Genomic DNA, 144,179 nt, shown 5'->3' with positions numbered 1-144,179 from the left:
ATTAACCAGTGGAACAGCTTGCCACCAGAAATCGTGGGCGCTCCATCACTGGAGATTTTTAAGAAGAGGCTAGGCAGTCACCTGTCTGAGATGGTATAGGTTCTGCTGCTTGAGCAGGGGGCTGGACTAGAAGACCTCCAAGGTCCCTTCCAGCTCTATTCTGTACTATTCATGCAGAAGCCCGCATTCTCCAATCAATCAACTATAACTGTGTTCTGGCCCATTATGTATTTTACTATTCCAGCTATTAAATTAAATATCTTAAGAAGGAAGAATTAAATGAGATTATTCCTTATCCTGGACTCACTCTGCACTGGTGACTTATAGTTCCTTCATAGCTTCACCCAGCCTTTGCTGAGGTATTATCAAGTCTGAATGCATTACTATTATTTTGGCACAACACTATTTGGAGAACTCTAAAGATACTATAGAAAAGGGACGCGGTGGCTCAGTGGGTTAGGACGCTGAGCTTGTCGATCAGAAGGTCGGCAGTTTGGCGGGTCGAATCCCGAGTGCCGCGTAACAGAGTGAGCGCCTGTTACTCGTCCCAGCTTCTGCCAACCTAGCAGTTCCAAAGCACGTTAAAATGCAAGTAGAAAAATAGGGACCACTACGGTGGGAAGGTAACAGCGTTCTGTGCGACTTTGGCGTCTAGTCATGCCGGCCACATGACCACGGAGACGTCCTCGGACAAGCGCTGGCTCTTTGGCTTTGAAACGGAGATGAGCACCGGCCCCTAGAGTCGGAAACGACTAACATGCATGTGCGGGGGAACCTTTACCTTAAAGATACTACAAATTTCTAGGATGGAAATAGATTGGCTTCAGCCAAATAAAACCGCATTCAGATTTCAAATTTCTCTGGAGCTGCCTTTAGGTCCTATTTTCTGCTTTTTTTTTCCAAAACACACTTAACACGATTGCTGAATTTTCTGGGTTTCAGTACATTGAAGAGCAGGCTCTCCGGATTGTGCAGTTTTGTGCCCCATGCTGCATGTTATTTTAAAAGTTTAAAACTTGTGAGTCTTAAATTCATTCTGGTTTGAATGTTGAAGTTATTGACTCTACTGTACACTGCCCAGGCCCTCTCTCTGAGAAAGATGGGTAATGAAGAAATGCGGAATAAATATAAATAATTAAACCGCCAGAAAAATAAAGGTGGCTAAAGCTAAACTATAGCGTGTTGTGCATGTGGAGTAACTGGGCTTTTCCTAACTTGGTTTAAGTGTGATGATGATGATGATGATGATATGTTATCCATTCTATCGTATCCGACTCTTGGAGATTCTGTGGGCCAGGGCTCTCCGTATTTTCCTATCTTGCACTAATTTGAATTGTTCAATGCTCTGGCTCGGGGGGGGTCTTCAAACTTGGCCCTTTTATGAGTTGCGGACTTCAACTCCCAGAATTCCTCAGCTAGCTGAGGAATTCTGGGAGTTAAAGTCCACAAGTCATAAAAGAGCCAAGTTTGAAAACCCTTGCTCTGGCTGGTGTCAGCTTTGATGATGTCCAGCCACTGTGTTCTTCCATAGCCTGGTTTCCTTTTACCGCTAACTCTTCCCAACATACTTGCTTTCTCCAGTGAATTCCCCAACTAGACATGGCCAAAGTAAGTGAAATGCAGTTTCCTGAGTTTGCCTTCTACTGACATATCTAGTGTTACGCGCTCCAGTATTTGCTTCTTAGCCACCTTTGCAGTCCAAGGAATACGCAGCAGCCTTCTCCAGCACCGTGGCTCAAACAAGTCGATTTTTTTTCCTGTCTTGCTTTTTTAAGGTGCAACTTTCACAACCAGAGTAGCCACGGGGAACACAATAGAGCAGACTAGCCTACATTTGGTTCCCAGGCTGATGTCCTTGCTTTTCAGTGGAATTATTTGAGGGTATTATTTTTTTTAATAATTGACTCCCAATCTGGGTCAAAATCTCTTTTCCTGCTGGGAACTGGTATGAAGCTGAAAAGATGTTGCAACTTTCCCGTCAGTGAGAAACATGAAAAATGTTTGGTGGTAAAGAAAAAAAAATACAGGTAGTTCTCAGCTTACAGCCACCATTGAGCTCAAAATTTCCATTGTTAATCAAGGCAGTTGTTAAGTAATTTTTTGCCCTATTTTGTGACCTCTTTCGCCATGGTTGCCACAGAAATTCTGCTACAAATCGCTACAGCTTAAGGTGCTTATTTTTTTTCATTAAGTTTTATTTATTTATATTCTGCCTTTACTATTTTTACAAATAACTCAAGGGGGAGAACATATCCGACAAACGTTCCTCCTCCTATTTCCCCAATAACAACAACCCTGTTGTAATGTAGTGGGTCCGACGCAAGGAAGAGACGCCAGCCGGAGTACGTGTTCAGCTCTTTATTGGGGGGGGGTGCGTACTGAAGAACAAGGGCTACCTGGCCTCCTTATATACCTGGCCAGGTAAGCGGCTAGCCAATGGGATTGGCCCTAGGTTTCCCACCGAAACTGGGTTTCCCGCCAAAACCGTCCAGGCCAACGCCCCCTAGTGGCCACTGCTATGCAGATGCCTGCACCTGGATACATAACACCTGTGATGGAGGTTGAGAGACTGAGAGAGAGGGAACTGGGCCAAAGTCACCCAGCTGGCTTTCATGCCTAAACCGGGATTAGAACTCTTCGCTTCCTGGTGATTGTGTCAAAGTCACTAAGCTGGCTTTCATGCCTAAGCCGGGATTAGAACTCATGGTTTCCAAGTTTCTAACCACTAGGCCATACTGGCTCTTATGTTAAACCTGTAAACCCTGGTCGAAGTCCCCATTCAGCTGCCGGATGACTTTGGCCCATCTAGTTCCTCCAGGTGATGTTGGTGACAAAAACCAAAGGGGAGATTGCTATGTACATTATCTGACATTGCTGAGGGAAAAAAATAGGCAGGAAATTAAATGGGATGCTTAAGTGAATGAAAAAGCACTTGTAAGAACACTGTGTGTCTCATAAATTTATTGTTTATTTTTTTTTATTCAAGGGACCACCCGGTCTTAAGGGTGATAAAGGGGACAGCGGAAGTCCAGGCATACAGGTAATTCTGTCTCACCTTGTTCCATTTCAGACAAATGGCTGTCCAGTCTCTTCTTAAAAACTTCCAGTGTTGAAGCACCCACAGCTTCTGGAGGCAGGTTGTTCCACTGGTTAATTGTTCCCACTGTCAGGAAATTCCTCCTTTGTTCTAGGTTGCTTCTCTCCTTGGTTAGTTTCCATCCGTTGTTTCTTGTCCTGCCTTCAGGTGCTTTGGAGAATAGCTTGACTCCCTCTCCTTTTGGGCAGCCCCTGTGATATTGGAAGACTGCTATCATGTCCCCCCTCATCCTTCTCTTCATTAAACTAGACATACCCAATTCCAGCAACTGTTCATTATATGTTTTAGCCTCTAGGCCTCTAATCATCTTTGTTGTGACTTATGACTATTGTTTACACTCACGACTGTTGCAGATCATGTGATCAAAATTCAGACTCTTGGCAACTGGCTCATATTTGTGACGGTGGCAGTGTCCGGGGGTCATGTGATCATTTTTTGTGACCTTCCGACAAAGTCAGTGGAGAAGCCAGATTCGCTTAACATCCATGTTTCTAACTTAGCAGACATGTGATTCAGTTAACAACCATGGTGACTCACTTTAAAACCTTCATAAAAACAATCATAAAATCGAGTCCGGTGACATGGTGCCTCGATTTATGACCACAATGACATACAACTGAAATTCCTGGCTCCCTTGTGTAGTAAGTTGAGGACACCACTTTCAGACTTTGGAAGATGGTGTGTAATTGAGATAAGGTAACAATAGGTAAGGATCATGTAAACAGAAAAACTCAAATTATAGTTATAAGTACAAATACTTACTACCACAGTTGAGTCCGAATTTTCCATTGCTAAGTAATAAAATTGTTAAGTGAGTTTTGCCCCATTTTATGATCTTTCTGCCACAGTTGTTCAGTGAATTACTGCAGTTGTTAAGTGAATCACATGGCCATTAAATGAATATGGCCTTCCTTAACTTTCTTGTAGGAGACTGGCTGGGAAGATTATAAATGGTGATCACACAGCAACAGGACAATGCAACGGTCATAAAAAAACATGCCAGTTGCCAAGTGCCCAAATTTTGAGCATGCGACTATGGGGGTGCTGCAACAATTGTAATTGTGAAAACTGGTCATAAGTCACTTTTTTCAGTGCCTTTGTAACTTTGAACAGTTAATGAACGAATGCTTGTAAGTCGAGGACAACTTATACAATCATCTACAACAGGGGTAGGGCAACTTCAGCCCATCCATTAAAATAATTCAAATAACTGTGGGAAGTCAGCCCCCCAGAGAAGGAAATATTAAAAGGGCAGAAAAATATATTTCCTCAAAGGATCTTAAAGAGGCAGAAAAGCATGCCCAGTTTTTCTTAATAGCCCCAAATTTCCCTCCCCCAAGTAGAAGCCAGCTCTGTAGAAATGCAGATGTAAATAATCCATTCAGGAAGGTTGGAGGCCTCCAGCTAGAAGCTTAGGAAGACAAAGACACCTAAAATCTACATACTCCACCCAAAGTCTAAGACAGGACATAATAGGATTAACTCACAGATGCCAAAGGGGCACACTCAGACTCAGGTCAAAGTACATGACACAGGATAGACAAAGCCTCAAACAGGAACAGGAAACAACTCCAAGCAAAAGGCTCCAGAGGGTATAAAAACCCACTCCCTACATGTGCTCACTCTTTTTTCTTCCAGAGCCATCTTCCTGTCTGGCTCTCCTCTTCAATAAACTGCAACCTTCTTTCTAAAGCAGTCGCCATGTTGTTTATTCCCAGCTTGGACTGTACCGTGATGAAGACTTTTCCTTCAACATAACAAGCCAACTAGAGAATGCTTCATTTGCATTTGTTGGTTGTCCCTTGATCTGGAAGGCAAATTCTGAGCTAGTTCCCAACAATACAATTTGGCAGTGGAACCAGTGACTCAGAGAGGGCTTAGGCTGTCCTTCACTGGATGCTTTAGAGTAGAGGCTGATATTCAAGCCGTTTGCCTGCGATGCTTTAATTAGGACATCTACTCTGAATAGGTGCTGGGCTTCGTGACCTAAGTGTCCCTTCCAGCATTTAATTCTGTGATTCTATCTCTTAGCCAAACACAGATTCAAAGAGACTTGGCTGCAGGCTAAAAAACCCCCACAAACATTCTTATTCAGCCTGACACTTTCAAGAAGTCTCCTTCTATTCTGCAGCCAAACTTGTTTAGATACATAGATGGGTATGAGCTAGCTAGAATCTCTAAAATATATCATGTGCCTTTGTGTGTCCCTGTCTCTGTGTGTGTCTGTTTGTGTGTGTGGGATGGTGTGGTGTGGTGTGGTGGGTTTATTCCTCCTGAATTGGGGAAGAGAGGAAAATAAAAATAAAAAAATATTTATCAAAGCAAATATCAGTTATTTACTTTGATCAATAAAAGCTTATTTCTAAGAAGTGGGTTAAATACAGATAGTTCTTGACTTATAACCACTTTTTTAGTGACCAGCATTACAACAGCGCTGAAAAAAGTGAGTTATGAGCAGTCTTCACACTTATGACCATTGCAGCATCCCTGCAGTCACATTGTCAAGATTCGAACCCTTGGCAACTGGCATGTATTTATAACAAGCAAAGTCAGTGGGGAAGCCAGATTCACTTAACTGTGTGACTAACTTAACAATTGCAGCAATTCACTTAACAACTGCCTTTCTCAGCAATGGAAAGTTTGGGTTCAAGTGTGGTCATAAGTCAAGGGCTATGTGTAATAATAATAAGTTGGAAGGGACCTTGGAGGTCATCTAGTCCAACCCCCTGTTCAGGCAGGAAACCCTATACAATTTCAGGCAAATGGCTGTCCAGTCTCTTCTTAAAAACTTCCAGTGTTGGAGCATTCACAGCTTCTGGAGGCAGCTTGTTCCACTGGTTAATTGTTCTAACTGTCAGGAAATATTCTTCCTGCCAAGAATAGCTTGACTCCCTCTTCTTTGGGGCAGCCCCTCAAATATTGGAAGACTCCTATCATGTCACCCCTCGTCCTTCTCTTCATTAAACTAGACAGACCCAATTCCAGCAACCGTTCCCTATATGTTTTAGCCTCCAGTCCCCCAATCATCTTTGTTGCCCTTCTCTGTACCCTTTCTAGAGTCTCAACATCTTTTTTACATCGTGATGACCAAAACTGGATGCAGTATTCCAGGTGTGGCCTTACCAAGGCCTTGTACAGTGGTATTAGTACTTCATGTGATCTTCACGTGTAGCCAAGAACTCATCACTGCTTTGGCTTGGAACGTACCTTCTAACTCAGACCTCTGCTTGTCTATAGGGTATGATGGGTCTCCAGGGAGCAGCAGGTAAAGATGGTCCTCAAGGATCAAAGGTAAGATTTTTTTCCTTCAAATTGTGCTCAGCCTTCCTATCTTCATGGTTATGTCCATGTCATTTTGGTGACATCATTCTAAACATGGTTTATTGATACCTTTTTCTGGAATAGTTTTTCAGCTTCCTTCTCTACCATCTGGTGATCTCCCATCAATGTCAACAGAATAGCAGAATAACAGATTTGGAAGGCACCTTGGAGGTCTTCTAGTCCAACCCCCTGCTCAAGGGGGAAACCTTATGCCATTTCAGACAAATGGTTGTCCAGTCTCTTCTTGAAAACTTCCAATGTTGCAGCATTCACAACTTCTGGAGGCAGGCTGTTCCGTTGATCAATTGTTCCTGCTGTCAGGAAATTTCTCCTTAGTTCTAAGTTGCTTCTCTCCTTGATTAGTTTCCATCCATTGCTTCTTGTCCTGCCTTCGGGCGCTTTGGAGAAGAGCTTGACTCCCTCTTTTTTGGGGCCGCCCCTTAGATATTGGAACACTGCTATCATGTCACCCCCTAGCCCTTCTTTTCATTAAACAGGCTCTTACAGCCCTGATCATACTACACATGTGAGGTCAACCAGGTGATTTTACCTGCTGAGATTTGGTTAAAGTTTCTCTAATCATGAAATCTAATGCTGAGTGAGACAAGAGGGACGACCGCTTTGATCCTGCAATGGAATCAGATGTCATATCCAGAAAGCATCTAACATTAAATTAGCTCTCAGTCCTAGAGGAGATCAACCCTGACTGCTCTTTAGAAGGCCAGATCCTGAAGTGGAAACTCAAATCCTTTGGCCAACCTAATGAGAAGGAAGGACTCACTGGAGAAGAGCCTAATGCTGGGAAAGGTTGAGGGCAGGAGAAGAAGGGGATGGCAGAGAATGAGGTGGCTGGATGGAGTCACTGAAGCAGGAGGCGTGAGCCTAAATGGACTCCAGAAGATGGTAGAGGACAGGAAGGCCTGGAGGAACGTTGCCCATGGGGTCTCAATGTGTCAGAGACGACTTCGCAACTAAACACAACAACAACTGCTCCTGCTGTTATTTCAAGCTGCCACAAGCTGGTACCCTGTTTGTGATGTTATGAGGGGACTACAGCTCCCAGTATTCCCTGACACCTGTAATGCCATGTAGGAAAGACCTTGGTAGATGGGCTAGGACAGGGGTAGGCAACCTTGGCTCTTTTATGACTTGTGGACTTCAACTCCCAGAATTCGTGAGCCAGCACAGCTGGCTCAGGAATTCTGGGAGTTGAAGTCCACGAGTCATAAAAGAGCCAAGGTTGCCTACCCCTGGGCTAGGAGATACTGCTACGGTAAGATGGCATAGCCCCCAGCTGCATAATGGGAGGAGAAAGAGGTTCCGAAGGGAACACACCCACACCCACACCCAGTTTCCCAGGCTGTAAGTCAGACAGCAAGAAAACAGTACTTTCAGATGTGTAAGATTCTATTAATGTAGCATTACATTACAATACAGTAGAACTAGCTTATGTGATTGTATTTCATGTCTGGTCCGCCTGATAAGGCCTGGTGATGATGTTATCCATTCAATTGTGTCCAAGTCTGGGTGATTCTATGGGCCAGGTCTCTCCACATCTTCTGATCTTGCCCTAATTCTGTGAGTTGTTCTGTGCTCTGATTGGCGTCAGCTTTGATAGTGTCCAGCCACCCTATTCTCTGACGGCCTGGCTTCCTTTTACCGCTAACTCTTCCAAACGTAATTGCTTTCTCCAGCGAATTCCCTCTTGTGACATGGCCAAAGTACGTGAGACGCAGTTTCGTGATTTTTGCCTTTTAGTGACATGTCTGGTGTTATGTGCTCCAGTACTAGTTTAATACTAGACCAGCAATCAAGCAGTAAACAATACCCCAATCAAGGAACTACCAACTCGGACAAACAAATCAAACAATAAACAGCCTAAGCAAGGGGACACCAAGAACACTCACACCAACTGTCAACGCTGCCAACATTGGATGTTTTTTTGCTCTGACAACATAAAAGGCAGCCTTTTCCTGTTTTGCTTTGAATCAATGAAGCTGGGGGGGGGGAGGAGGAGAAGGTTGACCCAGTTGTTTGTTCTGTACCAGCCTGCTACCGGCCCTGCAGAAAAGGCAGGGACAACCCCTTTTACAAGAAGGCAAGAGGCTGGAATTACGCCTGCCAAATTTATTGCTACAAAAACAAACAGAACGAGACACGAACCAAGAAACAGGAGCTTTTCAAGCGGTTGCCTTCAGCAAACCAGCCCTCCCACGCATTCCCCCTTAAATACAGTTCAGGGCGTGGCTTCTCTCTGCCTCCTTCCGAGGTGCCCCATTGCCTTCCTCTGTTTACTCCTGATTGACTGCCTCCTGCGTCGGGCGTCCTTGAACAGGGCCAGCTGTGGGTCATCTTCATCCACGCTGTCAGGCTCACACAGCTGGGTCTCCGTCGTGACCAGATGAGAGGGGCCTGGCTGAGGGCTCTCATCAAGCTGTCCAATCCCCTCAGCAAGCTCTTCAACACCCCCCCTCCTCCTCCTCTGAGTCATCCGACCCAACTGCCGAACCCACAGGCTGACCCTGAATCACAACATTGTTTTGATAAAATAAGGGATGGCACACTACAGAAAGGAAGTGAAACTTTGCATGTTAAACTAATTGGAGAATGTGATTTATGACGTGCAATCAAGGGAGGGAATTGTCTATGATACGATGTGTGCAAGGGAGGAGAATTCAGATTCTGGCATCCATCCATGAGTGCCGATTCTTCCTTCTCATTATTATAGACTTTTTAGAATAAACAATGCTGGAATGTTCTTTGATCTGTCTCATTAGTCGTAACCATGACACCAACACTGACCAAGAGCAAAACCCATCCCTGCTAGCACTGATCGTGTTACCTAGTTTAGCAATGAAATGTCTGCAAAGAATGAACCAAGCCCAGAGAGTCCAAAGGAGCTCATAATTGCTGCCGGCATCAACTTCCCTCCGCCCTGTGCGTTCCCACAGAGAGGGCCTCCTCAGGGTGCCTCCGGTCAGAGAATGTCGGCTGGTGGCCCCCAGGGGGAGGGCCTTCTCTGTGGGCGCTCCGGCTTTATGGAACCAACTGCCGGTTGAGCTCCGGACGGCACCGGACCTTCGCTCCTTCCGGCGCGGTTTGAAGACCCATTTATTTGAACAAGCTGGCCTGGCCTGATGGGGCATGTTAGGGTTTTTAATGGGTTTTTATATTGTTACTGTTTTATCTGGGCGATTATTTAATTCTCTTTTAATTTTTGTATTTTCTATTTATATGTGCCCTGTTCACCACCCTGAGTCCTTCGGGAGAAGGGCGGTATATAAATTTAATAAATGAAATGAAATGAAATTCGACCCTGGGCTACAAGTATTCTCTTGTATTAATAAATATGTTTCACAGGGAGTTCGAGGACTTGAAGGAGCAGCTGGACCACCGGGGCCTCCAGGACCACGGGTGAGCAATTTCATTCAAGTGGAAATTCATGTCCGTTCCAGAATGAACAACTCCATTCCTAAAAGCTGCTACCAACAGAGTTCCCTTGGGTTAGGAAGAACAGGCAAACGAGCGTCGCATTCTGTGTGCTTTCGTTGCCATTTAGCAACTGGGTTATTCACTTCTGGCAGCTTCTTGGCAAGGAGGGAGGCATAACCAGCTGGTTCCAAACTCTGAGGCCTCTTTCAAAAGCCTGGGTTGGTATCTAAAAGTTTCTGGAACATCTCTTGCGTCATTGAGGCATTTTCTTCCTGCTTTACATCAGTGAAATAGGCAGTCAGATATCTTCTTCTTTTGCCCTTCAGACAGAGGGAAAGAAATATTAAAAAAAAGATGAGAAGTAGAAGAGAAAGGGAAGGAGAAAAAAGGAAAAGGAATCATTACCATGATAAGTTATCATGCACGACAGCCATTTTGGCATAACGGTGAACGCGTCAGGCTAGAAAGTGGGAAATTGTGAGTTCTAGTCCCATATTAGGCACGAAAGCTGGCTAGGTGTTCTTGGGCCAAACATCAGATTACACAGTGGTACCTCGGTACTCATTTTTAACTGGTTTCAGGAGGCACGAGGAGTACCAAAAATAAGGAGTACCAAACACATTTTTCCAATAAGGAATAATGTAGTGAGTCGCAAGGTAACTGACACTTCCAAATTTTAGCTTGTGCATTAAGTACCAAGCAAATGATGAGTACCAGGACAAAATATTTGCATCAAAATGCTTTGAGTTTTCAGGGGGATTTAAAGCAGTTGAGTACCAAGGTACCACTGTAAGTTCTAGTCCCACCTTAGGCATGAAAGCTGGTTGAGTGACTTTGGGCCAATCACTAGGGACAGGGGTAGGCAATCTTGGCTGTTTTATGACTCGTGGACTTCAACTCCCAGAATTCCTGAGCCAGCCACGCTGAGGGGAAAGGGAGAGGTTTCCAAGCTGAGCCATGCTGGCTCAGGAATTCTGGGAGTTGAAGTCCACGAGTCATAAAAGAGCCAAGGTTGCCTATCCCTGAGGTAATGCTTAACTAATACACTGAAATGCCCTCGTGGACTTCAACTCCCAGAATTCCTGAGCCAGCCACGCTGAGGGGAAAGGGAGAGGTTTCCAAGCTGAGCTGTGCTGGCTCAAAAATTCTGGGAGTTGAAGTCCACGAGTCATAAAAGAGCCAGGGTTGCCTACCCCTGCCCTAGGAGATGCTGTGATCTAGTCCTGTCTTAGAAAGGAAGCAGCCGAGTGATCTTGCACCAGTCACTTCTATTAGTTCTAGGAAGGAGGCAATAGGAAGCCACTTCCAAAAAAGTCTTCCCATGAAAATGGCAGTGACTTTCCAGGCAGCTGCTAGGAGTCAGAACTGACACTAAGACACCTTTTTTTAAAGTGATCATATGGAAGAGAAAACTGGCTTAAGTATCCCTACACAATGAAGCTTTTAGAATTAATTTAATTTAATTTTTTTTAAATTTTAATCCCATTTATATCCCGCCCTTCTCCGAAGACTCAGGGCGGCTTACAGTTTAAGCCCAAACCAATGTGCTTAGCAATAGCCTTCATTCTATGTATATGCCTGCTTATTAGGGCTTTCGCCCCTGCCCCCCCAAACGGCATTATTACAAAGTCAGCTTATTGCCCCCAACAATCTGGGTCCTCATTTTACCTACCTCGGAAGGATGGAAGGCTGAGTCAACCTTGAGCCTGGTGGGACTCGAACCTGCACTAATTGCAGGCAGCTGGTGTTACTTAAGGAGGCATTAGCCCACTGCTCCACCAAGGCCACATGGTAGATTTCCCACAGCATTGTTTGAAGAAACACTGTTTTTACAAGTCTATTGTTCTATCCCCTAAATTATGATATTAATAGGAGAGGAGGGAAACATAAGTCATGTGCAATGTACTCTTTTAATATTCTTCTCTAGCTAGGCAGTTCAAGGAAATAAATCTCTGTGTGTGTAATTTTCCCCATCCTGCTTTTTTTGCAAGCAAATTCTGCTGGATTGTTTTAAACCTCAAGAAGTTGATCGCTTCCATCCTGTTGCATTTCTAGTCGTTTACGCCTCTCCTTTCTTCCTGCAGGGATTCCAAGGCCTAGCAGGGGCCCGGGGTAGCCCTGGAGACAGAGGGCCCCCGGGAGAAGTTGGACCCACGGTAAGGCTCCACCCCACCTCACTATCACTCATTGCAGTTAAGGATATCCAACATTTAATTTCATAGTCAATAGATAGATATAACAGAACCATGTAGTAGAATAATAGAATTATGAAGTTGGAAGGGAGCTTGGAGGTCCTAGTAGTCCAGCCACCTGCTCAAGCAGGAAACCCTATACGATTTCAGACAAATGGTTGTCCAGTCTCTTCTTAAAAACCTCCAGTGTTGGAGTATTCACAGCTTCTGGAGGCAGGTTGTTCCACTGGTTAATTGTTCTCACTGTCAGGAAATTTCCCCTTAGTTCTAGGTTGCTTCTCTCCTTCATTGGTTTCCATCCATTGTTTCTTGTCCTACCTCCAAGTGCTTTGGAGAATAGGTTGAGCCCCTCTTCTTTGTGGTTGTTGTTGTTAGCTGCGAAGTCGTGTCCGACCCATTGAGACCCCATGGACAATGTTCCTCCAGGCCTTCTTGTCCTCTACCATCTTCTGGAGTCCCTTTAAGCTCACGCCTCCCGCTTCAGTGACTCCATCCAGCCACCTCGTTCTCTGTCGTCCCATTCTTCTCCTGTCCTTAATCTTTCCCAGCATTAGGCTCTTCTCCAGTGAGTCGTTCCTTCTCATTAGGTGGCCAAAGTATTTGAGTTTTAGCTTTAGGATCTGGCCTTCTAAAGAGCAGTCAGGGTTGATCTCCTCTAGGACTGACCAGTTTGATCGCCAGAAATCGTTGACGCTCCATCACTGGAGATTTTTTTCTACGTGGGGAAAAACCCGAATGACCAAAGATACAAACACCTGCGAAAACCTCAGAAAACATGGGACAAATCTTTATTTCCTGTTTCAGCCTAACCGAAGGCCATCGACAGGCAGTAGTCACAACAGTGACAGCTCATATTTGTGTAATTTTTTTAGATTGCTAACAAAGAATTAAAGGGAGACTGATATGCATTTCAAACTTATTTGTTTTCATCAGTCAGCCATACCCTTCTGAGATTCGAACCTGGGCACATTAGGCAGTTGTTTTTACCTCTAGGCCACAAGCTCCATCTCACTTTGTTAGCTGAGAAGCAAGGGAGATATGGCCCTGTCGATGGCCTTCGGTTAGGCTGAAACAGGAAATAAAGATTTGTCCCATGTTTGGGGCCTAGCAAGGTAATCTAAATAGTTAACAAGCATTTAACACATATCTCCCTTGCTTCTCAGCTAACAAAGTGAGATAGAGCTTGTGGCCTAGAGGTAAAAAGAACTGCCTAATGTGCAATCAGCCCAGGTTCGAATCTCAGAAGGGTATGGCTGACTGATGAAAACAAATAAGTGTGAAATGCATATCAGTCTCCCTTTAATTCTTTGTTAGCAATCTAAAAAAAATTACACACACACACACACACACACATGGCCATCCATATGGCAGTAGTCACAACAGTGACAGCTCATATTTGTGTAAATTTTTTGGATTGCTAACAAAGAATTAAAGGGAGACTGATATGGCCTTTTCAAACTTATTTGTTCTCATCAGTCAGCCATACCCTTCTGAGATTCGAACCTGGGCCGATTGCACATTAGGCAATTGTTCTAACCTTTAGGCCACTGGCTCTTTCTCTCTTTGTTAGCTGAGAAGCAAGGGAGATATGTGTTAAGTGTTTGTTAAGTATTTAGAATACCTTGCTAGGCCCCAAACACGGGATACTTAACAAACACTTAACACATATCTCCCTTGCTTCTCAGCTAACAAAGCGAGAAAGAGCAACACAACACATTGTGAAGTGGGTGTGTAGGGTCTCTAACAATGCTTCAAGTTCTAAGTGCTTATAAGCAGTGTCCTGAATAATCTTCTCAGCTGTCCTTACCACTCTCTGTATGGAACATCTGTCTGAGGTTCTGCTACCACCAAACCATATAGTGATGCAGTTTGTTAAAACACTCTCAATCGTGTCTCTGTAAAAAGTGGCCAGAACAGAAAGAGAAAGATGTGCTTTCATCTGAAGCAAGAAATGCAAATGTTGGTTTGCATGCTTCATTAAAAATAACGTATGAAGAAACCAAGTCAGATTGTTAGTTATCTGCACCACCAGGTACTTAATATTATTGACCACTTCTACAGCTGCAGCCTTGGTACAAAGTGGAGTACGACTATGCCGGCTTTTTCTAAAATCGACAATGTTCTCCAATGTTTTATTAACATTCAAAACCAGGTTATTTTTATGAAACGTCTGCAAGAAAGCAACCAAGCTCAGAGAGTACCAAGGACCTCTCATTTCAACCCTGAGCTACAAATATTCTCCTTTACTGGTATCATAAAGTTTTGTTTGACTCAACGTTGCTTGAAGATTGTATGCACAAATGCAGAGCTGCAGAGGGATTTCTGAAAGAAAGTGGATGGGTAGAGGAGGGGCTAGATCCAGCTGGTTATTGATACCCTAATTTTACTCCCATACAGAATTCCGTGTTGCATTCCCAGGGGGTTCTCCTTGAAGACGCCCTTAGCAATTCACGTTTTTCATGATTTTTCTCTCCAAAGCAGCTATGAGCATGCATAGTACTATATAAGGAAATGATTTACATTTTGGATGCAGCATTTTTATATTTGGGAATGTTGCCTGTTATCTATAGGAAAGCATTTTTCCTCTAGAGAAGAAACAAACCTGAAAAGCTATAGATCTTTTATCAAGATATAGATACATATAATTGGTTTTTTTTAATAGCTTGAAGATAATAATGTTTTTGTTTTTTCCTCCAGGGGCTTCCTGGTCCAAAAGGAGAAAGGGGGGAGAAAGTGAGTCTCTGTTGCTTCTCTGATGTTCCTTGATAATCATTTAAGGACTTTAAGGATTATCTAGACCCGTACCAATCGGGCTTCAGGCCCGGGTACAGCACGGAGACGGCATTGGTCGCGCTGGTGAATGATCTCTGGAGGGCTCGGGATAGAGGATACTCCTCTGTTCTAGTCCTATTAGACCTCTCAGCGGCTTTCGATACCATCGACCATGGTATCTTGCTGCGGCGTCTCAGGGGATTGGGAGTGGGAGGCACGGTTCTTCAGTGGTTCTCCTCCTATCTCCTGGGACGTTCGCAGTCGGTGTTGGCAGGGGGGCAGAGGTCGACCGCGAGGCCTCTCGCTTGTGGAGTCCCTCAGGGGTCGGTCCTCTCGCCCCTTCTGTTCAACATCTACATGAAACCGCTGGGTGAGATCATTCGTGGTTTTGGAGTTGGGTATCATCAGTATGCTGATGATACCCAACTTTTCATTTCGACCCCAAACCACCCCAGTGATGCCCTCGACGTGATGTCCCGGTGCCTGGAGGCGGTCCGGGTCTGGATGGGGAGGAACAGGCTTCGTCTCAACCCTGACAAGACGGAGTGGCTGTACGTACCGGCATCCCGTGATATTCAGGATATCCCACCCCTCATTATGGGGGGTGAGTCATTACCTCCTGTAGATAGGGCTCGCAACTTGGGAGTCCTCCTGGATGCACAACTTTCCTTAGAAGACCATATTGTAGCTGTGACTAGGGGGGCGTTCGCCCAGGTTCGCCTGGTGCGCCAGTTGCGGCCCTATCTAGACCGGGATGCCTTGCGCACGGTCACTCATGCGCTCGTGACCTCTCGTCTTGATTACTGCAACGCTCTCTACATGGGGCTACCCTTGAAGACCACTCGGAGGCTCCAACTGGTACAGAATGCAGCCGCGAGAGTTGTATCGGGGGTTTCCCGATACTCCCGTGTTACACCTTTGCTCCGCGAGCTGCATTGGTTGCCAGTTGTCTTCCGGGTGAGGTTCAAGGTGTTGGTTATGACCTACAAAGCCCTCCATGGCATGGGTCCAGAATACCTTGGGGAGCACCTGCAGCCGGCGTCAACTTCCCTCCGCCCAGTACGATCCCACAGAGAGGGCCTCCTCAGGGTGCCGCCGGTCAAAGAATGCCGACTGGTGGCCCCCAGGGGGAGAGCATTCTCTGTGGGTGCACTGGATTTATGGAACCATCTTCCGGTAGAGCTCCGGATGGCGCCCGATCTCCGCTCCTTCCGGCGCGATCTTAAAACCCATCTTTTTAAACAAGCGGGCCTGGCCTGATGGGACGGGGTGGGATTTTATTACTACTTCAATTTTAAATCTGTATTATTTATGGGCATTGTTTAATTATGTTTTAATAATTTTAATTTTTGTATCCTATTTTTGAGCTCGTGCACAAGAAAAATAAAATCCTTCCTTCTCTTTAAAATCTTTGGAGGAATTTCTTTTAGAACCAAAACTTCTTGACCAGCAATCACAACTTTGGTATCATAGGCAGCTTGTATAACTTCATCTCTAATTTCCCTTTTTACAAAATAAACCACCACATCTCTAGGCAACTTTCTTTGTATCCTATTTTTATGTATTGCCCTGTTCACCGCCCTGAGTCTCTTGAGAGAAGGGCGGTATATAAATTAAATTAATAAATAAATAAAAATAAATAATATTTTTAATTAAATTTTAAGTGAGGGTCTATGCAATTGATTTATATCCACTTTTTAAACACAAGAATAGTGGAATCAATATATATATAATTATCTGGTTCAATATATGCACATTTCTTTCATTTGCTGTGGTGGTTAAGATGCTGGTCTAGAAACCAGGAGATGATGAGATCTACTGTAGTTTTAAGGGACGCGGTGGCTCAGTGGGTTAGGATGCTGAGCTTGTTGATCAGAAGATCGGCAGTTTGGCGGGTCGAATCCTGAGTGCCGTGTAGCAGAGTGAGCACCTGTTACTCGTCCCAGCTTCTGCCAACCTAGCAGTTCGAAAGCACGTAGAAATGCAAGTAGAAAAATAGGGACCATTACGGTGGGAAGGTAACAGCGTTCCGTGCACCTTTGGCGTCTAGTCATGCCGGCCACATGACCACGGAGATATCCTCGGATGAGCGCTGGCTCTTCGGCTTTGAAACGGAGATGAGCACCGGCCCCTAGAGTTGGAAACGACTAGCACGCACGTGTGGGGGAACCTTTACCTTTACCTTTTACTGTAGTTTTAGGTAGGAAAGTCAGCTGTGTCTTTGGCAGTGGTGGGATTCAAATACCTGAACAACCTGTTCTATTATGGGATGCAGGCCTGGGCCTCTGTTGCCTAGAATGGACTTCCGGAAGTGGCATCATGCACTCCCGGTGGGCCGTTCTAGGCCTGGGAGGCGTCTTCCAGGCCTCCAATGCCTCCAATCGACTTCCGGAAGTGGTATCCATGCACGTCTGGTGATCCATTCTAGGCCTGGGAGGCCTCCTCCAGGCCTCCAATGCCTAGAATGGACTTCTGGAAGTGGTATCCATGCACTTCTGGTGGGCCGTTCTAGGCCTGGGAGGCTTCCTCCAGGCCTCCGAGGTCTAGAATGGACTTCCGGAAGTGGTATCCATGCACTTCTGGTGGGCCATTCTAGGCCTGGGAGGTATCCGAGGACTAGACTGGACTTTCAGAAGCCAGCCGGTTCTCCGAATTCAGGTAAATTTAGCTACCGGTACTTTGGGCCAATCACCAGGTGATTGAAAATTTTAGTCCCACCTTAGGCAGGAAAGTCATCTGAGTGACTTTGGACCAATCACCTGGAGACTGGGAGTTCTAGTCCCACCATAGGCTGAAAAGTCGGCTGGGTGACTTTCTCTCAGCTCAACCCACCTTGTAGAGTTGTTGTGGGAGAAATGGGAGGAAGAAAGAGTATTAGGTATGTTTGCTGCCTTAAGTTGCTTCTAAAATAATAAAAGGAATAAAAATTTTAAAAATGTAGAAAAAGATAGTAAATTTTATCCAAATAATACTGTGAAAAAAGATGAGAAATACCCATTAGCAGGGGTGTCCGTAGGAGATGTCAAGAAGGGCAAATCTTTGATCACATAATTGGGCCCACTGCTTTGACTCCCAACCGCCATCCCTGCAGATGTCCTATTAATTTATTTGGCATTCTTGTCAAATTTATTTGATTGTCTGTACAATCAAAGAGGTTGCTACAAAGGTATGATACCTGAAAGGGAAACTGTTGAGAAAATAGTCTTCCTAAAATGATCCTCATCTTTTATTTTAATTGGAGGAAGATGTCCAATTGTTAATTTATTTAGCTTTTGGCACATAGCCACATCTAGCAATTCTTGGCAATTCCCAACACTTATAAAACCAGAATAGACCATCCATGGTAGCACTATTATTATTATTATTATTATTATTACATTTATATCCCGCCCTTCTCCGAAGACTCAGGGTGGCTTACAAGCTTAGCAGTTGTCTTCATTCTATGTATATGCCTGTTTATTAGGGCTTTCACACACACACCCCAAGCGGCATTATTACAAAGTCAGCTTATTGCCCCCAACAATCTGGGTCCTCATTTTACCTACCTCGGAAGGATGGAAGGCTGAGTCAACCTTGAGCCTGGTGGGATGAGAACCTGCACTAATTGCAGGCAGCTGGTGTTACTTAAGGAGGCATCAGCCCACTGCTCCACCAGCATCTATAAGGGAGGGGTCAAAACAGAGAAGATGTTGGGCATCTATTTTCTATTTGCATGTACAAAAGGGACGAAGCTTTGATCCCACTGGCACACCCTCCATCTTGTAGACCTCCCTATAGTGAGCAACAGAAATGGACTAAAGACAGGTAGTTCTTGACTTACGACTGCAATTGAGCCCCAAATTTCTCTTATTAAGCAAGGTAGTTGCTAAGTAAGTTTTGCCTCATTTTATGAACTTTTGCCACAGTTGTTAAGCGAATCATTCAGTTGTTAAGTAAACCATGCAGTCAGTAAGCGAATCTGGATTCTCCCTTGACCAGGGGTAGGCAACATTGTCTCTTTTATGACTCGTGGACTTCAACTCCCAGAATTCCTGGCTGGGAGTTCAGGTCCACGAGTCATAAAAGAGACAAGGTTGCTTATCCCTGCCCTTGACTTTGCTTGTCAGAAGCCAGCTGGGAAGTTTACAAATGGTGATCACATGACATGCAACTGTCATAAATACATGCCAGTTGCCAAGCGTCTGAATTTTGATCAGCTGCAACGGTCGTAAGTGTGAAAGCTGGTCATAAGTCACTTTTTTCAGTGCCGTTGCAACTCCGAATGGCACTAAACGAATGGTTGTAAGTTGAGGACTACCTGAATTTTCTATTTCTTTCTCTTTGAGACTTCTTTGCAAACCCTGATATCCAGCATTAATATTTTAAACCTCATCTTTTCCTTCTCTTGACTTTTCCCCAAATTGCTCCGGGAATGTTATGTTTGTCATTTGTTTCTCAGAATAACAGGCAATCTAAATGCAATTGCTGCCACATGATCCTGAACAGACATTTAATCAAAGCGGTCTGATGTTTAAAATGACTAGAAGAGAATCTTACCATCAGATAGGGATTAATTCCTGAATATTTTGCGAAGTCACCTTCCAGCGGCTGTTCTTTGGGGACTGAATAAAAAAGACCGTCCTTCAAAATGCATCTCTTAATGTCCTACAACATTTCCTTTTGTGTATTTGCATTCTCAAGGGAATAATCAAGCTGTTGAAAAATCATAAACGTAGCTATAATCCATAAAAACTCATATTGGCATGAAAATGGATAATCATAATATTTTATGGTCAGTTTTTATGGCTTATGGCCCAGCTTACTTTCAAATTGTTTTCAGTCATTTGATTATTCTTTTATCTTCTGTAAGGAACACGCATAGCCAAACTGGCGTGTGCTATAAAATAAAGAGATTCCACTTCAAGATGAGCTTGTACTGAACTATCTAATTTTGCATGATACCTCTTGGGTCAATATACTGTTTTTACACAAAATTAAATACAACTGGGGCGAGAAAATAAGAAGTAAATATCACAAACATATCAACATTGGTGTAGTGGTTAAGGTGCTGGCCTAGAAACCAGAAGACTGTGAGTTTTAGGCTGTGTTAAGTACGAAAGCCAACTGGGTGACTTTGGGCCAATCACCAGGAGACTGTGAGTTCTAGCCTGCTTTAGGCATGAAAGCTAGCTGGGTGACTTAAGACAATCACCAGGAGAGGGTGAGTTCTAGTCCCACCTTAGGCATGAAAGTAGCTTGGTGACTTCAGCCCTATCACCAGGAGACCATGAATTTTAGTTCCACTGTAGGCATCACCAGGAGACAGTGAGTTCCAGTCCTGTCTTAGCTACAGTCTCCTGGTGATTGGTCCAAAGTTACCCAGCTGGCTTTCATGTCTAAGGTGGGACTAGAACTCCCAATCTCCTGGTGATTGGCCCAAAGTCACCCAGATAGCTTTCCTGCCTAAGGCAAGACTAGAACTCACCATCTCTTGCTTTCTAGCTTGGTGCCTCAACCAGTTGACCAAAGTGGCTGTCTTCTCTTTCCACCCAGGGTGAAGCACAGTCCTTGTCTACTATTTATCATCTGGTAAACCAAGCTTGTGAGCGTCTGATCCAGTGTAAGTATATCCCAGCGTAAAATCTTACCTCTGACTTTCACTCTGCAGCTGCTTTGTGTGTAGGATCTGCTGTAGATGAGGTGTGAGATGAACGGCAAGGTGTGTGTCCTGTCGGTGGACTGGATAATGAGTTCAGAAGCCTTGCAGGGCTTCTGCACCATGCAAGCTGATCAATTTACATATCGGCTTCTTCTTCTTCTTCTTCTTCTTCTTCTTCTTCTTCTTCTTCTTCTTCTTCTTCTTCTTCTTCTTCTTCTTCTTCTTCTTCTTCTTCTTCTCCTTCTCCTTCTCCTCCTTCTCCTTCTCCTCCTCCTCCTCCTCCTCCTCCTCCTCCTCCTCCTCCTCCTCCTCCTCCTCCTCCTCCTCCTCCTCCTCCTCCTCCTCCTCCTCCTTCTTCTTCTTCTTCTTCTTATTATTATTATTATTATTATTATTATTATTATTATTATTATTATTATTATTATTATTATTATTATTATTATCCGTCTCTAGATCAATTACAAGTAGCCCTCAAATTACAACCACAATTGATCCCCAAATTTGAACAATTTGTTAAGTGGGTTTTGCCCCATTTTATGACCGTTCTTGCCACCGTTGTTAAGTGAATCACTGCAGTTAACTTAGTAACACAGTTGTTGAATGAATCCAGCTCCCCCGTTGACTTTGCTTGTCAGAAGGTTGCAAAAGGGGAATCACCTGACCCCAGGACACTGCAACCGTCACCAATATGAAACAGTTGCCGAGCGTCTGAATTTTGATCACAGTGACCGCGGGGATGCTGCAAGGGTCACGTGAAAAACGGTCCTAAGTCCACTGTAACTTTGAACAGTTACTAAATGAACCGTTGTTAAGTCGAGGATCCCTCTAATTTCATTTGTTTACCGGTAGGGCTTCTTCTGTCTCTCTCTTCAGCAATATGAGGCTGTTCTGTACCAGCCTGCTACCGGCCCTGCAGCAAAAGCAGGGACGACCCCTTTACAAACGGCAAGAGGCTGGAATAAAGCCTGCCAAATTTATTCACATAAAACAGAGCAAGACAAGACACCAACCATAAAACATGAGCTAAGAAGCAGGAACAATCCAAGCGGTTGCCTTCAGCAAACCAGCCCTCCCACACATTCCCCTTAAATACAGTTCAGGGCGTGGCCTCTCTCTGCCTCCTTCCGAGGTGCCCCATTGCCTTCCTCTGTTTACTCCTGATTGACTGCCTCCTGCGTCGGGCGTCCTTGAACAGGGCCAGCTGTGGGTCATCTTCATCCACGCTGTCAGGCTCACACAGCTGGGTCTGCATCGTGACCAGATGAGAGGAGCCTTGATGGGGGCTCTCATCAAGCTGTCCAATCCCCTCAGCAAGCTCTTCAACACCCCCCTCCTCCTCCTCTGAGTCGTCCAACCCAACTGCCGAACCCACAGGCTGACCCTGAATCACAACAGAGGCAAGATTCAGACTTCTGATCAAAAATGTAAAATAAACCAAGTAAACTTAAAGGAACGAATGAAAGTCAAGGTAGTAGAGGGATGAAGACAACAACTGGAGAGACCCAGATTCTAGTGCCCTGTCAATCATGGAAGCTCCCTTGGATCAGTAGGTCCCTCTCCTTCCACCTAATCCGTCACATGGGTGGTTGCTGTGAAGGAAAAAAAAGGGAAGTAACTGATATATGAATCTACGTGTAACCCAGGGAAACTAATTACTTTTGAACATTGATGTGATGTAGCAAGTAAGGCCTTTAAACTCAACTGGGGAGATGCAGATTCCAGCCTGTCTTAAACCACGGAAGCTCTCTATGTTTCTTTGTAATAACCAACCTATTGCTATATGGAGAGATAGGAAGCTGGGATGCTAAGTATAGCATCCTGAGCCACTGGGGGAAAATTGATTTTTTTTTCAAATTACGCACCACCAGTTTAAATTATGCACTATCAGTTCTTAGTAACTGCATGATAGATTCTCTCCAGCCCCTGACCTGTTCTTTGAGGTTTTCCAGTAATGCACCATCACCGCCGAAACTTAATCTATACATCTCCTTCTCCTTCTCTTTCTCCTTTTCCTTCCTTCTGCTTCTACTTCTTCTCCTTTTCCTTCTCTTTTTCCTTCTCCTCTTCCTTCTTCTTCTTCTTCTTCTCCTCCTCCCCTTTTCCTTCCTTCCTTCCTCCCTCCTTCCCTCCTTCCCTCCCTCCCTCCCTTCCTTCCTTCCTTCCTTCCTTCCTTCTTTCCTTCCTTCCTTCCTGTAAAGTTGCGTGCTTCACATAGAGACGGACACAGAGCTGGGGTAAAGATGAGTTTATTCTGAACAGAACGAACTGGGGAAACAGGGAAGCCTGGCGTCTATTTATACCTGCCCAGGTGGATGGCATCCAATCAGTTCAAACCTGGGCTTCCTGCCAGTGCAGGTGACAATGGGTGTAGATCCTGGCTTCCCACCAGGCTGACCATGCCTGGGGCTGTCAACAGCTTAACTCATTAGGCTTATCCTGAGTGAGCAGTTATCGCCCGGAGCTGTCCAACCCCTCTGCTGATCTGCACCATCAGCCTCCTGCTGTGCTGTCCTTTGTGTATGCTGGGAGGCATACACTGCAGTTCCTTCCTTCCTTCCTTCCTTCCTCCTAGAGCAGTGTCATCACATCTGCTCCCAGAATAAAGTTGATCTCCACACATCTTAAGGTTGCTAAGTGATAAACACTGTTCTAGAGACATCTCTTTTTTTACAAGACCTCTTTAGGGTTTCATCTGAGAAGGATGATTTCACAACATACAGGAGTTTAGATGATCGGCAGGAAAATAGTTTAGCGTCAAACAAATCCAGAGCTGTTTGAGAGAGAAAGTAAGGTGGAGCTCCTGGGCTGCATCAATTAGCTGTGGTATAGCATAGGAGTGATCAGTTTAGTGTGTCAAGAGAACACTGTCTGAAAGCAATCAGCTCTGGCTATCTGTGGCACTGATTGTCAGAATCCATTTATATCATATTCATAAATGGAATGTTTCAAACATTATTCCATGGATTCTGCCATCTCCCGAAGAGAAGAGAATAGATGTGTATTGAACCGGTATTAGGCATTTCAAAGGAAAGGAGAAGCCTTTTGAACTAGGGAAACAAAAGGGGGGGGCTAGCATCTGGCTTTTGTCACGGAAGAGAGCAATAAACATGAAGGGTCCTAAGTTCCTTTTTCCCACGAGAGGGATGATACGAGATAAAGGATGGGGGACTGACCAAATGGGGTCAAGGGGGGTTAAACCAGGAACTCTTTATAAGGGTTTACTTTGTGGAATAATATTAAGTCCTGTCTTGTTTCCTACAACCAAGCATGTCATAGTAAAGATTCTTTCTGGAATAGATTTGACTCCAAGAATTTTGTCTTCCTGAGACGTGGTTTGGGGTGGGTCCTGACACTGATGCCCAATTTGATGGCAGATTTTCCCTGCTTGTTTTATTACTGAGAAAAAGGGAAGGGAATGAGCTACAGGCTGCCGAAAACATCATTGCATTTCAACCTATGAATAAGAGAATTACATGCAATCAAAAGGCGTCTCTCTTTTGTGCTTCTCCATGCTCAGTTGAGGTTAAGAGTGTTGCTTGTTTGCTGCAGCCTGGTTCTGAATGCAAATTTGCCTGACCGATGATCCCGCAAGAACACAATTGCTTTTTTTTTAACGTGCCGTCAGTGTCGATGCTTAGCAACTATATAAATAGTCCTTCTCGAGGATGAACTGGGCCCACTCTGGTCTTCCAATGGTGTGCCCATCACCGCTAATCGAAAAGGAACGCAGCGAAGATTGGATTTCATTCTACAAGTCAGTTGAGATTGCACGGTGCTGCATAGTAAAAAGAACTTAACTTTGAAACAGACTCAGAGTTCCCTGCAAAGAACTTGTGGCTCAGTTAGGGAAGAGGGGTTGATGGCAACGGTAGGAAAATACTCCTGCCAAGATTTGGGGGGAAAAAATAGGTGCTAACTGTGGAAGTTAGAAAGCAGAGCTGCGTAGTCTATGCAATAAAATATATACAGGCAATCCTCGATTTATGACCACAATTGAGCCCAAAATTCCCATTGCTAAGCGAGACAGCGGTTAAGGGAGTTTTGCCCCGTTTTACAACCTTTCTTGCCATAGTTGTTAAATGAATCACTCCAGTTGTAAAGTGTAAAGTTTTCCCATTGACTTTCCTTCTCAGAAAGTGGCAAAAGGGGATCACATGACCACCACCCCCCCGGGGCTCTGCAACCGTCATAAATATGAGCCAGTTGTCAAGTGTCTGAATTTTTATCATGTGACCATGGGGAATGCTGCAGTGGTTGTAAGTGTGAAAAACGGTCATAAGTCACTTTTTCCAGTGCCGTTGTAAGTTTGAACAGTCACTAAACAAAGGTTGTAAATCAAGGGCTACCTGTACTGATTCTAATGGCACCTTCAAGACCAACCAACTTGGGATGTTTCCAAACATTATGTTTACGCTGAGGAGGAACTGAAATTGGTTATGCTTTTCTGAATAATCCTCAGATGGAAATTGCTATCTCTCCCCAAGGCCTGAGAGAATTAGACTACATGATAGTCCTCCACCCCACTCCCCCCGTCCCCCAAGGGAAGGCAACTGAATGAATTACAAGCTATAATTATTCCCTCCTCCGATGAAAAATCCTTATGTAATCATATATAGAGATTCACTGTCTAGTAAATAGACAAAAAACTGTCAAACAATACAAGTATGTTTTCAGACTGTCTCGATATCATTTAGATATTGTTACTTTCTATGCAGAAGAAAGAAAGAAAGAAAGAAAGAAAGAAAGAAAGAAAGAAAGAAAGAAAGAAAGAAAGAAAGAAAGAAAGAAAGAAAGAAGTCATGGGAAGAAGAAATGAGGGAGGGAGGGAGGGAGGGAAAGAAGAAAGAAAGAAAGAAAGAAAGAAAGAAAGAAAGAAAGAAAGAAAGAAAGAAAGAAAGAAAGAAAGAGAAAGAAGACATGGGAAGAAGAAATGAGGGAGGGAGGGAAGGAAGAAAGAAAAAAGAGAAAGAAAGAAAGAAAGAAAGAAAGAAAGAAAGGATGTGGAAAAAAAGAAATGAGAGGGAGGGAGGGAGGGAAGGAAGGAAGGAAGGAAGGAAGGAAGGAAGGAAGGAAGGAAGGAAGGAAGGAAGGAGACATGAGAAGAAGGAAGGAAGAAGGAAGGAAGGAAGGAAGGAAGAAAGAAAGAAAGAAAGAAAGAAAGAATGAAAGAAAGAAAGAAAGAAAGAAAGAAAGAAAGAAGACATGGGAAGAAGAAATGAGGGAGGGAGGGAAGGAAGAAAGAAAAAAGAGAAAGAAAGAAAGGATGTGGAAAAAAGAAATGAGAGAGGGAGGGAGGGAGGGAAGGAAGGAAGGAAGGAAGAAAGAAAGAAAGAAAGAAAGAAAGAAAGAAAGAAAGAAAGAAAGAAAGAAAGAAAGAAAGAAAGAAAGATCTATCCACTGGTGACAATTTGACAGATCAATCTAGGGAGAGAGGTGATCTTCAAAGGCAGCCCCATGTAGGGCAAATTGCAGTAGACCAACCAAGAGGTCACATAGCCGATTACTTGTTTCTATATTCTATATCTGGCCTGTCCATGCCCTCAGCTTGATTTCATACAGTCAAATGTTGGAATTACCCATTAAAAGTTACTCACTCATCACAAATGATCCTTGTTCCTTCCAGATTTTCAGATTCTGTAGAACTGCCAAGTGTGCATTAGTTAGACAGCCTTCTATTTAATTGGTTCTTTTTTAAAATAAAAGATGATCCTTTTTCCTTCCTGCAGCTTCTTATATCGCCAACCCCCCCCAACAGATGCATCTTCCTTGATTTAGAATCTGAATTTCAATTTCCCTAGTTCTGACTACAGAGAGTCCTCAATTTATGACGGCTACTGAGCCCAAAATTTCCACTGCTAAGCAAGACAATTATTAAGTGAGTTTTACCCCATTTTACATCCTTCCTTGCCACAATTGTTAAGTGAGTCATTGCAGTTGTTAAATTAGTGACATGGTTGTTAAGCGAATCTGGTTTCTCTGTTGACTTCGAGCATCAAAAGGTCGCAAAAGGTGTTCACATGACCCCGGGCCACTGCAACCTTCGTAAATTCATGCCAGTTGTCAAGCATCCGAATTTTCATTGCACGACTACGTGGATGCTGCAACGATCATAAGTGTGAAAAATGGTCACTAAGCAAATGGTTGTAAGTCAAGGGCTACCTGTTGTCATGGTTCCGATTAATGAGACAGATCAAAGAACATTGCATGATTGTTTATTCTAAAAAGTCTATAATAATGAGAACGAAGCATCGGCACTCATGGATGGATGCCAGAATCTGAATTCTCCTCCCCTTGACACATCATATCATACAGAATTCCCTCCCTTAATTACACGTCATGAATCACATTCACCAATTAGTTTAACACAGGAAATTTCACTTCCCTTCTGAAGCGCGCTATCCCTTATCTTCTCAAAACATCCGGGTTGAATTCCTCCCGCGCTTTAGTGATTGAAAGCCAAACAGTTAAAGCAAAAGGCTGCCTCTTATATTGTCAGTGCAAAAACATCTCAATGTTTGCAGCACTGGCACCTGTATTCAAGGTGGTAAAATGGGGCAAATTTCACTTAGCAACTGTCTTGCTTGGCAACAGAAATTTTGGGCTCAATTGTGGTCATAAGTGGAGGACTACCTGATATTGACCAGAATCATGCTCAACTGGAAATTGATTGTATAGATCTGGGGGGGGGGAAGCCTATTGTTGGTTTTTGAAAAGATTTGGCTAAAGGACTTCAGCAAATGCAGGAAGCAGAAGAGTTTGGGTAGGGAGGCAAGAAGAAAAATCTCATGACTTTCCATTCTTCTTCTTCAGCTCATGTGTTGAAGTTTGACACTTTCGTTCACGAACAATCGCGGAAACCTGTCCCCATCTGGGAGGACGAACCGAAGGCTGGAGAGCCGGGACCAGCTGGTCTTACCGGTTTCCCTGGCATGAAAGGGGAAAGAGGAGAAATGGGAGTGCCTGGACTTCCAGGAAGAGATGGATATCCAGGAGAAAGAGGTACAAGAACAGAAGTGTTGTGGTGGGGGAAAACAAGAGGAGGAACAGAACAGAACAAAAGGGACGTTGGAGATCTTCTAGTCCAGGGATAGGCAACCTTGGCTCTTTTCTGACTCGTGGACTTCAACTCCCAGAATTCCTGAGCCAGCATAGGGGAACTTTGGCCCCTTCATGACTCGTGGACTTCAACTCCCAGAATTCCTGAGCCAGCATGGCTCAGCTTGGAAACCTCTCCCTTTCCCCACAGCATGGCTGGCTCAGGAATTCTGGGAGTTGAAGTCCACGAGTCATAAAAGAGCCAAGGTGGCCTACCCCTGTTCTAGTCCAACCTTCTGCTCAAGCAGAAGCCCTGTACCATTTCAGACAAATGGCTGTCCCATTTCTTCTTAAAAACCTCCAGTGTTGGAGCACCCACACTTTCTGGAGGCAAGCTGTTCCACTGATTAATTGTTCTCACTGTCAGGAAGTTTCACCTTAGTTCCAGGTTGCTTCTCTCCTTGGTGAGTTTCCATCCGTTGCTTCTTGTCCTGCCTTCAGGGTGCTTTGGAGAACAGCTTGACTCCCTCTTCTTTGTGGCAGCCCCTGAGATACTGGAAGATTGCTATCACGTCACCCCTAGTCATCTCTTCATTAAACTTTAATGGTAGAAGAGAAAGCCTTTACACTGTGATTTTTCATCTTCCGTATTTGTTCTTGTCTGCAGATACTGTTGGGAGCAGGCAAGTGCATCCCCATTGGTTTTATTTTTGAATTAGTTCATTCCTGCATCTTCAGAAGCACGCCGGGGGGAGGGGTGGCTAAGCAGCACCACCTATTTTGGTCTCTCTCTCTCCCCCCCCCATCTTCTTCTTGTTGTTCCGATGCTAAGTCATGTCCACTCTTCACAATCCCATGGACCACAGATGCCAGCCCCCTCCCCGTCCTCCACTGTCTCCTGGAATCTCCCAAATCCATGCTGATTGCATCGATGTCACCATCTAACCATCTCCTCTGCTGTCCCCTTCTCCTTTTGCCTTCCATCTTTTCCCAACATCATGGTCTTTTCCAATGAGTCCTCTCTTCTCATTTGGTGGTCGAAGTATTTGAGCTGGTCCCATATTGACTCAAAGCTAAAAAAAAATTACCCATTTCGAGAAGACACAACTCTCCATTTTATTGCAAATAGGAGCCTCTTTGCATTAATTCAAAGATTAAGCCTCCATTTGAGGATCAATCCATGCCCCCCCTCCCTTCTCTTATTTTGGATACCACTGGGTTATTCTTAGATCCCGAGAAGATGACTTCAGCAAGAAAAAAAAAATCTCCAACAGCAAGAACAGACATTTAAGTTCCCTTGGTGATGTTTTCACTTCAGCTTGTAGGTCAGAGTCAAAGTTGCTGATTTAATTGGCTGGCTAGGAAAGTAGATCACCCACCAGCCTAAATCTTGTCATGCAGCCTTTTCTTTTTTTCATGATCTGCCCTTACATCTTAGAAGCAACCCTACTTGCTCTCAGATGCCACTGATTATATAGATCCGGATGTCCAATCTTGTTGACTTTAAGACTTGTGGACTTCAGCTCCCAGAATTCCCCAGCCATTGTTAGTTGTTATATGAGAAGAAATATAGGTAATAAAAATGGCCTCCGGGGTGTGGGTGCACTGTAGTATTTTTATTTTTTATATTGTTTTTCATTTATATTTATATGTATCATGGTTGTATTGTTTGTATTTGAATAAAATTTTAAAAAAACCTCAACCACAGCCATGTGTGTGTCATGATACCCATAAAAAATGTGTGGTTTCTAGCACATGGTTGTGGTTGCCATTTTAATTTTCTCGATTCCTTGCCTGTAGTCACCTCTATTTGGCTTCACCCAAGTGTATCAAGAACTGCTAATTAATTTTTTTACCTTAAGTCACCCCCATCTTTACACATATTTGCTTGTTTGTTTAAATTTTTACATGGTCACCCAGTAAGCAGCCTCCAGACGGTGCACAACAATCCAAGCAAAAACACAAGTTTTCCCACCGCAAAACATCAAGGAAACATACAGCACACAGTGTTGGGGCACACCAAGGAAACACCACTGTATCTGCTAGAATGAGTTCATCTAACATCCTGAACCTAGAGCCTTTGTTTCTACATCCCTGGTATGGTCTTCTGCCACTGCTCATCCGAAGTGTACAGACAAGAATGTGGGGAGATGAGGTCAAAACTAGAAGATGAACAGGGTTATGTTCATTAAAGATCATTAAAGAGAGATCGAACCTAGGGCTAAGAAGAAAGTTGCTGATAGCGAGAAGAATTAATCAGTGGGACGGCTTGCCTCCAGACGTTGTGGGTGTTCCAACTTCTGGGTTCTTAAGAAGACATTGGACAGCCATTTGTCTGAAAGGGTATAGGGTCTTCTGTTTGGGCAGGGGGTTGGACTAGACTAGAGCAGAGGTGTCAAACTCAATTTCTTTTTTTTATTGAAAAGTTTTACAGTACATTTTATTTTTAACAAAACAAAACAAAACCCCTCCCAACCCCCTCCCCTCTTCCCAACCCACCCCAACACCTCCCTCCCTCCCCCTCCCCCCTCCCCGACTTCCCAGAGCTAAATACAAGGTATAAAAGTACAAACAATCATAGTCTACCATATGCAAACAACAATAAACTATTAAATCTATCGCACTTTAACTCTTATAAAATAACTACAAGCAATATAAATATCACATCAATACTTATTCAAATGCTAAGTAAAACTTTTTAGTCCCATATTTATTCTGGATATAATCAATCCATTTTTTCCACTCCACAATATATCTCTGTTGCGAATGGTCTTTCAAGTACGCTGAGATCTTTGCCATTTCCGCCAGGTTGGTCAAACTCAATTTCATTGAGGGCCGCATCAGCATCAGGGGGCCGGGTGGGTATGGACAGGGTGGGTGTGGCCTACTGGGTGGGCGTGGCTAGAGTGCATATGGCCTACTGGGTGGGCGTGGCCAGCTCTACATCGTTCGCATCAAGGGTGCCTATGGGGGCCTGGGCAGGAGTGGGACAGATCTGAGGGTCTCTGGCAGAAGGAGGGTCTCTGGGCCAGGGCCAAGGCAGTGGGCGCCGTTCCCTCACTGTTTACAGGGTGGCTTTGCAGGCCACATGAAACCACTTCGCGGGCCGGATCCGGCCCCCGGGCCTTGTGTTTGACATGTCTGGACTAGAGGATCTCCAGGTTCCCCTCCAACCTTGTTATTCTATCATCTAAATGGCTCTTCTCCTCTATCAGGTGTCCCTGGTCCCAAGGGAGAAAAGGGCTCTTTTGGACAAAGGATGGAAGCTTCCGAAGGACCAAGAGGTCAAGCAGGTATGTTACCCATCACTGGCGTGGAGATAAAGAAAAAAAATCAGGAGTAAGGATCTCTACTCTGTCAAAAACACATATTTTTAAAGAATGATGTTGCATCTGTCTGCCATGCAGACATCATATCACATCAAAGTTGGACCAAAAGAATGTTCTTGGTTATTCCAGATTGCAGGACGCAAAACAATGCTCCTAGTACACAGGGTCCCATTGCAAAATTATGCAAACTGTCCTAATTCCACCTTCAGTGCAACTGCAGAACCAATCATCTTGAGGGATGATGGGTTTCTCCTCCCTGAATGTGTGTATGTTCAAGCTAGAGGTCATCAGGGAGAGTCTAGGATAAGGGTAGGCAACCTTGGCCCTTTTATGACTTGTGGACTTCAACTCCCAGAATTCCTGAGCCAGCATGGGGGAACTATGGCCCCTTCATGACTCATAGACTTCATCTCCCAGAATTCCTGAGCCAGCATAGGGGAACTCTGGCCCCTTCATGACTCGTGGACTTCAACTCCCAGAATTCCTGAGCCAGCATGGCTCAGCTTGGAAACCTCTCCCTTTCCCCTCAGCCTGGCTGGCTTAGGAATTCTGGGAGTTGAAGTCCACGAGTCATAAAAAGAGCCAAGGTTGCCTACCCCTAGTCTAGGACAACTCGCCATAGCCAGCTTACTGCAGCCAACTTGCCATGGCCAACTCATCCCAGCCAACTTGCTGTGGCTAACGCACAGCGGCACAAAAGTTACACAACACCGAAGAAATTGTGGAATAGAATCATTAAAGAAAAGATGCAAAAGGAGGGACAAAATGAAATGTGAATGACAAAAATTAAAATAATTTTCAAATTATTTTAAATAATTAAATAAAATTGTTGAATTGTCCTTTGGTGAGTCGGCTGTGGTGAGTTGTCCATGGTGAGCTGGCCATGGTGAATTGGCCGGGACAAGTTGTCCCATTCCACATCAGAGAGGGAGGCTCAGCCAATCTCAATGTATACATGGTTGTACTTTGACAATAAAGGTTCATTCATTCATCATCAGAAGGGGTGCTTTAATGCCTAATGTCTAGACCAGGGGTATTTAAACTTGGCCCTTTTATGACTTGCAGACTTCAACTCCCAGAATTCCTATGCTGGCTGGGGAATTCTGGGAGTTGAAGTCCACAGGTATCTTACCAAGAAGTCTGCATAGATACATCATTTTTTATTGTCTGCTCAGTTTTCCAGTCCCCTCTCAGATTTCTTGGTGATGTTACATCCAAGTACTAAGCGTGTCCAATCTGCTCATTGTATTTTTGGAGAATGGACAAGGCCAGCTGTTCTAGATGTTGCCACCTTAACGGAGTCTTATAAGATTAGGACTCAGCCATTTCTTCACAGCAGTTTCTCCCATTTCTGTGGGTTTAAGCCACGGCTTATCATTAGCCAGGACTGATGGAATATTAATTCTTATTTTCCCCCCCTCACCTAGGCCCTGCAGGAGAAATGGTGGTTGGCCAACAAGGCTCCAAAGGACCTCCAGGTAGTATTGGTCCTTCTGGATTTCCTGGGGCTCGTGGTCTGCCTGGAGATCCTGGCCCTGCAGGTAGATGTCTTCCTACAGGATGCCACAGAGAGAGTACAAGAGGTAAATCTTGAGTGTATGTGAGTCAAAGTAAGGGAAGGGTTCCAGAAGACCATGAATTGTGGGTCAAGTCTTTCTTTCTTCCTACTCTCTTTTTTTCCCTAGAACTTTTGGGCTTTCAGTCAATCTGAGCCGGGGATCTCTCTAAAGCCCTAGGTATCAGGCACAAAAAATCAGGACCTCCCTGAGGTTGCAGCCTAGAACAGAGCTTTTCAACCAGTGGTACGGGTACCACCTGTGGTACATTGGCACCTGGCAGGTGGTACGCAACCATCCTAGGAAAGTGGTAGTGTGGGAGGGGAATGAGCTGAACCGGTGGCAGGCGGGGCTGTCAGGGCTCAGAGGAAGCAGCAGGATCAGCACCAGGCTCCAGCTGGAGCTCGGCACTGATCTTGGCATGTCTGCTGAGCCCGGAAGAAGCACCACTCAGCTGGAATGTTGCAGCATCTCCAGGGTCTTGCGATTTACATTCAGATGCTTGGCAACTGATTCATATTTATGACAGTCACAGTGTCCCAGGGTCATGTGAAGTGGCCAAAACCTGCTGCAACCACCCAGCAGATGGGGGGAATAAAAAACCAAACACCCCCCCACCCCCCACCCCCTCTGCCAATCCTCAACAGAAATGCCCCCAACAATGAAAACCTCGGACAGGAGGAAGAGCACCGCCGGGCAGGCAGGCAGGTGTCTTGCTTGGCTGTGGCTTGGGGGGCACTTTTTCAGTGCCATTGTAACTTCGAACAGTCACTAAGTGAACTGCTGTAAGTTGAGGACTACCTGTACTTCATCACTTTTTTCCTTTCCTTTTTTTTTGTCATAAAGTTTTTGACACCTTGCTAGGCGATTGGTGGTACTCGGATGTTGCCATATCCTAAAAGTGGTACAATGGGTGAAAAGGTTGAAAAGCCCTGGCCTAGAAGATTTATTCCAGCCTATACATAAGAACCCGATCAATTAAAGTTCAACACTAAATTAGCACCAGAGAAGGGTCAGCAGAATTCAAGAGGGGGATTGGACTTTGAGCGCTTGTGGCAAGATAGGAATTCTAAACTAATGGTGTACTTAACTCCACCGCTCCCGGCTCTGTCTGCTCTTCTCTCCCCCCACCCTCCAATATCCCAAGACCATTCACACATACCATTAGATCAGTAGAAAGAAATGGGAGAAACTGCTGTGAAGAAATGGCTGAGTCCTAATCTTATAAGACTCCGGTTGAACTCCAGCCTATCAGCCCTGTAAGAAAAGGGTTCAAGATTAGCCAAGGCTGTGACAGGCAAAAATTGTGTAGTGCAGAAATTGTCATTTCGCAGAACTAAAGGCAATCAAGTCAATGTAACCCTAGCAATTGTTCTGCGCAAGCTAGAGTAGGCCAGGCTGTAGCTTCTCAACTGCACCAATGCTGCTTAGACACTCAAGAGCCTAAAGGTAGATAGTTAAAAGGGGAATAAATTGGAGGCAAGGAATATTACAATATAGGTGGTCCTTGACTTATGACCCCAACTGAGCCCAGCTGTTCTGCTGCTAAGCGAGGTATTTGTTAAGTGAGTTTTGCCCCATTTTACGACCTTTCCTGCCACAGTTGTTAAGTGAGCCACCGCGATTGTGAAGTTAGTGACTTGGTTGTGAAGTGAATCGGGCTGTCCCACTGACTTTACTGGTCAAAGAGTTTTAAAAAGATGATCACGTGAAGCCGGGACCCTGCAACCGTCATAAGCGCCTATCAGTTGCCAAGCATCTGAATTTCGATCACGTGACCGTGGGGATGCTGCAATGGAAGTGTGAAAAATGGCCGCCTTTGCATTTTTCAGTGCTGTTGTAACTGTGAATGGTGACTAAACGAACTGTTGTAAGTCGAGGACTCACCTATACCTGCCTCGGTTTCTCCGGAGTAGTTCTCTGACCATTTTGGGGATTGCAAAACTAAACCCTGAACTTGTTTCAAAAGCACATTTGCACGCCGATTCTTTTTCTGTCGCTCCCAATGGAGTAATCAGAGGGTGTTAAGAAACAAGCACATAAGGACCACTTCTATGCGCACACACGTTGACCCCACAATTCCCTTCCAGAAGTGTTTTTAGGGCAGCTACAAACTCCATCACATGTAGAACTTGGAGAAGGGGTGATTTATCTTTCTCTTTTCCCCATTTTTTCCTCCTGTGATTTAACTATCACTTCATTTTGTTTCCAGATGCAGGGCTGATCCCCTGATCGGAGGGACGATGCTGTGGATCAATTCTGTTTTTTTTCCCCCCAATGCTTTTTTTTTAATTACAAGGACCCACAATTGCATTTTCTCTTTTTTTGTAAATTGCTCTATTTTGTCCGCTAGGGTATGCATCATTAGGCCTTGTGATTTATTGGCAATTAGTAATTCACTGATCATACATTCCAGTGGTGGGATTCAGCCGGTTTGCACCACTTTGGCAGAACCGGTAGGTAATTTTTTTGTTGCCCAGGCCCAGAATGGACTTCTGGAAGCGGCATCCACAGAGAGAACCGGTTGTTCACATATTTGAATCCCACCACTGATAGATTCTACCGGATAGTTAAAAAACATACTATTAGGATATCAGTTTTGTGGGATCCTTGATGCTGAGCATGGCTTTTTTTTCTGCTGACATTTCATCACCCAACTAGGTAACATTATCAGTGCTAGAAAGCAGTGGGGTTATATACAACTGGCTTGCCCTGTCAATGCTGGTGGAAGTGTTCTTGGTGGTTCCTTGATTAGGCTGTTGATCGTTTACTGCTTGATTGTTGGTCTAGTATCGATCTTGGTGTTAATCTCTGCTTAAAGGTAAAGGTTAAGCTTCCCCCGCACAGGCGTGCTAGTCGTTTCCAACTCTAGGGGCCGGTGCTCATCTCCGTTTCAAAGCCGAAGAGCCAATGCTTGTCCGAGGACGTCTCTGTGGTCATGTGGCCGGCATGACTAGACGCCAAAGGCGCAGGGAACGCTGTTACCTTCCCACTATAGTGGTTCCTATTTTTCTACTTGCATTTTTACGTGCTTTTGAACTGCTAGGTTGGCAGAAGCTGGGACGAGTAACAGGCACTCACTCTGCTACGCGGCACTCATGATTCGACCCGCCAAACTGCCGACCTTCTGATCGATAAGCTCAGTGTCCTAACCCACTGAGCCACCGCATCCCTTAATCTCTGCTTATCTGGGTATTATTGCTGGTGAGCTGCTGGTTTTTTTCCCCCTTTAGGAAACAAAAGAGCAAAAGACCTTCTCTGCCGGCAATCAACACCCAGATAAACGGAGATTAACACCAAGATTAAATTTCAGACAAACTGTCAAAGAGGACCACACAATTTAATCCCTAGCTCCAAATATTCTCTTCTACCATATTAACAAATGTTGTAGCATTGCAGGGGGCCATGTGGTGGGCCATAAGGAAGGTGAAAGTGCTGTAAGGCTAGATCAGATCAAGGGTCCGTCTGTTTAAGCAGCTTTTCGTCATGGTGGTCAACCAGAATTGAGCAGCTTACCAAAAAAGGCGTCCAGAATTGCAATTATTCTCTTCCACATTCGTTCCTCAGCACTGTGGATCAAGATAGACTGCTTGTGGTTCTGGAGGTAGCAAACAGCCATGGTCACCACCAATATCTCAGTCTTCTATGAATGTACAATCTGTCCCCTCTTTCACATCATTTGGGTTGCGTTCACCCCATTATTGTTGTGGAAAGGACACCTTTGAATCTCCCTATCTTTAGTTTACAATCCAGATTTATTCTCCGAAGCACCTGAACGCAGAAATAGAAGCGATGGATGGACACTAATCAAGGAGAGAAGCGACCTAGAATGGAGGGGAAATTTCCTCAGAGTGAGAACAATTAATCAGTGGAAGGACGCCTTCAGAAGTGGTGGGTGCTCCAACGTTGGAGGTTTTTCAGAAGAGGTTGGCCAACCATTTGTCTGAAAGAGGATCTCCTGCTTGATCAAGAGGTTGGATTAGGAGACCTCCAAGGTCCTTTCCTATTCTGTTATTCTGTTATCAAATCAACCGGAGCTTAGCTTCAGTCCAACCTGCATTGTACTTTAGGATCAGGCATGGGGTCACCTCCAGCCCTCAGCTAATTTCATGCAGCCCTCCTTTCAAACTTCTCTGACACCGAGCAATGCAAAAACTGCTGCCTGTTTTGCAACCTGCCCCTTGGAAGAATGCAAAGAGGATCTTAAGGGGGTGTATGTGAAAAGGCCAATCCACCCCCAACCCTTTAAAAACCATTACCCCCCCTTTCAATTTACTGCTTTGGTCTCTGCTCCCTGAAACGCTGCCATAGATCACTGGTAAAACACTGCCCACTATGTATAATTTTTTTTTCATTCCTGCTGAAATTCACAAGGATTTGTCAATAGAAATTAGCTACGTTTCTTTCGTGATTGCTTCAAAAGTGACACAGAGGATCATGAAATGTCCCCAATTCCCTTTCCACCTCTAGGTTCCTGCAAAATAGGAGTAATCCTCGACTTATGAGTTAGGGGCCATTTGGACCTCCCCAGAGCTACTTACAACCCAGCTTCAAGCTGGCAAATTCACGATATGCTCCAAAAAGAGACACTACTGTGGAGGTAGTCCTTGATCCACGACCACAACTGAGGCCCCAATTTCCATTACTAACTCAGTTTTGTCCTATTTTACGACCTTTCTTGCCACCGTTGTTAAGCAAATCAACTGCAGTTGTTAATTGAATCTGGCTTCCCCACTGATGTTGCTTGTCAGAAGGTCACAAAAGGTGTTCACATGACCCCCCGGGACACTGCAACCGTCATAAATATGAGTCAGTTGCCAAGTGTCTGAATTTTGATGACGGGACCACAGGGGTGCTGCAATGGTCTTAAATGTGAAAAACAGTCATAAGTCACTTTTTTTTCAGTGCCATTGAAACATTCACTTAACGAATGGTTGTAACTCAAGGACTACCTGTACTGGAAGATATCTAGACATGATTTGTCGGTGCAAATTTTACTTTGATTCCTTTGGAACCCCATAACTGAAAACCTGGAGATTCATTCAGTTCTAAAATACATTTTGTTTGTTCCACAGGAAGTCAGACTTACTGATTCTAAAGCCTAATTTACCTGTTGTTAATTTTAGAACTGAGTCAGATGCTTTGAGAATGTGCATGTTCCCAGGTTACACGTCACATTTACAATCACTGCTTAGCCTGCAGGAATTTTAAAATGTCACTGGAGGATTTTCCTTGCTCTCTTTTCTCCCCCGTTCTTGGTAAATCTTCTCTGATGAAATATTGTCGTGAGCTCGAAAGCTTGCATAGCTGTTTGTATTATTTTGGTGAGGCTTAATAAAGATTAATCTCGCAATGAATTTTGGTTTTTCTTCTTCTGGGGATTGGCAGCGTTTCAACGGATTTTTATGTCCCTTGGGAGCTATAACGTTAACTGCCTGGTGACCACTAGGGAATACTGCACAAAATTATTTGATTTTATGTTTAGCAAAAGGTAATGGTATCCCTGACAGTTGTGTCTGACTCTAGGTCTAGGACACCGTGCTCATCTCCATTTCTTTCTCCACACTAAAAAAGATGTCGACACTCTAGAAAAAGTGCAGAGAAGAGCAACCAAGATGATTAGGGGACTGGAGGCTAAAACATATGAAGAACGGCTACAGGAACTGGACATGGCTAGTCTAGTGAGGAGAAGGTCCATGGGAGACATGATAGCAGGGTCCTAATATTTGAGGGGCTGTCACAGAGAGAAGGGGGTCAACCTATTTTCCAAAACACCTGAAGGCCAGACAAGGAATAACGGATGGAAATTGACCGAGGAGAGAGACAACCTAGAAATAAGGAGAAATTTTCTGACAGTGAGAACAATCAATCATTGGAACAGATTGCCTTCAGAAGTTGTGGGAGCTTCATCACTGGAAGCTTTCAAGAAGAGACTGGACTGCCATTGGTCAGAAATGGTGTAAGGTCTCCTGCTTGGGTAGAGGGTTGGACTAGATGACCTCCAAGGTCCCTTCCAACTCTGTTATTCTAAATTCTAAATGATTTGACCGGGGAAGCCAACCTTGTCTGACAACAATTTCCTTGATCATGTGACCAGCATGGCTACATGCCAAAGGAGCACAGAATTCTGCTACCTTCTCACCAAAGTGGTACTTATTTATCTATTTGCATTTGCATGCTTTCGAACTGCTAGGTGGGCAGGAGCTGAGGCACATTACGGGAGCTCAACCCATTGTGTGGCGATCGGGTCTCGAATCCGGGTTGTCAGCTCCTCAGCTGAGAAGCTCAGCATCTTAAACACTCAGCCAATGTACCCCTACATTTAGCAAGTTGACCAATTTTTTGGGTCTGGCCTGGTTTACATAGAAACTAGTGCATTATTGCCCTGCTTTGCGATAAGCAAAGATGCTTGGCTGCATCAGTCCAATCGCCTATGGTCAGGAACGTAACCATTTCTCCATCCATGAAAAAAGATGGCGTCTAAAGTTAATGCCCAAGTTGTTTTAAGTCCACAACTCTATCTTGGATTGACATTCACTTGAGGACTTCATAGCTTTAAACCAGTGGTGGCGAACCTATGGCAGGTGTGCCAGAGGTGGCACTCAGAGCCCTCTCTGTTGTCACATGTGCCACCACTGCCAGAAGCAGGTCCATTAGGCCCCCACCGCCGCAGGAGCCCCTCCCAGCACAAAGGAGGCAAAGCGGCCAACAAGCAAGCTCAAATAGAGGTGGTAGAGCAGAGGTCACCAACCATTGTCGATTGGTGAATTGGAAGAAAAGGGAGGGGGAAGCATTTTATATGCGTGCATGCATGCACGGGGCCGCGAACACACACACGCTGCAAATGGGGTGGGGGTAGTGCCTGCGTGATACTCACTAGTCCTGCCCCGTTCTTGTGTGGTGCACCGCCTTGTATCTGCACCCTGCGGCAGCCATTTTTGCGCCTTGCAGCATGGTGGCCCATTTTTGCGCCCCCTGGCTTTTGTATGCCAGAGGCGGCATTCAGAGGTGCCTCCCTGCCCCCCCCTGCCCTGAGGGCACCATGATGCTGATGTGGCCCTGGCACTTTGTAATAAATGAGTGGGTTTTGGGTTGCAGTTTGGGCACTCCGTCTCTAAAAGGTTCGCCATCACTGCTTTAAACCTTGACCCAGTGTTAAGGATGTCTCTGCGCCTTTCTCCAATTCTTCCTTTTGGAGAACTCAAACACTTTAATGACCATTGATGTTCATTTTATTGGTCTTCATAGCCAAATCTATAGTTCTTATTGATGAGGACCTTTTTCCATTGTTGAAAGAAAAATCTTCATCAGGGTCCAGCCCAAGCTGGGAATAATCAAAATGGAGACTGCTTTAGAAAAAAGATTGTAGTTTATTGAAGAGGAGAGCCAGATACAAAGATGGCTCTGAGAAAAAAGTGACCACATGGAGCAGGAAGTGGTGGGCTTTTATACCTTCTGGGGCTCTTGAGGTTGTTTCCTGTTCCTGTTTGAGGCTTTGTACTTCCTGTGTCATGTACTTTGACCTGAATCTGAGTCTGTCCTTTTGGTATTGGTGGGTCAATCCTATTATGCCCTGTTTTAGAGTTTGGGTGGGGTATGTAGATTTTAAGGGTCTTTGTCTTCCTAATCTCTTCAGTTTCTAGCTGGAAGGCGCCAACCTTTCTGAAAGGATTATTGAATTTGCATTTCTAAAAGTTGCCCTCTGCCTAGGACAGGCATGTCAAACTCACGACGTCACGTGACATCGCGCGACGTATTGCAGCTTTTTCTCCATTGCCGGCAATGGGGTGGGCGCGGTTTCGTTGTGACGTGTCCAGCCTGCGGGCCGGCAGTTTGACACCCCTGGCCTAGGGGCTGGGCTTATTTCTGGGGGCTGGTTTCTGTTGTTTTTTTAAAAGATCTTCTCCATTATTCCTTTGGGGAAATATATTCTGCCTTTTTAATATTTCCCAAAATATTCCTTTCTCTACATTCTTCCCACACCACCACGCCCTCAAAAGAAGTTTGCCCTCTGTTTTTCCCTGGTAGTTTCTCCAAACAGCATCCTAGTTGGTCCCTTCATAAAATGCATTGTTGAAGCCCACCCATCTTAAAGTTCCCAAGGTTGAGAAACGTGGATCTATGCTATTATCTTCCAGAAACATCTGGGATCTACTTGGGAAAAATTTGCACAAAAGAATAAATGGAAACAAGTTTTTGACATCCAGCTCAAAACAAGGACTAAGTAACATCACAGCCTCTCAGTCTCTGAGGACGCTCCATGGCAGACCTCAAAGTGATTGTTTTGGAAAAAGAAGATGTAACCAGGTCCCATTGAGCGAGAAACTGCCTCCCTCACATACATCAAAAGGTTTGAGCAATCTCCGAAGGTGTCAAAAGAAACAAGGGATTTTAACACATTCCAGTTTTGATGCCAGCGAAAGTGCGTATAGTCAAGGCTATGATCTTCCCAGTTGCAATGTACAGCTGTGAAGGTTGGGCCATAAGAGACGCTGAGCACCAAAGAATTGAGGCCTTTGAACTATGGTGCTGGAGAAGACTCCTGCGAGTCCCTTGGACTGCAAGGCGATCAAACCGGTCAGTCCTAGAGGAGATCAACCCTGACTGCTCTTTAGAAGGCCAGATCCTGAAGCTAAAACTCAAATCCTTTGGCCACCTAATGAGAAGGACGGACTCACTGGAGAAGAGCCTAATGCTGGGAAAGGTGGAGGGCAAGAGAAGAAGGGGGCGACAGAGAATGAGGTGGCTGGATGGAGTCACTGAAGCAGTAGGTGTGAGCCTAAATGGACTCCAGAAGATGGTAGAGGACAGGAAGGCCTGGAGGAAAGTGGTCCATGGGGTCATGATGGGTCGGACACGACTTTGCAGCTAACAACAACAACAACAGTTTTGATAAGATAGTTGCAATCTAACCTGCATCTGATGAAGGGACCTTCAGTCACAAAGGTTAAAAGGGAAAGGTTTCCCCTGCCCACTCATGCCCAACTCTAGGGGGTGCTGCTCATCTCCGTTTCCTGGCCAAGGAAGGCAGTATTTTCCATGGACATGTGACCAGCATGACACATTTCGGTGGTCATGTAGCCAGCATGACTCTACTGAGGTGCACACTTACTGTTGCTTTCCCACCAAAATGGTACCCCTTTCCAATTGCTTCACGGTCACAAACAAGCCTTTTTATAGAATATTTTAGTTGGAAAAGATGTTCATCATCTACAATATCTGTGTTTCTTTCACAGCCATGGGAAGACATGGGGTAGAAAATAACACCATTAGTAGCATTTTCACAGCCGAATCCTCTAAATAACACCAGAAAGACAGAAGCCAAATCATAGAGCTTAGGCTATTTCACATATTTTTTTCAATCAAGAAACCAACGAATGTACTTGCAATGTATTAGGCTTGCGTGTAACACCACATGGTAATGGCTGGTAGGCTGTTTAAGCTGAGAGCTAGCTAACGGCTCCCAGCTCCTCAGAAAACCCATCTCCAGCACTGCTATTGGCTTCCCCTAGGCGTCAATAGGTTGCTTCAAACCTATTGCTGCATCTGCAGCCCAGTTCTCTAGTTCAGATCCTGCAAGCAATAAACCATGATCTTTGCTGAACTCACTTGTCTCATCTTCATTCCTGTGCAACCAACCCAGTACACAACACTGGCGATGAGGATGGGATCCTGCTTCTCTGTCAGAGCTGAAAGTCACTAGGGGAGAGGCAGCACACACCTGGTAGGAAAAACACTCCCCCCTCCCCCTACGGTCGGCTAGCAAGCCACGCTAGCAACCACATGCTCAGAGGACCAGTCCCTGAGCAACGGAGAGGCAGGATTCAAAGACACAGAAGCCAGCCGCGAAGACCAGCAGAATGCCCAAGGTCAGAAGGCTACGAGAATTCGACATCAAGAAACCAGAAGGATGGCCCTCGTACCTGTCCTAGATCAAGAACTACCTTCGGGTGAACCAGGTCGCAGAGGACGGACTGAAGGCTGCCACGCTGCTCTGTGTGTGCAGCCCAGCAACGTTCAATCTGGCTGAAAACCTGTTCGCACCCACGCCGTTGGAATCCATCTCCTATGGCCAAACTGAAGAAGAAGCTCGGAGAACACTTCCAACCGAAGATGTCAGTGATTGCATGGCACTACGCCTTCGAACAACAAATACAGCAGCCAGGAGAGACCGCATCAGAATACATCGTGGCCTTGAGGCAGGCTGCACACCTGTGTCAATTTTCAGACCTCAAAGAGCGACTTCAAGATCGGCTCATCTGTGGCCTCTGCAACCGAGAGCTGCAGCAGAAACTTTTTGCCAGAGAGGTCCTGTCGTTTGCAGATGCCCAGAACGAAGTCATGGCAGATGAAACTGCTGGTGGAGCCATCCGAATGATCTGGCCTGCCAAAACGATGCAACACGAAGAAGCTGTCCACCACAAGGATGCTGAACTCACCAAGGAATCAAAAGAAGACGCCAAAGTCGACAAGCTGCACAGACAGCCCGACCCACAGCACTGCAGCAGCAAGCAGCAAGAGACTAATTACAACACAGATCCCTTGCCTAGATGTCCAGGTTGTGGCAGCCGCCACCAACGCTTGGACTGAAGGTTCTGGACAGCCACGTGCCGGGCTTGCAGGAAAACTGGCCACATCACATCAGTTTGCAGAGGTCGCCAGAGGGACTGGCCATCTCATCACCAGTTGGACGATCCGACCAGGAGAGGTGCCAGGGCCCCAGGGCCATTCAGCATGGGGTTTTGTTCAAGCCACAGAAATGTCTGTTGCACCAGGGCCCGATGCCCCCTTAAACCCAAATATAGACTTCAGGTGGAGCTGCAAGGGGTCCCCTGTATGATGGAGCTTGACACAGGCTCCGCCGTTTCCATTATTTCGCTGGACACATTTAATTTCATGTGTAGTCGCAGTAGTAGAGGGGCCAAGCTGAGGCCCTCTTACATAATTTTAACAGATTTTCAGAACGCAAAGGTCACAGTCAAGGGTGAAGCCACCTTGTCCATTAAATTTAAGGGGTTTTCAGGGCACCTGGATGTTGTTGTAGTAAAAAGCCAGAGAACGAGCCTAATTGGGCTTGATTGGTTCGATGCACTAGGCATCCAAGTCACCGGAATCAACCAGACGCAAGTCGCGAGTCTAGCGACAGTCTGCAAGGAATTCGCAGACGTTTTTTATTCTGCTCTAGGAACTTACACAGGCCCACCTATCAAATTCAAACTAGACCCAAACGTAGTTCCCATCAGGATTAAGCCTTCCAGGGTTCCCTTTGCCCTCAAGCACAAAATAGACATGGAACTAGACAAGCTTGTTCAACAGGGTGTTTTGCAAACAGTAGATGGTGGGGAGTGGGAAACCCTCATTGTAACACCCCTTAAAGCCAATGGGGAAGTCAGGATCTGTGCAGACTATAAATGCACAATTAACAAGGCCCTTAAACAACACGCATATCCAGTCCCAGTAGTGAGCCACATCCTGGTATCCTTGCAGGGTGGCACAATCTTTGCCAAGTTAGATTTGGTGCAGGCCTATCAGCAACTACCTGTTGATGAGGCCACGGCCACAGCACAAACAATTGTGACCCACAGGGGGGCATTCAAAGTTAAGTGCCTGCAATTTGGGGTCAGTATAGCCCTGGGCATTTTCCAGGGAATCAAGGAGCGCACACTCAAGGGCATTCCGTGGGTTTGCCCTTATTTTGATGATGTGCTTATTGCCGGAGAATCCATAGAGGAGTTAGCAAGGAGGCTCAGAGCTGTACTGCAGAGGCTGCAGGAAGCAGGCCTCAAACTAAAGAAAAGCAAGTGCAGTATTGGGGTTCCCTCAACCGAATTTCTGGGGGTTTGCATCAATGCTGATGGCATCCACCCAGATGAGTCCAAAGTGAAGGCCATTCAAATGGCACCTAGCCCTAAAACCAAGGGAGAGCTGCAAGCATTCTTGGGCCTCCTCAACTTCTACCACACATTCCTTCCTCGGAAGTGCAGCATGGGTCCCCTGACGGAGAAAGCCAACCAGACTTTTACAGCCGCTGTGCTAACTCTGCTGAACAAACTGACTCTGGGGTGGGCCAACCTGGAAAGGCCAGCCAGAGAACACCAAGCCAGCCTGAATCAATTGAACTAAGAGACACTGGCCTACCGAGCCCATCGGGCAAACTGGTAGGCCAGGAAGTGCCTGGGTCCCCCAGGCGTTCCACAAGGGCACACAAACCTCCTGCTTATCTGCAAGATTATGTGCTGAAGTAATAAAGGTATAATGTTGTATGTACATTGTGTTAACTGCTGTCCAACAAGATTATATCACAAACAATGGAGCTATAATGTTGTAAAGTATTTTATTGTGCTGCTAAGTGGAACCTATTCACACCAGAGTTAAGTCTTTTGTAAATTGTATTGCTGTAATTACCTTCTGTTGTTGCTATAGTGTTGTTCATTCTAAGGGGGGAGGGGTGTAATGTATTGGGCTTGCATGTAACACCACGTGGTAACGGCTGCTAGGCTGTTTAAGCTGGGAGCTAGCTAACGGCTCCCAGCTCCTCAGACAACCCGTCTCCAGTGCTGCTATTGGCTGCCCCTAGGCGGCAATAGGTTGCTTCAAACCTATTGGCTGCCGCCTAGGGGCCAGGGGTATACATTGCTGCATCTGCAGCCCAGTTCTCTAGTTCAGATCCTGCAAGCAATAAACCATGATCTTTGCTGAACTCACTCATCTTCATTCCTGCGCAACGAACCCAGTACACAACAGTACTATCAACATTCTGGGACAGGGAGAACAACTGATCAGTGGAATGTTTTGCCTCCAGTAGTTGTGGGTGCTCCATCACTGAAGGTTTTCAAGAAGAGACTGGACAGCCATTTGTCTGAAATGGTATAGGGCAGGGGTAGGCCACCTTGGCTCTTTTAAGACTCGTGGATTTCAGCTCCCAGAATTCCTGAGCCAGCATGGCTCACCTTGGAAACTCTCCCTTTCCCCTCATTATGGCTGGCTCAGGAATTCTGGGAGTTGAAGTCCACGAGTCATAAAAGAGCCAAGGTGGCCTACCCCTGATCTAGGGCATTTCAGTGTATTAGTTAAGCATTACCTCCGGGATAGGCAACCTTGGCTCTTTTATGACTCGTGGACTTCAACTCCCAGAATTCCTGAGCCAGCATGGCTGAGCTTGGAAACCTCTTGCTTTCCCCTCAGCATGGCTGGCTCAAGAATTCTGGGAGTTGAAGTCCACGAGTCATAAAAGAGCCAAGGTTGCCTACCCCTGGTATAGGGTTTCCTGCCTGAGCAGGGTTACAGACTAGATACTCCGAAGTCCCTTCCAAATTCTGTTATTTTCTCACATTCATACATTTCTTTCTCTTTTATCTTCAATGACGACCTGTCCATTTCTGCACAATCTAAGATTTTCTTAATTAATTCCTCCTCCATTGGTAGATTTCCATTTTTCCACTATTGAGCAAATACTATTCTTGCTGCAGTTAATACATGTAAAATGTTTTACAGATGACATTTAACACTGGTGAGTTTAGCAAAAATGTTTAAAAATATGTCTAGCAAGTGTTGGAAATGTAAACAAAAACCAGGTACTTACTATCACATCTGGTAGACATGCCCTAGAGCTAAAAGATTTTGGTCAAAAATACACATACGGTTAGAGAAAATAATTTAAAAAACATATAGACTTTAATCCAGAATTGTTTTCGTTAGGCATAATAGTAGGAAACTATGAGAAAGAATGTATAGACTTAATTTTACATTCATACTTTTTTCGAGGATTTGTCAAAGCACAGACAATGGAGAAGCCAGAAGGTAGTTGCAAAGAACAATCATGTGACCGCAGGACACTATACCAGGGCAGAATTTGCTTAATAAACATTACTGGAAGATAGATAGATAGATAGATAGATAGATAGATAGATAGATAGATAGATAGATAGATAGATAGATAGATAGATAGATAGATAGATGGATGGATGGATGGATGGATGGATGGATGGATGGATGGATGGATGGATGGATGGATGGATGGATGGATAGATAGATAGATAGATAGATAGATAGATAGATAGATAGATAGATAGATAGATAGATAGATACAGATAGATGATAGACAGATGGATGATAGATAGATAGATAGCTAAAGATAGATGAGAGATAGATAGATGATATAGATAGATACGGTAGATGATAAATAGATATAGATAGCTATAGATAGATGATAGAAATACTGTAGATGATAGAGATAGATGATAAAGATAGATAGATGAGAGAGATAACACATATAGATAGATGAGAGAGATAGATAAATAGATGAGAGAGAGAGAGAGAGAGAGAGAGAGAAATTTGGTGTGCAATCCACAATTATACCAGATCCTTCACACAGCAATGAATCCAAAGCATTTGGCTGCTGGGTATTAAATGGAAATCTATGTGCTATTATTCTCCTTTAAATTCCACGCTGTGACTGTCAGTCCATTTCTGCAACTATTAAGATGATTTTGGGGGCTTCCCTTCGTCTTCCAGGTGAACATTTCTGAAAGGGTGGCTTACAGTTCACAGGGGGTCAGGCGGCAACAGATGGAAGGGGCCGCAAAATGCCACCTTTACAAATCGTTTTCCGAATGGGCTTATTCATTTGCAAATTATGCTAATTCCAGAGCCACTTGGCAGTTACTGAAGGTCTGTGGAGCCCAGCTGTTATTTTGGCTCTTTTTAATGGACTCGGGCATGCAGAGGTGTCACTGGAGGTGTCAGCACGCCTGAGTTCCCTTCAAATTAGCCATTCAAACATTACAATGCCATTTTCCCTCTTTCTTGACTCGCAATCTACCCAGTCGTGCACAAATGTAAATAACAAATGGAACATGTTAAGCTCCAGAAAACTGAATAAGGTTAAAGTTGAAGAATGCAGGTAAGTCCTTGAGTTACTACCATTCATTTAGCGACCTATCAAAGGTACAACAGCACTGGAAAAAGGGGGACTTGGGACTGGTTCTCACATTTCCAACTGTAACAGCATCCCCATGATCCCATGATCAAAATTCAGTTATTTGGCAACCGCCGTGTATTTAGAATGCACAGAATCGACTTATGAACTCAACTGAGCCCAAAATTTCTGTGGCTACATGAATAGAATAGAATAGAATAGAATAGAATAGAATAGAATAGAATAGAATAGAATAGAATAGAATAGAATAGAATAGAATAGACAGATTGTAGAATAGAATAGAATAGAATAGAATAGAATAGAATAGAATAGAATAGAATAGAATAGAATAGAATAGAATAGAATAGAATAGAATAGAATAGAATAGAATAGAATAGAATAGAGAATTAGAATTAGAATAGAACAGAACAGAATAGAATATAGAATAGAACAAAACAGAACAGAATAGTATAGAATAGAATATAAATAAGAATTAGAATAAAATAGAATAGAATAGAAATAAGAATTACAATAGAACAGAACAGAACAGAACAGAATAGAATAGAATAGAATAGAATAGAAATAAGAATTAGAATTAGAATTAGAATTAGAATTAGAATTAGAATAGAACAGAACAGAACAGAATAGAATAGAGCTGGAAGGGACCTTGGGGATCTTCTAGTCCAGCCCCCTGCTCAAGCTCCCTGCTCACTGTCTCAGATAGGTGATTGTCCAGTCTCTTCTTAGAAATCTCCAGTGATGGAGCACCCACGACTTCTGGTGGCAAGATGTTCCACTGGTTAATTGTCCTCACTGTCAGGAACTTTCTCTTTAATTTCAGATTTCTTCTCTCTTTGGTCAGTTTCCAACCATTGTTTCTCGTCCTCCCCTCTGGTGCTTTGGTGAACAACCAGGCCCCCTCTGCCCTGTGGCAGCCCCTCAGATACTGCAATACAATTTTGCCCCATTTTCATTTCATTTCATTAAATTTATTTTACGACCTTCCTTGCCCTAGCTGTGAAGTGAATCGCTGCAATTGTTAAGTTAGTAACTTCCCCATGGACTTTGCTTGTCAGAAGTTCACAAAAGGGGATCACATGACCCGGGGAACACTGCAACCATCGTAACTATGAATCAATGGTCAAGCATCGGAATTTTGACGATGTGACCAAGGGGATGCTATAATGGGATGTGAAAAACAGTCATAAGTCTCTTTTTTTCGGGGACGTTGTAACTTGGAACAGTCGCTAAATGAACTGTTGTAAATCGAGGACTACCTGTACTTGCAGAATCCCAGGGTCATTTGATCACCACTTGTGACCTTCTCAGTCAGCTTCCAACCAGCAAAGTCGTTCTCCAAAGCGCCTGAAGGCAGGACGAGAAGCAACGGATGGAAACTCGTCAAGGAGAGAAGCAACCTGGAACTAAGGAGAAACTTCCTGACAGAACAATTAACCGGTGGAACAAGTTGCCTCCAGAAGTGGTGAATGCTCCAACACTGGAGGTTTTTAACAAGAGACTGGACAGCCATTTGTCTGAAATGGTATAGGGTTTCCTGTCTGAGCAGGGGGTTGGACTAGATGACCTCCAAGGTCCCTTCCATCATCATCATTATCATCATCATCATCATCATCATCATCATCATCATTATTATTATTATTATTATTATTATTATTATTATTATTATTAATTAATGGGGGAAGCTGGATTCACTCAAAGACTGCATGAGTCACTTAACCATTGCAGGGATTCACTTAAAAACCAGGGCAAAAAGATCCTAAAATTAGACACAACTCGCTGATCAACCGCCTTACTTAGCAATGGAAATGTTGCTCCCAATTGTGTTCGTAAGCTGAGGACTATCTGTAATGCTGTGTTTAAACGCTGCCACCAAGATCCTAGCGGTATAGCCCAGCCACAGGCTTATCGCTTTCGTGAAAACCATCCTGCAGCCATTATACTTGTTTCCAGCTTGGCACATGGAAATAGTATCACACAATCCGCCTGGAGAAAAAAAAAACCCACAGATTGGTTGTTATGTTTTAGTGGGACGTTATGATTTCCGGAACTTTTTCTTTAGATGTTATTAAGTGAGCTCATCCATATTCATGGGTCTCCCAGCTGCCTCAGCAATGGCCCACTTTGTTGAGTTTGTCCGCTGCGCGATGCTGAGCTAATATTTGCAATGCTCCCCAGTAGCTCTGGGCCAGCTCGTTGTGTTGTGTTTGCTGTTACGTTGGACAGATTTCAGCAGATTGCAAAGAAAGTCCTGCCTCACAGGGTTTAAGGACCCCATTTCGCACATCGCTTTTCTTCTTGTTTTGCAATTTGCCCCACGGAAACACAAAGTTTTACTACAAGTGCCATAACAGCACTTTGGAGGCTGTTTGTCCCCTGGTCTGTGTTGGGTTTATTTTCATTTAATGTATTTAGTTAAAACCATTTATATGCTCCTCCCTTGCACCTCACAGCAGGGACACAGATTTTTTTATCCGCAGGGCAATCTAAACGGAGAAAAAGTGGACTACTCCAGTGGGAAGATCCTCAAAATTTCTGTAGGGAACTGACACAACTACTTAACCAAGAAATGGAGTAATATCAGATTTGTTTTTGATGATGAAAGGCAGGTCAGCTCCTTAAAAAGTTCTTGCTGGTTAGCAGGTATCTTTGCTCAGTAAAAAAAAAAATGCAGCGGGAGATAAACGGGAGAGCATTTTCTTAACCTAAGCATCCTTATGATGTGGATTTCATCTCCCAGAATTCCCCAGTAGCATGCTGGCTGGGGAATTTTGGGAGTTGAAGTCCGCCTATTTTAAAGCAGCTGAGGTTGAGGAACACAGAGCAAGGAGTACAACTGTTGTGAGAAAGAATTGTTGAAGCAGGTCATTGCATGAAAGCAAATAATATTTATATTTGAAATAACATTATGACCAGAAAGTTAGTCTATTAAGTCTGAGTTACTTAAGTCAAGCTTTAGCTGAGAACATATATTGGGCTGTCCACAGTGATGGAGAGAAACAGATACAAAAACATAGGGACAGAGAGCTGAAAAAAATCCCTCCAGGGAATCATCATCATCATCACCATCATCATCATCATCAGTGCTTTTTTTCTAAAAAAAAAAAAGGTGCCAGAAGTCAGAGGTGCTGTCACTGGGAGCGATGCCGGTGTCTTGCTACGGCATCACCGCCCGTCCTTTGCAACCCCACCCCTGCAGCTCGGAGCCACATGCCATGGGGATTCCCCTCCCTGCAGTTGCCACGCCATGGCTCGTGCTGAGCCCCCACCCAGAGCTGCTCCGAACCCCGACCCAGAGCTGTGTTCCTGGTGGCAGTGGTCTCCGGTGCCAAACAGCCTCTTTCCAACCACATCCAGAAAAATTTGTAACAAACATTGGAATTCTCAAGGCCATGTTTGGTATTTCCCAGCAATCTGTTACTGGAAGGAAAAAGCAATCCCTGCTGCGTTACGGATCCCAGAGAAGCATTTGCATGTATGCAGGTATCCTTAGGGTGCCATAGTTATGGATGAGAAATATCGGTTGCAAAGTTGGCATTTCTGGATGTAATACAGATATTTTGGACTTATTTTTGTTTCTTTGCATGTTTGATATTTTTAAAAAGGCATATGCTACTGACTACGCTTATGCACATATGTAACATCTTTTGCTAGGATACATGACCACTGCTTGTCCAGAATGTGAAAAGTGAAAGATTGTGACTAAACAAAATTTTAATGTACAGTTACCACCAGAAATTGTTTTAGCCTTTTTAATAAATGTTGTTATTGATGTTAAGCTCACCATGGAAAATATCATATATTGTTATGTATATACTAGGTTAATTATTTAAAGACTGAAGTGCAACAAAACTAGATTCTAAATAATCTATTTTTCAAAACACACAAGTCCAAACAGTAAAAGTAAAGTCCAAATTAAGAATATTTCATTCTTAAGAATTGTTTAATTTAAAGTGGTTTAGTTGTAATAAATGGTTATAGATTCAAAATAGTTTTCAAGAGTATTTACAAAAGATACTATTTTTTCTAGCATCAGCTAAATTAGACATATTACATTAAGAAAAATGTTTCTCATTTCTTTCCTGTTACCTTAATTGATTTCATAACAGAGATGTTAACATAGGGAATAGATTATTTTGTTATCTAATTTTACCTTCCAAAAGACAGAAGCAGATGAAAAATGTAAGGTTCTTTCCTGTTGGCTTTTTTGAATTAGTTGTTTTAGATTCCAGCAGTTTAGTTCCTAAAGAAGTAACCTTGTAAATAATTTTAATGACTTCCTCTAGTGCAGGGTAGGCAAACTTGGCTCTTTTATGACTCAAGGACTTCAGCTCCCAGAATTCCTGAGCCAGCATGGCTCAGCTTGGAAACCTCTCTCTTTCCCCTCAGCATGGCTGGCTGAGGAATTCTGGGAGTTGAAGTCCACGAGTCATAAAAAACAGCCAAGATTGCCTACTCCTGCAATAGGCTTTCAAAAGCCAATAGAGGGAGCTTTCCCCCCCCCCCAAAAAAAAGGTGCTGGAAGCTGTTCTGAACGTTCTATGAGAAAAAAAGCCCTGATAATAATAAAGTTGGAAGGGACCTTGGAGGTCATCTAGTCCAACCCGCTGCTCAGGCAGGAAATCCTATACCATTTCAGACAAATGGATGTCCAGTCTCTTCTTAAAAACTTCCAGTGTTGGAGCATTCACAGCTTGTGGAGGCAGGTTGTTCCACTGGTTAGTTGTTCTAACTGTCAGGAGGTTTCTCCTTAGTTCTAGGTTGCTTCTCTCCTTGGTTAGTTTCCATCCGTTGCTTCTTGTCCTGCCTTCAGGCGCTTTGGAGAATAGCTTGACTCCCTCTTCTTTGGGGCAGCCCCTGAGATATTGGAACACTGCTATCATGTCCCCCCCCATCCTTCTTTTCATTAAACTAGACATACCCAATTCCAGCAGCCGTTCCTTATATGTTTTAGTCTCCAGTCCCCTAATCATCTTTGTTGCTCTTCTCTTTACTCTTTCTAGAGTTTCAACATCTTTTTTACATTGCGGTGACCAAAACTGGATGCGGTATTCCAAGTGTGGCCTTACCAAGGATTGTAAAGTGGTATTAATACTTTACGTGATCTTGATTCTATTCATAGTCATAGCATGCCTTGGGAAATTCACCAGGTGCTTAATGCCTTAAGGGATTAATTAGTTAAATTAAAAATTAATTAAGCCAGTTAATTCATGCCTCGATAGAAGAGGGGGGTCAACCTATTCTCCAAAGCACCCGACGGCAGGACAAGAAGCAATGGATTGAAACTAACCCAGGAAAGAACGAGTGGTGAGATTCAAATAATTTGACAACTGGTTCCCTGCCCTAATGACCGTTTTAAGTTTTAAAAAAAATGATATCCTGAAAGCTAACTTATTATTTCATGCCTTTAATGCTTAAATAAGAACAATAGAAAAGGTGCACAAAACTAGATTGTTATAAGAAAGAGTTTTAAAATATTAATGAGAAAATATTAAATAATACCAAAATTAAATAAAAACAAAAAAAAACCCTGTTATTTAAGATATTTCCGTATTGCTTCTTGATTGGCGTCCTCGCTTGCAGTTTTCTTTGCTTTTATTTTTGAAGGTTTCCGATGCAATTATATAATTCATCGACTTTTTGTTCGTATGGACCCTTTTCATTTCCAAGCATTTGAAATGCTAGAATAGAACTTATTGCAAGTTTTTCAGCCTCTGTCTATTATGTCTATATTTCTTGCTTGCAGTGCATTTGAAAGAAGAGAAATGTCGTTTATAATATTAATCATCAATGCCAGATCAGTTATAAAATATATAGTTTCAAGACGGACAGCTGTACCTAAGTACTTTTCATTTGAACAACAATAGTGATGTACCACTAGATAAGGTGCCACACAGCTAACTGTTCCTGAAATTTACCTGTGAGAAGCATCACCTAGTTTTCACCTAGTTTCTGTCGCTCCTCTCTTAGACTTTTTTTTGGGGGGGTTAGGGTTTTCCCTACCTGGAAAGAATAGAATAGAATAGAGCTGGAAGGGACCTTGGAGGTCTTCTAGTCCAGCCCCCTGCTCAAGCAGGAAAACCTACACCGTCTCAGACAGGTGACTGTCCAGTCTCCTCTTAAAAATCTCCAGTGATGGAGCGCCCACGATTTTTGGAGGCAAGCTGTTCCACTGGTTGGTTGTCCTCACTGTCAGGAAGTTTCTCCTTAGTTCTAGGTTATTTCTCTTTTTGGTCAGTTTCCAACCATTGTTTCTCGTCCTTCCCTCTGATGCTTTGGTGAATAAACTGACCCCTTCTTCTTTGTGTCGGCCCCTCAGTTACTGGACTACTACTATCATGTTTCCCCTATTTCTTCTTTTCTTTAGACTAGCCAAACCCAAGTCCTGCAGCCGTTCTTTGTATGTTTTAGTCTCCAGGCCTTTGATCATCTTAGTTGCTCTTCTCTGAATTTTTTGAAGTTGAACGAAAACGAGACCTATTCCGGAAAACACAGATTTATCGTAATCGGTTCGCCAAACTCAACAAAAAAAAAATTAGGTATCGCTTCTGCCGAACCGGTGTGAACGGCTGACTCCCACCATTGGAGAGAACCAACCTGGAACTAAGGAGAAATGTCCTGATAGTTAGAACAATTAATCAGTGGAACTACTTGCCTCCAGAAGTTCTGGGTGCTCCAACACTGGAGGTTTTTAAGAAGAGACTGGACAACCATTTGTCTGGAATGGTACAGGGTTTTTGTTTGAACAGGAGGTTGGACTAGAAGACCTCCAAGGTCCCTTCCAAGTCTGTTATTCTGGCCAGCGAGGTTCACATATTTTAAAGTGAGAAATTTATAGCAAATGAAATGGGGCAGGTTCTGTGCCATTTTCTTTCCCCAGCACAAGTCTACTCTATAGTAAGACCTAATGAGTTTTGAAAAGCTTGCTCTGAAGAACGGCTTTCAGATGGTTAGATATGCATAATGCATGGCTCAAATGTGCTGAAACTTTAGGAAAATAGTTATGAGAACTTAGATGTGGGATCTCTCTCTCTTTTTCAAAACTATCAGATGATGGGTTAAGTTGTAAAATTGGAATTAATGAAAAATTAACTAAAAGCTGACCTAGATAGACTGCTATTGATGTACACGTTGTTCTTATTGTCCTTAGGCCAATTGCGAAATATTCTGTGGGGAATAATTATTCTGCATAAAAGTAGCCATGCATTCATCTAATGAAATGCAATTAAGCATCTGGGGAAGTGATTATGCTAACAATTTGGTAAGTAACATCCAGCATCGCTGATGGGTCTTATTGGGCACAGATGTCCATTCTGCCATGGACAGTCAGCAGATCATCTTCGTTTCTTCTCATTTCTTAACTTCGGCCAAAGGTTCTCAACTTGGTGACCTCCAGGTGTTCTGGCCCTGCAATTCTCAGAAACTAACCTTGAAAAATGGCAGATTTTAAACATCTGGAGAACACCAAGATGGTGTGTGTAGTTTCTTTCAGTAGTATTACAGGGTTTTGGAGGGAGGGGGAATGCTTGCATAATAAGGGACTTTTGCTCAATTCCTTATAAGTGGAAGTAAGGAATTTCTTTGATTAATCAATGGAATAGCTTGTATCCTATAATTGTGGGTACCCCATCACTGGAGGTTTTCAGAAATAGACTGGACAAGCATTTGAGCAGGATGGTATTGGGTTTCCTGCCTTGAGCTGGGGGATAGAATAGAATAGAATAGAATAGAATAGAATAGAATAGAATAGAATAGAATAGAATAGAATAGAATAGAATAGAATAGAATAGAATAGAATGGAATGGAATGGAATGGAATGGAATGGAATGGAATGGAATGGAATGGAATGGGGTAGAGTAGGGTAGGGTAGGGTAGGGTAGAATGGAATGGAATGGAATGGAATGGAATGGAATGGAATGGAGTGGAGTAGGGTAGGGTAGGGTAGGGTAGGGTAGGGTAGAATAGAATAGAATAGAATAGAATAGAATAGAATAGAATAGAATAGAATAGAATAGAATAGAATAGAATAGAATAGAATAGAATAGAATAGAATGGAATGGAATGGAATGGAATGGAATGGAATGGAATGGAATGGAATGGAATGGAATGGAGTAGGGTAGGGTAGGGTAGAATGGAATGGAATGGAATGGAATGGAATGGAATGGAATAGAGTGGAGTGGAGTAGGGTAGGGTAGGGTAGGGTAGGGTAGAGTAGAACAGAACAGAACAGAACAGAACAGAACAGAACAGAACAGAACAGAACAGAACAGAACAGAACAGAACAGAATAGAATAGAATAGAATAGAATAGAATAGAATAGAATAGAATAGAATAGACCTTGGAGATCTTCTAGTCCAACCCCCTGCTTATGCAGAAAAGCCTATACCATTTCAGGCAAATGGCTGTCCAGTCTCTTCTTAAAAACTTCCAGTGTTGGAGCATTCACAGCTTCTGGAGGCAGGTGGTTCCACTGGTTAATTGTTCTAACTGTCAGGAAGTTTCTCCTTAGTTCCTGGTTGCTTCTCTCCTTGACTAGTTTCCATCCGTTGCTTCTTGTCCTGCTTTCAGGTGCTTTGGAGAATAGCTTGACTCCCTCTTCTTTGGGGCAGCACCTGAGATACTGGAAGACTGCTATCATGTCACCCCTCACCCTTCTCTTCGTTAAACTACACATACCCAATTCCAGCAACCGTTCCCTATATGTTTTAGCCTCCAGTCCCCCAATCATCTTTATTGCTCTTCTCTGTACTCTTTCTAGAGTCTCAATATCTTTTTTTTTTACCTCCAAGGTCTCGTCCAGCCTTATGATTCTGTGTTCTATGAGTAGCAACTATCACTCAATACTTGTTTCTCCACTGGCTACTTAGCACCTCATAACCTAAAGATGATAAGGGGTCTGGAAGCTAAATTGTATGATGAACAGTTAAAGGAACAAGGTATGTTTAGCCTAATGAAGAGAAGGCTTTAGGGGAGACACGATTGCAGTCTTCCAGTACTTAAAGGGCTGCCACAGGGAAGTCAATGTATTCTCCAAAGCACCTCAGGACAGGACGAGAAGTAATGGACAGAAGCTCGTCGGAATAAGATCCAACCTGGAATTAAGGAGGAATTTCCTGACAGTGAAAACAACTAACCAGTGGAACAACTTACTTCCCAGAGTTCTGGATGTTTCATCACTGGGGGAGTTTCAAGAAAGATCAACTATTTGTCTGGGATGGTAGAAGAATCTTTGAGAGGGGGTTGGACTAGAAGACCTCCAAGGCGCCCCATGATTCTATCGGTTACAAGTTGGGCAGAAGGATGTAGTTATAGATTTTCTTGGTATCCCTTCCTTATGTGTCCCTCTGCCAAACCTGGCTGGCTGGGGAATTCTGGGAGCTGAAGTCCACACAGCTTAAAGTGGCTGAGGTTGAGAAACACTGGTCTAAGCCAGGGTGTCCAAAACTTAGCAACTTTAAGACTGGTGGACTTCAACTCCCAGAATTCCTCAGCCAGCCATGATAGCTAAGGAATTTTGGGAGTTGAAGTCCACTAGCCTTAAAAAGTCAGTGGTGGGATTCAGTTGGTTCGCACCACTTCGGCAGAACCGGTAGCTAATTTTTTGTTGCCCAGGCCCAGAATGGACTTCCAGAAGTGGCATCCACACAGAGAACCAGTTGTTCTCCTATTTGAATCCAACCACTGCTAAAAGTTGCTAAGTTTGAAGACTGCTGGCCTAAGCGACTGCAAATTTTGAGTGGCTTCCTTCCGTTTTATTTCCCAAATTCATACACACACAGGGTACATGCTCCTCTGTTCTGCTCCTGGTGGGATGCAGTTGGGGGATGGCTAGGCTTAAAACAGAACAATGGGTAACCTTATCTGAATAAAGTAAAAGACTCTGAAGTCTTTTACTTCAGAGTAAAAGTAAAGACTCTGAATAAAGTAACTCCCTCGCCATATTTCTTTTAAAGTGTCTTCAAGTCAGTCTTGGCTCCTGGCTAGCCTGTGGACAAATTACTGCAATTTTCTTGGCAATGTTTTTTTTGGAACAGCACGGTGTTGCTTTCTCTTCCTGAAGACTGGGCCAAAGTCACCCAGCTGGCTTTGTTCTTAAGGCAGCTCTAGAATGCTTAGTCTCCTGGATTTCAGCCCATTGTGTTCAACTTCTGTGCTACTCAGTTGTCTCACTCTGCAAATCCACATCCCCATTTCCACTAAAGCCACATTGCATGGTGCACGGAATTATATCAAATGGGATAAGGAAGGGTTGGCGTCTTGCGTGAAGCTAATCAATTTGATGACTTGGTTCAGCATAAAATACCCATCTAGAGAATACAGGAAGTCCTCAACTAATGTCCTTACAACTTATGTCTGAAATGGTATAGAGTTTCCTGCTCAAGCAGGGGGTTGGACTAGAAGACCTCTAAGGTTCCTTCCATTTCTGTTATTCTGTTCTGTCCATTCATTTAGTGACCTTTCAAAGTTACAGCTGCGCTGAAAAAAAGTGATTTATGACCGGTCCTCACATTTATGACCATTGCAGCATCCCCATGGTCACATTGAGGACTATCTCTAAATGAATTCCATGATTAGATACTTAAACACAGCAGTAAGTAATTTTGGGGGGGATGTTTAAAACGTCGTGATGGCAGAAGTGGCATTTTCATCCTCTCTGTTGGGGTGCATATATGAAAGGGGCTGGCGCTGTGTGACCCCCACATCATCCATTTGCCTTTTTTGCCCTCTCCCCCCCCACTTTCCTATGATCACCATGCAAGTACACAGGTTGCATAAATGGACGTAAAACTCTGAAATCTTGATTTATTAGATTTGATACGAAGGAATTGCATGGCATGAAACCCATTTTTATAATGCTTTGCATCACTTGCTAAGGATCTCATTATGCAAATGACATCATTGGCAAACTGACACCATTGTACAGTTCTCATAATGGTGTACATTTCGATATAATAGGCAGTTAAAAATAATGGAAACCTCTCTCTGCATTAGTTGTTAGAGCAACGTTTCAGATGTACATTAACTGTTGGGGACCTAACCTAATTCCGATTTTTAGCAAAAAAAAATAAATAAATCCGATTTTTAGCTTGTGGAAGACTGGCCCAAGTCTTCCTGCCTGCATATCTACTTGTCTGTTTGTCTGTCTGTCTGTCTGTCTAGCTATCTATCTCTATCTATCTCTATCTAGCTATCTACCGGGTGTCTGTCTGCCTATCTATCTATCTATCTATCTATCTATCTATCTATCTATCTATCTATCTATCTATCTATCTATCTATCTATCTAATCAAGGAGAACTAATCAAGGAGAGAAGCAACCTGTAATTAAGGAGAAACTTCCTAATCATGAGAACGATTAATCAGTGGAACAACCTGCCTCCAGAAGGTGTGGGTGCTCCAACACTGGAGGTTTTTAAGAAAAGATTGGACAGTCACCTGTCTGAAATGATATAGGGTTATGTATGTTCGCTGCCTTGAGTTACTTATAAAGTAATAAAAGGTGGGATAAAAAATGAAATAAATGGATAAAGACAACCTCAAAGGTGCCCATGATATGATCAAGTTCTACGCTTAATCGTGTAAGCCGCCTGGAGTCACCACGAATGAATTGGATGGCCATATACATTTGTTTAATAAATCAAAATAAATATATTTTAGCCAAAAGGTTGAGCTCTTGGGAAAGCACAAAAATTTTGTCCAACAGTGTTCCAAATCTAATGATGTTATAAATAAAAAAAATGACAACTTCAGCACGATAAGCGCCACTGCATTTTGCTTAGACTCTACAAAATGTTAAATATCCAACTCTGACCTGAGATTGCAAGAAAGGGACCCATCCTCAAACAAGCAGGATGATATTTAAAGTAGGTTAATGTTCAAATGCTTTATTTAATATTTTGCGCATCTTAGCTCAGCATTTTCATAACCTGGCATCTTACTCATTTCATGGCTTAGCAACTTAATAGCTTAGCAAACGAGGCCTCTCGTTTGTGGAGTTCCTCAGGGGTCGGTCCTCTCTCCCCTCTTGTTCAACATCTATATGAAGCCACTGGGTGAGCTCATTCGTGGTTTCGGGGTGGGGTATCATCAGTATGCTGATGATACCCAGCTTTTTCTTTCCACCCTGAACCAACCCAGTGATGCCCTCGGCGTGATGTCCCGTTGCCTGGAGGCGGTCTGGGTTTGGATGGGAAGAAACAGGCTTCGACTCAATCCCACCAAGACTGAGTGGCTGTGCATACCGGCATCTTGGATTAACCAGTCTTTCCCATCGCTAACTATGGAGGGTGAGGTGTTACCCCCCGTTGATAGGGTCCGCAACTTGGGTGTCCTCCTAGACTCACTGCTGTTTGGAAGATCATATAGGAGCCGTGACCAGGGGGGCTTTTTCCCAGGTTCGCCTGGTGTACCAGTTGTGGCCCTATCTGGACTGAGATGCCCTACGCACAGTCACTCATGCACTCGTGAGCTCCCGGCTAGACTACTGCAATGCTCTCTACATGGGGCTGCCCTTGAGGACCACCCAGAGGCTTCAGCTGGTGCAGAATGCAGCCGTGTGAGTTGTGATGGGAGTCTCCCGATACTCCCGTGTAACACCTCTTCTCCGCGAGCTGCATTGGCTTCCAGTTGCCCTCCGTGTGAGATTCAACGTGCTGGTGATGACCTATAAAGCCCTAAATGGCATGGGTCCAGATTATCTCAGGGAGCACCTGCTGCCAGTATCAACTTCCCATCGTCCTGTGCACTCCCACATGGAGGGCCTCCTCAGGGTCCCGCCGGTCAGGGAATGCCGGCGGGCGATCCCCAGGGGTAGGGCGTTCTCTGTGGGCATGCCTGCCCTATGGAATCAATTGCCAGTGGAACTCTGGATCGCCCCCGACCTTCCTTCATTTCACCGGGACCTAAAAACCTGGCTTTTTGAGTTAGCTGGCCTGGACTGAGGGGTTTTAAGGTTTTTAAATTCTAATTTTAAATTTTGGGGCTATTGATTTAATTTTATTTTAATTTTTATATTGTATTGTTTTAATTTTGCCCTGTAAACTGCCCTGAGTCCTTCGGGAAAAGGGCGGTATATAAATTGAATTAAATAAATAAAATAAATAGATAAATAAATAAATAGTTCGGCATCTTATTATCCTAGTATATATTCACCATAGTTCAGCAGTTTAGTAATTCAGCTTTTAACTACCTTAATTTGGCTCTAATATGTCCATTTATATTGTATTGTAGTTTGTTGCAGATTACATTATACAATTTGTTTGGCAATTCTTTTTTTTTACTTTTTTTTCTGAGCTCTTAAACATCTGCTGTGTAATTGTCTTATCATTTTGACCAAACAGCATAATAAAAGTGATTAACTTGTCAGATTATTTGATTTTCTTGACTTTATCTTTTTAAGGGATTAATTGAACTATCCCACACACCCAGGATAAGGAGTCCTGGGAAATTACAGTCTAATGCAGATAGTCCTCAAGTTACAACCACAATTAAGCCCAACATTTTTGTTGTTAAGTGAGACAGAGGTTAAGTGAATTTTGCCGCATTTTACGACTTTTCTTGCCACAGATGTTAAGTGAATGACTGCAGTTGTAAAGTCAGCAACCTGGTTGTTAAATGACTTTGCTTGTTAGAAGGTGGCAAAAGGTGAACACAAAAGGTGAACACATTGACCCCGGGACACTGCAACGGTCATAAATATGTCTCTTTTTACACTGCTTTTGTAACTTTGAACAGTCACTAAATGAACAGTTGTAAGTCAATTACTACCTGTGCAATGTTCCCCAGGTTTGGCAATTTGAAGAGGTGTGGAGTTCAACTCCCAGAATTCCCCTGGCTGGGGAATTCTGGAACTTAAAGTCCATACCTCTTCAAGTTGCCAAGCTTGAGAAATGCTAGTTTAATATACTTAGATCAGGGGTAGGCAACCTTGGCCCTTTTATGACTCGTGGACTTCAACTCCCAGAATTCCTGAGCCAGCATGGCTCAGCTTGGAAACCTCTCCCTTTCCCCTCAGCATGGCTGGCTCAGGAATTCTGGGAGTTGAAGTCCACGAGTCATAAAAGAGCCAAGGTGGCCTACCCCTGGACTAGAGGGATGTTAGGTTGGTTAGCAATACTACCCACAGAATCTCAAGATTTCATCAATAGGTTGACCCGTGCATGATGACATATAAAGCAAGCTCCAGCCCTTACAGATGTTTGTATAATGTTGCAACGCACATGAAAAAAGGGACAGAACCTATTTAGGAGGGTGCAATCCATGTCTCACCATTTGCCTCCTGTTGATGCCCATCTCCAGAAGCCTAGGCTAGGTGTCCTGCCATGAATATGTGGTAAAGATCTTCCACTTAAATGCAGGATTTGAACTCCTGGTTGCCTGGCTTCTTGCCTGGTGCCTTAATCACTGAGAGGAGGCTAAGATAGTACTGAGCTGATGCTCCACACTTCAAAGGCATCAAGATAAGGCAAATGAATCCACAAAGCACAAATGGGAATTGTGCTTACCTTATTGTGTAAATAGGCGAACCAGCTCAGATTAACCAAGCAATGCACCTTGATGGGTTATCTGTAGTCCCATCTAGATCAAGCCTGTTTGCAGTGAATAAGCTGTCCTCCCATCAGCCATAGTAATACAGGCAGTCCTTGACTTACAACCACAATTCAGCCCTAAGCAAGACACCCGTTAAGTGAGTTTCGCCTGTTTTACGACCTTTCTTGCAACAGTTCCTAAGCGAATCACTGCAGTTGTTAAGTTGGCAACTTGGTTCTTAAATGACTCAGGCTTCCCTTTTGAGTTTGTCAGAATGTCGCAAAAGGGAATCACGTGACCCAGGAACAATGCAACGGTCATAAATATGAGCCAGTTGCCAAGTGTCTGAATTTTGATCACGTGACCCTGGGGATGCTGCAACGGTCGTAAGTCTGTAAAATGGTCCCAGGTCACTTTTTCCAGTGCCGTTGTAACTTTGAACGGTCACTAAACAATTGGTTGTAAGTCGAGGACTACCTCTAGCTGGCCACAGAGTTAAGTAAGGCAATCCCTGACCTACGATCAGTTGCTTAGCCGTTGATCAAAGTTATCACTGATCCTGACAACTGGACATCCTGCATTTACATAAGTTTGCAGTGTCCTGGGATCCTTTGAAATGTATAATCTCTTTGTCAAGGTAATAATTTAAAGGCTAACCAGCTGATGTAATGTAATGTGGATGATGCAATAATAGGAATGACTCAGCAGGTGTGTGTATCCCTTTAAGAGTCTTGAGTACAAAAGGGAAGTTTTTTGCTGGAGTGTTTCTCTCTTGTCCTTTTGACTGCTGTAATTGCTGTTTTATTGGAGTTTGCTGAACGACCACGTGTATGTATCTTGTTTCTAGTGTGTATTTGTAGATAGTGTAATATAGACCATCATCTAATACAAACCACTGTGTACTGCATTTACTCCTGGGTTGCCTCAGTGCAATAAGACTGTGCATGCTCTGACACTCTTGAAATTGTTAAGTCTTTTTTTTTAAAAAAAAATAGATCTGCCAAGATTTAAATTTATTTTTGTCTGAAAGAGATTCTGGAAAAGTTTTGGAATTCTTTGCAGATGTAAAAGGATAGGCAGAAGCTGGGGATGGAGTCAAGAGAGGAATCAGCTTGGAATCCTTACATTCCCACAAGCTAATGCCCAACCGTGCTTGAATTCCCTTAACTCTTATCTAGTGCCAGTTTTAACGCTGACCATTAGTTGGCTAGATTTCATGTGTATAGGCATGAGCAGTAAATCTTCTTAACTGGAACTTAATGTGTGGTCCTGATTCTTCCCACCAGACAGATAAGATATACTGCCTATTGAAATGGACCTCTGTTTTTCTAGCGACCCCATCCATCTATCTTCCCTACTCGCCTTAACTGATTTTCTAAAAACTCACAATATTATGAAGCAAATGTTTTGGGGACCCTCGTGTTCAAGGAAGACAATAAAGAATGACAGGAGATTAAGATTTCTCAGAAACCTTTTATTTTAATATTGTTTATGGAGCTTCTCTTCACTGAGAAAGGATTGGCCAAGAGTTATGAGGAATAAAAATTTGTGGGAGTCATCTTCTATTTCGGTCCACCCACCCACCCACCCACCCACCCACTTTGAAGAATCTACTTTCCATCGGGCTAAACGAAATTCAACAAAAGTGTAAAGGTTCACCTGAGGCTTATGCAGCAAGGCTGAGCTGGCAAAACCAGGGTTGGGCATGGGAGCCACAGGGAATCGTATCCAGCTATAAATGTTGGCGCTTCTTTCCCCCCCCCCCACCACCACCAGTAAAAGTGCTTTTTAACAGAAAGGTTGTGAGGTGTTGTCCTCAAGAGCTACTTCTCAAATACAACTTGATCGAAAAGCAGAAGCTGCAGCTTTGTAGCTGCACAGATCCTGATAATAGATAAGATGACTTGCTAGCATTGGGCAAGGTGATGCGGTTTTGCAAAGGAAAACCCGCCTGGCCCGGTTAGAAAAAGGTGACATCTACAACTGCAAGAGATTATGCCAGATACTACGAAAATGTGGGACGGGATGCCATCGGATTCTGTGCCAAATGCTGGCTTTGATACCTTTTTATATTATAGCTATGGAGATTCTCGATCACTCAGGTCACGGCTGTCCCAAAGGTGCTTTTTCAAAAGGCAACTGGGCACTCTTGTTTTTTTCTTTTTCCTTGAATACCTTTCGCTTCTTACCCAAGGAGCTTCTTTAGTTCTGACTGGATGGCGTGGGGGCAAAAACCAAGGAAAGTCCAGTTGCCTTTTGGAAAAAGCACCGTCGGGACTTTTATTATATCCACTATACTGATTCATTATCAGAATCTCTTGTGACGTAAGGTCCTTCACTTCAGTTATTCAGATGACAGGATGATCTTTATGGTTCTTATCTGGCCTCCAAAAGTTCTGCTTGCTCCAACTCTGGAGGTTTTTAAGAGGAGGTTGGACAAACATTTGTCTGAGACAGTATAGGATTTCCTGCTTCAGCAGGGGGTTGGTCTAGAACAGGGGTCCTCAACCTTGGCAACTTTAAGACTTGTGGACTTCAACTCCCAGAATTCTGGGAGTTGAAGTCCACAAGTCTTAAAGTTGCCAAGGTTGAGGACCCCTAGTCTAGAAGACCTCCAAGATCCCTTCCAGCTCTGATATTCTATTATTCAAAGCTCACAAATTGGAGCCAAGTGCAATAACACTCTTCAGCTCATGCTTCCCCATAGCCTAATACCTGTTGCAGCTCGTCTATGGAGATTCTCAGTCATCCAGGTCATAGTTATCCCAAAGCTGCTTTTTCACGAGGCAACTGGACTTTCTTGTTTTTCTCCGGTCAGAGCTGAAGAAGCTTCTTGGACGAGAAGCGGAACATCTTCAAAGAAAAACAAGGAAGTCCAGTTGCCTCTTGAAAAAGCAGCTTTGGGATACCTACTGTGGCTTGCTACTCCTCTAAAACGTGCCCAGTTGGTTCTTACACTGCATTGCTAGTCCAAGGAAAGGTATCGTTGGGATCACTTTTGACCTCTGTGTGCCGCTGAACCAACTTGACAAATGCCTTTAGCCCACTCTGTAGAAGGATTCTTTTATTATTGGTAGGCTCAAGTTGTAGTTTGGTGCCGTTGAGTTACTCTCGATTCCTGGCAAGGCTCTGGATGACCCTGTGCAGTTTTTGTGGCAACATTCTTTATAAGTCGTTTGACGTTGTGTTCTTCTCCCTGGGGCTGAGAGATAACGATGGCCCTAAAGTCATCCAGTTGGCTTTGGATCTAAGGCAGAACTAAAACTCATGGTCTAGAACCATGGTGGCGAACCTATGGCAGGTGTGTCACAGGTGGCACACAGAGCCCTCTCTTTGGGCACATGCATCGTCACCCCAATTCTAGGCCTTCAGCTGGGTTTTATAAAACCTTTTCGCTTTAGGCCTCTGCCGCCGTGTGAAAAAAAAACAAAGGTTCAATCAATCAATCAATTTCAACTTCTCGCGGGGAAAAAAAGATCTCAGAAAGTTGGAATTGATTGATTGAACTTTTTAGTCCCACCCAGTCTGCTCTTACCACTGTGGCCACACCCACCCAACAGGCCACGCCCACCAAATGGCCACGCCCACCAAATGGGCCATGCCCACCTGGCACTTGCCGATACGTAAGTGGGTTTTGGGTTGCAGTTTGGGCACTCAGTCTCTAAAAGGTTCGCTATCACTGGTCTAGAACACAGCTGGCTCAGGAATTCTGGGCGTTGAAGTCCACGAGTCATAAAAGAGCCAAGGTTGCCTACCCCTGGTCTAGAAACTCTGGTTTCTAGTCCAGTGCCGTTAGCCTCACCATCAAATTGGCTCTCACCATAAAGATGCCCTTCAAATGTTCAGAAGCTCCTCTGATGCCACCATGTATTTATGAGCTACTGCCTGCAGCTCTCTCTTCAGCTGGATGTCCCTCGCCTTTGTATCAGAGATGCATTTGTTGGACTGTCCCTTTCAAGCTGCAAACAAAGCTTCTTCTGTTGGAACCTTTCTGTAACTTAAAAGCTTCCTGCAACTTCAGAGTGAGCAGGTCTGCTAGAAGCATCCTCACCTACTACCCTTCTTCCCGATGGATTCGTGTCTATGTACAACTTTGTCGCTGCCTATAGTCTCATGAGGGAAGGATCTGAAAAACCTTAGCCATGTGACTACTCTGCTCAATGCTTCAGTGGATAGATGAGCTATTCCCTGGACACAACCCAGCAGGCAACCGACCTACAAAATTTATTTTCTCTACTTTCTTCCATTACTAGAAGGCTGGGACGCTTTTCTCTTGAATCCTCAACTTTTCATCTCCCACCGCAAAATAATCGCAATAATCAACATGCATCACCTCAGTTGGCAACTCACCTTACGTTTAGTGCAAGGTTGCGTGCCCAGGACTTTTAGTTTAGACCCAGCACAGTTCTGGAGAACCTCAACCCGATGCCACCATTTCTTCATGGTTTTATGGGACTCTTGAGTGCCTTTAGGCTTGGAGTTCCTTAAGGGAACCTCACTAGGTTCTCAGGATTATATAGGACAACTAATGCCATCATGCAATTGGAACCAGCCCTTTCCCTCCCACCCCGACCCCCTCAAAGAGATATAGATGATGACCATGGTTTAGGCAAATGACGCAATCTTGGAAGGCAATTCTGGAGCTTCTAGGAAAAAGTCATGCGCTGATGTGATGGTAAATTATGAAGAGCAGCCAGCCCTGAGATGAAAGCTTGGGCTTTCCAGGGTGGACTTAGACCTCCGAACTTAATCCATTCCTTTTCCAGGCTGGACTGTTCCTAAATCATCCCTGCCAGCCAAGGTGGAAGGAAAAGTCCCACCGTTCCCAGCAAGCAGACTAAGATAAACACCCAGAGGAATATTCTGTCAATGACCATTGCCACATATTTCCAGTCTTCTTTCACCTAGAGAGAGAGAGAAAAGGAAAATCAGAAGCAAGACATTCATCAAAGATAAAGGTACTGTCCAGTCATGACTGACTCAAGAGCGTGGTGTTCATCTCTCTTTTGAAGACGAGGGACCAGCATTGTCCAAAGATGCTTCCATGGTGGCCGGCATGACTATCTGCCCAGATGCATAGAAAGCTATTACCTTCCCATCAAAGTGGGACCTACTGTTCTGTCCCAGCCCATGTGAGTCCTTGTTATGCTCACAAGGAGAAACCCCTTTTCCAATCAAGCAGGCAGGAACCGCCGGAAAAACCCAAACCCCTCTTTTATTATTCACAGACCTGAGTCAATGTCCAAGGCAAACAAACACTCTTCATAGAAACTTGATCCTCAACACGAATAGATGGCCTTCAGCAACCAGCACCTCCCACACCTTCCCTTTTATAAGTCAGCCAAGGCGTGCCTTCCTAATGCCTTCTCCTTTGCCTTTGGAGCCACCCCATTGCATTCCTCTGTCCTAGTCGCTTCTTTTGCCGGCGCTTTCGTGCATCCTGGATTTGTCCCAGCTGTGCTTCATCATTGTCCAACTCAGGCTCCCAACACAGCCGTGTCTCAGCCTGAGCGTGAGTAGAGGGGCCAGGCTCCTCGTCCGACTTGGAGCTCCTCAGAGCCTTCCTCTGACTCTAATGTCACTCCAGGCCCCTCATCATCATCATCTGATTCCTCAGACTCAGCTGTTAGATTCACGGGCTGGTGAGGAATCACAATACCTATTTACTACTCGCATTTGCAGGTTTCTGTACAGCTAGGTGAGCAGGAGCTAGAGCAAGGAATAGGAGCAATCCCCCATCCTGCTCCACTCAGTTCTCAAACACAGGCTGCTGACAAGGCTTTCCTGCTGACAAGGCTCAGTTTCTTTAACCGCTGAGCCGTCATGCCCCTAAGACATTCATAACACGGGAGAAATCGTCGATCAGCTTCTTGCGACAATACTTTCAAAATGTGATGTGATGTGATTGCAAAAAAAAACAACAAATGCAATGCAGCAATTAATGACTAAATTGGTGGATGAGCGAAATGCTGTGGACATAGCACACTTGGACTTCAGTAAAGCATTTGACAAAGTAGACCACAACCTACGTCTTGGTAAGATAGAAAAAATGTGAGACAGACAACATGGCCATCGGACGAATTCATAATTGGACCAACCACACTCAACCTGTAGTCCTCAATGGAACTACATCCACATGGAAGGAAGGAAGCAGTGAGGTACCCCAAGGTCCTGTCTTGGGCTCTGTACTCTTCAATATCTTCATAAACGAAGTAGACAAGAGGATAGAAGGGGAACTCATCAAATTTGCAGATGACACCAAGCTGGGGGGGCACACGCAACACTTTATAGAGGACAGGCTCAAGATCAAAAGGATCTTGATATACTTCAACACCAGACCCCATTGAATAAAATGAAATCCAGTGGTGAAAAAAGTAAATTTTACACTTAGGCGAGAAAAAACAAACACAGAGGTACATAGTAGGTGTTCCCTGGCTCAACAGCAGTAACTGCAAGAGGGATCTGCCCCAGTTGTCCTCTCAGGAAAGTAAGATGCTGGAATCCATTGAGTTGGATCAAAAGAACTTTTACTGAGAGAAACTGGATGCAGTACAGTCAGGCGGAATCTGAAGATCCCGCGCAAAGCATAAAGCAACTTGGTTGGTTTCCCAATCCCACCCCCAACCAGTCCACTAGCAACCAATGTGATTTTTTTTTGAGAACACTGAGGTGCTAGGCAGATAGCAGTTCACACCCAGGGCACAACAGCCTTGGAATCTGGCAAAAACTGGCTGCCCATCTCATCTTTGAAGACAGTCCCCCTCCATAATTCCCCAGCGAACAGCAGAAGCGGAAAAATCCTAAGCATGCCATCCCCCCCCCCCTTAGCACGATGGCAGGACACCAGAGTATGACGGTGGACCTGATGGGATCTAGGAATCCTATTGGACAACCACTCATTTATGAGCCAGCCGTGTGCTGCAGCTATCAAAAAGGCCAATGCAGTCCTAGGCGGCAATAACAGAGGGATAGTATCAAGATCACATGAAGGATTAGTGCCGCTATATATTCTTTTTGTAAGACCACACTCAGAGTACTGCATCCAATTTGGGTCACCATGGCATGTTATATAAAAGATGTTGAGACTCTAGAAAAACTGCAGAGAAGAGCAATGAAGATTATTAGGGGACTGGAGGCTAAAACATATGAAGAACGGTTGTAGGAATTGGGTATATCTAGTTTAATGAAAAGGAGGACTAGGGGGGACATGATAACAGTCTTCCAATATTTGTGGGGCTGTCACAAAAAAAGAGGGGGGTCAGCCTATTCTCCAAAGCCTCTGAAGACAGAACAAGAAGCAATGGATGGAAACCAATCAAGGAGAGAAGCAACCTAGAACTAAGGAGAAACTTCCTGATAGTTAGAACAATTAATCAGTGGAATGGCTTGCTTCCCAAAGTTGTGAATGCTCCAACACTGGAGGTTTTTAAGAAGAAATTGGACAACCATTTGTCTGAAATGGTATACGGTCTCCTGCCTGAGCAGGGGGTTGGACTAGAAGACCTCCAAGGTCCCTTCCAACTCTGCTATTCTGTTCTTCTATTAATTCAGTATCAACTGAAGTGTAATTCAGAAATCATGTCACTGTTCTGGTTTATTCTATTTTGGTCAGACCTGATTTTGAGAAGGAACTATGCTATAAATAATAGTCTTTCAAGATGCATCAGATGAAGTATTTAATTTAATTAATTTAATTTAATTTAATTTATTAATATTTCTATACCGCCCTTCTCCCGAAGGACTCAGGGCGGTGTACAGGGCAAGAATAAAACACAGAGATTTACAAAAGATAAAAGGTAATTAAATACATGCCCAATTAAAAATGCAGTTAATACATACTAAAAAAACCCAATAAAAATAGTAAAAAAAAACCACCAATCCCCCCTCAGGCCAGGCCGGCTTGCTCGAACAAGTATGTTTTCAGATCGCATCGGAAGGAGTGGAGGTCGGGCGCCATCCGGAGCTCAACCGGTAACTGGTTCCATAGCTCCGGGGCGCCCACAGAGAAGGACCTCCCCCTGGGGGCCACCAGTCGACATTCTCTGACCGGTGGCACCCTGAGGAGGCCCTCTCTGTGGGAACGCACAGGGCGGAGGGAAGTAGACGCCGGAAGTAATACAGGTAGTCCTTGACTTACGACCAGTGGTGGGATTCAGCTGGTTCGCACTACTTCGGCAGAACCGGTAGCTAATTTTTTGTTGCCCAGGCCCAGAATGGACTTCCGGAAGCTGCATCCACACACAGAACCGGTTGTTCACATATTTGAATCCCACCACTGCTTACGACCACAACGGAGCCCAAATTTTCTGTTGCTGAGAGACATTTGCCCCACTTTATGACCATTTTGCCAGAGTTGTTAAATGAATCATTGCCGTTATTAGTAACACAGTTGTTAAGTGGATCTGGCTTCCCCCATTGTCTTTGCCCGTCAGAAGGTCGCAAAAGGGGATCCCCTGACCCCGCGGGATGCTGCAACCGTCACAAATACGAGTCAGTTGCCAAGCATCCAAATTTGGATCACGTGACCCTGGAGCTGCTGCAACAACGGTCATAAGTGTGGAAAACATGCGTAAGTCAATTTTTGAGGGCCGCTGTTATTTCAAACGGTCACGAAATGCGCTGTTATAAGTTGAGAACTAGCTGTAATGAAAATCTTGGACTTATTGTGGTCATAAGTCAAGGACTACCTTGTCCTGGTGAAGTTTGGGAGCAGGGAGCAAACACAATGAGGTCATGTTGCCGTAAGATATTAACAACAGCAACAAACCAATCAGGGTTAGGCAACCTCGGCTCTTTTACGACTCGCCGACTTTAACTCCCAGAATTCCTCAGCCAGCATGGCTCATCTTGGAAACCTCTCCCTTTCCCCTCAGCGTGGCTGGCTCAGGAATTCTGGGAGCTGAAGTCCACGAGTCATAAAAGAGCCAAGGTGGCCTACCCCTGAACTAGGACATTTCAGTGTATTAGTTAAGCATTACCTCAGGGATAGGCAACCTTGGCTCTTTTATGACTCGTGGACTTCAACTCCCAGAATTCCTGAGCCAGCCACGCTGAGGGGAAAGGGAGAAGTTTCCAAGCTGAGCCATGCTGGCTCAGGAATGCTGGGAGTTGAAGTCCGCGAGTCATAAAAGAGCCAAGGTGGCCTACCCCTGTGATAGCCAGCCAGGGGCAATGAGCCTCTGATTAATCTAACACATCTGTGTTACTTAACTTTCCCGAATTACCACAAGCCAATGAAACAGAGCTAATTTTCCCCTTGACTCCCACAGCCATGTTACCATGTCTCTCTCTCCCTTGCCCTCTGCATCGTTTGGAGGCTAAGCAACTATTTTTAAAAAGTGGCCTCCAGCTGTTAAAACCTTAAGCTTATGAAATGCGTCGTCTCCGGTTCTCCTCCCAGGATTTGTAAATCAGCAGCAGGCGAAGAGCACGCCGCGGCATTTTTAGCAGGATAACGACTTGCATCACTTGGGAGGCCTGCCCCATCTTAATGTCGCAGGTGTCTTCCCTGGAAGGTGTGGTTATGTTTTAAAAGAAGGAAAAATTGGGTCTTGGTCGTAATTACAGCAAAGGGGGTGCCTGACTGACGACCAAAACTGGGATCCGAATTTCCATTGCTAAGCAAGCCGGTTGTTGTCACACCCGACGTTTACGGCTTTTTTTGCTGCAATTGTTGAGTGAATCATGCAGCTGGTAAGTGAATCGGGTTTCCCCCACTGACTTTGCTGGGAAAGTCAGTAATGGCAATCACACGATACTCAGATGCTACAATTGCCCGGCTGCCAAGTGCCCAAATGTTGATTATGTGATTGTGGAATTGTATTGAAGATATAATGACTGGATATCAGGCAATGTTCGCTCGCTCCATTCTGCCTTATTAATTAAATGCTCCCAAGGAAAACACAAATAACAAATCCCACTTCCTTCTAGCACTGATGATGTTACCTAGTTGGGTAATGAAATGTCTTCAAGAAAACAACCAAGCGCAGAGAGCACCAAGGCCTCCTCCTCCTCCTCCTCCTCCTCCTCCTCCTCCTCCTCCTCCTCCTCCTCCCTGCAAGAAAACCACCAAGCTCAGAAAGCACCAAGAGCCCCACAAGTCCTCTCCACCTGCTCTCCGGAAAGCCCACTCCTTTTTCTTTTTTTTTAAAAAATCCCATTTATATCCCGCCCTTCTCCGAAGACTCAGGGCGGCTTACAATCTAAGAAGCACAAATCAATGTGCTTCTCAATAGCCTTCATTCTATGTATATGCCTGCTTATTAGGGCTTTCGCCCCCCCCCCAAGCAGGCATTATTACAAAGTCAGCTTATCTGGGTCCTCATTTTACCTACCTCGGAAGGATGGAAGGCTGAGTCAACCTTGAGCCTGGTGGGACTCGAACCTGCACTAATTGCAGGCAGCTGGTGTTACTTAAGGAGGCATTAGCACACTGCTCCACCAAGGCTCTTTTTAGCCCTGATGATGTTATCTAGCTGGGTAATGAAACGTCTGCAAGAAAACAATCAGCCTCAGAGAGCACCAACGACCCATCATGTAATTTATTTATTTACTTTATTTATATCCTGCCTTTATTATTTTTAAAAATAACTCCTTCCTTTATTATTTCTAAAAATAACTCCTCCCTCCCTTATTTTCCCAGAAATAACAACCTTGCGAGGTGGTTTGGACTGAAAGACAGAGAGGAACTTGGCCCAAAGTCACCCAGCCAAATTTTATACTTAAGGCAGGATTAGAACTCAGCATCTCCTAGTGATTGGCCCAAAGTCACCCAGCCGGCTTTCATGTCTAAGGTGGTACTAGAACTCACCGTCTCCTGGTGATTGGCCCAAAGTCACCCAGCCGGCTTTCATGCCTGAGGCAGGACTAGAACTCGCCGTCTCCTGATTGCCAGATCAGCACTTTCACCACTGCTGGCCCTCCCCTTGTAAGTAACCCATAATTCCCCAATGTTTCACCTCCTGATAATCGAATAATGAAATTCATTATCACCTCATCCCACGGACATTCCAAGAAGTGCTGCTGAATTGTGTGCAAATCCAGCTAATGTAATCCCTTCATGAACTACTTCTACCCATCTTGTAAAAAACTGTAACGTGAGCACGGCGCTTAAAACCCAGGCAACACTGTTTAAAAACCTTCCCTTTTTTAAAAAAACTGTCAAATGACTGAGCGATTCTACAGTTGCTACCTATTTGCAGAAAGTGGGTGGTTTCCCCCCCCCCCACAAGCAAATTTGGTATTTGCTGGAGGCCACGAGAGCTCCTATTTCAGACTTCAGCTGTCTAAATCTAAAATGTTGTTGTTGTTAGTTGCGAAGTTGTGTCCGACCCACCGTGACCCTATGGACAACGTTCCTCCAGGCCTTCCTGTCGTCTACCATCTTCTGGAGTCCATTTAAGCTCACGCCTCCTGCTTCAGTGACTCCATCCAGCCACCTCATTCTCTCTCGTCCCCTTCTTCTCTTTCCCTCAATCTTTCCCAGCATTAGGCTCTTCTCCAGTGAGTCCTTCCTTCTCATTAGGTGGCCAAAGTATCTGAGTTTCAACTTCAGGATCTGGCCTTCTAGAGAGCAGTCAGGGTTGATCTCCTCAAATCCAAAGTAGCCTACCTCATTTGGGGACAGAATTTTATTTCTCCAGCTTCTCTCCATCTTATTTTGCTTCATCAATCTCCATATTTTTTTCCCCCGTGAGCCATATTAAATTAATATCAAATGACCTCTGGAGAGCAATTAAAAATCACACTGTAGTTGAAGGGAAGGGAAAAAATCAGATGAGAAAAAAGACAAAGATCCGCTTTGCGTTCACAAGGACAGCTTAAAATTAAATTGGGGATCCACAACAACTCGGTCTTTCTTCACAAACGCGAAGCCGGTGTTTCTCAACCTTGGCAACTTTAAGAAGTATGGACTTCAACTCCCAGAATATCCTGGACAGCGTTGAAGCCCGTAGCCCTTAAAGTTGCCAAAGCTGAGAAAAGCTGGCTCAGAGATTTCTCATTCTTTCCTACAAAATGGCAGGTTAACTTTTCTCTTGGATGGTCCGCAGGGAGTACCAAGGGGCCTTTTTTCAGGAGGCAACTGGACTTTCTTGTTTTATTTTGAAAACATCTTCAGAGGGAAAAAAAAGAAAGTCCAGTGGCCTCGTGGAAAAACCACCTTTGGGACAACCATGGCTTGGATGTGTTGCGGGAAAAGTCTTCATCATGGTTCAGTCCAAGCCGGGGATAAACAACATGGCGACTGCTTTAGGAAGAAGGTTACAGTTTATTGAAGAGGAGAGCCAGACAGAAAGATGGCTCTGGGGGAAAAAAGGGACGAGCACATGTAGGGAGTGGGTTTTTATACCCTCTGGAGCCTTTTGTTTGGAGCTGTTTCCTGTTTCAGGCTTTGCATTTCCTGTGTCACGTATTCTGACCTGATTCTCACGCTAAGTTTAGAGTTGTTATGTCTAACTGGACTCTCATTCACATGCCGCCCCCCTCCTCCCAGCATCATCTAACTCTAAAAGCGAAAGGGAAAAAGATGGCTACATTTCCATCTGTTGTCAATGCAAAAAAAACGTCCGATGTTAGCAGCGTTGACAGGGACTTTTTATCGTTTATGGTGGAGAAGCGATCAAGCCAAGAAATATTGGAGCAGGATTCATATTCTAATGCAGATAAGGTCCTAAAAGTGAATATCAAGATAAAACCGGAAACTTTTCTTCTGGGCCTAAAGGAGAAAGAAAGCTTGGGGGAAAAATTTGGAATTCTGATTTTATATATGTGGACGGCAACACGACGGCTCTAGGCAGAAAACTGGAAGGGTGCCTCTATTCCCACCGTGGAAAAAGTTGATGGGAGTTAGCGGAGATGGCTAAACTGACTGTATTGATAAAAGAAAATAATGTGCATACTTTTGTTTCTACTTGGAAACCGCTTCTGGACTTTGTGCCCGAGGTGGGGGAAAAAAATGATACTTTGATTTTGGGTTTTACTGATTAGATGGATTTGTTGATATCGAAATGGCTAGCTCATACTACTATAGAAATGTAAAAAGTTGAAGTTCGATGTTAATGCCTTATTTTACTGCAACAGAGGGAGACAGAAGTCAATGTCTTTTTTTCTTTTTTTCCTTTTCCTTTACTTTTGTTCCCTACTATTTGCTTTTGTGTTTTCGTATTTCATAAAATAAAAACATTTAAATCTGTAACTTTGAGCACTCACTAAATGAGTAGTTGTAAGTTGAGGACCACCTCTCTCTCTCTCTCTCTCTCTCTCTCTCTCTCTCTCTCTATATATATATATATATATATATATATATATATATATATATATATATATATATATAGAGAGAGAGAGAGAGAGAGAGAGAGAGAATATATATATATATATATATATATATATATATATATACATACAGTATATATATATATATATATATATATATATATATATATATATATATATATATATATATATATATGGTATATATATATATATATATATATATATATATATATATATATATATATATATATATATATATATATATATATATATCTGAATATTGTTTCCAAGCTCTTCCTAGCTGCTCTACTGAGTCAGATATTAGTAGATACTAGTCAGATACTAGTAGCCAAATAAAACTAGTTTAAATCTAGAAGCCTAGGGACATTTGGGTTGGGAACTGTAAAAAAACTGCAGCTCACTGAGTACCTGGGAAATTTAATTTGCATGAGAACATTTTTGGACTAGTTACTTTCCAGCTTTATTGTTTAGCCAAAAAAATAAAAATAAAAATCAATTCTTTACTTAAAGGAGCCTTTAATAAGCACACTTTTCCCCTACGGCAGCTATATTTCAGTGGTATGCTAACTGGGAGCGCGAAGAGATCGTTTGTTAAACACATTAAAGGTTTCCAGATCAATTATTTTTAAAATGCCTTTTTATTTGCAAGTCTGTTTTGCAAAATTGATTGGGAATCAGGGCTAAGGGATGCTAGGGAAAAGGGCGAATTCCCAAATTTTGAAAAAAAGAAAAAAAAAGTACATGCAGGGAAAGGGGCAGGAGTTTATTTGGGCCCCTAAGAGATTGGAGCAAGCTTGAAAAATAAAGTCTATGCGCAGAAGATGAGGGGTGGAAGGTTATAAAGAAAGAAAGGGTGAGCTTTCCTCCTCCGTTAATTCAAATCAACACTTAAGTGAAGCAACCAAAGGTTCTTCTCTTCCCAGAATTAATGCTGCCCAAGGACTTGCTATTTAGAAGAGAATTTAGAAGAGATTATCTGCAGCTCCGGGTGGTTGCTCTCTGAACTTAGTTGTTTCCTTGCGGATGTTTCATTACCCCATTTGTAGCATCCTCAGTGTTAGACAGGAGCAGGGTTTGATCTCTGCTTATAATAATAATAATAATGAAGTTGGAAGGGACCTTGGAGGTCATCTAGTCCAACCCTCTGCTCGGGCAGGAAACCCTATACCATTTCAGACAAATGGCTGTCCAGTCTCTCCTTAAAAACTTCCAGTTTTGGAGCATTCACTGCTTCTGGAGGCAGTTCGTTTCACCGATTAATTGCTCTAACTGTCAGGAAATTCCTCCTTAGTTCCAGGTTGCTTCTCTCCTTGATTAGTTTCCATCCGTTGCTTCTTGTCCTGCCTTCAGGTCCTTTGGAGAATAGCTTGACTCCCTCTTCTTTGGGGCAGCCCCTGAGATACTGGAACACTGCGATCCTGTCCCCCCCTCGTCCTTCTCTTCGTTAAACTAGACATACCCAATTCCTGCAAACGTTCCTTATATGTTTTAGCCTCCAGTCCCCTAATCATCTTTGTTGCTCTTCTCTTTACTCTTTCTAGAGTCTCGACATCTTTTTTACATCGTGGTGACTGAAACTGGATACAGTATTCCAAGTGTGGCCTTACCAAGGTATTGTAAAGTGGTCTTAACACTTCTTGTAATCTTGATTCTATCCTTCTGTTATTGCAGCCACTATATACTAGTGGTTTGCCCTGTCAGTGTTGGCTGGTTACTGGGAAAGAGGCATTTTGGTCTTTTGTTTCTGTTTTAGCATTTTATTGCCTCTTTTGAATGGTTATGTCAATGTGCATCTCTACATGCCTGTTGACGGCTCATTTGTCTGAGTGCCAGATTTCCAGGAATTCTCTAGCAGCTCTCCTGCCCAGCAATCAACACCCAGATAAGCAGAGATTAGCGCTAGGATTAATAACAGACCAACAATCAAGCAGTAAATAATACCCCAATCAAGGAATTATCAGCTCAGACAAACAACCAAACAATAAATAACCGCTTAATCGAACTACTAGGAGAAAACAACACCCACCCACATTGACTGGGCAAGCTCTGGTATATAAACAGAGAGGAAATCTCACACTCTTCTAACACTGACGATGTTACCTACTTGGGTAATGAGACGTCTGCAGGGAAACAACCAAGCTCAGAGAGCACCCAGGACCCCACAGTTCTTCTCCTCCTCCTCCTCCTCCTCCTCCTCCTCCTCCTCCTCTTCCTCCTCCTCCTCCTCCTCCTCCTCCAATATGCTCACTCGTTTTTTTACTACCTTGTAATCCCTTAATTTGGGATAGATTCGGGTGACTGGATGTAGCTGAGTATTTGCTGGCCGGATGCCCTTCCTGATGCCTATGCGAAGTTCACAGCAGATGATTTTTCTTTGCACCTGTGCTGATAAAGCTATAAGTCGCAATGCAAAAGGATTCCCTTCGCTCTTAAGAACAGAACAAAATGGGGATCAGTGAATTGTTTCACTTCTTCTGATGCTGAGAGTCCTCAATTTACCACCATTTGTTGACTGTTCAAAGTTTCAATGGCACAGGGAAAAAGGGACTTACGACCCTTGTTCGTACTTACAGCCATCTCCATTTCCTAAAGGTCACGTGATCCAAATTTGGGCAATTGGCAACTGGCATGTATTTATGACTGTCCCTGGATCATGGGATCGCCATCTGTAACCTTCCCAGCCGGCTTCCAACAAGCAAAGTCAATGGAAGAATGGGAAGAATCCAGAGAAATAAATATTTTGGGATGTATTTAAAAGGCAGAATATATTTCCCCAAAGGAATAATGGAGAAGATCTTTTTAAAAAGACAGAAACCAGCCCAGCCCCTCTCCCACAAGCAGAAAATTTAGCAGAGGCCAGCTTTTAGAAATGCAGATGTAATAATCCATTCAGGAAGGTTGGTGCCTTCCAGCTAGAAACTGAAGAGATTAGGAAGACAAAGACCCTTAAAATCTACATACCTATCCAAACTCTAAGACTGGACATAATAGGATAAACCCTCCAGCACCAAAAGGGCACACTCAGGTCAAAGTACATGACACAGGAAATACAAAGCCTCAAACAGGAACAGGAAACAACCTCAAGAGCCCCAGAAGGTATAAAAACCCACCACTCCCTGCTCCATGTGGTCACTTTTTTTCTCAGAGCCATCTTTCTATCTGGCTCTCCTCTTCAATAAACTACAATCTTTTTTCTAAAGCAGTCTCCATTTTGATTATTCCCAGCTTGGACTGGACCCTGATGAAGATTTTTTTTTCTTTCAACAGGAGGAAGCCAGATTCGCTTAATGACCTCATGATTCACTTAACAACTACACTGATTCTCTTAACAGCTGTGACAAGAAAGACTGTAAAAATGGGGGGGGGCAAAACTCACCTAACAACTTTCTGGCTTAGCAACGGAAATTTTGGACTTAACTTTGGTCAGAAAAGTCACGTACAGAACCCGTATATGTTTATCACACAATATTTTAAGTTCCAGTGGTATTCCACAGCCTCACTTCACTGCCTACTCGTGATCTCCCAAAAAGGATTTTGTACAGATAATCTAGTAGTTCTACAGAAGCTTTTCCTGGATTTTGCAAAAGACAGAGAGGGCTGCAAAGAGGGGATTATTAGAAGGCTATTAAAAGCCTAGGAAGCATTAAAGAGAATTATTCCAGCAAAGAGGAATAGCGGTGGCTATCAGGGTGATGCTAAGCCACCCACAGAGGCCTATTAAAAACACAGCAATAATATATTCTTTTATTATACAGTCCCCGGGTTCTATAAAATCAGGCAGAATAAAATGCAATACTCATAGTAATAACCAAGATTTTAAATACGAGTAGAGCCGTACTCTAATGGCAGAAAGTGAAGAGGAACTAAAGAGCCTCTTGTTGCGAGTGAATTTAATTTAATTTTTTAATTTTATTAAATTTAAAAAGAAGAAGGAGAGTGCAAAACTTGGGTTGAAACTAAACATTAAGAAAACCAAGATCATGGCATCTGGCCCTCTCAATTCCTGGCAAATAGATGGGGAAGAAATGGAGGTAGTGACAGATTTTATTTTCCTGGGCTCCAAGATCACCGCAGATGGGGACTGTAGCCAAGAAATTAAAAGACACTTGCTCTTGGGGAGGAAAGCCATGGCAAATCTAGACAGCACACTAAAAAGCAGAGACATCACCCTGTCAACAAAAGTGCGTATAGTCAAGGCTATGGTCTTCCCAGTTGCAATGTATGGCAGTGAAAGCTGGACCATAAGAAAGGCTGAGCACCAAAGAATTGAAGCCTTTGAACTATGGTGCTGGAGAAGACTCCTGCGAGTCCCTTGGACTGCAAGGCGATCAAACCGGTCAGTCCTAGAGGAGATCAATCCTGACTGCTCTTTAGAAGGCCAGATCCTGAAGCTAAAACTCAAATACTTTGGCCACCTAATGAGAAGGAAGGACTCACTGGAGAAGAACCTAATGCTGGGAAAGATGGAGGGCAATAGAAGAAGGGAACGACAGAGAATGAGGTGGCTGGATGGAGTCACAGAAGCAGTAGGCGTGAGCCTAAATGGACTCCAGAAGATGGTAGAGGACAGGAAGGCCTGGAGGAACGTTGTCCATAGGGTCGCGATGGGTCGGACATGACTTCGCAACTAACAACACAACAACAACAAAGCCGTACACTTACACACCAGCCAGCTAGAAAATAATCAGCACCTGAAATCAAAAGACAAGGGAACTAAGCATGCTATCAGGCTTTTGCAAATCTTTGCAGGAGATAAGAAACAAAAACGCCAATAAATAAAAAATACACCTTGCCTTTTTACGATAGCAAATCTCTGGCCCTATTCCACCCATAGTGACTGCCACAAGCTTTTTAAAGTTCAGGTTTCATCCCTAAATCACCTCTGAGTTTCGTTTCAAGCTCTTCAGCTAAATCAAGAAACAAACAACACCCCAATCAAGAAACTACCAACTCAAGACAAGCAAGCTAACCGTAAAAAACAACAGTCCAACCTAGCAACCATCAAGTCCATTCTCACCACTCCTTACAAGCACTGATGATGTTACCTAGTTTGGTAATGAAACGTCTGCAGGAAAAACAACCAAGCTCAGAAAGCACCAAGGACCTCACAGTTCAACCCTGAGCTACAAATATTCTCTTCTACCTCCAGCTAAAGCCTTTCTCCACTCGGATCCGCCTTGGTGGAGCAGTGGGCTAATGCCTCCTTAAGTAACACCAGCTGCCTGCAATGAGTGCAGGTTCGAGTCCCACCAGGCTCAAGGTTGACTCAGCCTTCCCTCCTTCCGAGGTAGGTAAAATGAGGACCCAGATTGTTGGGGGCAATTAAGCTGACTTTGTAATAATGCCGCTTGGGGTGTGTGTGAAAGCCCTAATAAGCAGGCATATACATAGAAAGAAGGCTACTGCTAAGCTTGTAAGCCGCCCTGAGTCTTCAGAGAAGGGCGGGATATAAATGGAATTAAAATAAAATAAATAAATAAATAAGGCCGGGAGATAGAGGCCATCCAGTCTGACTTTCTGATCGGTGACGGATGGATTCTTCAGAGCAGCGTTTTTCAAACGGATTGCCAGGAAATTTTAATGGGACTCTATGAAAGACCAGGAGGAAAATGTTCTCTTGAATGCATCGCTTTTTTAAAATCACTACAACTTTGAGAAAGGGGTTGGACTAGAAGACCTCCAAGGTCCCTTCCAACTCTATTATTCTGATTTTCTTGTTTGGGGTTCCAAGATTTTTTTTGGGGGGGGCGCTAATTAACAAGCTCCAAAGCCTAAAAAAGGTGAAAACTCTCTGCACTAAATCATCCGGTGTCTGTTTAAAGAGCTGTAATGAAGGAGAACTCATCGCTTCATGTGGAAGCTTGTTCAATACCTGACAGACCATACAGATCACGGGTGTCAAACTGCCGGCCTGCAGGCCGGTTGCATCATACGGAGGCCAAGCCCGCCCCACCTCCATCAACACCCCAAAAGTCACGACGCGTCACATGAGGTGGCAGGTTTTGACCCCCGCGATATAGATAGTCCTTCCTTAACAACCCAAGTTGGGACCGACAACGCTACGCAATGTGCTCGTTGAGCAAGACATCACGTGACTGTAATTTGCAATTTCGTTGCTGGCTGTCAGATGAAAGAAGCCAGGCGTCACGACAAGAGTTCAAAAGTACTCCAAGCTGACTTCATGCCAGCTCTACAGGTAGTCCTTGACTTAACGGGCATGATGGAGCCCAACATTTCTGTTGCTAAGCGAGACAGGTGTCAAATGAGTCTTGCTCCATTTTGTGAGCTTTCGGGCCACAGTTCTCACATTAGTCACACCGTTGTTAAGTGAATCTGGCTTCCCCATTGATGCTGTGGGTCAGAAGTTCGCAAAAGGTGACCACGTGACCCCAGGACAGTGCAACCGTCATAAGTATGAGTCAGTTGCCAAGCATCCAAATTTTGATCCAGTGACCACGGGAATGCTACAATTGTTGTAAGTGTGAAAAAATGATCATTGTCACATTTTTCAGTGGTGTTGCAACTTCAGCTGGTCCCTAAGTGAGGACTACCTGGATACAACAATCTGAACTACTAACGGTCAAGGCTGCCCCAAAGAATCCTTGATGTCAGAATCACAGAGTTGGAAGGGACCTTAGAGGTCTTCTAGTCCAGCCCCCTGCTCAAGCAGAAGAACCTATACCATTCTGGAAAAAATGGCAGTCCCGTCTCTTCTTAAAAACCTCCAGTATTGGTGCACTTGCAACTTCTGGAGACAAGTCGTTCCACCTTTTTTTTGGGTATCCAACCCACCAATGCACTAGCCAGCAACATAGCTCTTCTCTAACGTGCTCCAATTTGTCCTTTCGGAATTCTGATCTGGATTCTTATCTCCTCTTAATGTACTCCAAAGTCGCATTTTTCTTGTTAGCAGCATTTAAGTTCATATTAAACTAGTGAGTCAGCTAGAACCAGTTAAGGTGTTGACCTAGAAAACAGGAGATTGTAAGTTCTAGTCTTGCCTTAGGTATGAAAGCCAACTGGGTGACTTTGAGTCAATCACCAGGAGATGGTGAGTTCTAGTCTTGCCTTAGGTATGAAAGCCGACTGGGTGACTGAGTCAATCACCAGGAAATGGTGAGTTCTTGTCCTGCCTTAGACATGAAAACCAGCTGGGTGACTTTGAGACAATGACTGGGAGATGTTGAGTTCTAGTCCCGCTTTAGGCATGAAAGCCATCTGGATGACTTTGAGTCAATCACCAGGAGATTGTGAGTTCTAGTCCAGACTTAGGCAAGAAAACTGACTGGGTGACTTTGAGCCAATCATTCTCTCTCAGTCCTCATAGAACTGTTGTTGTGAGGAAAATAGGAGTGGAACAACCTGCCTCCAGAAGTTGTGGATGCTCCAACACTGGAAGTTTTAAAGAAGAGATTGGACAGCCATTTGTCTGAAATGGTATAGGGTTTCCTGCCTGAGCAGGGGGTTAGACTAGAAGACCTCCAAGTTCCCTTTCAACTCTATTATTATTGTTGTTGTTGTTGTTGTTGTTGTTGTTATTTCATTGGAAATTATTGCCGTTAAGTTCTGCCAGTCATTAAGTGGGCAATCATGTGACCACACCTGATTTAATACCTTTTTTTTTGCAGGGGTCATTGATAGAACACAGCATTATAAAGCAAGCACCGTGGTCATTAAGTGAACCCATTTTAGTCAATGGAAACTAGACGTAAATACCAGTTTCCAGCAAAAAATGTCATGTGACCACTGGGGATGCTGCAAATGACCATAAATAGGGGCCGGTTGCCAGGTACCCCAAATTAGTGGTGGGATTCAGTCTGTTTTCACCAGTTTGGTAGAACTGGTAGCTAATTTTTTGTTGACTTTGGAAACTGGCAGAAGCCCTAGCCCTTTTTTGCAAGGTCCAGAACGGACCGCTGGAAGTGCGTGGATGCCACTTCCGGAAGTCCCAGAATGGACTTCCGGAAGTGGCATCCGTGCAGAGAACCGGTTGTTCAGGCATTTGAATCCCACCACTGCCCCAAATGAGATCACATGACCACAGGGGGAAGGAGGCGGCAGTTGGAACTTTGTGTCCAGATCATAAGTACTTTTTTTGAGTGAATCGTAAGCGTCTGGAGGGCTATTGGTATTGCCAACCCAGAACTGTTCTCTAATTTACAAAATGTGTCGCTGACATAATAGTGTATGTGTGTGTGTGTGTGTGTGTGTTTGCGTGTGTCATTCAACTTAATGAAGAGTCTGTATTAAAAACCTATGTATAAAAAGTACAAACTGACAGACTTACACAAAAATGTGCATGAAAGTAACATAGAAATACAGTTAATCCCCCGTGCTGGCTGGAGAATTCTGGGAGTTTATTTATTTTATTTATTTATTTAGTTACATTTATATACCGCCCTTTCCCTGAGGACTCAGGGCGGTTTACAGGGAATTAAAAAATCCACCATACAAAAGTTAAAAACCAAATTAAAAAATATTAAATTGACCCTGTACACTTAAAAACCCCAAATTAAAATTTTCTCCTCAGCCTGGGCCCGAGAGCTCAAAGAGCCAGGTCTTCAGGCCCCGGCGGAATGATCGGAGGTCGGGGGCAGTCCTCAGCTCCACCGGCAGCTGGTTCCAGAGGGCAGGCGCCCCCACTGAGAAGGCCCTATCCCTGGGTGTCACCCGCCGGCAATCTCTCACCGGCGGAACCCTAAGCAGACCCTCCCTGTGGGAGTGCACTGGGCGAAGGGCGTTTGATGCCGGCAGCAGGTGTTCCCTCAAATAACCCGGACCCAGGCCATGTAGGGCTTTATAGGTAATAACCAGCACCTTGAATTTCACCCGGAGGGCAACCGGAAGCCAATGCAGCTCGCGGAGTAGAGGTGTTACATGGGAGTATCGGGAGACCCCCATTACAACTCGCGCGGCCGCATTCTGCACCAGTTGAAGCCTCCGAGTGGTCTTCAAGGGCAGCCCCATGTAGAGAGCGTTACAGTAGTCCAAACGGGAGGTCACAAGCGCATGAGTAACTGTGCGTAGGGCGTCTCGGCCCAGATAGGGACGCAACTGGTGCACCAGGCGAACCTGGGCAAAAGCCCCCCTGGTCACAGCTCCTATATGATCTTCCAAACTGAGCCGCGAATCCAGGAGGACGTCCAAGTTACGAGCCCTATCGACGGGGGGTAACACCTCACCCCCCCATCATTAAAGATGGAGAAGAGTGGTTCACTCAAGGTGCCGATACGCACAGCCAGTCAGTCTTGGCAGGATTGAGTCGGAGCCTGTTTCTCCCCATCCAAACCCGAACTACAACTTCTGTAACACTTTTGTTCCTTAGGCCATCTGTCTTGTAAATTTGCAGGATTCTTTTTTTCCCCGCCATGTATATGTATACACTCGAACTACAATGTGATGTTTCTCTGTGTTGTAACTGGGTGTGTATGTGGGTATATGCGTAATGATATTTTTTGAGAGCTGAATGCAACGAAATTTCATTTTAATGTATGCTGATTAGTGTACATTTAAAGTGACAATAAAGTTTCTATTCTGTTCTGCTCTGTTCTGTCTGTCCTATTCCATTCCATATTTTCTATTCTATTCTATTCTGTTCTGTTCTGTTCTGTTCTGTTCTGTTCTATTCTATTCTATTCTATTCTATTCTATTCTATTCTATTCTGTTCTTCCCTTTTGCAACCTTCTGACAAGCAAAGTCAATGGGGAAGCCAGATTCATTTAACAACCGTGTTACTAACATAACAACTGCAGTAATTCAATTAACAACCGTGGCAAGAAAGGTCATAAGATGGGGCAAAATTCCCTTAACAACTGTCTTGCTTAGCAATGGAAATTGTGGGCTCCGTTGTGGTCATACCTCGAGGGCTACCTGTACTCAGCTTTCAGAGTGCTCTAACGATCTTTTTCTAGCCTCTCCCGGCACTTTTCTCCTGCTGAAAACGTCGTGGCAGAGCGGAGCCTCTTACGTTTAGAGCCAGGAAATATATCTAGACCCCCGAGGCATCGCAAGGGTCAGTTTCAGCAGCTGGAAAAACCGGGAGATCAGCAAGAAAACGGAGCAGGGCGCAAACCTAGAAAAAAAAATGAATTAGAAGAAGGAGGAGGCGAAGAGGTCCTTGGGCCAGGAGGCCCACATCAGCAAGGAAGCTGGTTCAGAAGGTTAAGGTAGCAGCCCCGTTGCCTTGCTTCCAGCAGAAAGGGCAAAAGGCATCTGAAAGGGCAGGCACACAGTACCCCACCGTCTTTGTATCACCTGCTGCCTTCGTGCTTCCAACACTGTACCCTCATCCTGCTTCCTAAGAAATCCTCCACAGAAGATCTGTAAGTTTTGCGGGTCAGAAGGAGGCCTGAGAAGATAGCTGGGGACCTTCACATCCTGGACATAACCTGCTTCATCTCCTCCCCTCAGGATGGCGCTACACAGGGCATTGCAGGCCAAAACAACTCGATACAGGGACAGGTTCTTCCCTTGCCCCCTCGCTCTGCTGGATATCTAATTCTCGAAGATCTGTGTAACATCTGTACATCTTATTTACCCATGGAGTATGGCGGTAGCATTATCACTTATCCTTCTTCTTTGCCTTCTTTAAGACAAACTCACATCAAATGTGCATGGAAGTACCGAGCAGGCTAATGCAGAAATACAATTAATCAGCCATGCTGGCTGGGGAATTCTGGGAGTTGACGTCCAGGTATCTTAAAGTTGCCAAGGTTGAGAAATACTGGTTTATACAGCTCCCTTCCTTCCTTCCTTCCTTCCTTCCTTCCTTCCTTCCTTCCTTCCTTCCTTCCTTCCTTCCTTCCTCTTCTTTCTTTCTTTCTTTCTTTCTTTCTTTCTTTCTTTCTTTCTTTCTTTCTTTCTTTCTTTCTTTCTCTTTCTTTCTTTCTTTCTTTCTTTCTTTCTTTCTTTCTTTCTTTCTTTCTTTCTTTCTTTCTTTCTTTCTTTCTTTCTCTCTCTCTCTCTCTCTTCTCTAATTTATATGCTGCCCATCTCACTATCACATGACTCTTATATAAGTTTGTTTGTTTCATCATTTGACTAATTGCTGCAGGGGTCTTGTGTACACATCCCCACATTGCCATAACTTCTTTAGGGACCAAATTTGAGCACAGAGAACACACGCACCCACCCACCCACCCACCCACACCCACACCCACCCACAGAGAGAAAGAAAGAAAGAGAGAGAGAGAGAGAGAGAGAGAGAGAGAGAGAGAGAGAGAGAGAGAGAGAGAGAGAGAGAGAGAGAGGATTGTGTACAACAGTTTCATCACCAAAATTCATCTCCTGAAATGCATCATTCCCAACTCGGAACCTGCTGCAATTAACCAGAGTTAGAAAAACTCATTTGCCCCCTTTCCCGCCCTGCCGCTGAACATAACTTAATTTTATGTTTTGCATTCCTCCTGAGACATGAATTCTACAAGCGCTACTAAATGGTATCAAAGGCCCCATCCATTCAGTTTTTGGCTTGCAAGGAGCAAGCGACGAGGGGGGAAAGGAGTCATTTTTACTTACTGAAAAATCAGCATCTTCTGCTCTCAAATGGTCCGCGATATAATGCACGCCTTCCACGGCTAACTTCAAGGCAGGTGACATCAGCAAAAACTGTTGCTCTTTAAGAGTTTTGCTCCCTTGTCCCGACGTGCTGGCTGACTCCTTCTTTTTACATTTACACTTACAGTGGGTGGCTTTGACTTTGGGCTGGTCCACACTCAGATGGCACTGTGGGGACGCTGATGACCCACCTGATTGGCCATTGGTCTGGGACGCTTCTTCTTGCAAGTAGCAATACTGGATGCTCTTGGATCGGTAACGTACGGTGCCTTCTTCTGCTTTTCCTGGACTGCTGTACATCTGCTGGACACTTAGGGATCTGCCTTTGCCAATTGAGCTCGACTGAAGGTCTCCGAGGGGGTGACTGGGAGGTTGAAGGGAGGTGCAACTGGCTCGGATGGGTTCTGGGCACAACATTGAATACTGGCCCGAGGGCGACTTACACACTGGCTGAGGACTTTTTTGGTCCTCGAGATGGGTTCCAAAGGACGATGTAGGGGACTGCTCATTGCTCTGAGGGCTATTGGAGGACGAGGTGATAAAGTTGGGCTCCGCTTCCATCTCCGACCAAAACGGCTGCGAGTTGGCCATTTTGTGCATGGATTCTATGAGTTTCTTGCAGTTGTCCTTGACCGTCGAAGGGCGTTTCATGAAGAGAAGACGTGGGACGACGTCAAGGAAAACCCGTCTCACCCAAGCGGGCATGGTATGGGTCCGAGGGGAACGATGGTGGACGTTCAGCACGAAGACGGTGATGATGATGGACAGCGTGACAAAGATCATGGTGAAGAGGAGATACTCTCCGATCAAGGGGATGACCAAAGAGGTCGAGGGGATGATCTCAGTAATGAGAAGAAGGAAGACCGTCAAGGACAGCAGAACAGAGATGCACAGGGTGATCTTCTCCCCACACTCAGAAGGCAAATAGAAGACCAAGACGGTCAAGCACGAGATCAGAAGACAAGGAATAATCAAGTTGATGGTGTAGAACAGAGGGAGACGTCTGATGATGAAGGAATAGGTGATGTCTGGGTAGATCTCCGAACAGCATTCATACTTCTTGATGTTGTAGTTGCCCACAGCATTGATGATCACCCATTCTCCACTCTCCCAGTAGTCCAGCTGATCCACATGGCGATGCATGCTCTCTAAGTCGATCTTGGCCTTGTCATAAGTCCAGGAGCCAAATTTCATGGTGCAGTTCTGCTGGTCAAAGGGGAAGAAGGTGACGTCAATGCTGCAGGAGCTTTTGTAGATGGCGGGAGGCATCCATTTAATCCGACCATCGTAGAAGAGGTGGGCTTTAGTCAGGTGGGTGACTGCAAAATCCCCGTCGGCACTGCAGGAGGTAAGGAGAAGAGAAGGCAGAGTGGATTTTTTTTATTTATTTATTTTTTTAGATTTTTCCCAAGCACCAGAAAGCAAGACAAGAAACAATGGATGGAAACAAATCAAGGAGAGCAGCAACTTTTCCTAACAGTGAGGACAGTGAAACAGCTTGCCTCCAGAAGTTGTGGGTGATTTCATCCTTGGAGGTTTTGAAGAAGAGATCGGACAACCATTTGCCTCAAATGGTATAGGGCAGGGGTCTTCAAACTTGGGCCTTTTATGACTTGTGGACTCCAACTCCCGGAATTCCTCAGCCAGCTTGCCTGGCTGAGGAATTCCGGGAGTTGAAGTCCACAAGTCATAAAAGGGCCAAGTCTGAAGACCCCTGGTATAGGGTCTCCTGGTTGGACTAGAAGACCTCCAAGGTCCCTTCCAGCTCTATTCTGATCGACTGGATCGTCAGAAAGAGGATTTCTCGTGTGCTTTGATTTACTTACGACTGACCCAGCAAATAAACAGGCAGACAGGCTGGAAAAAAATGGGCTATGGATGGATAGCTCATTGTTTACATTTCCCTTGCTACCTTCAAGCTGCAGATTGCGTCTCGGTCCAGTCAACATTCTTTACTGAGATATTCATCAAAGCCATAACTATGCTGAATTATCCTCACTGCCACCATCACTTTTAGCTTTTGTGTTTCCAGTGAGTTAAAGCCCTGGCCACATCTTCCCTTAACAGGAGATATATTGGCCAGCTAAAAACAAAAGAGATCAAAACGCTGACTAAGCTGATTGCTAGGGATGCCACGAAATTGGTGGTGATTTTTTTTTTCCCCTTGCATCAGAAGCACTGTAATGCTGGGGAAATTTTCATAATTTATTCCCATCCACAGTGAGAAATTACTGCCAAAGCAAAGCACAAACACAAAACACATGCACGCACGCACACGCACACGCACACGCACACACACACACACACACTTCAAGTTTCATACAGCCCTAGCTCACAATTATTTTGTTTGTGCTATGTGTGATGTTGGGGCAATTTTTCATAATTTATTCCCATCCACAGTGAGAAATTACTTCCAAAGCAAAGCACAAACACAAAACACACACACACACTCTTCAGGTTTTGTACAGCCCTAACTCACAATTATGTTGTTTATGCTATGTGTGAAGTTGGGGCAAATTTTCATAATTTATTCCCATCAACAGTGGGAAAGCTCTGTGAAAACAAAGCGCGCACACACAGTGGGAAATCTCTGCCAAAGCAAAGCACAGATACACACCAACACAAACACACACAAACGTGCACACCAACACAAACAGTGCAGCCCTCATTCGCAATTACTTTTTCTGGCTTTGTATGATGCTGGGGCGCAAATAATTTCATAATTTATTCCCCTCCACAATGGGGAAACCTCTGCCAACTGACTCACAACCTCCACTGAAGCACAAGTGGCGGTCTAATTACCCACCCTTGACAGAGTGGGGCAGATTTCCACTGCAAGTGACAGGCGCGTCATGCTTCTAGACCTGTGGATGCTTTTTTTTTTTAGTCACTGCCCTTTGAGATATAAAGGGAAAGCCTTCCAAGAGATGGGGAGGGCGCCATCTTGCAAACTGCACCCCCACAGAGCACAACGGAGCATTTCAATAGATTTATGGGGCATAAAAGCAATCAAATATTTCTGAAAACATTTCACAGACGGCAGACACCATGCTTCGCCCACGGCTGACCTTCTAAAGAAGGCTAACCTCCATCTTCTTAACCTATGGGGGATTCAACAGCGGCAGCTGCTTACAAACCCATTTGTAAATGACTGCAAAGGATAAAATGCATATTAAGCTCTTCCTGATAATTAAATTCCCCCCCCACTCCACTCCACCCATCACCACGACCCTGACACGCTTTCAGAAAAAGCCGGATCGGCCAGCCTATTACTTTATGTCACACCAAATTTATTGATTGACAAACTGTGTTCATTTTCATCGCTTCCAAATGCCACACGCGGTGTCGGCAACCTGGGTGAGTTAATTATCCAGTCTGTTTATAAGTAAACGAAATGTCTGTCTAGTCACTTGCTTAGGAGAAATTAAACCCCGTTCATCATGTGAGGAGGACCTTTTTCCAGACCAGTTTGTGAAATGGAACCACAACTGTCCTTTTTAAAGGGATGGCAGAATGACCGCAAAAGAGATGTGTCAGAAAATGCAACTTACAACAAAATCTGAGGTAACCCTCAAGTTACGACCGTAACTGAGGTGAAAATTTCCACTAATAAACAAGACAATTATTAAGGGAGCTTTGCCTCATTTCACGACCTTTCTTGCCACAGTTGTTAAGTGGGTCACTCCATTGTTCACTTAGCAACACGGTTGTTCAGTGAATCTGGTTTCCCCATTGACGTGTGTCAGAAGGTCGCAAAAGGGGATCACATGGCCCCAGGGCACTGTGACCATCATAAATACATGTTAGTTGCCAAGCATCCAAATTTTGATCATGTGACCAGGGGGATGCTGCAATGGTTGTAACTGTGAAAAACGGTCATAAGTCACTTTTTTCAGTGCTGTTGTAACTTTGATCAGTCACTAAATGAATAGTTATAAATCGAGAACTACCTGTAATCTGAGCCTTTTTTGGGAGGTGAGATTACTACTTTGCCTTCCTGTGTTTTCCTATAAGGAATATCTCTAATGCCATTTCCATGAAATTATTGGAATAATCAGAAAGGATACAGGAATCTACAGCAATGGATGGAAAGTAATCAAGGAGTGAAGCAACCTAGAACAAAGAAGAAATTTTCCTGACAGTGAGAACAATTAATCAGTGGAACAGCTTTGCCTCCAGAAGTTGTGAATGCTCCAACACTGGAGGTTTTAAGAAGAGATTGGACAACCATTTGTCTGAAATGGTACAGGATTTCCTGCTTGAGCGGGGAGGTTGGACTAGAAGACCTCCATGGTCCCTTCCAACTCTGTTATTCTATTCTGTTCTGTTCTGTTCCTGCTTGAGCAGAGGGTTGGACTAGAAGACCTCCATGGTCCCTTCCAACTCTGTTATTCTATTCTATTCTATTCTATTCTATTCTATTCTATTCTATTCTATTCTATTCTATTCTATTCTATTCTATTCTATTCTATTCTATTCTATTCTATTCCTATCCCTGCTTGAGCAGAGGGTTGGACTAGAAGACCTCCAAGGTCCCTTCCAACTGTGTTATTCTGATCTGTTTCTGGTCTTGATATCACTGTTGATTTATTTTCATGTCAAGCAGTGAGGCAAATATCAAGGAGTTCTGTTCTCCTAGCACAGGTATTAGGGCAGGACGGTGGCTCAGTGGTTAAGATGCCGGGTTTGTCGGGCGGAAAGCCGGCAGCTCGGGTTTGAGACCCAAGCGTCACGTGACGGGGTGAGCACCCGTCTTCGCCTCAGCTCTTGCCAATCTAGCAGTTTGAAAGCATGCAAACGCGAGTAGATAAATAGGTATGATTCCAGAGGGAAGGTAACAGCGCTCAATGATGTCACGCTGGCCATATGACCGCGGAAATGTCTTCGGACAGCGCTGGCTCAATGGCCTTCAAATGGAGATGAGCAGCGCTAGCAACGGCTAGCGGAGTAAAATCCACAGGGAATCCTTCGCCTTTATTTACCATTATGTATTTCTTGGCTCACAACTGTAAAGGAGCCCAGAATTTCCCTCATAAGTCATGAGAATCATAAGTCGAGGTGCCCACATGACTAACCTGATTTTATGAGTTTTTTTGCAGTGGTTATGCAAATGCCAAGGCTGTTAAACAAACCTATTGTCTACAACAAACCTTTTTTTTTTTTACAGAAACCAGAAATAAAGACCAGTGAAAAATGTCATACATTGTGGTCACACGAGTGTGGGATGCTGGAAACAGCCACGAATGCAGCCTATGTTGCCAAGCACCGAAAATGCAATCACATGTGCACAGGAGAACGGACGTTGTCACTTCAAACAGTCACTAAATGATCAGTTGTTAACTGAGAACTACCGGTAGAAAATCCGATCAAGAATAGTCACCTTCAGGATCCCTACAGGCTCAAACACATATGTTTCTGACCAGTGGTGGGATTCAATTACCTGAACAACCGGTTCTCTTATTGGATGCAGGCCTGGGCCTCTGAGGTCTAGGACAGACTTCCAGAAGTGGCATCCACGCACTTCCGGCGAGCTCCTCCAGGCCTCTGAGGCCTAGAACAGACTTCTTGAAGTGGCATCCATGAAGTTCTGGCAGGCCGTTCTAGGCCTGGGAGGCCTCCTGAAGACCTCCAAGGCCTAGACTGGACTTCCAGAAGCACTGTGCATTAAGCCAGTTTTCTGAACTCAGCAAACTTTAGCAACCGGTTCTACCGAACCGGTGCAAACTGGCTGAATCTCACCACTGCTTCTGACTCATATTTATGCCGTTTGCTGTGTCCCAGGGTCATGTGATCCCCTTTTGCTAAGCTTGTAAGCCGCCCTGAGTCTTCGGAGAAGGGCGGGATATAAATGGAATTAAAATAAAAAAATAAAATAAAATAAAAATTCTGACAAGCAAAGTCAATGGGGAAGCCAGATTCACTGAACAGCCAAGTTGATAACTTAATAACTGCAGTGATTCACTTAACAATCGTCAAAGATAGTATAATGGGCAGAACTCACTTAACAAATGTTTCGCTTAGTAAGAGAAATTTTGAGCTGAATTGTGGTTGTAAGTCAAGGACTATCTGTATTGTAGTTAAATTAAGGCTTTCCAAACAGACAAAATTATTTTGTGAGCACAGTACCAAAAAAGGATTGATCAGTTTGGTTATTGGGTGTTTAAACAGCCAGATCTGGTCAACTTTCTAATTTTGTGAAATTTGTGGTATTTGCTATATAGGCAAATGTTTTAGGCAAATATATATTCAGCGTGATAAGTAAAAAGAAACACAGTGCAGCTGGATTTAGAAGCTGTTTTAAAAAATTGGCAGAAAAATATTCTGCAGCTGAATATATACAGAATGCTGACTTCTGAGCCAGTTAACGCTAACTGGATATATTTCTTGGTTTAGTTTTTGAAGGAATTTCTCTCGGGATAGCAAATGCTGCTCCAATGTACTGAAAAAAATTATTTTTTTTCTCAAGAATGCCTATATTTTACAGTGGTGTCCAATCTTAGCCAACTTTAAGTTCTGTTGACTTCAACTCCCAGAATTCCTCAGCCAGCCATGATAGCTGGGGAATTCTGCGAGTTGAAGTCCACAAGTCTTAAAGTTACCCAAGTTGGATCCTCCTGTGTTAGAACAAGGGTGTCAAACTGCTGGCCCACGGGCTGGATGCATCATAGCGAAACCGTGCCCACCCCATTGCCGGCAATGGCCAAAAAGTCGTGATATGGTGCGACACATTTTTATTTTATTTTTTATTTTAATCCCATTTATATCCCGCCCTTCTTCGAAGACTCAGGGCGGCTTACAATCTAAAGCACAAATCAATGTGCTTAGCAGTAGCCTGCATTCTAGGTATATGCCTGCTTATTAGGGCTTTCGCCCCCCCCAAGCGGCATTATTACAAAGTCAGCTTAATTGCCCCCAACAATCTGGGTCCTCATTTTACCTACCTCGGAAGGATGGAAGGCTGAGTCAACCTTGAGCCTGGTGGGACTCGAACCTGCACTAATTGCAGGCAGCTGGTGTTACTTAAGGAGGCATTAGCCCACTGCGCCACCAAGGCTCTTGGTGATGTTGCGAGTTTGATGTTGCAATGTGATGTTGCGAGTTTGACACCCCTGTGTTAGAACACTTAAATGTAGCAATGATTAATCGATAGGGTCATCTTATGGGTGAGACGGGCAGCATGGAAATGTAATAAATAAATAAATATAAATAAATAATTAGTGAGGGGAGTCAGGCCCACAGAGTGAAAAAAAAGAAGGCAGGGACTTATGAGTTTTGTTAGGAAGTCTTTTCTTTAGTGTAAGGAGTCCTCAGCTTATAACCATTTCTTTAGTGACCGCTCAAAGTTGCAAACGCACTGAAAAAAGTGACTTATGACCTGTTTCCATACTTACGACCCTTGTGGCATCCCTATAGTCACATGATCAAAATTTGGGTGCTTGCACACTGGGATGTATTTGTGACAGTTGCACTGTCTCGGGTTAAGTGTCAGTAAGGAACTGAAGACATTAAGTGAATCCGACTTCCTTCATTGACATTGCTTGTTGGAGCTCAGCTGGGAAAGTTACCAAGGGTGATCATCGGGACAGTTACATTGGTGCCACTGTAACATAGAATAGAATAGAATAGAATAGAATAGAATAGAATAGAATAGAATAGAATAGAATAGAATAGAATAGAATAGAATAGAATAGAATAGAATAGAATAGAATAGAATAGAATAGAATAGAATAGAATAGAATAATGAGATGGGATATAGAATAGAATAGAATAGAATAGAATAGAATAGAATAGAATAGAATAGAATAGAATAGAATAGAATAGAATAGAATAGAATAGAATAGAATAGAATAGAATAGAATAGAATAGAATAGAATAGAAGGATAGGATAGGATAGGATAGGATAGGATAGGATAGGATAGGATAGGATAGGATAGGATAGAATAATGGGATGGGATATGCAATAGAATAGAATAGAATAGAATAGAATAGAATAGAATAGAATAGAATAGAATAGAATAGAATAGAATAGAATAGAATAGAATAGAATAGAATAGAATAGAATAATGAGATGGGATATAGAATAGAATAGAATAGAATAGAAGGATAGGATAGGATAGGATAGGATAGGATAGAATAATGGGATGGGATATGCAATAGAATAGAATAGAATAGAATAGAATAGAATAGAATAGAATAGAATAGAATAGAATAGAATAGAATAGAATAGAATAGAATAGAATAGAATAGAAGGATAGGATAGGATAGGATAGGATAGGATAGGATAGGATAGGATAGAATAATGGGATGGGATATGCAATAGAATAGAATAGAATAGAATAGAATAGAATAGAATAGAATAGAATAGAATAGAATAGAATAGAATAGAATAGAATAGAATAGAATAGAATAGAATAATGAGATGGGATATAGAATAGAATAGAATAGAATAGAAGGATAGGATAGGATAGGATAGGATAGGATAGGATAGGATAGGATAGAATAATGGGATGGGATATGCAATAGAATAGAATAGAATAGAATAGAATAGAATAGAATAGAATAGAATAGAATAGAATAGAATAGAATAGAATAGAATAGAATAGAATAGAATAGAATAGAATAGAATAGAATAGAAGGATAGGATAGGATAGGATAGGATAGAATAATGGGATGGGATATGCAATAGAATAGAATAGAATAGAATAGAATAGAATAGAATAGAATAGAATAGAATAGAATAGAATAATGAGATGGGATATAGAATAGAATAGAATAGAATAGAATAGAATAGAATAGAATAGAATAGAATAGAATAGAACAGAACAGAACAGAACAGAACAGAACAGAACAGAACAGAATAGAATAGCATAGAATGGAGCTGGAGCTGGAGGGGACCTTGGAGGTCTTCTAGTCCAGTCCTCCACTTAAGTAGGAGAACCTATACCATCTCAGACAGGTGAATGGCTGGCTCAGGAATTCTGGGAGTTGAAGTCCACAAGTCATAAAAGAGCCAAGGTTGTCTACTCCTGGCCTATACCATCCCAGACAAGTGACTGTCTAGCCTCTTCTTAAAAATATGGTTGTTAAGTCAAGGACTATCTGTATCCTTATGTTTTCTTGCAGAATCGCCAGCCAGAGATTTCTGCCAGACCACTGCAGCACCAGCAGATACAAAAAATATTCATTTAAAAAAAATGTTTTGGTATACTAAGGTTGGTTTAAAGGGGTAAGAAACTTGGCTGGCCCATCATCCAAACGATTTACTGCAGATTAATGCTACTTTGCCAAGAAATCTCATTGAAGCAGGCTGCAGCTGGAACAATTAAAAGTAAGTACTCTACCGGGGAGGACAAGGATTTGGAGGGAGACCAGGTACGTCTGGGAAGAAGGCCTGCCTAAAAAACAGGGGTCTGCAAACTTGGCAACGTTAAGACTTGTGCACTTCAACTCCCAGAATTCCCCAGCCAGCTTGGTGAACATTTTAGAGGGATATCCAACCTTGGTAATTTTAGGACCTGTGGACTTCAGCTCCCAGAATTCTCTAGCCAGTCATGGTGGCTGAGGAATTGTGGGAGTCGAAGTCTACAGGTCTTAAAGTTACCAGGTTTGGAGACCCCTGCTCTAAATGGAACAGGACAACTCGCCGGGGCCAATGTGTCACGGGACAACTCACCATGCGACAATTCAACAATTCAATTTAATTCTTTAAAATAATTTTTAAAAACATTTTGATTTTTGTCATTCACACTTCCATTTTTGTCCCTCCTGTGGCATCCCCTCTTTAATGATTCTATTCCACCATTTCCTTGATGTTAATGTAACTCTTGTCTCATGGCGTGTTGTTCCACTGTGAGTTAGCTGTGGCGAGTGGTCATAGATCCGCTCGAAAGGCCTGGAAAGCAAGTCTTTGGGTCCAAAGGAGCTTGTGGCCTTCGGACCCAGCAGACCAATGGCTCTTAGCGATCCTAGCCTGCACGACCGATAGCAGAGGATGCTGGGAGATGTAGTTCAGCAACATCTGGAAGGCAACCACTAGGTATACTTGTAGTCCTTGACTTACAAGCAGCGGTGAGATTCAGCTGGTTCGCACCACTTCGGCAGAACCGGTAGTTAATTTTTTGTTGCCCAGGCCCTGAATGGACTTCCGGAAGTGGCATCCATGCAGAGAACCGGTTGTTCACATATTTGAATCCCACCACTGCTTACAACTGATCACTTAGGGGCCATTTGAAGTAACAACGAATCTGGAAAAAGGAACTTTTAAGTCCCAGAGTCGAAGTACTGACAGTCCTGCCCCCTCTGTGGTCACATGACCAAATTTCAGGCACTTGGCAATCCAGCCGGATATGCAGCCGTTTGCAGCGTCCTGCAGTCACGTGACTGCGTTATACAATGGTTTTGCTAAAACTGGACAGTTACTTCTAGTTTTCAGCAAAACTGCATCCACAGCTAACCATTAGGGGACTGGAGGCTAAAACATATAAGGAACAGATGCTGGAATTGGGTATGTCTAGTTTAATGAAGAGAAGGACGAGCGGGGACATGATAGCAGCCTTCCAATATCTCAGGGGCTGCCCCAAAGAAGAGGGAGTCAAGCTATTCTCCAAAGCATCTGAAGGCAGGACAAGAAGCAATGGATAGAAACTAATCAAGGAGAGAAGGAACCTGGAACTAAGGAGAAATTTCCTGACAGTGAGAACAATTAACCAGTGGAACAACCTGCCTCCAGAAGCTGTGAATGCTCCAACACTGGAAGTTTTTAAGAAGAGACTGGACAGCCATTTGTCTGAAATGGTACAGGGTTTCCTGCCTGAGCTGGGGGTTGGACTAGATGACCTCCAAGGTTCCTCCCAACTCTATTGTTATTGTTAATAATAATAATAATAATGTCAAAGAAAAAGAACTGGGAAAAATTACGAAATATCGCGACCTGGCCATCGAGGCTGCGCGATTATGGATGAAACGTGTAACAGTGATACCCATTGTCATCGGGGCACTGGGAACTATGTCCAAAAACTTTGCAAAATACATCAAGAAACTGCAGCTTCCTGCAATAACTCCAGCAAAGCTACAAAAAACTGTGCTACTCGGAACATCTTAGATTTTAAGGAGATACCTGGTTGATACCTAGGATGCTGGCAGCAACCCTTGTCAACCATTACTGCCAGTCAATTTGAGTGTTCAGTTGACTGAGTTTCATGTTTTATGAATAAAAGTTTAATAATAATAATAATAATAATAATAATAATAATAATAATAATAATAATAATAATAATAATAATAATAGAGTTGGGAGAACGAAGCAGGCCCAATCCCCAACCTTCCTCTGCAACATTTAAGAAAATACGGGTTGTGTTTCATCACAGCGAAATTCAAAAGAACAGTCATGTTTTGCTCCAACTTCAAAACAAAATTTTGGCATCCACAAGTTTGTTTTGAGCTCACCTCATTGCTAAGGTTATCCTCTGCATCTCAAACACTCAAAATATTGGCACGGATGGTGATTTTCAGTCTTTTAAAAAACCATACAATTCAGTTACTCATAATTAACTAATGATGCATCGGAAAATCTCCATGACGCTTTAAAACCTTTTGTCTGCTCACTCCTATTTTATCACTAATTATTCTTTAAAAAATATTTCACCAAAAAATAAGTACATCCCACCCTGCCCAAAATATTAGCATTTAATATGGTCAGACTTTGTTCTAAGGTCAGAAGGAAACCACATTGTGGGACACTTTGCTTAAGTTTCAAGTTCAGAATGTCACACAGGCTATTTCAAGGGCAGAATCTTCCACACTGGATCCTTTCTGCACCTTCCTACAGATTCTTCTGTGAAACACAATACTGAGATCGCTTTTTTCCTTTCTTACTGGTGGACGAGGCATAATTTCCCTGCACAAAGACAAGTGAGAGACAACTCCATTTTCTCATTTGCACCCGGAAGCAAAATATATTTCATAATTTACATTGAGTCCAGTGGCTTTCTTGACCCATCTTAAGTCCTCTCCCCCCTTCATGGATTACTGCCTTGTCGTGGCGAAGGGGCTTGCGTAATTCAATGAAGCTATGAGCTATGCCGTGCAGGGCCACCCAAGACGGACAGGTCATAGCAGAGAGTTCTGACAAAATGTGATCCACTGGAGAAGGAAATGGCAACCCACTCCAGTATCTTTGCCATGAAAACCCTATGGACAGTACCAAAAGGCAAAACGATATGACGCTGGAAGATGAGCCCCTCAGGTCGGAAGGCGTCCAATATGCTACTGGGGAAGAGCAGAGGGCTAGTACTAGTAGCGCCAGAAAGAATGAAGCGACTGGGCCAAAGCCGAAAGGACGCTCAGCTGTGGATGTGTCTGGTGGTGAAAGGAAAGTCCGATGCTGTAAAGATTTTTTCTCCATAGGAACCTGGAATGTAAGATCCATGAATCAAGGAAAACTGGATGTGGTCAAACAAGAGATGACAAGACTGAACATTGACATCTTAGGTATCAGCGAACTAAAATGGACAGGAATGGGTGAATTTAATTCAGATGACCATCAGGTATACTACTGTGGGCAAGAATCCTTCAGAAGAAATGGAGTAGCCTTCATAGTCAATAAAAGAGTAGGAAAAGCAATACTGGGATACAATCCTCAAAATGACAGAATGATCTCAGTTCGAATCCAAGGGAAACCATTCAATATCACAGTAGTCCAAGTCTATGCCCCAACCACCAGTGCTGAAGAGGATGAAATTGACCAGTTCTATGAAGCACTACAGCACCTTATAGAACTAACACCAAAAAATGATGTTCTTATCATCATGGGGGATTGGAATGCTAAAGTAGGAAGCCAAAAGATAACTGGAATAACAGGCAAGTTTGGCCTTGGAGTGCAAAATGAAGCAGGGCACAGGCTGATAGAATTCTGTCAAGAGAATACGATGGTCATAGCAAACACTCTTTTCCAACAACCCAAGAGACGGCTCTACACATGGACATCACCAGATGGTCAACACAGAAATCAGATTGACTATATGCTCTGCAGCCAAAGATGGAGAAGCTCTATACAGTCAGTAAAAACAAGACCAGGAGCTGACTGTGGCTCAGACCATGAGCTTCTCCTTGCAAAGTTTAGGCTTAAACTGAAGAAAGTAGGGAAAAGCACTAGGCCAGTCAGGTATGAATTAAATCATATCCCTGTTGAATATACAGTAGAGGTGACAAATAGATTTAAGGAATTAGATCTGATAGACAGAGTGCCTGAAGAACTATGGACAGAGGTTTGTGACATTATACAACAGGTAGCAACCAAAACCATCCCAAAGAAAAAGAAATGCAAGAAAGCAAAATGGCTGTCTGAGGAAGCTTTGCAAATAGCTGAGGAAAGGAAGGAAGCGAAAGGCAAGGGAGAAAAAGAAAGATACACCCAATTGAATGCAGAATTCCAGAGAATAGCTAGAAGAGATAAGAATGCCTTCTTAAATGAACAGTGCAAAGAAATAGAAGAAAACAATAGAATAGGGAGGACCAGAGATCTTTTCAAGAAAATTGGAGAAATGAAGGGAACGTTTAATGCAAAAATGGGCATGATAAAGGACCAAAATGGCAGGGACCTAACAGAGGCAGAAGAGATTAAGAAGAGGTGGCAAAATTACACAGAAGAACTATACAAGAATGAGCTTAACGTCCCTGATAATCACAATGAGGTGGTCACTGACCTCGAGCCAGACATCCTAGAATGTGAAGTGAAGTGGGCCTTAGAAAAGCTGAGCAACAACAAAGCTAGTGGAGGTGACAGTATTCCAGCTGAGCTATTCAAAATCTTAAAAGACAATGCAGTAAAAGTGCTACACTCAATTTGCCAGCAAATTTGGAAAACTCAACAGTGGCCACAGGATTGGAAAAGATCAGTTTACATTCCAATTCCTAAGAAAGGCAGTGCCAAAGAATGTTCAAACTATCGCACCATTGCACTCATTTCTCATGCTAGTAAAGTCATGCTTAAAATCCTACAAGCTAGACTTCAGCAGTATGTGGATCGAGAACTACCAGAAGTGCAGGCAGGATTTAGAAGAGGCAGAGGAACTAGAGATCAAATTGCCAACATACGCTGGATCATGGAGAAAGCTAGGGAGTTCCAGAAAAACATCTACTTCTGCTTCATTGACTATGCTAAAGCCTTTGATTGTGTGGATCATAACAAACTGTGGCAAGTTCTTAAAGAGATGGGAGTACCAGACCATCTTATTGGTCTCTTGAGAAACCTATATGCGGGTCAAGAAGCAACAGTGAGAACTGGACACGGAACCACTGATTGGTTCAAAATTGGGAAAGGAGTCCGGCAAGGCTGTATACTGTCGCCCTGCCTATTTAACTTATATGCAGAGCACATCATGAGAAAGGCAGGGCTAGATGAATCAAAAGTTGGAATTAAGATTGCCGGAAGAAATATCAACAACCTAAGATACGCAGATGATACCACTCTAATGGCAGAAAGTGAAGAAGAACTAAAGAGCCTCTTGTTGCAGGTGAAGAAGGAGAGTGCAAAACTTGGGTTGAAACTTAACATTAAGAAAACCAAGATCATGGCATCTGGCCCTCTCAATTCCTGGCAAATAGATGGGGAAGAAATGGAGGTAGTGACAGATTTTATTTTCCTGGGCTCCAAGATCACTGCAGATGGGGACTGTAGCCAAGAAATTAAAAGACGCTTGCTCCTGGGGAGGAAAGCCTTGGCAAATCTAGACAGCACACTAAAAAGCAGAGACATCACCCTGTCAACAAAAGTGCGTATAGTCAAGGCTATGGTCTTTCCAGTTGCAATGTATGGTAGTGAAAGTTGGACCATAAGAAAGGCTGAGCGCCAAAGAATTGAGGCCTTTGAACTATGGTGCTGGAGAAGACTCCTGCGAGTCCCTTGGACTGCAAGGCGATCAAACCGGTCAGTCCTAGAGGAGATCAATCCTGACTGCTCTTTAGAAGGCCAGATCCTGAAGCTAAAACTCAAGTACTTTGGCCACCTAATGAGAAGGAAGGACTCCCTGGAGAAGAGCCTAATGCTGGGGAAGATCGAGGGCAATAGAAGAAGGGGACGACAGAGAATGAGGTGGCTGGATGGAGTCACTGAAGCAGTAGGCGTGAGCTTAAATGGACTCCAGAAGATGGTAGAGGACAGGAAGGCCTGGAGGAATGTTGTCCATAGGGTCGCGATGGGTCGGACACGACTTTGCAGCTAACAACAACAACAACAAGTCCTCTCCTGTAACTGGTTGAAGAGGTCTACCAGTCCATGGTCTCTAGCAAATTTCCTTTTTAGAGTTCCTCCTGAATCTGTCTGTCTGTCTGTATCTGTCTGTCTGTCTGTCTGTCTGTCTGTCTGTCTGTCTGTCTGTCTGTCTATCTATCTATCTATCTATCTATCTATCTATCTATCTATCTATCTATGTCAATCTATCTGTCTGTCTATCTATCTGTCTGTCTGTCTATCTGTCTATCTACCTATCTCTATCTCTCTCTGTCAATCTGTCTATTTATCTATCTGTCTATCTATCTATCTCTATCTCTCTATCTGTCATCTATCTGTCTGTCTATCTATCTATCTTTCTATCTATCTATCTATCTATCTATCTATCTATCTATCTATCTATCTATCTATATCTCTCTGTCACTCTGTCTGTCTATCTATCTATTTGTCTGTCTATCTCTCTCTCTCTCTCTGTCAATCTATCTATCTGTCTATCTATCTATCTATCTATCTATCTATCTATATCTCTCTATCTGTCAATCTGTCTATCTATCTGTCTGTCTGTATCTATCTATCTATCTATCTATCTATCTATTTATCTATCTACCTATCTCTCTCTCTATCTGTCAATCTATCTGTCTGTCTGTCTGTCTGTCTATCTATCTATCTATCTGTCTATCTATCTATCATCTATCTATCTATCTATCATCTATCTATCTATCTATCTATCTATCTATCTATCTATCTATCTATATCTCTCTATCTGTCACTGTCTGTCTGTCTGTCTGTCTGTCTATCTATCTATCTATCTATCTATCTATCTGTCTATCTCTCTCTGTCAATCTATCTATCTGTCTATCTATGTCTATCTATCTGTCTGTCTGTCTGTCTATCTGTCTATCTATCTATCTGTCTGTCTGTCTATCTGTCTATCTATCTATCTATCTCCACCTTTGTTATAATCTTTGTAAATAAATACCTCAAGACAGTGAACATATCCAACACGCCTTTCTCCTCCTATTTTTCCTATAACAAGACTGAGAGAAGATTTACTGGCCCAAAGTCACCCAGCCGGCTTTCATGCCAAAGGCAGGACTAGAACTCACAGTCTCCTAGTGACCGACCCAAAGTCACCCAGCTGGCTCTATCTTTCTATTTGCACTTACTAGATTTTCTACATGATTTGCTTTAGTCTGACAAGATTTCTGTCTATAAAGGAAACTGCTTACAGAATCTCAATGTGTTGTTCTTGGTTACTGGAGCCCGACCTCTGCAGAAACGCCCTGTGTTTCCAGGAAGACAAGATAAAACCACAGCCCTAAAGGAAAGACTCTCGGAATATGTTCTTACTTGTTGTAAAGTACTATGTCCGGTCTCCAAATAAGCTCAGATGGGATTCGTATCGACGTAACGTTCTCATATTCTTCAGGATCCCAACGTAACTTATAATCATGCCACTCCTAAAAGGCAGGAAATACCAGATAAATAATTAGACTCCCCAAAAAGAAAGCAATATTAATCATCAAATTCTGAAGTCAGAACTGAAAAAGCTTCTTGGATGAGAAGCGAAACGTCTTCAAGGAAAAACAAAGAAATTCCAGTTGCCTTTTGAAAAAAAGCACCTCTGGGATCACCGTGGCCTGGATGGCTTGAGAATCTCCATAGACATCAAACTCTGAACACATTTTATGTCAGGCATATAGGAGCAAGGAGAATGATTGCACCAATGTTTGTCATACTGAGCAACTTTAAGACATGTGGACTTCATCTCCCAGAATTCCCCAGCCAGCATGAGAAATACTGATTTATACTACAGGTATAAGGTAGTCTCATTAGCTGAAATATAACAAAAGCTTCTGGCATTTTGGGGACAGGATTTATTCTCAATTATCGCTCAGAAATCCTTTAACCTGGAGGTTGTGAAAAGAGACCATTAGGTTATACTCTGGTTTCCTCTGAATACATGAATGAGATCCTCTCCTGGGAACCCTTATAGGAATGTACTAAGTGGGTTAGTTGAAGGGAGGAGGAGGAAGGGGGGAGGAGGAGGAGGGGGAGGAAGAGGAGGAAGAGGAAGGGGAGGAAGAGACAGCAGTGGAGGGGGAAGGAGGGAGAGGAGGAGGAGAAAGGGAGGAAAGAGGAGGGGAGGAGGAGAAGGAAGAGAAGGGGGAGGAGGGGAGGGGGCAGGAGGGGGAGGAAGAGGAGGGGGGAGGAAGAGGAAGTGGTGGAGGGGTGGAGGAGGGGAGGAGGAAGAGGAGGAAGAGGAGGGGAGGGGGAGGAGGGTGGACTTCAACCTTCAGAATTTCCCTCAATAGCCATGGTGGTTGAGGTATTCTGGGAGTTGTCGTCCACATACCTGGAAATTGCCACGGTTGGGAAACACTGGATTTATTTGGAATTTTAAGAAGTTCATGAGACAGCTTTCAAAAACAAGAGCCAGACTGTCTGGGCCAAGTCCTTTAACACCCATTTACGTAAAGGTAAATGAGCAGGAAAATTTCCCAATATTTCATGTCATTCCTCACCATCAAAAAGCATGATATTTGTAGAGCAAAACTCCTCACCATCCCTCCCTCCTCCACCCACATTTATGCCTCCTTCTTTCTGAGCTAAGTACAAGCTAGAATGTGGGAGGGGGGGGAATAAGGAAATCTTGGTTGACTCACTTGTTTTACCCAAACATTGGTGGTCATCATTTGGTTCTTTTCATCCTGAAAAATGAGAAAAACAGAACAGTTGTAAGAAAACCACCAATATTCCCCAAAGCTTTATAAGCTTTTGCTGATGCTGTAATCTCACTAATACCTGCACTAGGAAATATGGGGTCCTTGGTGATCTCTGAGCTTGGTGGAATTTTTGCACACGTTTTGTTACCGAACTAGGTAACATAATCAGTGCTAGAAGGTAGTGGGGCTGGATCAACAATAGGACAAAAACCAAGACATAAATAACAACCCAATCAAGGAACTACCAAGGACATTTCTACCAACACAGGACAGGACAAACCACTTGTTTATCAACAGAAAGCAAATCCCACTCTCTTCTAAAATTGATGGTGTTACTTAGTTGGGTAATGAAATGTCTGCAAGACAAGCTCAGAGAACAGCAAGGACCCCACAGTTCAGTCTTCTTTCGGTACTAAGATATCAGTCAAAAATACAGACGTTGCCAATGCTTAGCACAATCTGTGTTCAATGCTCCAATCGAACATCTTGATCTTATACAGCTTTTTAACTGCTTGCGTAACTCCAGCTCTAGAGCTGGGTGCAACTCTCACTGTTGCAGCTGGACATCTCCAACCAGATTGTCTTTCAGATACACTGGACTATAAAGCCCCATCACTCCCAGACAACATTTTAAGTAGCTAGGAATAATGGGACTTGTAATCCAACGACCCAGGGGACAATGGCTCACTGAAGTTATCAAAAGAGGTCCAGCATTCATCTATCAAGATTTTTAAGAAGAGATTGGACAGCCATTTGTACGGGTCTGGAGGAGGAGGAAGAGGAGCTGACCAGAAGGAGAAGATGAGGATGAGAAGGAGGAAGTAGAAAGAGGAAGGAGAAGAGGAAGGAGAAGGAGGAAGGAGGGAGGAGGAGTTCTAAATCAAAGAAGATGACTAAGGCACACTTTCTGCTTAATGAGACTTTGTAAGGAGGAGAAGGAGAAGGAGAAGGATTTAGATTTAGATTTAGATTTTATTAGATTTATATACCACCCTTTTCCCGTAGGACTCAGGACAGTTTACAAGGTGTTTAAAACATCAATACAATACAAAAATTAAAAAACAATTAAAAATAATTAAATTCGATCCCTGAAATAAAAATATAAAAACCCCAATTAAAAACTCTCAGCCTGGGCCCAAAAGCTCAAAGAGCCAGGTCTTTAGGTCCCAGCAAAATGAACAAAGGTCGGGGGCAGTCCTAAGCTCCACGGGCAGCTGGTTCCAAAGGGCAGGCGCACCCACAGAGAAGGCCCTCCCCCTGGGCATCATCTGCCAGCAGTCTTTTACCGGCGGTACCCTGAGAAGACCCTCCCTGTGGGAGCACACAGGACGAAGGGAACTTGATGCCGGCAGCAGGTGTTCCCTCAGATATCCCGGACCCATGCCATTTAGGGCTTTATAGGTCATCACCAGCACCTTGAATCTCACCCGGAGGGCAGCCGGAAGCCAATGCAGCTCCCGGAGCAGAGGTGTTACGTGGGAGTATCGGGAAACCCCCATCACAACTCGCGCGGCTGCATTCTGCACCAGCTGAAGCCTCCGAGTGGTCCTCAAGGGCAGCCCCATGTAGAGAGCGTTGCAGTAGTCTAACCGGAAGGTCACAAGCGCATGAGTGACTGTGCGTAGGGCATCTCGGTCCAGGTAGGGTCGCAACTGGTGCACCAGGCGAACCTGGGCAAAAGCCCCTCTGGTCATGGCTCCTATGTGGTCTTCAAAACTGAGCCGTGAATCCAGGAGGAGGCCCAAGTTGCAAGCCCTATCAACGGGGGGGGGGGGTAACACCTCACCCCCCATCGTTAACGATGGAATAAATTGGTTAACCCGAGATGCCGGTATGCACAGCCACTCAGTCTTGGCAGGATTGAGACGAAGCCTGTTTCTCCCCATCCAGACCCGGACCGTCTCCAGGCAATGGGACATCACAGCGAGGGCATCACTGGGTTGGAGAAGAAGAAGGAGAAGGAGAAGGAGAAGAAGAAGGAGAAAACTTCAGACCCATGAGGAGATAGGGTCCAATGAAAAACCAGGCATTTTCCCACCCAAAGCCTTTTGTCACTAAGCTAATAAAAGAAACACTCCACTCCAAATTTCACAGAAATCCACTTCTCCTTGGAAAGAAATTTCTAATGCAAATTCGCCTTTGTCAGACTGAAGCTGAAGAGAAAGATTATTTCTGAACCCGTGTTTATACAGTTCATTTAACACATGCATATCTTATGATGTCTGCCTCCTTTTCTCTCCTTCTCGCTTGGCGACGCATAAGTGGACCTGCCTTCCCCTTTCCACGCATCCTCTCCTCGGAGACAGTCCACGTTTCTTACGGGCTAGCTGTCCGATGCCTTTTTTTTTGTTTTGTTTTGTTTTGTTTTAAGGGCTAACAGTGCAGAAACGTAATCTGTGAGCTGTTAATATTCAAAGAGCCTTCTGGCTCACAGTAAGAAATTATACCCTGGGCGAGATAATTCAATGGTTTTAGTAAATTGCTTTGAATGTGCAGCTCAGGCTGGGCGTATGAAAATAATAATAAATCGATAAGCCACAGATAATGGCCTTGATTCTTCTGAAGTCGAGCTGAGCTCACGGCCCCTCGAAAGCAAATTAGTAGCTAGGATTTCAGCATTTCATTTTATCTAGATCAGAGGTCCCCGACCTTTTGGGCACCAGGGACCGGTTCCGTGGAGAAAGGTTGCGTAGTTTTGTGTGCTGCCTGCATCCCACGGATGGGGCTTTGTTTGTTTGTGCGGACCGGTTGCTAGCATGCCACGGACCGGTACTGGTCCACGGCCCGGGGGTTGGGGACCCCTGATCTAGATCAGATCTTTTCCCAGTTTACAAGCTTGGCTTACGGCCACAATTGAGCCCAAAATTAACAACAACAACAAGATGGGAATGACGCTAGTTTTCTTTTATTTTAGTTCTTTATACATATTTAGTATTATTAAGGATTGGTTTACTCTATATAAGCTAGAGAGTGATGGATTTTAGAGTTTATAATTGTTAGTATATGATTGTTTATGATTGCTTTTTAGATATATACCTTGTATTTTGCTCTGGGAAGTCGGGGGGGGAGGGGGGGAGGAGGGGAAGTAGGGGGGGGGGAGGCAGGGGAGGGAGGAGGGAGAGGGGGAGGGGGGAGATAGGGGGGAGGTAGGGAGGGGAGGAGGGAGGGGGAAGGGGGGTTTTCTAAAGGAAAACTGTATTTTAAAACTTTTCAATAAAAAAAAGAAAGAACAACAACAACAACAACAACAACAATAATAATAATAATAATAATAATGTGGGAAGGGACCTTGGAGGTCATCTATTTATGTTGCTAAGCAAGACAGTTAAGTGAGTTTTGCCCCATTTTACAACTTTTCCTGCCACAGTTAAGTGAAACGCTGCACGGTCGTTAAGGTAGTAACCGGGTTGCTAAGCGAATCTGGCTTCCTCACTGACTTTGCTGGTCAAAAGGTCGCAAAAGGGGATCACATGACACACACACACACACACACCGCGAGACATTGCCACCATCATAAATGTGAGTCAGTTGCCAAGCGTCCGAATTTTGATCACGTGACCCTGGGGATGCTGCAATGGTCGCAAGTGTGAAACACGGTCGTCACTTTTTTCAGTGCCGTTGTAACTTCGAACAGTGACTACATGCGCTGCTGTAAGTCAAGGACTACTGCGCTTAACCAGTCTCATCAGATCGAATCTACTTGTTCATTCCCACTAACTCTCTCATCCATAGTTGGCCTACTATAGCCCTCTAAAGGTGAGCACAGTGGCAATGGCAATAGCACTTGGACTTATATACCGCTTCACAGTGCTTCACAGCCCTCTCTAAGCGGTTTACAATACCAACATATTGCCCCCAACAATCTGGGTCCTCATTTTACCATCCTCGGAAGCATGAAAGGCTGAGTCAACCTTGAGCTGGTCAGGATCAAACTGCTGGCAGTGGGCAGAGTCAACCTGCAATCCTGCATTTTAACCACTGCGCCACCATGGCAATAGAATAGAACAGAATAGCCATAGCACTTAGGCTTATATAATGCTTCACAGTGCTTTACAGCCCTCTCTAAGCAGTTTATGCCCCCCCCCCCCAATTTGGATCCTCATTTTATTGACCTCGGTAGGACGGAAGGCTGAGTCACCCTTGAGCCGGTCAAGACCGAACTGCTCAATTGCAGGCAGGCAGCAGGCAGCAGAAATAGCCTGCACTACCACATTTTAACCATTGCGCCACCAACGCTCTTTTACAATCTGAAGAGTCCAGTCCCAATTATCAGAAAGAATTGGAAGAAGGAATATCCTTGCCTAGTTATCCCTTATTTTTCGATAACAAATCTGGAGAAAATCTGTAACATTTCTTTCCTTCTTAACACAAAGTCAGTCAACATGTTGAAGAAACCTTAGCCACCATGAACAGGAATCACTGAATCATTAGGCTGGAAGGGACCTTGGAGGTCTTCTAGTCCAACCTGATGCCCAAGGCAAGAGACCTTATACCATCCCAATCAAATGGTTGTTCAGTCTACTTTTGAAAGCCTCCAGTGATGGAAGACTCTGAAAGGCAAGCTATACCACCATTCTCACTTAATTGTTCTCACTATCAGGAAATATTGCCGGAATTCTAGGATGGATGTCTCTTTGATAAGTCTCCACCCATTGCTTCTTATCCTGCCCTCAGGTGCTTTGGAGAATAGGACGAACCCCCTCTTCTTTGTGACAGCCCCTCAAGTACTGGAAGACTGTTATCTCCTATCAAGCCCTAACCCTTCTCTTCATTAGACATCCTCAGTTCCCTCAATTATTCCTCATATGGTTTAGCATCATATGGTTTAGAACTTGAATCACTGTGTATTTAACTCAATTTTTGCTACAATGGAATGGAAATTATAGAACAGAACAGAACAGAACAGAATAGAATAGAATAATAATGGAGTGTAATAGAACAATAATGGAATGGAATGGAATGGAATGGAATGGAATGGAATGGAATGGAATGGAACAGAACAGAACAGAACAGAACAGAACAGAACAGAATAGAAAATAAGAATAGAATAGAAGGGAATGGAATAGAATAGAATAGAATAGAATAGAATAGAATAGAATAGAATAGAATAGAATAGAATAGAATAGAATGGAATGGAATGGAATGGAATGGAATGGAATGGAATGGAATGGAATGGAATGGAACGGAACGGAACGGAACGGAACGGAACGGAATGGAACAGAACAGAGCAGAATAGAAATATTCTTTATTGGCTAGGAATTTGTCTCTAGTGCATAAGCTCACAGTGTACATACAAACAACAAAGTGACAAGTCATAGAGCATAAATCATAAGATACAATCATAAATGATAAGATCCAAACAACGTGATCAATCAACCTGCAATTAGTGCAGGTTCGCATCCCACCAGGCTCAAGGTTGACTCAGCCTTCCATCCTTCCGAGGTAGGTAAAATGAGGACCCAGATTGTTGGGGGCAATTAAGCTGACTTTGTAATAATGCCACTTGGGGTGTGTGTGAAAGCCCTAATAAGCAGGCATATACATAGAATGAAGGCTACTGCTAAGCTTGTAAGCTGCCCTGAGTCTTCGGAGAAGGGCGGGATATAAATGGAATTAAAAGAAAAAAAAGAAAAAAAAGATACCAATAGGAGAAGGTAGTAGGAAAGATGAGACGATGAGAAAGATGAGAAGATGAGAAGGACAATGAAAACACAGCCTTACCACATGGGTAAATATCTTTAGGCAAAAGAGTGCTGTGGAAATTAGGTGTTTAGCAGAATTAGGCTCTGTTTTTAAGTGCAGGCCATCCTTAAACAGAGGCATCCTCAACCTGAGGATTTGCTCTACATGGTTTCTTCCACATTCCGGAAGCAAGAACTATCTCATAGATCCCAGTGCATCTTTCGTCTTAGATGCTCTCATTGTAGGAGCATCGATCCATGCATTTCTTCATAATGTAAGAAAGTCCATCTTGGGGAATGTACCGGAGCATACATCTGCATCAATTATTCAGGGCAAGTCAACTCTTAACAAGTGCAGCCTGGTCTGCATTTCTTGCGTTGACTTCATTTCCCACACAGGAGGAAATGAGAGACGACTGTTTCCCACCATCTCTGATTTAATTGTAAACGATGACCTCTTTTGTCTCCGGGGTGGTCTTTCTGCTCCAACCGATATCCATCACGCGCTCCTCATTCCTGCTTTGTTCAAGAACGGAGTGGTTTGGTTTCGTCGCATCTCCCTTCCTTTCTCAGTGCGTACGAGCTTCCTTGAAACTTTTCAGGGTTATGCAGAAACCAACCGCAAAATCTCTTGCTCTCTTTTAACCTAACAAATCTATTTGCCAAGTGTATCTCAGGAGGAACACCCTTGTTGCAAAGAAAAGCCTCTTCGCCTCTGCCGAATGACTGCTGGGAAAAGGAATGGAGACTCGCCAGTTTCATTCTGCTAACAGGCAGAACATAAAACACAGAATAGCAGAGTGGAAAGGGACCTTGGAGGTCTTCCAATCCAACCCTCTGCTCAAGCAGGAGATCCTATACCATTCTGAACAAATGGCTGTCCAGTCTCTTCTTGAAAACTTCCAGTGTTGGAAGCACTCGCAACTCCAGGAGACAAGCTATTCCACTGTTTAATCCAGGGGTCCTCAAACTTGGCTGGCTGGGGAATTCTGGGAGTTGAAGTTCACAAGTCTCAAAGTGGCCAAGTTTGAGGAGCCCTGGTTTAACGATTCTCACTGTCAGGAAATTTCTCCTTGCTTCCAAGTTACATTTCTCTTTTACAAGCTTCCACCCATTGCTCCTTGTCCTGCCCTCAAGGTGCTTTGAAGAATAACTCAATCTTCTCTTCTCTGTGACGGCCCCCCAACTGTCCCCAGAGGACAGTTATGTTCCTTCTAGTTCTTCTCTTCGATAAGCTAGACATAGCTAGCTCCCTCAACCTTTCATCATATGATTTAGCCTCCAGCCTCTTCGTGATCTTGTTGCTCTTCTCTGCATGCTTTTTGGGATCTCAGCATCTATTTTGTATTGTGGTGACCACAACTGGATGCAGTATTCCTAGTGGGGCTTCACTAGTGCAATATAAAAGCAGTACCATCAGCTTGCGCGATCTTGGTGCTCTCTCTCTGCTGATGCAGCCTAGGACTGTGTTGGCTTTTTTGGTAGCTGCAGCACACTGCGGGCTCATAGTTCCCACAATACTGACTTATGTCTAAGTATACTGCTCAAAAAAATAAAGGGAACACTTAAACAACATAATGTACTGTATTTAATAGTAGGATGTCTTATCTTCTGTTCCCTTTATTTTTTTGAGCAGTATATATTTACCCATGTAGTATGGCTGTATTACTTTTATCCTTCTCATCTGTTCCACTACCTTCTCTTATTGATATCATTATTATGATTATTATTACCGTACTTTGATATATGATTAATTTGTTGTTTTGCATGCACACTGAGAGCTTATGCACCAGAGACAAATTCCTTGTGTGTCTAATCATTCCTGGCCAATAAAGTATTCTATCTTCCATCTTCTATGATCATACTTAAGTGGTGGTCCACTAGGATACCTAGATCTCTCTCATGGTTACATATAAACAAAATTACATGCTTTCTTTAAAAATATTTCTCCTAAGGTGATTACTGAGGTGATGTCAAGAAGTTTCTGTGCACAATGCCAACTACTCAGTGTATGCCAATCCTGCTTTCCTGTATTTTACACCTTGCCACTATGTGTTGGACTGTCTCTAAGGCCTCTCTGCATAGTCTACACTTTGGATCAGGTGAGTGTGTATATGTACATATGTATATACATATACAAAAGCAAAATATCTCTATTTCTCTTTCTGGTTTCCGGCATATACAACAACATAATAAAGGCCAGACTAGGTTAAGTGTCTCCTTCTCCTTCTCTTCCTTCTCCTCCTCCTCCTCCTCCTCCTCCTCCTCCTCCTCCTCTTCTCTTCTTCTTCTTCTTCTTCTTCTTCTTCTTCTTCTTCTTCTTCTTCTTCTTCCTCCTCCTCCTCCTCCTCCTCCTCCTTCCTTCCTTCCTTCCTTCCTTCCTTCCTTCCTTCCTTCCTTCCTTCCTTCAACTAACCTACATAGTACATTCCTATAGGGGTTTAAAGGGTGGGTGGGATCTCATTAATATATTCTGAGGAAACCAGAGTATAATCTGTCTCTTTTCACAACCCCCAGATTAAGGGATTTCTGAGCGATAATTGATAATAAATCCTGTCCCCCAATGCCAAAAGCTTTTGTTATATTTCAACTAATGAGACACCACAAACAGTAGGATCAGACAGTCTTAAGTGGAGGAAGAAACATATGTTGAGCCAGAGGCTTTGGATGGCAAAGCCTTCTAATAAATCCAGCGTCCTATTGGGGACCAATCAGTACGAATGTAAGGAGCCTTACCAGCTTTTTAAACAATGCCCTTGTTACATGGCTGAACAAGAATGGCTCAGCTGTCTGTGTCTATTTATCTAAGAGTGGTCATTATTCTACACCAGGGTTACTTAGTCTTGGCAGTTTGAAGAAGTGTGGACCAACTTTCCAAATTCCCCAGCCAGCATGGGGAATTCTGGGAGTTGAAACCCAAGCATCGCCATTTTGACACATGCCAAGCGCCAGAGAAATCAGGAGATTCGGGCACTTCAAATGAGTATCAAGATTTATTGCAAGCTTATGCTTTCTATCAGAATCTGACCAACTAGCAGTCAAGGGAAATGAGCAGGAGATAAGAAAGGCATTCAAGGTGGGCTGGACTTAGATCTCTTGCGGGCACGCAGGTACTCATGACTTATGACGTGTTTGACTCTCCCCTCTTGGGCTCAACCAGGTCATCTCCTACACCAAGCTTGAGAAACGCTGCCTTACAGGTGGTCCTCGACTTATCAACCACTTATCAATGGATTCCCACCCCCCAAGGAAACATACAATCCTGTTCTGAATTTCCAATGGTTGTCCTTGCTGTGATCACATGAGAACATTCTGGGTGCTTAGCAACCAGCCCGCATTTACAGCCATTTGCAGGATCCATACAGTCACATTACTGTAATTTACAGCATTAAGGTTTTTATTTTCCTGGGCTCCAAGATCACTGCAGCCAAGAAATTAAAAGACGCTTGCTCCTCGGGAGGAAAGCCATGGCAAATCTAGACAGCACACTAAAAAGCAGAGACATCACCCTGTCAACAAAAGTGCGTATAGTCAAGGCTATGATTTTCCCAGTTGCAATGTATGGCAGTGAAAGCTGGACCATAAGAAAGGCAGAGCGCCAAAGAATTGAGGCCTTTCAACTATGGTGCTGGAGAAGACTCCTGCGAGTCCCTTGGACTGCAAGGCGATCAAACCGGTCAGTCCTAGAGGAGATCAATCCTGACTGCTCTTTAGAAGGCCAGATCCTGAAGCTAAAACTCAAATACTTTGGCCACCTAATGAGAAGGAAGGACTCACTGGAGAAGAGCCTAATGCTGGGAAAGATCGAGGGCAATAGAAGAAGGGGACAACAGAGAATGAGGTGGCTGGATGGAGTCACTGAAGCAGTAGGTGTGAGCTTAAATGGACTCCAGAAGATGGTAGAGGACAGGAAGGCCTGGAGGAATGTTGTCCATAGGGTCGTGATGGGTCGGACACGACTTCGCAGCTAACAACAACAACAAACCCTACTAAACATATATAGAATGGTTACTGGAATTGGGTATGTCTAGTTTAATGAAAAGAAGGACTAGGAGTGACAGGATAGCAGTGTTCCAATATCTCAGGGGATGCCACAAAGAAGAGGGAGTCAAGCTATTCTCCAAAGCACCTGAAAGCAGGACAACAAGCAACAGATGGAAACTAATCAAGGAGAGAAACAACCTAAAACTAAGGAGAAATTTCCTGACAGTTAGAACAATTAATCAGTGGAACAACCTGCCTCCAGAAGTTCTGCGTGCTCCAACACTGGAAGTTTTTAAGAAGATGTTGGACAACAGTTTGTCTGCAATGGTATAGGGCTGCGGTGGTGAACCTATGGCACGTGTGCCACAGGTGGCATGCAGAGTTCTCTCTGTGGGCACGCACCCCATCACCCCAGTCCTAGGCCTTCAGCTGGGTTTTATAAAACCTTTTCGCTTTAGGCCTCCGCCGCCGTGTGCAAAAAAAAAGAAGGTTCAATCAATCAATCAATTTTAACTTCTCGTGGGGGAAAAAAAGATCTTGCAAAGTTGGAATTGATTGATTGAGCTTTTTAGTCCCACCCAGTCTGCCATTACACTGCAGCCACGCCCACCCAATGGGCCACACCCACTCAATGGGCCACACCCACCCAATGGGCCACACCCACCCGGCACCTGATGATACATAAGTGGTTTTTGGGTTGCAGTTTGGGCACTCGATCTCTAAAAGGTTCACCATCACTGGTATAGGGTCCCCTGTTTGAACAAAGGGCTGGACTAGAAGACCTCCAAGGTCCCTTCTGTTCTGTTCTGTTCCTCCTCTTATTTTCCCTCACCACAACAACTCTGTTGTTGTACCTCTTTCTCCTGGATATCCATCTTTTCCTCACATTTTGGCCAGTGGGCAACCATCTTGCTTTTACAACTGTTGCAGTATCCTGTGGTCATGTTACCATTATTTGTGATTTTTTTTTGCTGGTTTCCTGTGTTTTATGCCAGTTTCTGGCATAAGTTGAAAACTACATATACATACATACATACATACATACATACATACATACATTGTAACCTTAATCAGATAAATCAATTTACATGCTGCGTATATTTTAACACTGATCAAATAAGCCAACTCTATATCTTTTTCTTTTAACAATCTTGATTGTTAAAAGCAAATCTTGAAGCAATCGAGAAATAATGTACAAGCACTTTATCCCTTTTCATTTCCTCTTTGGTTCTTCTCAAATACTACTTCAAAGTTTTAGCAGGTCTCATTTGTAAATCTAAAAGAAGCAGGGTTTTCCACCCTTCTAGTTTAAACCTTTTAATTATTAATACGTAAGCTGGTTTCATTTGTAAATGAAATATAACATCTTGTTCTTTCTTGAAGCCTGTCACCTTTGTATCCGCATATAAATCACCCTTAATATCAGTTTTGTCCAGTGAAATCTGTTCCTCTTCTATAACCTCTTTAAATCCTACTTTTTAGCAGACGAACTTGAGAGGAAGCTTTGAGAGCATTGTTCCCAAATATACTTGAAGTCTTCCACAGTTAGAATATTTCACTCCATTATTAATCTCTTCTCCTTTAATTATACTCATTCTTTCTGGTTGCCTCTAGAATCCAACCTTCAAAATCCACTCTTATCATGTTTTTCTCTAATCAACAACATTTTCCCACAGGAAGATTTCTTATAATTAATTTTAAATTCCTCATTTTTCTTAACAAAATTCAAAGCAAACCATAGGAAGGTTCTTGTAATTAATTTCAAAGTCTTGTTTCAACTCTATATGGCCCCTTAATCCACTTATAACTTTCCCAAATCAATGTTCTAATCACTTTTTGCTGTTTATTCTAAAATAAGGGCCTTTTAAGTCTTTAAAACTTGCATAGAACTTTTTTCAGCAACAATCGAAGGAGACACAGCTGGTGTGATCTTGTTTCTGAAGATTCTTAATATCCACAAACCCCGTTAACAAACAATCTCCAGAAGTGAGATTGATAAGGCGGTGGGATAAGAGAGTTTTGCCCCATTTTACGATCTCTTTTGCCACCATTGTTAAGCAAATCACCACAGTTGTTAAGTGAATCATGCAGTCATTAAGTGAATCTGGCTTCCCCCATTGACTTTGCTAGTCGGAAGCTGGCTGGGACTGTTACAAATGGTGATCACATGACCCAGGGACCGTGCAACTGTCATCAATGCATGTCAGTTGCTAAGCGCCAGAATTTCGATCAGGTGATCATGGGGGATGCTGCAACAGTCATAAGTGTGAACACCGGTCATAAGTCATTATTTTCAGTGTCGTCGTAACTTTGAATGGTCACTAAATCAATGGTCGTAAGTCGAGGCTTACCTCTATGCAAACCCATGTCCATTTGAAGGTTCCAAATTTTGGCTTGGGCAAGATGGTGATCCCTCATCTCCTAGTCACAAAACCCTCTGGAGAGCAATGTCTGTGGAGATTCTCAGTCAACCAGGTCATGGTTGTCCCAAAGGTGCTTTTTGAAGAGGCAACGGGACTTTCTTGTTTTTTCTTTGAAGATATTTCACTTCTCATCCAAAAAGTTTTTTTCAGAACTGAAGAAGCTTCTTGGATGAGAAGTGAAACATCTTCAAGGAAAAACAAGAAAGTCCCGTTGCCTCTTCAAAAAGCCCCTTTGAGACCTCTGGAGACCACTATTTTGCAGTCTATTTTGACAGGTAGCTACTATGTAGAACATGTATGGACAATCCTGAGTCCTTTTCCTTATCCAGAGAGAATTCTGACAAGCTGATCCATTTACTGGCTTCATTCTCCACAAAGCCATCTTCAATTTGTCATTGCTTCCACAGATGTAATTTGGCTGTCTGTCTGTCTGTCTGTCTGTCTGTCTGTCTATCTATCTATCTATCTATCTATCTATCTATCTATCTATCTATCTATCTCTATCTATCTATCTATCTATCTCTATCTATCTCTATCTATCTCTATCTATCTATCTATCTATCTATCTATCTATCTATCTATCTATCTATGTCAATCTATCTGTCTGTCTATCTATCTGTCTGTCTGTCTGTCTGTCTATCTATCTATATCTATCTATCTATCTATCTATCTATCTATCTATCTATCTATCTATCTATCTATCTATCATCCTGCCTTTATTACTTTGTAAGTAATTCAAAATAGTTAATAATCCTTTCTCTTCCTATTTTTCACCAAAACAGGAACCCTGTGAAGTGGGTTGGACTCTGAAAGAGAATGATTGGCCCAAAGCCACCTGCTGGCTTTGATGCCTAAGGCAGGACTAGAACTCAGAGTCTCCTGATTATTGGCTCAAAGTCACCCAGACGGCTTTCATGCCTAAGGCAGTACCTCAACTCACAATCTCCCACTATAATTTATAGGCGTTTCTGATATCACCCCAGGAAATCCAAGACCAGGACCACTAAAAATCCTGAGCCCCATTTTATCCAGAATTGTGCACCAAGATGAGACATATCATCTTCTCTGACCTGCCCTATATTAAAGAAATTGGTCCACATAAAAGGATTATTCCATTTCATCACATAACTACAGAGCAAAAAACACTTTACAGCAGCCATATATGATATGCCATAAATAAATAACATCAGCTGTGGGTCTTCGTACAGTTGTCGATCAGAAGGTCGGCAGTTTGGCAGGTCGAATCCCGAGTGCCACGTAACAGAGTGAGCGCCTGTTACTCGTCCCAGCTTCTGCCAACCTAGCAGTTCGAAAGCACGTAAAAATGCAAGTAGAAAAATAGGGACCACTACGGTGGGAAGGTAACAGCGTTCCGTGCGCCTTTGGCATCTAGTCATGCCGGCCACATGATCACGGAGACGTCCTCGGACAAGTGCTGGCTCTTCGGCTTTGAAACAGAGATGAGCACCGGCCCCTAGAGTTGGAAACGACTAGCACACATGTGTGGGGGAACCTTTACCTTTTTATTATTTGGGGGAGGGGAATCTACATTGCCCATCAAGCCATGAATTACTCTTTATGTGAGTGTTTCTCAAGCTTGAGAACATTTATGTTGTGCGGACTTCAACTCCCAGAATGCCCTAGTCAGCACGAGGAAGTTTCTATACAGAAGCATTTGTCATACCAGACCGGGGAATTCTGGGAGTTGAAGTTCAGATGTCCTAAAATGGCCACGGTTGAGAAACACTGCTTAAAGGGGGAACAATGACGGGCAAAATTCAGCCACTTCTGAATCTAAAAACAAAACAAAACATTTTAGCTGCTTTAATATAGCATCCATTTCAAAAGCCATGTACAGTGTTAAGGAAATCTGCAGCACTTGCAGAAAAAGTGAAAGACAATGAAACTGTTGAAAGAAAAATCCACATCAGGGTCCAGTCCAAGCCGGCAATAAACAAAATGGAGACTGCTTCAGAAAGAAGATTCTTATTTATTGAAGAGCAGAACCACAACAGCATGTGGCTCTGGGAGAGCTGACTACATGTAGCTGGGAATGGTGGGTGTTTTATACCTTCTTGGGCTTTTATGTTTGGAGTTGTTCCTGTGGCATGAACTTTGACCTGAGGTTCAGTCAGCCCTTTTAGTATTCTAGTGGTGGTGGTTAATCCTATTATATCCTAAAGGTCATGTCTTTAAATATTGGGTGGGAGATGTAGATTTTTTTAGGGGTCTTTCTAATCCCATCAGCTCCAAGCTTCCTGGCTCCAGTCTTTCAAAAAGGATTATCAAATCTGCATTTCTACAGAGCTGGTTTCTGCTTGGGTCACAGAGACCTGTGTGTGTTGGGAGGTGGGGAGGTTTCTGCCTAAGATTTTCGATTATTCCTTTGGGAAACTATATTCTGCTTTTTTAAATATCCCCCAAACTATTTCCTTCTCTGGGGGCGGGGGTTCTGTCTTCCCACAAAACCATATTTTAGATTCCAGAATTGAGAGAAGCATAGCCTGGATATCATAGATCATGATAGGGACCTTGGAGGTCTTCTATCCAACCCTCTACCGAAAGCAGGATCCCCACACACCCCTTCTGGACAAATAGAGATTCTGTTAAAGTCCAGATGGAGCGCCCCTGACTTCATCAGAGAGGCTGTTCCATTGCTTCGTATTTCTCACAGTCAAGAAATTCCTTCTTCTTTTGCATTATCTGTCTCTGTGGATTTTCCACTCGTTGGTTTTTGTCTTATCCTCAGGGGCGGTAGAAAATAAATCCATACCTTCTGCCCTATGACATTACTTCATAATGTTAGAAGTCTTCCCTTGGCCTATCTTTTCGTTAAGCTAAACACACCAAGTTCCTTTAACTGCTTATTCTAGGATTTAGCCTCCAAGTCCATTACCATCTTTGCTACCCGTCTTTCCACATCTTTTTTGTACTGTGCTATCCATAAATACCTACAGTATTATAGATGTGCTCTAACAGTGCAATATAGAGTGCAATAAATCTTGATACTCTACCTCTATTGATGCAGCCCAAAACTGTGTTGTTGGTTTTTTTTTGCAGCCCACCAAGACCCCCAAATATTTCTCCTAAGTATTCATCTGTCATGGTTCCGACAGATGAAACTCTTCAAAGAACTTCGCGGCATTGTTTTGCTTAAAAAATCTTTATTTGAGTAGCATAGCATCGGCACTAACATAGTTGAAGCCAAAATCTGAGTTCCCCTCCCCTGAGCACATCGTATGAAAGCACAATTCCCTCCTCCAGTTAACAGTCATAAATCACATTCCCCAATTAGTTTGAAATGCAGGCTTCCCCTCCACCTCTCCAGCCCGCCAATTCCTTATCATCTCTTATTTCAATAACCTTGGTTCTCACACTAGGTCCAGTGTTATTATGTCTAGCTAGACTCTTGTGGACATTCCACCCCCTCCCCAGCATCATCTAACTTTAAAAGCGAAAAGAAGAAAAATGGCTGCATCTCCATCTGTTGCCAATGCAAAAACATCCAATGCTAGCAGCATTGACATAGTCCTGAACTTACATCCATTCATTTAGTGACAGTTCAAAGTTACACCACTGGAAAAAAGTGACTTATGACTGTTTTTCACACTTACAACCATTCGCAGCATTGCCATGATCAGGTGATTAAAATTCAGACACTTGGCAACTGGCATGTATTTATGACAGTTGCCTTGTCCCGGGGTCATGTGATCACCTTTTGTGACCTTCTGACAAGCAAAGTCAATGGGGGAGCCAGGTTCACTTAACAACCATTTTACTCACCTAACAACTGCAATACTTAACAACAACTGATTCACTTAATGTTTGTGGCAAGAGAAGTTGTAAGATGGAGCCAAATTCACTTAACAACTCTGTTACTTAGCAATGGAAGTTTTGGGCTCAATTGCAGTCATAAGTTGAGGACTTCCTATATCTCTAAATCAGATACCAACTATCTTGTACTTAATAGAGTAGAGTAGAGTAGAGTAGAGTAGAGTAGAGTAGAGTAGGAAGCAACCTTGGAGGTCTTCTAGTCCAGCCCATTGCTTGAGCAGGAGAACCTATACCATTTCAGATAAGTGAGTAACCAGTCTTTTCTTAAAAACCTCCAGTGATGGAGCCCCTACAACAGACATGTCAAACTCGTGACGTCATGTGACATTGTGCAACGTATCGGAGCCTTTTCACCATTGCTGGCAATGGGGTGGGCGCGGCTTCCAGATGACATGTCCGACCCGTGGGCCAGCAGTTTGACACCCCTGTTCTGAACCAGCCCTCTTCTCGCACCCCTAATCAAAAGAAAAGTCTGGAAAGCGTCCAAGACCAAAAGGCTTCTGCCAAGTTTTAATTACACTGTTACAAGAATACAAGAGCTTGACTTCTCAAACGGAAAAGTTGCTTTCAGCAACCAGCCCCTCCCCAAACACTTCTTTTATAGAGAGCTCAGGGCGTGGTCTCCCTGTGCCTCCTCCCGAGGAGTCCCATAGCCTTTCTTTGTTTGTCCCTGCTCGTCTGCCTCCTGCGTCGGGCGTCCTTGAACAGGGCCAGCTGTGGGTCATCATCCTCCGCACTCTCGGGCTCACACAGCTGAGAAGAGGTTCCCGGCTGAGGACTCTGCAAAGTCTCCAAATCATCATCAGCCGGTTCGTTTCCCTCCTCCCCCACATCTGAGTCCTCCGATACATCGGACCCGGCTGTCAGACCCACAGGCTGGCCCTGAGTCACAACACTATCCCGCACCGCAGGGCCCTTCCCCCGGGTCTGCCGATCCGGATGCGGTCGGGATGGGAACTGTTCGTGAAACGCAGTCACCAACGCAGGGGCATGAACGGCGGTCGCGTCTTCCCATGTGAAGTCCTCCGGCCCGTACCCTTTCCACTCGATCAGGTACTGGAAGCGACCTTTCAGCCAGCGGGAATCCCTGATGCTGGCGACCTCGTACTCGGGGGTGCTGTCGCCATCACGAGGTCCTGATGGGGGAGGTTCCGCTTGGCGAAGTGGACAAGCCGGTTGTTCGGGGACCAACAAGGACCGATGGAAGACGGGGTGCACGCGCAGGGAACGTGGCAGAGTTAAACGATAGGCGACCGGGTTGATGACAGCCTCGACTGGGAACGGTCCAAGGTAACGGTGGTCCAGCTTCCTCGCCGGCCGAGTGGATGGTAGGTTCCTGGTGGACAGCCAGACCCGATCCCCCACCGATAATGGAGGCGTATCCCTTCTCGACCGATCGGCGAACCTCTTGTAGTCGGCCTTGGCCTTCTCCAGCTGCCGTCGCACCAACCGATGGATCGCCTGTAACTCCGCCATGAATTCGTTCGCTGCCGGCTCTGGTGAGTCCACGGGAGAAAGGGGGAAAAACCGAGGGTGATAACCCACATTGGCCAAGAACGGTGTCATCTGCGTGGAGGTGTGCTGCGAGTTGTTAAAGGCAAACTCGGCTATGGCCAAATAGTCCACCCAATTGTCCTGCTGCAGGTTAACGTAGCAGCGCAGATACTGCTCCAAAATGCCGATGACCTTCTCGGTACCCCCGTCGGTCTGAGGATGATGCGCGGACGAGAGGCAAACCTTAATGTCCAACGCCCGCATCAACTCCTGCCAGAAGCGGGCTGTAAACTGGGCCCCCCTATCGGAGACGACTCTATCGGGAAGGCCGTGCAGCCGGAACACCTGTTGGATGAACATGCGACTAGTGGCGCGAGCTGACGGTAAGCCGCGACAGGGGGTGAAGTGCGCCATCTTGGTCAACATGTCCACCACCACAAACACTGTCGTGAAGCCGGAGGATGGGGGTAGATCCGTCAGAAAGTCCATGGACACAGCCCCCCAGGGTCTCTTGGGCGTTGGCAAAGGCTGCAGTAAACCAGGCGGGGCCCCTGTCGCTGACTTGGCCTGCCTGCATGGGACGCAGGAGGTGACATAAGACTGGACATCGTGTCGGACTCGGGGCCACCAGAATGTACGGGAGACCAGGTTCAGAGTCTTGAACAGGCCAAAATGCCCCGCAGCCGGGTTATCATGACATTGGCTGAGGACGAGTCCCCTGAGTGGCCCTCCTGGAACATAGAGCCGGTCACGATAATACAGGAGTCCATCCGTGACCGACCAAGGCGAATCTGGCCCCACCTCTTCCTTCCGCTGAGCCACCCACGCCTCCTGCTGCTGCGCCTCCCGGATCCGAGCCCGTATATCCACCGGCTCCCGCACCGCAGCAAAAGACTCGACGGGGATCACGGTCCTGGGCGGAAGCTTGTCTTCCACTCGGGTGTACTCGGGCTTCCTGGACAGAGCATCCGCTCTCTGGTTGTGCCCGCTTGGTATGTACCGCACCCGGAAGTCAAACCTCGCAAAGAAGAGGGACCACCGGATCTGGCGTTGGTTCAAGTTCCGAGCGGTCTGCAGGCTTTCCAGATTCTTGTGGTCCGTCCGGACCTCGATTTGATGCCGCGCCCCCTCCAGATGATGCCTCCAAGCCTCGAACGCCGCCTTGATGGCCAGCAGCTCCTTCTCCCAGATGGTATAGTTGCGCTCCGAGGGATTCAATTTCCGTGAGTGATACGCGCAAGGGAAAAGGGTACCGTTGGGCGTCGCTGCCTGGAGTAACACGGCCCCAATGGCAATGTCGGAGGCGTCCGCCTCCACGACAAACGGCCGTTGCGGGTCAGGATGCTTCAAGATGGGCTCCTTCATGAAGGCGTCCTTCAAAGCTTGGAACGCCTGTTGTTCGGGGGCGTTCCACTGGAACCGAGTCTTCTTCTGCAGGAGCCGGGTGAGGGGGGCTGTCAAGGCAGCAAAGCCAGGGATGAATGTCCGATAGTAGTTGGCAAATCCAAGAAGTCGCTGAATATCCTTCACGCGACGCGGGGGTTGCCAACTCTGCAACGACTCAACTTTACTCGGTTCCATGGCGATGCCCTCAGGAGAAATGCGGTGACCCAAGAAATCAATGGTCACCTGGTAGAACTGGCACTTCTCCAACTTGGCAAACAGCCGATGTTTCCGGAGGCGCTGCAGGACCTGACGGAGATGCTGATGATGCGCTTCACGCGACGGGGAGTAAATCAGGATGTCGTCCAGGTAAATCACAACAAACTGGTCCAACAGATCCCGAAAGATGTCATTCATAAAATGCTGAAACACAGCGGGGGCGTTGGTCAGGCCAAACGGCATCACCGTGTACTCGAAATGTCCATAGCGAGTACCAAACGCCGTCTTCCACTCATCACCCGGCCGAACCCTGACGAGGTTGTAAGCTCCACGCAGGTCCAGTTTCGTGAAGATCTTAGCCTCCCGGAGTCGGTCCAAGAGCTCGGGGATGAGGGGCAGCGGGTAGCGGTTACGCACCGTGATAGCGTTGAGTTTCCGGTAGTCACAGCAAAGCCGTAACTCGCCCGACTTCTTTTTGACGAAGAGCACGGGCGCAGACACTGGCGAGGACGAGGGCCGGATGAAACCACGAGCCAAGTTCTTCGTCAGGAAGTCCCGCAATGCAGCCAACTCGGGCTCCGACATGGAGTACAAACGCCCCACTGGGAGAGGCGCATCAGGGACTAGGTCAATGGAGCAGTCGTAGGGCCTGTGCGGGGGTAATTGGTCCGCCTCTGACTCGCTGAACACGTCAGCAAAGTCGGACAGTTCGGGAGGCAAGGAAACCCCTGGGGAACCCTCCACCTGGCCGGCACAGATATGGCGGGTGTGGTCCACGCACTGCAAACTTGGGAAGGTGACCAAGTTCTGAGACCAATAGATCTGTGGATCATGCGCCCGGAGCCACGCCAGTCCCAAGACCACGGGGAAGTGCAGATCCGAAGTGACGTAGAACTGAATGGCCTCCACATGGGTACTGATGGCCATACACACGGGTTGCGTGGCGGCCGTGATAGGCCCGGACAGGAGCACTCGACCATCGATGGTCTCCACAAGCATGGGCGGATCCACTGGACACTGGGGAACAGCCCATTTGGCCACAAAGGCCGAATCCATAAAGTTAGTGGTAGCCCCAGAGTCAATTAAGGCATGGACCGGAATCCCCTCTGGCTTGCCAGGAAGGATCAGTCGTGCCTCCAAAATCAAATGCCGTGGAGGTTCACAGGCACCGTCGGAACAACGTCGCTCGGTGTGGATGTTGTGGGTCGCCCGATCTTTCACACCGTCTAGATCGGGCTCGGGCCGTTTCCCGATAGCAAAGCAGGGGACTTTCTCGGGGCAGGCTTGGTCACTGACGCCCGCTGATGCTTCTTCGGGCAAGAAGCAGCCAAATGTCCAGGGTCCCCACAGTAAAAACACAACCCCTCCGATCGTCGTCTGTCCATTTCCGTCACCGATAGACGGGACCTGGCGGCACCCAGCTCCATTGGCTCCTCCCTCTGGACTGGGGGCTCACGCACAACAGGGGCGGCAGGGGTCTGTGGGGTGGCACGGCGACTCTTACGCTGCTGCAGCCGGGCATCGATCCGCAGACAAAGATGGATCAGCCCATTCAGGTCTGAGGGAATGTCCACGCGGGCCAGCTCATCCAACATCTCCTCTGACAAGCCATCCTGAAAGGCATCCACGAGCGCAGCCTCATTCCAGGCGGAATCCTGGCTAAGCAGCCGGAAATCGCTGATATAGGCCTGTAGAGGGCGCTGACCCTGCCTCAAAGCTTTCAGGCGTCGGGTGGCCGTCTGCGCCTTAATCGGGTCCTCGTACATGAGGCGCATATGGTCACAAAACCCCCCAAAGTTATCCAACAAAGGGCTAGGCTGTGCCAACAGAGGCGTGCCCCAACGAGCTGCATCTCCCGACAGAAGGCTCAATACGAATCCCACCTTATCTCGGTCAGTGGGGAAATCAGCTGCTCTCACGCTGATATAAAGCTGGCATTGTCCCAGGAAGGCAGGAAACAGTTCTGGTTTACCAGCAAATTTATCCGGCATAGCTATCTGACATTTCCTCCTGGGTGGGGGGGCAGCATGTACCTGAGCCTGCAGTTGTGCCACCTGAGTGGCCAGCAAGGTGAGTTGCTGGTTGAGCTGGGCATTCTCGGCAAGAAGCTGCTCCATCGTAGTATTAAGGGGTGGGTGGCTGAAAGCAAACTGTTCTGAACCAGCCCTCTTCTCGCACCCCTAATCAAAAGAAGAGTCTGGAAAGCGTCCAAGACCAAAAGGCTTCTGCCAAGTTTTAATTACACTGTTACAAGAATACAAGAGCTTGACTTCTCAAACGGAAAAGTTGCTTTCAGCAACCAGCCCCTCCCCAAACACTTCTTTTATAGAGAGCTCAGGGCGTGGTCTCCCTGTGCCTCCTCCCGAGGAGTCCCATAGCCTTTCTTTGTTTGTCCCTGCTCGTCTGCCTCCTGCGTCGGGCGTCCTTGAACAGGGCCAGCTGTGGGTCATCATCCTCCGCACTCTCGGGCTCACACAGCTGAGAAGAGGTTCCCGGCTGAGGACTCTGCAAAGTCTCCAAATCATCATCAGCCGGTTCGTTTCCCTCCTCCCCCACATCTGAGTCCTCCGATACATCGGACCCGGCTGTCGGACCCACAGGCTGGCCCTGAGTCACAACAACCCCTGCCCTACAACTTCTGAAGGCAAGCTGTTCCAGTGACTAATTGTCCTCACTGTCAGGAAGTTTCTCCTTAATTCCAGGTTGCTTCTCTCTTTGGTCAGTTTCCAGCCATTGTGCATCTGTTGCTGGTTTTTTTTTTCTACCTAAATGGCATCTCTCTCTCTCTCTTTTTTTTTTTACTAAACCCTCTTTCCCTAAAGCATACTGTGCAATGTTTGTTGATAAGGAAGTTTTAAATCACTAGGAGATTGACAACAAAGCAATAGAAAGAAGAGCAAAGAGAACGTCCTCAATGGTCATTAAGAGGTTGAGCTATTCACACAAGACCGATTTAGATAAAGTATTGTCAAGATCTGTGCAATTGATAAAAGTCTTGAAGGGGAAAAAATTAAACCGTCTATGCTGTTATCAGACCAATCTTGGTTTCCTTCAGAGAGATTTAATCTCTTCACGGGTAGATAAATTTCCAGTAATGTTGGGCTTGCTTTGGAATAAAAATAGAAAATTGGCGATGGGAATTCAAGGTGATGGAAGCAACAAGAATAAAAATATCGAAACAGATTCATCCTTTTTCAAAACCCAAGTCGGCCATAAATAAAGCAAGGTTAAATTATAAAAGGATTTTCTTCTTAGCTAAATATGTAACAAAATATAGCAGGGTAAAACACAGAGGTATGAAATTTCCATAACCACTGTTCAGGTGGACAGTTTCAGCTGGGTTGTTAAATAAGAAGTGACGGGAAGCCTTGGATATTCATACAATAGCTTTTTCCCCCACAGAAAACGGGATTCAGTCCTAGGGTAGGGGTAGCCAACCTTGACTCTTTTATGACTCGTGGATTTCAACTCCCAAAATTTCTGAGCCAACCATGCTGAGGGGAAAGGGAGAGGTTTCCAAGCTGAGCCACACTGGCTCAGGAATTCTGGGAGTTGAAGTCCACGAGTCATCAAAGAGCCAAGGTTGCCTATCCCTGTCCTAGGGCAATCTTCTCCTTGGCATTCTAGCTTTCTTTATATATGGAACCAAGAGAACACTTACAAAATACAAAAATACTTGATGGACTTCTCTTAGGGGACCAACAGAGCAGATTTCATGGGATCTTTTAGCATTGTTATCTTGCAGTCATTTCATTACCCAGCTAGGTAACATCATCAGTGCCCGAAAGGACTGGGGCTTGCTCTGTTTACAGGTAGCCCTTGACCTGCAATCACAATTGAGCTCAAAATGTCCCTGGCTATGCAAGACAGTTATTCAATGAGCTTTTCCCATGTTATGACCTTTTTTCCATCATCGCTAAGTGGATCGCTGCCGTTCTTAAGTTGGTAACATGGTTGTTAAGTGAATCTGGCTTCCCCATTGATTTTGCTGGTCACCAGTTCACAAAAAGTGATCACATGACCCCAGGACATTGCAACCATCATAAACTTATGCCAGTTGCCAAGCATTTGAATTGTGATCCTGAGAAGACTACAATGGTCGTTAAGCATGAAAAATGGTCGTAAGACCCTTTTGAGCAGTGCCATTGTAACTTCAAATGGTCACTAAATGAGGAGCAGCTCAGAACTAAAAGAGAAATTTCCTGACAGAACAATCAACCAGTGGAACGGCTTGCCTCCAGAAATGATGGGTTGTCCATTGCTGGAGGTTGTTAAGAAGAAATTGGACAACCTTTGTCTGAAATGAAGGGACGTGGTGGCTCAGTGGGTTAGGACACTGAGCTTGTCGATCAGAAGGTCGGCAGTTTGGCGGGTCGAATCCTGAGTGCCGCGTATCAGAGTGAGCGCCTGTTACTCGTCCCAGCTTCTGCCAACCTAGCAGTTTGAAAGCACGTAAAAATGCAAGTAGAAAAACAGAGACCACTACGGTGGGAAGGTAACAGCATTCCATGCACCTTTGGTGGTCTAGTCACGCCGGCCACATTACCACAGAGACATCCTCGGGCAAGCGCTGGCTCTTCGGCTTTGAAACGGAGATGAGCACCGGCCCCTAGAGTTGGAAACGACTAGCACGCATGTGCAGGGGAACCTTTACCTTTACCTTGTCTGAAATGATATAAGACCTCCTGCTCGAGCAGAGGGTTGGACTAGAAGACCTCCAAGGTCCCTTCCACCTCTTTCGTTCTGTCATTCTCTAAAAAACAAGGCCAGTAGAAGGACACTGCAACAGAGCCCATGCTGCCCTGCAGTTGTGCTCAAATCCCATCATCCCCAGACAGCACAGTGCTTGTGAGCAGGAACTGTATCTGAAGGCAGAGGATTAGCAAGCGCACTACCTTATGTGAAGATTTAACCCAGCAGAGGCCTGTGTTTAGAATTCATTTTAGATATGTACATAATATTATTTTATTATTCGGGGAATATTGGATCAACATAGCCTGCGGGGAAAACATAAAGAAAACAATTCAGCACTGTCCATTTAGTTAGGAAACATGATGTTCCACAAGCTTTAAGTGGAAATTATTATTTTTTTACTTAGCAAGCAGCAACGTTATTTAATGACTTTTTGGAGAATGGATTAGAGATAAAAGTTTTGCCGAGCACAATATTGGCACCACATTCCTTAAAATATTTCAGGTTAGAGTCCTAGGGCTGGAAGGGAAACTCAGAGGCCTTCTATTCCAACCCCCTGCTGAAGAGAGAAGACCTTATACCATCCTGGTCAAGTGCTTGTCTAGCCTATCTTTGAAAGCCTCCAGCGATGGAGCACCCAAAACTCCAGCAGGCAAGCTAATCCACGGATTAATTGTTTTCACTGTCAAAAATTTCTCTTTATTTCTAGGCTGGATCTCTCTTTGATTAGCTTCCACCCATTGCTTCGTGTCCTGCTCTCTGGTACTATAGAGCAGGGGTCTTCAGACTTGGCCCTTTTGTGACTTGTGGACTTCAACTCCCAGAATTCCTCAGCCAGTCAAGCTAGCTGTGGAATCCTGGGAGTTGAAGTCCACAAGTCATAAAAGGGCCAAGTTTGAAGACCCCTGCCATAGAGAATAAGCCCATCTCCTCTTCTCTGTGACGGCCCCTCAAATACTGAAAGACAGTTATCCTGTCAGCAGAGATAGCAGCATTCTAGTATCTCAGAGGTTGCCACAAAGGAGAACTAGTCAATCTTTTCTCCGAAGCGCCTGAAGGCAGGACAAGAAGCAACAGATGGAAACTAATCAAAGAGAGGAGCAACCTAGAAGTTAAGGAGAAACTTCCTAACAGTGAGAACGATTAATCAGTGGAACAGGTTGTTTTTAAGAAGAGACTGGACAGTCCTTTGTCTGGAATATACAACTCTGCTGCTTGACCAGGGGGGGTGGACTAGAAGACCTCCAAGGTCCCTTCCAACTCTGTTATTCTGTTCTGATGCAAATCATCCTTGAGAAGTCCTTGGTGCTCTCTGAGCTTGCTTGTTTTCTTGCAGACGTTTCATTACCCTAACTAGGTAACATCATCAGTGCTAGTAAGGAGTGTGGCTTGCTGTGGGTTTATCTAGTGTCTTGCCTGCCTGGGTGGGTGGGAATGATCTTAGGGTAGGGGTCTTCAAACTTGGCCCTTTTATGACTTGTGGACTTCAACTCCCAGAATTCCACAGCCAGGCACGCTGGCTGAGGAATTCTGGGAGTCGAAGTCCACAAGTCATAAAAGGGCCAAGTTTGAAGACCCCTTGCTATAGAGAATAAGCCAATCTCCTCTTTTCTGTGATGGCCCCTCAAATACTGGAAGACAGTTATCCTGTCAGCCCCTAACCCTTCTCTTTGACAGACTAGACTTATAAGTAAGTCCTGGACTTACAACCATAAGTAAGCCCAAAATTCCCATTGCTAAGGAAAATATTTGTTAAGTAAGTTTTGCCCCATTTTACGACATTTCTTGCTACAGTTATTAAGTGGGATCACTGCAGCTGTTAAGTTAGTAACATGGTTGTTAAGTAAATCTGGCTTCCCCCACTGACTTTACATGTCAGAGACTCGCAAATGGTGATCATGTGAGCCCCAGGACACTGCGATCGTCATAAATACAAACCAGTTGCCAAGCATCCAACTTTTCATCCTGTGTCCCTGCAAATGCTGCAACGGTCGTAAGTGTGATGAACGATCATAAGTCTGTTTTTTCAGTGCTGTTGTAACTTTGGTCACTAAACAAAGGCTTGTAAATTGCGGGACTTCCTGCCTTTAGCACCCCAACTCTCAAAGTCAAGTACAGTAGTAGTAATAATAATAATAATAATAATAATAATAATAATAATAAGAAGAAGAAGAAGAAGAAGAAGAAGAAGAAGAAGAAGAAGAAGAAGAAGAAGAAGAAGAAGAAGAAGAAGAAGAAGAAGTTGGAAGAGACCTGGGAGGTCATCTAGTCCAACCCCCTGCTCAGGCAGGAAACCCTATACCATTTCAGACAAATGGTTGTCTTCTTAAAAGCCTCCAGCAACCACAACTTCTGGAGGGAAGCCATTCCACTGATTAATTGTTCTCACTGTCAGGAAATTCCTCCTTAATTCCAGGTTGCTTCTCTCCTTGACTAGTTTCTATCCGTTGCTCCTTGTCCTGCCTTCAGGTGCTTTGGAGAATAGCTTGACTCCCTCTTCTTTGGGGCAGCCCCTTAGCGATGGCTGCAACTGAAGCGATGTGGCAGATACTGATTTAATTTACTACTACTACTACTACTACTACTACTACTACTACTACTACTAAAGTTGGAAGAGACCTGGGAGGTCATCTAGCCCAACCCCCTGCTCAGGCAGGAAACCCTATACCATTTCATACAAATGGCTGCCCAGTCTCTTCTTAAAAACCACCAGTGTTGGAGCATTCATCACCTCTGGAGGCAGGTTGTTCCACTGGTTAATTGTTCTAACTGTCAGGAAGTTTCTCCCTAATTCTAGGTTGCTTCTCTCCTTGACTAGTTTTCATCCTTTGCTTCTTGTCCTGCTTTCAGTGACTATCAAAAGAAGTAAAGTTATCCGTATTCTCCCTTTTTAAAACATTTGTTTTTACTGGCTTCTGAAAAAGAAATAACATTTGACTTTTTGCCATTCTGAAAAGAAAAAAATAAAATAGAATCCAAATCTCCCTAGCAACCTCAAAAAAAAAAGAATGCTGTGTCTTGCCCCCACCTCTAAGATGTGGGAGCAAGGTGTCTCGAAGCTTGAATCATTAACACCTCCAGTGGTTTTGAAAGTTAGGTGGATGTAACTCTTTAAACCACAGCACTAATTGCTGCCAACTTCAACCACACGGTTAGATTGTTCCTGAATACACCATAACCCCATAAATGTTTAATAATGGTTGCACTAAATCAGAGTCTCCCAAAGCGTGAGGTGTGCCTCACTTGAGGAAGTATAGACGGGAGTCTAGAGGGGGGTGAAGAAACTTTTAATTGTACACAGTTACACAATTGCCAAAGTTTTGTGGCCTTGTTTTCAGAGTTCATTTCGGTGTTTGTATTTTTAGGAAATTAAAACTCTACTCAAGAGAGGGGTGATGGCAGAAGGTTTAGGAACCCCAGCATTAAACAAAGCTTGAAAAATGCAAAAACTTAGTCCAAGGGATAATTTTCAATCTATTCATTCGCTGTGTGTCAGGACCCACCCCAATCCACGTCTTAGGAAAACAAAAACTCTTGGAGTCAGTTCTAGTCCAAAAGGGATTTTTACTAGGACATGCTTGGTTGTGGAAATACAAGACAGGACTTAGTATTGTTTTACAAATTGAAACTTTATAAACTTTAGAGCCTTGGTGGAGCAGTGGGCTAATGCCTCCTTAAGTAACACCAGCTGCCTGCAATTAGTGCAGGTTCTAGTCCCACCAGGCTCAAGGTTGGCTCAGCCTTCCATCCTTCCGAGGTAGGTAAAATGAGGACCCAGATTGTTGGGGGCAATTAAGCTGACTTTGTAATAATGCCGCTTAGGGGGTGTGTGTGAAAGCCCTAATAAGCAGGCATATACATAGAATGAAGGCTATTGCTAAGCACATTGGTTTGTGCTTAAATTGTAAGCCGCCCTGAGTCTTCGGAGAAGGGCGGGATATAAATGGAATTAAAATAAATAAATAAAAATAAATAAATAAAGAGTTCCCAGTTCAACCCCGCTTCCCTCAACCCCATTTGGTCAGCCCCCATCATTTTACTTCATGTCATCCCTTTCGTGGGAAAAGGGGAACTTCGAATCTTTATGGTTATTGCCTTCTTCCTCTACAGATTTAAACGAAGACACAGGCCAGATGCCCTCTTCTCTAACCCTCCCTTTTGTTCCCCCAGTTCAAAAGGTTTCCCTTGGTCTTTGAAATAACCTAAGGCAGGCTGAATCCACATGCGCTCCTCCTTCCTCGGGAGATGGCAGAATCCATGGGGAGGGGGGATAATGTTTTAAACATACATTTATGAATGTGATATAAATGGATTCTGACACTATGTAAGGGTTTCTCATTCTTAGTCCCAAAGGTAGGGAGTGGGCTTTTCCCCCAAAAGAATAGATTAGAATAGAAGCTGGAAGGGACCTTGGAGGTCTTCTAGTCCAACCCCCTTCTCAGGCAGGAAACCCTACACCATTTCAGACAAATGGCTGTCCAGTCTCTTCTTAAAAACCTCCAGTGTTGGAGCATTCACAGCTTCTGGAGGCAAGCTGTTCCACTGGTTAATTGTCCTCATTGTCAGGAAGTTTCTCCTTAATTCCAGGTTGCTTCTCTCTTTGATCAGTTTCCAACCACTGTTGGAACTGGACTTTGTTTTTCCTTGAAGATCTTGTGTTTCTCCCCCAAGAAACTTCCTATTTTTTTTCCCTGCCTTTTCCTTCTGTGTGTTTTGTGTACTGCAAAATTTACCTCATGATATTCCCTGCGCTGCTGACTATCTTGTGTTGTTTCTTTCTGGATGACAACGAAGACTGCTGTGAATTTTAATATTAAATATATTTGTAGATATAAAATGTTACAAGTTTGCATTTGGGTCTCCGATTTCATCTGGCTAGATCAGGGGTTTTCAAACTTGGCCCTTTTAGGACTTGTGGACTTCAACTCCCAGAATTCCTTAGCCAGAGTGCCTGGCTGAGGAATTCTGGGAGTTGAAGTCCACAAGTCCTAAAAGGGCCAAGTTTGAAGACCCCTGGGCTAGATGCTGCACAATTCCATGACAATATTATTATATAAAAGTAAAAAGTTGAGATTTTGTGTTATTACCTTATTCTACTGCACCAAAACGAGTCGGAAGTCAATGTTTTTTCTTTCTTTCTCCCCTCTAGCCTACACTTTTCTCTCTTCCCCTTTCCCTCCCTTATTTTACCCTTATTTTCACTTTTCTCTATATGTCTGTATTTTATATTTTGATAAATTAATTTTTTTAATTTTTTTTTACTTAGGAACCATTTGGGGACTTTTTGCTCAAAACTGAAAAAAATGAAACTTTGATTTTAGGTTTCGATGATTAGAATGATTTTGTGATGACAGAAGTAGCTGGAAATGTTGCGAAATCTACGGCAAAAGGTTGAGGTTGTATAATTTTTGTATTTTGCTGCCCTGAAGAAAAAAAAACACAGAACTCGCCACATTTTCCCCCCTCCGTGCCCTTTTTCTTTCTCTCAGCTCTCTAACTTTGGTTTCTCCTGCATCATAAAATAAAATGAAACTTAATAAAAAAATGTATGGCAGGGGGGAAAAAAAGAGGTGAAAATGAGGATTATTTTCCAATAGCCCTCAGACTTTCTCGGAAAAATCTTCTGAGAATTCTCAACCCCTGCAATTTCCTAACAATGCTCATATGGTAACTGTCCAGCAGAGTCCATGACATAGATAATCATATTTAAATTTAATAACCATATTTTTAACAGCATTGTGCAACTTTACTAAATCACTCGGCAACAGTAATATCTGAAGACTGACAGATCCTGAACGGATTCTGCATGAATATTACACTACTGTACGTTAGGGCTCTTCAAACTTGGCCCTTTTGTGACTTGTGGACTTCAACTCCCAGAATTCCTCAGCCAGCCATGCTGGCTGAGGAATTCTGGGAATTGAAGTCCACAAGTCACAAAAGGGCCAAGTTTGAAGACCCCTGCTGTACGTATTCAGTTCACAAATAATGTCAGAACTGAATCCAGCCCTAGCCATCCATCCAGAAACCAACACGCTAGAACACAGATAATCCTCGATTTACAACATTTCGTTTAGTGACCGTTCCAAGTTAGAGTGGCACTGGAAAAAAAGTGATTTATGATCACTCTGCAGCATCCTCATAGTCACGTCATCAAACTTTGGAAGCTCAGCAACTAGCTCATATTTATGACGGTTGCCGTCGTAAATACGATGTGATTCCCCTCTTGCCGCCTTCTGACATGCAAAGTCAATGGGGAAGCCAGATTCACTTAACGAACCATGCTATAAACTTAACAGCTGCAATGTTTCACTTAACGACTGTGGTAAGAAAAGTCGTAAAAGGGGGCAAAACTCCCTTAAGAACTGCCTCGCTTAGCAAAGGAAATGCTTGTTTTGCTCAGTTTGTGGTGACAAGTCAAGGACTAACTGTAGAAGTAACACAACCAGATAACTAGCAAGATCAGAGTTTACAAAAAAGAATTAACACGAGCGATCTCTCCACTATTTCCCCAAATGAAGTGTACCGTCGAATCTAGCTATATAGGTCTACAAGACATTGTAGACCTCAGGGACCACCTGCTGCCGGCGTCAACTTCCCTCCGCCCTGTGCATTCCCACAGAGAGGGCCTCCTCAGGGTGCCCCCGGTCAGAGAATGTCGGCTGGTGGCCCCCAGGGGCAGGGCCTTCTCTGTGGGCGCTCCGGCTTTATGGAATCAGCTGCCGGTTGAGCTCCGGATGGCACCTGACCTTCGCTCCTTCCGACGCGGTCTGAAGACCTACCTATTTGAACAAGCCGGCCTGGCCTGATGGGGGATGTGCTGGGGTTTTTATTGGGGATTTTTATATTATTCTACTGTTTTTAGCTTGGGCTCTTATTTAATTCTTTTTTTAAAATTTTTGTATTCTGCATTTTTATATGTGCCCTGTTCACCGCCCTGAGTCCTTCGGGAGAAGGGTGGTATACAAATATAATAATAATAATAATAATAATAATAATAATAATAATAATAATAATAATAATAATAATAATAATAGAAACGAAGAAACGAACGAACCATCTTGGCTCTTTTGGATATCTCCACCACCAAGGAGAAGGAGTCAATTTGCAGAAGGAAATCAGTCAATTTCAATCTCACTTTGCCTCTTTTTTTTGAATGAGCTTCATTCGCCCTGCAGTGATTACAGCAATTTTGTACAGGCACTCTTCCTACCTGGTTTTTTTTCTTCCTCCCAACCCAGAGAACAACGCTTGCATGCGCGTTTATGTAAAAACTCTAAAACCATTCCCAGGTCACTTTCCAGTTACTCAACCTCTTATGCATAATAAATGACAAAGCAACTTTGTGCAAAGATCAATGGAGCAGACCTTCAGAAAGAATACTTGGCTATTTCAAGGTTTTCCTCCCTCATGCACCACTACACACACACACACACACACACACACACACACACACACACAATGACTATAAAACTCAGTGGGTGGAGAACCAAAAGCACCCCATATTATATCCTCTATCATCCTTTCCTCTCCTCTCCCTCTCCTCTCCTCTCCTCCCCTCCCCTTTCTCTTCTGCTCTCTTTCTCCTACTTCTCTCCCTTTCTTATTCCTTTGCTTCCCCTTCTCCCCCTTTCCTTCCTTTCTGCTCTCATTCTCTCTCTTCTCTCCCTTTCTTATTCCTTCCCTTTTCCTTCCCTTCTGCACTCATTCAGAAGGACCCAGATTGTTGGGGGCAATTAAGCTGACTTTGTAATAATGCCGCTTGGGGTGTGTGTGTGTGTGAAAGCCCTAATAAGCAGACATATACATAGAATGAAGGCTACTGCTAAGCTTGTAAGCCGCCCTGACTCTTCGGAGAAGGGCGGGATATAAATGGAATTAAAATAAATAAATAAATAAATTCTCTCTTCTCTCCTTTTCTTATTCCTTCCCCTTTCCATTCCCCATTCCCTTTCCTCCCCCTTCCTCTTCCTCTTCCCCTTCCCTTCCCTTCAGCTGTCCTTCTATCTCTTCTCTCCCTTTCTCATGCTCTCTCTTCCCCTCCCCCTTCCCCTCCCTCCTCTCCAAAATCCTCGCTTACACCAAATTTACACAGGGAAGCCAAGTGTTCTATGCTCCCTCCAGAAATAGTTTAATCGCAGCAATTACACCCCTGCGATTAACCCGACTGATTTGGTCGTCCCAGCTGACGTCACCATCTAAGCCTCGAAAATTTCACAGGAGATTTCTGTATTCTCGTCTTTTTTTAAAAATTTATTTAATTTCAGGAAGCCCACACTGTTCTAAAATGAGACCCGTGGCTGCCAGCTTCCCAGGCTCATGTATCACGCATGCTGTCTCCTTCCTGTTGCGTGATTAATCTGCAGCCTTCACCTGAAAGTCTATCAGCCATCGATTCCATCGATTCTCAAATGATTAAAACCATTCTGCCAAGTCTCCAAAACTTTTGGGGAGTGACTGGGCTCATTTGGAATGGAGTCTATGTCACGGGACCTCTCACAAAATGGCTGCCCTGGAGAACGTGGAAACAGGCACTTACTAGAAAGCAAAGCAGTCCCGTTGTCTCCCTCAAGACTTTCTAGGTCCCCACAATGACAAAATTGAACACGCCACAGTTTTTCCTGTCTGGGTGGGCAACTTTCTAAACCAAACCTCCAGCAGCTTAATTTCTTGACAGGACCGTACTTCGGAATACAGGTGGTTCTTGACTTACAGCAGTTCATTTAGCGACCGTTCAAAGTGACAACGGCACTGGAAAAAAGTGACTTATGATTGTGTTTTTTTTTTACACTTACAACCGTTGGCAGCATTCCCCCAGGGTCATGTGATCAAAATTCAGGCACCTGGCAACTGGTTCATGTTTATGACGGTCGCGGTGTCCCGGGGTCACGTGATCCCCTTTTGCGACCTTCTGACAAGCAAAGTCGAGGGGGGAAGCCGGATTCACTTAACAACTGAGTTGCTAACTTAACAACTGCAATGATTAATTTTGTAACTATGGCAAGAAAGATGGTAAAAATAGGGCAAAAACTCACTTAACAAGCGTCTCACTTAGCAACAGAAATTTTGGGCTCAGTTGGGGTCATAGGTTCGTCCCTCTTAATACAAGGTGTACCAACTGTGTGCGCCTTCTCACTTACAGAGAGCTGCCTCCTGTTGTTATTTTGCAAGTACAAATGTTAATATAAGAATTGATTTCCTGGATCAGCTTGCGTTTCCTGGCAGTAGCCAGCTACAAGCCTTGGATAAATTCCTAACACGAAAAGTCATCCTCTTATATTTAGAACATAGAATATATAGAATCACAGGACTGGAAGGGACCTCAGAGGTCTTCTAGTCCAACCCCCTGCTCAAGGCCGGAGACCTTATAACAGTGATGGCAAACCTTTTAGAGACTGAGTGCCCAAATTGCAACCCAAAACCCACTTATGTATCGTAGGGTGCCGGGTGGACATGGCCCATTCGGTGGGCATGGCCCATTGGGTGGGCGTGGCCCATTGGGTGGCCGTGGCTGCAGTGGTAACAGCAGACTGGGTGGGACTAAAAAGTTCAATCAATCAATTCCAACTTTGTGAGATTTTTTTTCCCCGCGAGAAGTTGAAATTGATTGATTGATTTTTTTTTGCACGTGGCAGCAGAGGCCTAAAGCGAAAAGGTTTTATAAAACCCAGCTGAAGGCCTAGGACTGGGACAACGGCGTGCGTGCCCACAGAGAGGGCTCTGCATGCAACCTGTGGCACGCGTGCCATAGGTTCGCCACCACGGCCTTATAACATCCCAGACTAGTTTCTGTAAAGCTCCAGTTATGGAGCACCCACAACTCCAGTAGGCAAACTGTTCCATTAATTAATTGTTCTCACTGTCAGGAAATTTCTCCTTAAGTCTAGGTTGGATCTCTCTTTGGTAAGCTTCCACCCATTGCTTCTTGTCCTGCCCTCTGATGCTTTGCAGAATAAGTCAACCCCCTCTTTTCTATGACAGCCCCTCAAGTACTGGAAGACATCTATCATGTCCTTGAGGTCCTAGTGGACAATCAACTATGAGCCAGCAGTGTGCAGCAGCCGCCAAAAAAGCTAATACAATCCTGGGTTGTATAAACAGAGGCATAGAACCAAGGTCACGCGAAGTATTAGTACTGCTTTATAAAAACCTACTAAGACCACAGCTGGAACACTGTAACCAATTTTGGTCACCATACTACAAAGAAGGTATTGAGAGAAACAGGGGTGACATGATAGCAGTGTTCCAGTATTTGAGGGGCTGCCAAAAAGAAGAGGGGGTCACATTATTCACTAAAGCACCAGAAGGAAGGACGAGAAACAATGGTTGGAAGCTGATCAAAGAGAGGAACAACCTGGAATTGAGGAGAAACTACCTGACAGTGAGGACAATCAACCAGTGGAACAGCTTGCCTCCAGAAATCATGGGCACTCCATCATTGGTGTTTTTTAAGAAGAGACTAGACATTCACCAGTCTGAGATGGTATAGGTTCTCCTGCTTGAGCAGGGGGCTGGACTAGAAGACCTCTGAGGTCCCTTTCAGCTCTATTCTGTTCTATGTCACCTCTAATCTTTCTCTTCGATAGACAGCACATATCTAGCTACCTCAACAGTTCATCATACAATTCAGCCTCCAGAACTTTTATCCTCTTTGTCGTTTTTCTTTGCACGCTTTCTAAGGTCCCAACATCTTTGAAAGTGTGCAGCTTTCAATCTTCAACCTAGCCATAATTCTACCTATGTGTTCCTTTTTAAAAATGCACTAAATTACCAGAAGAATTCTGTTTATTCTTAGTATGAAGATACTTTCAATCATTTTCTTGCCCCCCAAAGAATTCAGGCCCAAAAAACCTGGGATCAGAGGACCAAGTTGAACTTGATTGATTTTGGAAGCTAAGTAAGGTCAGATCTGATAAGTACTCAGATTGGGAATAATCTATTAGGAAGCTTGAAAAAAATGTCCTAGAAGGAGACAGTAGCATTCCCACAACGCTACCAAAAATCTACATGGATTCTACCAAGAATCCAATTCAATCAGAGCCAATCTTTATTTTTTAATAATACCTTTTTGGGGGGAAAATACTACATTGTGGATGTTGCGTTTATCAAGACATTGAGTTGTACCAATTCTAGAGTGACATTCTAACAGAATGTTTCTCAACTTTGGCAACTTGAGGATGTGTAGACTTCAACTCCCAGAATTCCCTGGCCAACCTTGCTGGCCGAGGAATTCTGGGAGTTGAAGTCCACACATCTTCAAGTTACCCAAGTTGAGAGATACTGCCTTAATTAATGTTCTGATGCTCATTTGGCGTTGGATTTCTGGTTTTTGTGAGAAGGTCCACTTAAAAATACAAACTTTTAAGAAAAGAGGTCATCTCTCACCATGCTAACCAAAGAGCCTCGCATAATTAATTCTAGCCATACTTACAACATCTATAAGCTGAGCAATGGACAATCCAAAACGCACGATGACAACGTCAGAAATATTAGCAACTGGCCTGGACCATTTGTTGTATCCAGAGAAAAGTTTCTTCAGGAGACGTTCCTCAGCATGTGCCCGTGTTTCTACATGGCCAAAGGCTGTGGAGAAAACAGAAATCCATAGGATCTATACATATCACACATCTTAATATAGCTAGCAGAATAACAGAAGAAGACAACTGGGAGGGACCTTGGAGGTCTTCTAGTCTAACCCCCTGCTCAGGCAGGAAATCTATACCATTTCAGACAAATGGTTGTCTTCTTAAAAGCCTCCAGCAACCACAATTTCTGGAGGGAAGCCATTCCACTGATTAATTGTTCTCACTGTCAGGAAATTCCTCCTTAATTCCAGGTTGCTTCTTTCCTTGATGAGTTTCCATCCTTGCTTCTTGTTCTGCCTTCAGGTGCTTTGGAGAATAGCTTGACTCCCTCTTCTTTGGGGCAGCCCCTTAGCGATAGCTGCAACTGAAGCGATGTGGCAGATACTGATTTAATTTACTACTACTATTACTATTACTACTACTACTACTGCTACTACTAAAGTTGGAAGGACCTTGGAGATCATCTACTCCAACCCCCTGCTCAGGCAGGAAACCCTGTACCATTTCAGATAAATGGCTGTCCAGTCTCTTCTTAAAAACTTCCAGTGTTGGAGCATTCGCAGCTTCTGGAGGCAAAGCTGTTCCACTGGTTAATTATTCTCACTGTCAGCAAATTTCTCCTTAATTCCAGGTTGCTTCTCTCCTTAATCAGTTTCCACCCAATGCTTCTTGTCCTGCCTTCAAATGGTTTGGAGAATAAGATGACCCCCTCTTTTTTGTGGCAGCCCCTTAGCGATTGCTGCAACTGAAGCGATGTGGCAGATACTGATTTAATTTACTACTACTACTACTACTACTACTAAAGTTGGAAGGGACCTTGGAGGTCTTCTAGTCCAACTCCCTGCTCAGGCAGGAAACCCTATACCATTTCGGACAAATGGCTGTCCAGTCTCTTTTTAAAAACTTCCAGTGTTGGAGCAATCACAGCTTCTGGAGGTAGGTTGTTCCATTGATTAATTGTTCTAACTGTCAGGAAGTTTCTCCTTAGTTCCTGGTTGCTTCTCTCTTTGATTAGTTTCCATCCATTGCTTCTTGTCCTGCCTTCAGGGTGCTTTGGAGAATAGCTTGACTCCCTTTTCTTTGGGGCAGCCCCTGAGAGATTGGAACGCTGCTATCATGTCCCCCCTCATCCTTCTCTTCATTAAACTAGACACACCCAATTCCTTATATGTTTTAGCCTCCAGTCCCCTGATCATCTTTGTTGCTCTTCTCTGCACTCTTTCTAGAGCACAGAGAATGCTTCCCCTTCGATATGTACTGTTTTTCTTTTTTTACTTTTGGAAGTTGTTCTACACTTTGGTTATTCAAAAGAAAGCAGCAAGTTTAAGCTGAAAAGTAGGCTGGATTCCGGTACTGTACTAAGCACCCAACCTGAACACATTTTGAAATCATTGGGGAAACTACTCATTATGATAAACATGGCTAATCACATTTCTTTTATTTATTAGACTTGATTTATTAGATTTATTAGACCCTGACTTCATTATTTTATAAGTAACCTAAGGCAGTGAAAATGCACAATACTCCTTCCCCCTCCTATTTTCCCCACGACAACCCCCAGCAAGAGAGAGAGGGACTGGCCCAAAGTCACCCAGCCAGCTTTCATACCTAGTGCGGCACTAGAACTCACCATCTCCTTGTGATAGCTCTAAAATCACCCAGCCACTTTTCTTACCTAAGGTGGGACTAGCACTCACGGGTCTCCTGCTGATTGGCCCAAGGTCACCCAGTCAACTTTCATGCTTAAGGTTGGACTAGAACTCACAGTCTCCTGATTTCCAGCCTGGCGCCTTAACCACTACACCAAACTAGCTCTCTTTTTAAAGGGGAAAGTGAGATCTTGATGGATTCCATATTGTTTTCCGGACGGGGAAGAATGCATTCAGAACCAGCAATCTGAAGTGCTGTTATCTGAACCAACCACAAAAATAACACAATTTCCGTTGTTCAAATAGCCACTGAAAAGCAACGCAGGATCCAGACAGGTGCTTGCCTTGTTCTGGAAAGATCCATTCAGTCAGTGCTTGTCACTCTCTGCAGCACAAAACAGTTGTGGCTACTGACGCTGGCAGCGGATTCAGTGAGTGTGAAGCTGTAATGGGGAAGCAATGCAACTCCTAACTTCCCAAAAGCTGGTTTGGTGCAACAGAGTTCACCTAGCTTTAAAAGGTAAAGGTAAAGGTTCCCCCGCACATGCGTGCTAGTCGTTTCCGACTCTAGGGGCCGGTGCTCATCTCCGTTTCAAAGCCGAAGAGCCAGCGTTTGTCCGAGGACATCTCTGTGGTCATGTGGCCGGCATGACTAGACCCCAAAGGCGCACGGAACGCTGTTACCTTCCCACCGTAGTGGTCCCTATTTTTCTACTTGCATTTTTACGTGCTTCTGAACTGCTAGGTTGGCAGAAGCTGGGATGAGTAACAGGCGCTCACTCTGTTATGCGGCACTCGGGATTTGACCCGCCAAACTGCCGACCTTCTGATCGACAAGCTCAGTGCCCTAACCCACTGAGCCACAGCATCCTCACCTAGCTTTAGGCCCATATAATCCATCTTTACTCACCCACCCCAAAAGGAAATTGTGACATGGGTCATTTTGGTGAGGTTTCCAAGCTGCAGCATTTGATTGGGAAGCAAATATTGGGACCCCCTTACAAAAATCAATTCTCAAGACTCATCAAATACGCCAAAAAGCTCATGCAACATCTTTAAAGAGAGAATCACCGCTAGATCTGTAATTGACCCTAAGTGAACATGGCTTTGCAAATGGGAAGTGGGAGGTAAGTGACAACATCCCAAAACAGCTGGCCAATCTGGGAGAACCAAGAAGGATTTCCAATGCAGGCTCCTTTTGACATAATCATCACTCTCAGTCCATCTGCCTCCCTCCCTCCCTCCCTCCCTATCTCTCTCTCTCCTCCCTTCCTTTTCCTTCCTTTTTTCCCTCATTTCCTTCCCTTCTTCCCATGCCCCCTCTCTCTTTTTTCTCTTTCTCTTTCTTTCTTTCTTTCTTTTTCTTTCTTTCTTTCCCCGTCTTCTTCCTTTCTTCCTTCTTTCTATCTCTTTCCCATCTCCTTCCTTCCTTCCTTCTCATCTCTCCTTCCTTTCTTTTTTCCTTCCCTCTCTCCATTCTCCCCTCTTCTTCCTTTCTTCCCTCATTACCTCTTTCCATCTCCCCTCTTTCTTTTTCTTTCTTTCTTTCTTTCTTTCTTTCTTTCTTTCTTTCTTTCTTTCTTTCTCTTTCTCTCTTTCTTTCTTTCTTTTTCTTTTTCTTTCTATTTCTTTTTTCTTTCTTTCTTTCCCCGTCTTTTTCCTTTCTTCCTTCTTTCTATCTCTTTCCCATCTCTTTCCTTCCTTCTTATCTCTCCTTCCTTCCCTCCTTTTTACCTCCCCTCTCTCCATTCTCCCTTCTTCCTCTCTTCCCTCATTACTTCTTTCCATCTCCTCCTTTCTTTCTTTCTTTCTTTCTTTCTTTCTTTCTTTCTTTCTTTCTTTCTTTCTTTCTTTTCTTTCTTTCTCTTTCTTTCTTTCTTTTTTTTCTTTCTTTCTTTCTCTTTCTTTCTTTCTCTCTCTCTCTCTCTCTCTCTCTCTCTTTCTTTCTTTCTTCTTCCCTTTCTCCTTCCTTTCTTCTTCCTGTCTCCTTCCAATCTTTCCTTCCTTCCTTCCTTCCTTCCTTCCTTCCTTCCTTCCTTCCTTCCTTCCTTCCTTCCATTTTTTTCCATCAAGGGCACCTTCTGAGTCGTGGCTTGAAAAGTTGGTGGCGACTGCCCTGCTAATAAAAGGAACTCTCTGAAGTGCCTTTGGTTGGGTGGGGGGGGTTGGGGGGCAGGGAAGAGAGAGGGCAGGAACAGGACAATGTAAATAAATATTCAAAGCCTTGTCTTGCTCAGAAACTGCCAAGGCGACACATTTCCTTTCTGCTGCCTGAAGGCAAAAATGAAAAGCACCAAACCTGCCCCCCCGCCCCGTCCCACCCTTCAAAGTGAGGATTCAGATTATCTGTACCAAGAAAGCCGAACACAAAAGGAGAAAGAAATCAGGAGGAATTGGCCGACTATTTTTTCTAAGTCCTATAAGCTTCTGATAAACAAAAGCTTACACCTTCTAATTGCTATTAATTTTTGTATTGTAATGTTGTTTTAATTGCCTTGTGAACCGCCCTGGGTCCTACGGGAGAAGGGCGGTATATAAGTTTAATAAATATAAATATATACATATAATAAAATGTGTTAGTTGTGGTCGCTACCC

The 144,179-nt window shown here is 44.1% G+C and overlaps 2 protein-coding genes across 2 annotated transcripts in view; one reads left to right on the top strand and one right to left on the bottom strand.

The window, feature by feature from the left end:
* The window catches only part of COL20A1 (collagen type XX alpha 1 chain), a gene marked incomplete at its 5' end in the record, with an annotated part of 168,770 nt that extends 131,089 nt beyond the window's left edge, over positions 1–37,681 (top strand). Inside the window, 10 exons of the mRNA XM_083358223.1 lie at positions 2,987–3,040; positions 6,335–6,388; positions 9,779–9,832; positions 11,935–12,006; positions 14,740–14,775; positions 20,347–20,413; positions 27,263–27,451; positions 30,703–30,780; positions 32,244–32,399; positions 34,585–37,681. Of these exons, the coding sequence (XP_083214349.1) occupies positions 2,987–3,040; positions 6,335–6,388; positions 9,779–9,832; positions 11,935–12,006; positions 14,740–14,775; positions 20,347–20,413; positions 27,263–27,451; positions 30,703–30,780; positions 32,244–32,399; positions 34,585–34,604 (780 nt within the window). The 3' untranslated portion in view covers positions 34,605–37,681. The remainder of the gene's footprint in view (positions 1–2,986; positions 3,041–6,334; positions 6,389–9,778; positions 9,833–11,934; positions 12,007–14,739; positions 14,776–20,346; positions 20,414–27,262; positions 27,452–30,702; positions 30,781–32,243; positions 32,400–34,584) is intronic.
* Positions 37,682–66,613: 28,932 nt separating this feature from the next.
* On the bottom strand, positions 66,614–142,484 carry CHRNA4 (cholinergic receptor nicotinic alpha 4 subunit; the record flags this gene model as incomplete). The annotated part of the gene is made up of 6 exons (XM_083358222.1): positions 66,614–66,739; positions 86,647–88,024; positions 103,265–103,374; positions 104,581–104,625; positions 139,782–139,933; positions 142,460–142,484. 6 exons carry the CDS (start codon positions 142,482–142,484, stop codon positions 66,614–66,616), a joined length of 1,836 nt encoding a protein of 611 aa, XP_083214348.1.
* Between the last annotated feature and the right edge of the window lie 1,695 nt (positions 142,485–144,179).

The sequence above is a fragment of the Vipera ursinii genome, assembly GCF_947247035.1.
Source record: "Vipera ursinii genome assembly, chromosome: 3".
NCBI classification, from domain to species: domain Eukaryota; kingdom Metazoa; phylum Chordata; class Lepidosauria; order Squamata; family Viperidae; genus Vipera; species Vipera ursinii.
Note: the sequence above shows the minus strand (reverse complement) of the source record. Positions and strands in the feature narration are given on the sequence as shown.